Genomic DNA, 144,179 nt, shown 5'->3' with positions numbered 1-144,179 from the left:
TTAGACAGTGTAATTTGGCACGGATCCCGTAGCTCCATTGTTTTCACTGGAACTGTGGTAAGTTACACCAGATGAGGATATTGCTCTAAAAAGATTTTGCTTTAAAACAAACACACAAACAAAACCAGGTTTAGACAAGACTGGGGATTTTAAAGCTGCATTCCTGTCTCCAGAAACTTCCAATGATTTGCAGTAGTCTTTGCTTCACCAAGCCACAAATTTGTAATGCCTTTAATCTTTCCATGTAAGTCAGATCCTCTACTCTCTTAATCGTTTTTGTTGCTCTTCTCTGAATTCTGTCCAATTTACCACACAGTACAGACTACATTACATCTGAAAGGCCGTAAGTATGGTGTACAGAAGCTCATTTTCAAATTCTATGACCTCAATTCTTGGGAGGATTTCAGAGACCAGACACCAGGCTATAAATGAAGAATGTGTGCCCGTATAGCTGGGTAATTTAAATGCATTTTCTGTGAATAAATCTACTCGGTACTTTCTTGATCTGTACAATCTTCTGCCATAGGGGCCTAACATAAAAATACTTCAAAGGCTCTAACAAATTCCCTCAAGATGTGATCTTCAGCATTTCAAAAGCTGAAAGACATAGACAAGGTTTAAAGTGATCATGATATATTTTCAAGGTAACACTCTTCAGCAACTCCTGTTCACCCATTTCTTGAAAGTGAAATTGTATCACCCCTCTCTATATCTATCTTTTTAACTTATTGCCTATCTTATGAGCAATGCGAACATGAAGTGAATTTGACTTTTGGTTAGGGTTTACTATACCTCATTATCTTTAAATGAAGCATAGCAATGCTTCCTTCCTTCAAATACCTACTAGACAGTTCCAAATGGAAATCCTCTGGCCACAGACCCTCACCACTTCCCTTGCCTCTTGCAGCACTAAAAGTTTAGACTTGGATTCAAGTTTCAGCCCCAATCTCTCTCCCCATATTGAGCTGAAACAAGACCCTGCGTAGTAGCACTTTTGTGAAAGATTATTTTTACGTTACACCTCAGTCCCATCTCTGATATTAATTATACAGTTTGAGCTTTAAGCCAAAAGATATTTTGAAACTGGTGCTCTTGGCTGAAACCAAGATTCCTCATGTTCTCCAAATAGTTTCATAACAAACTCTCCTAGACTGCAGCATATTTAATGAGAATGCAGATGATCAATTGCAGCCCGCCTTGCACGGTTAACTCAATCAACAAACTACTAATGACTCCAGCATGTTACAGCTTTTTTGGCTAATGAGAACCGTATTGACCAGATTTTTCCCGTTCTCCCAGGATCAAATGCCAATATGGAATGAGTTCTGGTACAACTGTAACATAAGCCTGCAAGGAAAACACTGACCAGCAATAGCAGGACACAGCCTGAGTGTCATTAGGGAGCAAAAGATCTCCCAGAGTCATGGGCCAGCCTTTCCAAACCCTTCCCTAGTACGTGTCTGTCTGGTGAAACCAAAGCCCAGAGAAAAAGAGAGCTGCAGCACGAGCACAGAGCTTCCACCTTGGTGCACAGCGTTTTGAGACAGAAAATCCCTTTGTTCCCGGCATGCTGGCTGCACGGCCACATGTCCCACCACTCCTCCTCCTCCTCGCTGCGTTCTGCTGCCATTGTGCTGCAGGATAATTTGTAGCAGGTGAGAACTAAATACACTCTGCTTCCTCTTTCTTTCACTTTTACGCTGCCTGTTGCTGCAATTTACCCTCACCTCCATTTCTTCTTCCCTCCTCCTTCACGTAGAAGTCAATTGACCATTTTCTGTATGGAAGTCTAACAGCTGACCATGCTCTAAGTGAAGAGCAGTATTTAGTGCAGAACCTGAGGACTGAGATGGGAAACAGTTCACCGGGTGTTATCTTGCCTGCTACCAACCACTGTTAAATAAAGATTTGCTCCCATGGAAAGCAGTGGAAAGAATTCCAGTGACTTCAGTCATCTTTGGAGTAGGGCTTTCTTTCCTTACAATATAACCTTCAGTTTCCGGTACAGTCTGCTTTCTAAAATGACCAATTTCTAAAATAGACTTTCCATTCTGTACCCTGGAGAAAATGCTGCAGTCTGACTGATTTCTCTCTGTCAAGACAAGACCTTGGTTCCATGTTTGTCTACACTATCGTTTTGCTGGGTGACAAGTCACTTCCTTTCTCCAGTCCTTCACTTCCCTCTATCAAACAGAGATAACACAGAATGCTTTGTCCTCTAGGAAGTAAAACTGCTACAGAAAAAAACAGGTATTATTTTGCTTTTGATCAGCTTCACGGTGCACCACCTGAGAGCCATGCACTCTGCCATCCCTGGCTGCAACCAAACCAAAGCAAAAAGTAAAACCACATTGGGTAAAAAGGGGAGAGAAGGAGTAGTTAGGACTTGTGAATCAACTGGAAAGCGTCAATTCTCCAAAGCTTCTTTTCAGACTAAGCTAATTTGCTAGTATCATTTTGAAGAAAAATCATGGAGAATGCACACAGTTCATCAGTAGGGATTGTGTTCCTTCCTCTTTAAGAGGTGCTCCTACGCAGTTCTCTCTACTTTAAAAGGCTTAAATATTAAATATCATTCAGCCAAGTCATAGTGGGGGTCCATGCTTGACTTCATTCCTCTCTTAACAATGTCCTCGGGCCAGCTGCCAGGAATTCAGACACGTAATAACTTCCCTGGGCTGAGAACTCTTCACCTCGGGCATGTTCTCCTCTTATCTACAGTGGGAAATGTTCCCATTCATTTCATGGTCCGCTCTGACCACAGCACTCCTTGCTTCACTGACTCTCTCCTGCATTATTCTTCAGGTTCAAACTTCCCAGCCTCACCTGCAGGTCCACGCACACCCTTATTCTGGTAGCTTCCTACTCCCCCTTAACTAAGCCTCAGCTTTCACCCTACAACTTCTAAACTCTTTGTCCCCTTCTCCTACCCTGACTTCCATGTCTTCTTCTGCACCACCATCCTCTCCCTTGCAAAGGCTGATCCACAGAGCTCTAGGACTCTATCGTGACCAGTTCTGATAATAGATCTCTTACTCAGCCTTGCATTTTTAATGCTGAATGGCCTTGTTTCAAAGCCGTATTTCTATCAGTATGCCACCCTCTTCTCATATACATTCAGCTTTACAAGAGCAATTCCAGTGACTTGTGAGCAGAAGCTGGAGCTCCACATTTGCAACCAGGTTTCTACTCTTCCCTGCTCTTCCCTTAGAGCATGCTGGGAGGTCCTGCACAAACACTGATCATAGAATCATAAAATCGTTTAGGTTGGAAAAGACCTTTAAGATCTTCCAGTCCAACCATTAACCTAACACTACCAAGTCCACCACTAAACCAATTAAGGGTAGAGCAATAATTTAATGTTGTGTCTCTTCTCCAGACATTTCACAATCCCTTCCACCCTCCTTTTTTTCCAAAGGACACAAGCCAGCTAGCTAGAAATGGCCACCAGAAATGTGCTTTCATTGATCTACTCAGTTTTAACCTCCTTCCTCCCCTTGTCCTGCACAAAATGTTTACAAAGAAAAATTCAGAATTGGGTCCAAAAGTGTGTGATTTAAGCCCATTCTTGTTCACTGCTAGCAGATAGGAACCATTCCCTAGCAGCATGGTTTAAGAAATGACCAAGTCGCTATAGGCTTTATTCGCCTGGGCATCAAGAAGACAGTTCTTGAAATATATGACTGGCAACTCCTGGGAGTGGCTGCAGTCTAAAGTAAATTAAAGTTACAGTAAAAATAACTTTGCCACTGTTCTTGGTTTTCTTTTGTAAATGGAACAGGGCATTAGCACAGCCAGTTTTTGTACTACAGGACTCCTTCCTCAGATTGCTTTTAAGTTCATTAAGTTCCAGCTTCAGGAAGAAAATGGTAGCATTTGATTTATTGGTACAGGGGAAGAAGGATGAAGTAAGCAATAAATCTCGTAAAAGTGGTGTTACTCCAGCTCACTGCAAGCCAGTCCCAAGGAGCAGCCAGATTCCAGTCCAAGATTAGCACATACATCTGAAGTCCAAGCCAAATCCCCTCCTTGCTCTGTGCCTCGGTTTCCCCGCTCAGAATAAGATGATTCTAACTGTGAAGACGAATTCCGTTACATTTGGCAGAGACATAAAAATATAAAGTCATGTACTCACAAGCAAGTCCATGGAGACAGTGTTATCAAGCAACGTACTTCTATATAAAGTATGTCTCTAGGATACATACAAAAGAACCCGCATGAAGGCATTAGGATAGTCCTACAGTCATGACACTGTCTTAGCCCTCGAGGTATTTTGTTCTGTTACCGACTCTGCCACAGACTCCCTGTATGAGCCTGGGCAAATCATCAAATCTTTTCCCATCTGTACCACAGAAAAACAATCCATCCTTCCTCATTTTCTTCTTCCTCTCAGGCCTACTGACATTACAATCTCTTAGGGCCAGAAAGTGACTCCTCCTGGATATGCTGGCAAAACTGACCTGACAGAGCCGCAAATTCAGCTGCTGCGCTACCAATACAAATAATGGGCCACCAACACATGTAATATTGGATAGACCCAGAATTACAGGCAGAAAAGAAGGAAACTGCTTACCAAGAATGGATTATTTGTGACTTCTGAAGCAAATATGAGAAAATTAATGAATTTCCTGCCTGGTTTTTTTATCTTTTTTTTTGTTGTTGTTTGGGGTTTTTGTTGGTTGTTTGGTTTTGGTTTTTTTGCCTTCAAAGAGTGGAGAGGAATAACTAGAAGGTTCTCTGGACAAATCAATGAAACAAACACCCAACAAATGACCTTTCCTCAGTGTCTTATAAGTACCTGTCAACTTCAGGAGTGCCACCACAATTGAATGGAGAGATTTAAAGCCAGACTATTCATTAGAGAGCAAACTATTATTCTAGAGACTTAAATGAATTGGCTAGTGGCCAGCCTTCCTTACAGTTTAGGTACTACTAGTAAAATGGAAAGTGGCTGCTATTTGGTTTGCACAAAAGCACAGAAGAGAAAAAAAATCTCTTAAGAGGAACAAGAACCAGGCTGTTCAACTGACGATGGTCTCACATCCTCACAAGATGGCATGAAGGGTAAGCAGATATACAGCATAATCAGGGAACCACGAAAACAAGCAGAAGTCTGTAAACACCAGAGATAGCCTCTATTTTATGGCATCACTAACAATCAACCAACTAAGAACACCATAATGAATGCATTCATAAAATAAAGAGGCTGGGAGGGTGTCTCAATAACTCCAATTTTCTTTTATACAGTAGATAGTACTGACTTGCCATATGCAGTTTTGAATTAAAAGCCAAATTATTATCTTCTCTGATATAGCTCACATTTTCATTAAATGCTAACATTTCAAAGTAGGAGTTACAAACCTCACCGTTAATCATCTGTTTTGTATCGAGTGATATGTCACCTTTACCTCCCTAGAGCCCTTTTCTCAGGATAGCCTTCTTCTCAAGTTCCCCTTCTAAAACCGTTATTTATGATGACTAGGACAAAAGTAAGGGGACTAACAAGAGCTCTGTTATACAACATCACACGTCTCTGTACGGTACAACCAGGAATAGCAGCTCAGCTAGCAGCAAGCCAGCCTCTGAACAAGAGGAGCACAGCTGTATTGGCTCTTCATCACTCCCAAGTTAAGCAGTGCTGTGAGTATACCCACACCATCTTGAAACACAGCTATTATTATTATATTACTACATAAGAAACCACCTACAGGAGTATCAGAATTAGAAGTCTACTATGCAGAATGGACAGAAAAATTGAGGCAGCAAGAGTAAGTAACCCCACACCACACTTTTTTTCAACTTCCCATCCATGCTTTGCCCCTTCCTCATAGTTAGAGCAGCTAGAAACCCTTGAGATGGCAACACGGAATTTTGCTTACCCTGCTGAGGAACCCTAAGTTAGTTCTGGGTTACTCTACTCTGCAAATACACCAGAATCTTACAAGTTTACTTTCTTTAGTCTCACTGTGAAGGCAGCAATTAAAACTGTGTACAAGTCAGTTTTCTATCAAAAAGTATCGAGCTACTTGGACAGACATATTTTTAGTATGTCTCTTAGTGCTTCTAATGCACAACAGTGGCACATCATTTTCTTTTTCATTAAAGCTGGCTCTAATACTTGCTAACAGCCCTCAGTGAAATATTTTAACAGTTTCCCTAACTTCTGAAAAATAGCTGGTAAAGATTTACCCTGCTACTGCTCAAGATGTAGAAAGACCATCATACTGGGCAAGAAGATGAAAAGTTATCTCACCAAGAGAGCATTTGCACAAGCTAATCTCCCTATTTCACTGGTGTCTGTGATGACGGTCAACTTGATCAGGTCCTGTGGCTCTAATCCAGAGAAACGGCATGCAAAATCCTCAGGCACTCGGATGACTCTGAAGCTCCATGCCTTCCAAAAAGTCTTCTTGGGTGAAATAACCTCCTTGTGCAGATGGCAAGGTTTGAAAGATGAAGGAGATCCCATTACTTCATCACTGTATCTCTCTACAGACCTTACCCAGATCCTCAACACCACCACTACAAAAATCTGCTAAGAAAGGTCCAAGATGTTCTTGCTGCTATGCATACAAGTGGCTCAATTTGCATTAAAGCATAAATACTGAGAGTTGCCTACCTTTCCATACCCCATTTCTTTGCCAGGGACACAAGGCAGCTTGATGTTTCTGCTGCCCTCCTTTCCCCCACACTGCAAGATTTTGCAGATCACTTTCCATGCTCTGTTCCTAATGTCTTTGAGAAGTGTGTGCTTCAAGTCCTGCCCTCCACATTTAAAGTGGCTGGCTTTCCTGCATTTGGGTTGTGTTACCTCAGCATAGGTGTTCTTCAGTTCAGTCAGCTGGGGAATAGGCACTTACTCTAATAAGGTCTCTGACAGATGCCATATTCCCCTTTGTTTTCCAAGAGGTTTCTGCTACATTCCTGCCACTTTTTTATTTACTCATCAGTCCATTTGAAAAGTTACTGTTCTCTGGCACTTTAGCGGAAGCTTGTGGTTACTTGTGGTTTTCAAAAAGGAAGGGTGCATTTCAGACGACACACAGTAGAACAGTCTGACCATGTGTAAAAATAAGATTATACCGCACAGCCATGGTTCCAAGCAGTCCAGCTTTGCCACAGATAATGCAGTCTGAGGAGGCTTAGGATGCAAATTGAGCACTTTTTCTTCCAGAACTACCCAGCTGCTGGAGGTGCAAAAGGCAGAGGTTTAGGATAAGCTTTATGATACAATTTGTTTCCATCAGACTCTGCTTAGGATGATTTAGCTGAGTGGATCCAGAATCTGTTACAGTAAAACAGGTCAAAGTGGATATGGAAGAAGGTATTTCCATTCTTCAAAGGCAGAAAAACAGTTTTTCATCTTTTCTGACTGGATACAGTTAAAGAAGATTACAGCTGGTATGACTGCTTTCGGCAGCCTAGTGTTTGACCTATAATTCTGTAAAAATATAACTAACCCTTCATGTATTGACTGTCAAGAATTGTCCCCCACATGCTTTTTGTTCTTCTCAGTCTAATGTATATGGAAAATTTGATGTATTATAGATCTGCACATGAAGACTCCTTGGCCTATTTCATGATCAGACAGGACAGATTAAACTAAATAGAATATAGCCACAGTTCAAAACTATGTCTGGTCATCTTAACTACCCAAGAGAGTGCACCTTCAAAGCAAACAGGGTAAGGAACAGACAAAAAAGAAAAGATTGCTTCTCTTCCTTGTGTCCAAACAGCTGAGAGAGCAATTCAGCGGCCTGGTTGTCGGAAGATGCCAAACAGCAGCAACTCTGAAGGACTGCAACACACGTTCACCACTTCCAAAAATGAATCCATATTGTAGGAACACAAACGGGGAGGCAGCAAATCAATCTGCTTGATCTGTCCTCCGACAGGAGACAGCACCGCTTCTTGAGCTACCGCAACATGATGCACAGCAGTACCACATTACAGAGCTGGTGCCTTTACACATGGACTTTGAAGCTGAGGGAAACGTTTGTGCAGAAGCCCAGTCTAGTGTGAACATGTTGACAAAGCTCAGAGGAAACAGCTATCCCACACAGAGACTTTTTGCTTCCACTGCAACAGAGAGGGAGGAAAAAAATGCAGACTCTGAAAACTGTTTCCCAATGCTGCTGCTTTGTATAACTGTGGCAGCTTTCAGAGAAGTATCACCGCAAGCACAGAAAGGTAAATTAACCGTCTCATGTCTGTGACAGAAGTGAGAATATGTAAGGTTCAACATTAGCCTGACACATCACACCAGATGCAGCCTGTGCTTTAGGGAGTCCCTGCAGTACAGATTGCTAGGAGCCGGGAGGACACACAAACCCCACTTTTACACAGTCTTTCTAAGCACATGCCACTCACGACCCCCAGTGACAAGGTTCAAGGCAAGGACCTGGCGTGACAACCCTTACTTATTGCTGCCATCACCACTGCAATACAGAGCAGCTGCACATCACATCCTAATGTGCCACAAATACCAAATACAGATAGTGCTACTGAAAGCGAAGGGAAGCTCTCCAAGCATCTGAGCTGCACCAGTCCAGGGAGAGGGAACCCTGCTTTCTCCATCACCAGGGCAAAATCCCCCACTCTCCTCAAAAAGCCTTTGGTCACATGCAGAGCAGCCTCCACTCGGCCAGCTCACCGGAGCTGACGGGAGCTCAAGACCACATGGTAGACAAAGGGATTGCCTTGTCATTTTTGGTGGCTTGCTGTTGATGACAAAGAAGTTGGCATACGATGGAAAAGCAAGGTTAATGCAACTAAGCACAGAATAGGTCCTATGCAACTCCTTTCTTGCCACTTTAAATTTAACTTTCTGTGTTTACTTTTTAATTTAATGTATTCTTTTGATCGCTTTTTCTCTCCTTTCTCTTGTCTCCCTGAGTTTGCTGACACAGTAGAAGCATGACAAGCTCAGACAAGCTAACCTACTTTTTTCTTTTTCTCTTGTACATGTTAACGCTCCCACTCCTCTACCTAGCATATGAAAGCATATCGCAAGTATCATTATAATGATACTTCCAATCCCCCTGTGAAGTAATTCCCCCAACTGACAGGTGAAGAAACTGAGACACCCAGAGCTCTTAAATTACTTGCCCCTCAAGCTTACAGAGGAAGCCAGCGACTTCCAAGTGGAAATGAAACCCAACAGATTTCTGTTTGTCTTGGTCCCAATCTATATACAATGATTATACCTCCACCCATCACCGGTCTGTCAAATACCTCCATTTCTAAATACAGTAGTAATAGCAAAACTTTAGATGTCCATTACAGAGACTTACACATTTCTATCATTTAATTGCAGCCAAGGAACACTCATCACCATGTCCTGTGTGCCTTCAGTCTGTACTGCCGCCTGTTAGCTCCGGTTCAAGGGGTCCAGGCTGCCTCTAAAGCTCAAGGTATGTGTTAAGGGGAAGGGGCTACAGTTTACCTGCTTTCTGTAGCCCAAAGCCTGTATACTGCACGGAACAGAGCTTCTTTACACGTTAAGCCATGCCATGTGCTCCATTTTTTTACTTTTAGCCCGAGCTTCCAAATGCTCTGGACTCGGTTTGCTGTGTGTGCTCACATTTGGGAGCTTCAGCTGGACTTGGGCAAGTTCAAATGCACGCCTAACTGAATTTCATCATAACCACGGATATCGCTCAGCCAAGCTGTTTTTCCTCTATGTATGGAATAATTCAGTGCTAAGCCATGAGCTCAATTTTACAGAGATTAGATTTCCAGTTATGACACTGACTAGAATTCAATATCCATCACTCCCTCCAGGGTACTGAATAATCTTCAGCATTTACAAAACCGAACTTTCAAAAGCAAGTACACCTTTAAAATTAGTCTACAATTACTCGAATTCAAATATTGACACCTTTGGGGTTAATATTCTCAAAGATGTTTTCTGCAAAAAAATCATGCCTTTTTTATTTTATGAAAGCTGAAATTAGTACACTATCCCGGAGCTCAGTCTTAAAGGCAAAAAATCCAAATACTACAAGAAGCAAATGATAAAATCAAAAGCGGACTTTGGACAAAGCATGTAACATTTTTGTGCCAGATGGTCTGTCTACACCAGAGTACTCCAAAAAACTAAACGATATTAATTTTTGAGGTAAGTTAGTTGAGCACCATTTAAATCCCTGTATAGACTTTTTACTTCACAATCAAAGCGGCTTTAATTAAGTTTCACTAAATTTACTTTGGAAGTGAATCAAGTTTGAACAAAAAGAAATCACTTTCACCATGAACAAGAGTGACCACAAAGGGGTTCAGTGCAGTTTAACTAACGCATTTTATGTACGCATCATTAGTTTAATACGAATTAACTTTTGGTTATTCCAGTGTAGACAAGCCCACAGTTCTTTACATCTACACGTGTAATAATACTCCCTTTGTCTTGTCAGTCTGAACAGTGAGCTCTCTGGAGCAATTATACTGAACGTACAAGACATACGACACTTAGGCCAGGATCTCTTGGGATTCAGATGGATACAGCTCCTGCATGTAAGCACTAAGTAGCCTCTTCAGACTACTCTTGTGAGTCGAGTTACTCGCACACATACCTGGATACAACAAATTAAAACCTTAAGCCATCTAGCATCACAAGCAACACATTCTCACATATGCACTACTTACATCCAAAAGTTTCATCCACAGTCTCTCACACCAAAACACGAGGGTGGATCTCTGTGTGTGTATTTCAGTTCTAATGTTTAATTATCTTGAACACAGCGATATCCACACCACTCTAGAAAGAAATCAATTCTCCCTTTGCTCTGAGCTATAAATGCATGTATTCTATAATCAGCCTAGCAGAGCAGACATATGGGATTGTACATCTGGGAAGCATATGAGAGGCCTTCTCACATATAAAATTATTTTGCAAAGCATCTCTCTCAGACCCAGCTTTAGGTATTTTTCCTTCATTTGCACACTGGAAAATTTGAGTGATGTTTTTGGTTTATAAGATATTAAACACTAACCACCCAGTTGCATTACTGGAATGCTTTTCACTCCTAAAATCTCCCACTACACCTTATACATCTTATCTGCAGTATTTCTTTGACATGCTAGTACTCTCTGTTTCTGCCATTAGCCCTGGGACTCATTTCTCCCATCACTGACATGAGGCTGCCTCTGGGGTTAAACTGGGCACACAAATACCTTTCTAGGACAGAGAGTAAAGGATGAAAAATCACAAGACTTCTAGAACAGCAAGCAGACATGAAGCAAACATGAACTGGATTCAGATGTGTTTTCAGTGCTGATGGCTCTGAGGGGTTTCTAAAACCAAAGGAGGAGAATTTCTACTGCAAAGCAGCTCCTCAGGAAGGCACTGCCACCACCAGTGACTCAGAGCAGACAGCAAGCACATTCCTACAGAAAACTCACTGCAGCAAGCAGAACTGCAACACTGCCTGGTGACAGACTCTGAAATTATGGTGGCCCATCACGGGCTCATATTGAACCAAAAAATCTAGTCATCTTTCCCCCTAAGATCTGATTTTCCCTTCCTCACTCCACTGGCAACAAAAGAGTGTGGATCAGGCACCCTGGGCAATTCTTCACCTGCAAACTGGCAATAACAACATTTCACTTTTGCCACCTCCTGACTGCCGTGCCTTCAGGGTCATGGATTCATACTTGGTACATACAGCACTTAACACAAGGAGGCCTTAAACTCATTTGAGGGTATTAGGCATTCTAATTGTTATATTTTTCTTTTCAAATTTCCAAACCTGTCCAGTGGCTGCCATCCTACATGGCAGGGAGAAAACACAAATTAAATGAAAGGCCATAATGATGCTAAGATGAAACTGAGCCTCAGAAGAAGCCAAACTTGTCCACAGCAGAAACCTTCATCCTATCCCACAACACCCTCTGCAGTAAAAACTGAAGACCTCTGCCAAGACATGAGTTTCATGGAGGGACAGGCACACAACAGTAACCAAGCTGCACACATTGATTTATACCTGAAGCACAAAAGCATTTTGATGGGGGCAACACAAGTGTGGAAGAAACACTGAAATCTTGAGGTTTCCCTCCAAGCTGTAAACTACCCAATAGTTTCCCATTTCAATTAAAAATAAAACCCTTGTGGAAAAATTGGGTAAATAACATTTTGGGCAACTCTTCTCCAGTGATTTGCTACAAAAAAACCCCATGAGGTGGGCTCTAGCCAGAGTTAATCTCTGCATCTGCTACTAGTGAGAGACAAATCAGACCCCAAGGCATTGTGCTAAATCACAAGGGTGGCTGCTGCCACGTTTCAGTTAAGTATTTGTATTTCTCCCTCTCTCAGGCTTTCCTTTGAGGGTCAAGAAACCATTTACAGGAGCACAGGGTCTTTTCTGTGCTGGAACTGCCTTTCTTTTCCTCCCTCCCTCTGTTTTAGGAGAGTGGCAATGCCATGAAAAGACCGGATCTTGTTATACTTTATTGCCATTAGGGGCAAAGTAAAAAGAGTGAGACCTATAAACACAAAGATGCCAAGATACAAGGAGACTACATGCTTGAATGCCCAGCCCTGGCTGCTTTGTTCCGTGAGTAATAACCAGTATGTTGGCGGAGGTCATATATATACGTTTGCCACAATGCAGAAAGTGGTGGTGCGAAAAGATACGCTTTATACCAATGGACCATTTCATTTCCTATGGCATAGCATCCCTTTGCCCCTTGCACAAATCATAAATGTCCTTTTTATTCACATTTCTCCTCTGAATTGATACCTCCTGTTCCACTTTTCCTCTCTACTGCAGTAGGTGCTACAGAAATGCTTCTGAGTGATTCACTGCAGAAAATGTTTGGGGGAAGAAAAACAAACATTTATGGCTCTGCGACATGGACCCACTTAGAAACCAACTCACATGGCAAGTAACAAGATTTAACTATAAACTTTGAATTCAGGCCAGACCGGTTGAAGTTTCACTAAATTCAGTTATCCCGGGCTAATTTAGTGCTTTCTGCAGCAGCAGCTCCTAGCAAATCACCTAGAAATCTCATACACTTCAACTCCAGAGCACTCTGCATTCCTCTGAAGCTTGACCTTCCCAGCTGGCCTCACTGCCCTGACCCACAGCAGTAACCCTGGGCCAGGTACTCCTGGGTCAACTGTTCTGAAGCATGAGCCCTAAATTTCCAAGGAAGGCAGTAACTTTGCTTTATGTGAAGCTCATGCTTTGATATAGCTCCTTAAAGCTGCCTCTCTTCTGCTGGAGAACTCAATGAACCCAAACCTGAACACCAAACTTTGGTCTGAATGGCAGAGTCCTCCCAGTCAGGCCAGGAAATCATTTAATATCATCATCATCATCAATTGGAGAGCCAGGGTTCACTACTTTGTGCCTCCAGTTTCAGAGGACTCACTGGCTATTGATCAAAAACCCAAGCAACATGGGAGGATGGTGTCCGTAAAACACCGCACGACCTAGCTGAGTCCTTGCATGCATCCCCAGGACATGGTACCAGTCCAGCAAAGTTTTCCAACAATGCCCTCCCCAACCCCCTGCAGCACACAATGCTCAGCCTTTCTGTGGGGGAACTTGGAAGCAACATGTTTGCCCTAGAGAAATCCTACACTACTGATGAACTGCATGGGGCACGAGGAAAAGACTCCAGCTACACAGGCAGGTCATGAGAGCAAAACCCACTTACTTCAATAGAATAATGAAAGGGGCCAGGTGCTTGAGCTCAGTATTTGTAGAGTTTAAACTTCTGTGCTTACACATCATCTAGGTTTCACATTACTGTCTATAAAAACTGAACAGGAAAGAGTATGCAATACAACGTAAAATAAAGTAAAATAAAATAATAAAATAAAATATCCATCACACCCCCCACCACTATGGTCCAAAGTGAGTTTTCAGCACAAAAACAAAGTCTTTGTCCATCCACATTCCACAACACAAATTTCAATAGATTAAAGCAACAGTGCTCAGATCCAAGACGTTTATAGGCCATCAAGGTGAGACTTTTCATTCAGGCACATAAACTAGGATGTCATTGTAAATGGTTGAGAAGCCTAGCAAAATTTGAATATACATGTCAGTATGTGTGACCAAAGGGATTACCCCAGAATGGCTCACCTGATTAGTTATACAAATGCCTGCCTTTTTCTTTTTTTTTTTTTTTCTTTTAATCCAAGACCATGCACAATGCCAAATGGGAGAATGGAGCAGGGTATGTACTGGAATGTCTGAAGGCTACAGACTTGGGATTTATATTCCATGTTGAATTCATTGTTCTCTCTCCTACCCCTGCTGCCCTCTAAAAAATGCCGCAGCCATGACAGAAATAAATTAGCCTGAGGTACAGGTCACACCTTCAAGGGCAGTAAGCATTCTGGGTAAAATCAATAGAGAAGATGGGAGTCTCTAACAGCTGAAGCAGAAAGAATGACGCATTGATAGCTTTACATATACCCAAACAAAGGCACTTTGGAGAAACCCTAGTCCCTGCTGCCTTGTGAACACAAAGCTCATTTTTTCAACCACCTGAATCCCAACAGCAACACAGAGGCAATTCAGAAAGGCACCCATTTCTTTGGAGAATTTGCATATCGATGCAGAAAATTCTGCTTGTTTGCATCTCTGCCCAGGAAGGAGTTCCAGATGCTGAATTCTGGCCCAGGTTGCAACTCCCACAAATTTCTACAGAGATCAGAATCTGCACTGAACTTCAGCTTAAATTTTGCAGCACTCTCCAGTCTCTCCAGTGGCCGAAACTGATGCCTCAGACAAAAAAAATCCCCTGAACTTCAGTGAACACAGAAATGAGTTCAGGAGGAACCAACAGACACTAATACTATGTGTTGCTTTCATTATTTTCACTTGTGATTTTAAAGCAATGGATAATATATTCAAAATCGCTTACATCCACTGAGAACCTTAAACTCAGGCGTCAGTATTTATGAATCACAGTTTCTCTGAAATGAGGTGATATAAGATTTATAAGGATATGGGATATATGAAGATTCATGCAGAAGTCTAGCGTTCTTTACTAACGCCCCTACAGTGAGTGAGGTATTAACTCTCAGAGTGAGGCACACAACCTGTTCAGACCCTTCATAGGTCCCACGGGGTTCCTACCTGCGTTTTCAGGTTCCTAAAAGCTTTAAAGCCTGATTTAAGCTCCCACAATACTTCTAAAAATAGGACCTAGACTCCTCAGTCCCGCAGGAGTTTTTGAAATTGCCACCCGGGAGGTTTCTCAATAGACAGAGCTAAAAGCTTTTCTCCTCTTCTGTCCCTCCCAGACTTCTCCAGAGACAACTTTGGCCCAAATACAGCAGGATCTAAATCCAAGTGAACCCTGATTTTGTGCAAAGCCAGCAAGAGAATGTCAAATACATAACTTTCCCTTAGCCTCGTTTTTTTGCTTTTTTTAAAACCCACACAACATTAACATGTGTATTGCTCTGATCATTAGACTCACACTTCCACCTATGGTGAATATAGTGCAGTTTTGAACTATATTTGTACTTACATTTGTGGAGTCTGTGAACAATATCGTAAATAGAATTGTTTTCATTTCCACTGCTACCTGTAAAAATAAGTGGAGGAATTCACCATTAATACCAGTGCTGCACTAAAGGATTGTCTTTTGCTTACAGTCACCATCCTATGTTTCAAACACATAGCAATGATGTGGCAATAGCTGCAGCATCTCTCTGCCTTCTAGGAAAAATTACAGTAAAATCAACACCTTGAGGAAAAGTGTTCCTCGGAAATCATCCATGTTTTGCTGCTTCTGCTCTGAAGGCCTTTGCATCTTTGGATGGCTCCTCAAAGCCACCAGTACACAGAGAAGAGATTGCTTCACTTTGGTCAATGGAGAGGAGCAGGCACTACTTAAGCTCTTCAGCAGAGCAGACCCCTGGCTCTTCAGCTGGCTCTGCAGTAATCCTGAGCACTGACGCTGCACGTGTGGCTATGACTGGCTCAGGAACAGACCTCAGTGAGACGTGTCTGAGGAGCCAGGTTGAGCTGTGGTTCCTCCAGAGAGGTGGAGCTGTGAAAACTCCACTGGTGAAAAGGTTAAATGCCTTTTAAAAAAAAAAAAAAAGGCTCATTCTTTGTAGCTACTTTCACACGCTACTCTCAGGGACAGAGAAAGTGGGGAAAGGCCGGCACGTTCAAGATCTTCCCAAGAATGACCAAGATCATCTGCATCAAAACAAACGTTAGAACGGCCTACAGTGACTTGCCCTGCTGTTCCTTGGTTCTTCTCAAGGACAAAAGCACAGGGCGATAACCCACATTACTGCCTGTGATACTCTAAAATACTGCCTGAGGTACCATTATCAGCTTTTGCCCCGCACTTCTATGCTAGACATGAAAAAATACAGTTGCACATTCTGACAGGTAGTGCAAATCTGTGCTTCCTCAAAAGAGATACAATGTCATCTAGCGCAGCTTTCTCTAAAATAAATCATCCCTTATTTGTTTTATATTTCACTGCGCTTAGTGATATGGAAAGTCCTGCCCAGATTTGGAGAACATTCCAATAATCACAAGGGTACACTATCTGAACAGATCACATTTAGCATCTGTAGGTCAAGAATGACCCATTAGAGATACACCCATCTGGGGTCTGTTTGTCTACAGCAGTGCCAGATACCAGCTGGCTTGCTTTTCTGAGTGACTTAGCCAGGGTGTTTCAGACGCATCTTGACATCCTGATACTCAAAATGCTCTGAGCAACCACCTTCTTCAAAAAAGGCCTTAGTAGGATGTCCCTATGTAAGCACTGAAACAAGGAAGCTGCCACAATTAACTGCTCCAGAAACCCAAGACCACTGTGCTTCTGCTCTGCACATCCCGGCACAGGAACAGACTCACAGCAAAGGTAACCTACAGCTCAAGGCGATATGATGTACCCCGTTCTGCACCTCCTGATTTCTCTATTCAAATTTCACCTCTGCCTATTGATTATGACTGGTTTCAGAAGATATGCCTCCATTTCAAAGAGCAAGATCACAGACGGAACTCAGAGAGGAGAGACGCATTCTAAGTTTTTCCCCAAGTTGTTCAAAAATCCAGGATTCAGCACACAAATGAAAGACAGACAGAAAACTATGCTACACACATTTGCAACAGCTTGCTCCACTCTGGAGTTAAATGAAACCATAGAAAGACCTGAGCCTTTCCAAGAACTGTGGAATTCCCCTCCCTTGTTTTAAAAATAAAGAAGGATTTAAATTCAATCAATGAACAGTAGTGTACTTGTCTTGCCTGGGAAGATGAAGGATGAAAATAAAGATGGCAAGAGGCTAAATGGTTTATTGCCCAAAATCTGGCTGGTAGTCATTTAATGGACTTTACTATTATACATCACAGGTAGGGTTGTTAAGATCTGGGGTCCATGGCCTAAGAGGTTTTTTTCCACTTGTAACTTCTGCAAGCCTATAAATTGCAAAATCTCAACACTAGGAGGAAAAATGAAATAATCCAAAAACATTTCCTGTCCCTAATTATATTTTGCACGTGAAGTGGATTCATACAAAGCTACTGGATTTGGATACCTGAAAACGAACAACAGCATGAGGGAGGCCGCGTTGTTTGCCTCTGGATAAGGACAATATTTTGCCTTGCCACTGTCACTAAAAGGATCTAAGCTAAATCTGTGGACCTGAGGTCCAAATGTTAGCGTTCAAAACTCACATCTGGATGTGCAGTTTTGCAGCTTGGGCTTATCACTTCTCTGCAAGTACAAGGCATTTTTCTTCTATAAATATGCAAAGTACCTTACAAAAGACCCTCCGGTCACCCTCCCCATTTCACAGCTGAGGAAATGGAGGTACTGCATGCAAAGAGGGGAGAGACTAGGCGGTGGCCACACCAAGTCTGGGACCATCTGCAGCACAACCCTGACTGCCTCCATAATCCCCTGCAGGTTGCTAAATCAAAGAAGAGGAAAAACGCAAAGAAATTTTCCCAGCCTTCTCTCATCAAAAACTTCCTTGGATCTCAGGGGATAAACGTAAGGAAAGATCAGAGAGCTTCAGCTTTGGTCATTTGCAGATTCCTTCTGCTTGGCCTAGCTGCTCCTTGTCCCTCAATGTGCAACACGGCAGGTAATCCCGGTGGGAATCAGCCAAGAGACCCAGTGTAACCCAGTCAATTCTACTTTTGCTCAACTCTCACCCTTTGCAAAGAAGAGATGCTGAGGTTTTTTTCTGCAGTGTTCAGCTGAGAGTGGTGTGCAGCAGCAGAAGCTATTGTAGTTCGTGAAGATATTATGCACTTCTAACCCTGAAACTAGGAGTATGCATCATGACTAACCTGCTACCCTTTCTTCTTACTGAGATCCTTTGCATAGGAAATCAGCTTCCAGTTTAAAATGAGCAAATAATAAATATATAGCTTTTAAACACCAGGACTTTACATTTGCATGTATAGATATTTCTTCAATTATCTCAAGTTTATAAAATGCATATAATTCAAATATAGAAAGCTGTAGATACTCTTCACACTTACAAAGTGAAATGCTAACTTTTGATAAGCAATAAACCCATTCTGAAGAACAGCGGAGGACAAAATTTAACACCAGAAACTGCCAAATGTTTCTGACCTACTTCAAACAATAATTAACTACAGACAGTTTCTAATTATTTGAGTCCATTTCACTTCTTATTCAGTGGTCATTTTGTTTCTTGACCATTTGGCCTATGTTCAGAAAAATCTCCATTAGGCAGCACAAAGTCTCAGAAATATTTATTCTCCTTCCCCTTTCTAAGGTTGGGAATATTTCAAAAACTCAAGAGATAGGAGTTCTAAATATGTCTTTAAAATCAAAAAGTAGAGAGCACTTAAAAATTTAAAAGCGCAATAGTCTGCGACATTAAAACATGTTACCAAGAAAAATTGCTTTCTCTCAGCCCTCTGCTAACAGTTTTGCAATTCATTTTCCAGAAAGAACTGCACACATATTAAAAGGCAAAACATCTATGCTCAGGCTGGAAATGATCACATGAACAAGCCACAAGATTTGCTTGATAACATACAGAGTTTATTATTCAAGAACGGGTCTCATTTTCAGCTCTAAGGGAGAGGGCGGGGAGAGAAGGGGGAACAGTCTTTTAAAACACACACACTGGAAGCAAAGGATTGCATTTATGGGAACCACTAAAAAGAAGAAAGAAAAGAAAAAGTAAAGAAAACAAACCTCTATGCTACCAGCAACTCAAGTTTTCAAAAACTAAGCTCAGCTCCCACGAATCTTCTCCTAACGTTTTCACTTAAAACAAGTTTACCTTATCAGAGAGGCTAAACAATCAGAAAGCTGCTAAACTTTTCTAGAAGTTCAGCTCTGCTAAAGATGGGAAGGGATACAGGAGAGCAGGAAACAAAAGCATTAGTTAAAAGCCAAAAGCTGCTCGAAAAGTTCCATTTCTCTGCACCCCTCTTACTGACCTAAGAAGTCTTCATCTCACAGGTAGCAAAGTTTGTCTTCCTTCTCCACTGCAAGATTCACACTTGCATGCAGGCACATTGCATCACTGGGAGTGCACTGATCATCAAAAGAATATTGTTTCCAATCTTCGGTGACTAAGGAGGGAGAGAAAAATGCAGTCCAGCCAGGTACTCTTTCTTCGTGAAAAGTAAATCCGGCATTCTGGAATGAGTTCAAACATAGGGCTTGACAGGGAAAGGAGAAAAGCTTTTTCACTGAGCATGCTTAGTCCTGCACTGCCTGCACACTTAATGAACATTACTTCCTTCCCAGTGGTTACTCCTAGTAGAAATCCACACCCCCTACTCTTTCAGAAGTCAGGAATGCAGCTGAAACCAAAGTCCAGAAAACATGCCCGACACCCAGACAAGGCCCCACAGATCAATAAACTCAGGTTGTGACCTGCAGGTCAGTTTGTCAAACAGGACATCAGGGTGAGTTTTTTCTGCACTTGGTATAGTTTGCTTTATGCTTCAGCTAATGCTACTCACTCCCCAGAGAAAATAAAACTGCACTGGCTTTTAAAGAATGATTAAATGCTTCAATAACAGATGGGAATTCTCTTTCGAATCTTGTCTTTCCAAACCTGCTTTAAAGTGAGGAAAGAACGCTGCGTAAAGAAGTTTTTCAGACAAAATTAGGTCATTAGATTCCTGAACAAAAGTTATTTGAATTTGTCATAGGTAAGGAGTATCTGGTGACAATAAAAAAAAAAGGGGGAGGGGGGGGAGCGTCTTTTATTTAGTTAGGGCCTAATCCTGTTCCGTTTGCAATCACATGGAGTTTTGTCATTACCTTCAACGGGAATAGTGCTGGGGTTTTAGATTACAAATGCTTTCAGGCAAGAGCTGCGTCTACTTCAGTGACCTGTACAGGACAGACTGGTTTTGGCACTTCAATTTGCAATTTGCAATATCGCTGTGTCTGAGTGTTCGAACACTGCGCAGCAGAAATCCCCCTCCTCACAAAATTCACAAGAGTCGCTGAAGAAAAGCAATTCTACAAAATTGCATGTGTTATTTTTAAAGCTTTTCATTATATTTCAAGCTTTTCAGTTGCTTTCCGATTTTTCGTTGAGCTTACACTTAGCTCTCACATCTCAGTTCTCCTCCGCAATAGGACTAGAAATTTAGCCTTTTTGTAACGAAGCCTATGCTGGCCCCAACTGCCGTGTCACAGCCTTCGTAAGAACACCAAGTGTCGTAAGAATTACAAGGAAATAACAAAAGCCATAATATTGTCAGAGTAAGGAGCACTAATCAGAATTACAACTGGATGGGCCATTATCACTCTCAGACCTCTAAGATAACGAATATCGCTCTGCATTTTAAAATAGGTTAGAACTCAATCATGACCTCGGTGTCTGAGTAACTCCAGACTTCACAAGGCTGCGGGTCCTGATTTGAACAGGACAGACCATGACAGAGATTAAATCTCTGGATTCCAAATGGCTCAGACGTTTAGAATATACACCCAATTTAGATTGCAGTTTTTAATAGTGCACACTGGGACCGTATTCACATGGATATGTTTCAGAATTACTGTGGGTCCTTTGCTCCTAAGTGCAACAAAGTTGGGGCTTTTTTTATAAATAGTTTAACTGCCCACACATCCCTGCTCTTCCTGGTTTCATTCAAGATCATAAAAGGAAATAGTCCCAAAACTGCTTGACAAAAACAAGCCATGCTGTATTTCCAGTGTACTGAACTTGAAGAGATTTCGGAAATCCCCAAAAGAAAACGTTTCCTGCAGATTTCGAAAAGCAGCCATGTTAGGCTAATTGAACCCCAACACACTAGCCAGAAGACTTTTCCCTTTGATATGTTTCCACTTCACATCCCAAAGCTTTCCTTTGGCCAGGAAAGTCCCTAACAGGGAACCTTCCTAACAGGCAGATAAATTGGAATTTTATCTCTGGACCATCTCTGGACCATCCCTCAGACACTTTTCTTGGCTGTGCCAAGTACTAAATCTATTAGGTGTTCATTGAACCTGAGACATCAAAACCAGGTGGACAGTTCATCTTATTCATGACTAAAAGGAATTATCTTAAAGCTCTGAACTGATGAACCCAAGGCTTAAACACATGTTCACTTAGCAAACAGTTGTGATTTCAGACATCCTTGTCTCCCTCAGTTGTTCATTACCACTCCTGCAGCCCAGCTGGATGAACAGGGCACATGCATGCTTTGACGTGGCATCCAGGACCTTGAATTGCCACCAGAAGTGGGAGCCAAACCAATGGACACAGAACTGAAGCACCTTAGGAGCAAGCATGTGCGCTTCATCGTTGTGGCGCGGCTCTTGAGATGGTAGATTGCTAGAGAGACAGTAACACGTGAACACCACAGCTGTCCACAAAATGAACAAGTGTTTCACTGGCCCTTTACAGGAGAACTGCTGCATGAACTGCTTCAGATCTTCAAGCTGTAACCACGCACTGTCACCACAGACCTCCTCCCCATAATGCTAGTGACAGAGCTACTGAGTACCTCAAGGCTGCTGTATGCTCAGGGTCCATTTTCCTTGCGCGTATCACAGTGCTGAAGCCCTGGATGCTAAAGGCACATTGCAAATACACCGTCTGTGAGTCACAACGGAGGGAGCAGACTGCTGATTCCCTTCATGCCTAATTACCCATAAGCGGTTGGCACGATGATTTATTTAGCACAGCGTTGGCCTAGCTTTCAGACGAGTCCCATGTCCAAATGGAAAACACTCTACCTCCAGTTTTCTTCTGGAAAGGAAAATCATGCAGGGCATTCAAGTCCACAAAACTATTCCCTCCTGTGAATTATTTGAAAACTATATGGACCACTGTATGCCAAAGCTGTAAGACCTGTACCTCAAGACGAGCTCAGCTATATATATTCTGTCCTGACACAGCATTACTGGTTTCTTTGAGGGAAACTGGGATCAGTCCTACCTGTAACTACTCCACTGCCTTTCAGCTGAGACTGCAGGATGACATACCAGGTAACAGTCCAAAGTGCATTTAAGTAGGAATGATGTGCTTAAACACCCTCTAGGCTCTGCAGTTAGGGCCTTTAAAGAGTGAAGAGTTGGGCAGGATTGCAAAGAAGCAGAAAAAGAGAGACATGTCCTATGCCTAGAAGCTATTAGGTGACTCCCAGATGGACTGTCAGCAACAGAGAGAGGAGAACACAGTCTTCTTCAGGCATCCATGAGTCAGGACGAGGACTGGGGAAAGCCTGGATAAGTGAAAAGCCTATAGGGAACGGTATGAGCTTTGGACAGAGAAACTGCTTGGGTTTTGGGATGCTGCCCACATACTCTGTTTAAGCAGTAAGCTGTGCCCTAAGGCGCAGACCTGAAACAGACTTTGGCGTGGCATCAGTCCTTCCCGGGGTGAATGGGAAGAGCCCACCAACGCACATTCACCAAGATCCAATAGGGAACTATTGTTCCTTCTGATGTTCCCACTTTTAATGAGAGCCAAATGGCTGCCCCTCCCAGAGCTAACAACTCCAGCTGGGGCAGCTTTGCTTCTCTTTTCCCCCTAGGATGCATAAAATGCATTTTTGCTCTCCTTCCTGACACCAGAAGAGCCTGGATCGCTTCCCACTGTACTGTGAGAGCTTGAAACTTGGCCATGCTATTTACAGCATCTTCTTTGCCCGGAGGAATTGGAGACGCATCATGATTTTTCCACCATATGCAAGCAGCAGGCACTGCTGCATGTGCCAGCACTACTATATGGTGAGCTCAGCCCTACCTGTCAGTTCTTCCCCGTGGCCACTTGAAGTACTACAGTGAGAGAAGAACAGGATTTCCCAAGGGATGCTGTCTGCTGGCTCTCATCTTCATTGTTCTTGGTGTTCAGATGCATCCATCCTTCAATTCTTAGTGGGAAAGGACAAATTAAAGAAAGACTGTAAAGGGTGGGGCTCCATTTCTGGTCCTCTTAACTGTAATATTAGCTTTATGGCTATAGAGAAGCTTTTCAAAAGGACGTAAGTGACTCAGAAGCCTCAAATCTATTGGTTTTCAGCAGGAGTTGGGCTCCCAGGTTCCTGCTGGAACTGCAGAAAAGCCTGTTCTGCCTGTGAGTGTCTGGAGAAACATCCAGTCCTTTCCGCTCCTCATTTAACAGCCCCGAGAGAGGCTAGGGGCATCCGGGGGTGGTCTGGCTGACGAGGTGTAACTCGGGGGTGACTTCTAGAGCCTGTTCTAGTGGGTTGACCTTGGCCAGCTGCCAGACGCCCACCCAGCTGCTCTCTCACTCCCCCTCCTCAGAGGGACAGGCAGAGAAAATCAGATGAAAAAGTTCATAGGTTCCCAGAGGCTGCAGTCCTTCAGGATAAACCTGCTCCAGCGTGGGCTTCTTATCAGAAGACCCTGCCCTGGCGTGGGACCCTCCCAGCTACGGCCCCGCAGGGCCCAGCTCTGAAGGAGATGCCAGCCAGCACCTGCGAGCATCGAGCTCCACGCCGAGCTCTGCAGAGAAGTGTTCCTCTACAAGGCGGTAAGCCCGAGCCATCTCACCGTGCAACGGCCACGAGGGAAAAGCGGCAAAGGGCAGCAGATCAGCACAGCTCTGTAAACAAAGCAGCCGTGGTTTGGCGTCGAGCATGTATCACATAACGCAGCCACGCTGGAAATCTCCCAGACAGCAAACCACAGAGACCTCCGTTGGCAGAACAAGCAGATGCGAGTTTCCAAAGATGTGTTTTCCCTTTGCTTCCCATTTACTTCAGGGAAGCTTATTCCTACCTTGTGCTGAGAAAAATGTGACCCAGGAGACCTTATTTCTACAGACACCGGGCCGGGAAGTGGGCAGCCCACACAGGTGGAAGAGCTCAGCCTGGGTTTAGATAATGGTGTGTACACAAACGTCCAAGAGAGGTGTGTCCAGGAGATCACATCACCGGACTAGAGGTACCAGATAACGGAGCGAAGGGTGCTGAAGGAGGAAGCTTCAGAGCTGGTACCAGAGGCAAAGCAGTCTGCCTCAAAGGGAGGGTGATACAATACTGCATTTTGGCCCTATCTTTCCACTCAGGGTAGCCACCGTAACGTTTAACATCCATGTTACAGAAGGGATTTTCATGGAGGTACGGTGAAAGCACAAATTGGACAAATTCATTCAAATTTGGACAAAATGCTAACCTGCTTTGGGACTGTTACTGTTGGTAAAGTGTTAGGAAATTAAGACTACGTATCCTGCTAAAGATATACTTTGGTCAAACCCAAGTAGCTGAACTCAGAGGGAAGAAACTGAATGAAACTACGATTGTATACAAAGAGTGACCAAACTGTCTAAATATCTCTTCCAACTTTAGGATCTACTAAAATATAGAATGCATTTATTTTTTGATGAAATACTACATACGAGTAGCTGGCATGTTTTCCAGAACGCAGCAGGTAGTGTAGACAATATTAAAAGTTAAACCACAAGAAAGTTTAATGTTGAAGATGGTGCAAAGTACTTGCTTTGCTAGGACAGGAAGAGAGACCAGTTATGTGAAGCATAGCAATTTCCAAGTCTGTGCTACGAACCCACTGGTCTTCCACACAACTTTGGGCAAGACATTTCACATCTCTGATTAAAAGTAATCAAAAGGAACTGGATGTAATTATTACAAAGATTGCTATGATAAATCTGAGACAGCACTGACAAAAGACTACAAATGATGCTGGAAAGATCCAGCCACAGCCACAAAATTCCAGGGGATTCAAACTCAACTTTACATAAATACGCAAAGCAATTACACATCCGAAAGAAAAATTGGAGCAAAGCAAGCACGCTCTCATACCACTCAGCCATTGCTTTTGAAACTCCAAATGAACTGGCTGCAGGCCTTTTTGCAGCGGAAACAGTTTTCAAGCAAGCGATTGAAGCGAAGGGTGAGGGTAGTGACACCTTCAGAGAATTGCCTCCCAACAGAGCAGAACGCTGCCTGCCAGAGGCGACCCTACCGCACATGCGGCTCAGCCTGCTGCAAAGGGGTGTCCTTCTGCTAAGGTCCAAGTGACCAGCTCTAGTCGCGCTAGCTGATCCAACCTTGGTCAGCAGTCCGTCATCTCGTGTTTCACACAAATTAGGAGCTGTGGTTCACATTCGCTTGCTGACTTTTCTTTTGCATTTCTCAAAAATTTGGACTGTTTGTTTCCTCCTGACCTATAATACTTTTCAATTTCATGAATTACATTAACTGTGTTTTTTCAGAGTCTTATTGTAGGATAATAAACGACAGCAAGCATTTCCTATGACAACCTACGGCTTTCTATTCCAGGCAAAATAAAGTTGATTGAGGGAGGAGAAAAGACAAACTGCAGGAGCAACAGCATTGAGCTCAGGGAATTTAACTCTTCCCCTCTCAGAGGAGAGAGCTGTCTCATGGCTAAATGTTTTGTGTGCATAGGTACGTATGATAAATACTTGTAGAGAAGTTGAAGTGCGATGCTTCTGAAGGAACTGAGCTACATAATTTGTGCTACATCTCTATTCTCAATACAGCTAAACTTCACTAAGATGCGATACTTAGAAAAAAAGAAAAAGAGGAAAAAAAAATCAAGATTTCTTAGTCATTTCTGATATAAGGCAAAAAGGTTTAGAGTTTTGCTTCTCATCAAGTATAACTAAAAGCCATTATATCTTACTGAATAGGTTGGATGTGTTTTTGCCAGCATAAAAGGACTCGCCATCTATCAGTCCCTACAGGATTAATGAGTTTGCTGGTACCTAATCCCAGCAAAGCCATCAGTCTGGTAAAGACGTCTCAGTTGAGCAGAGCATAGTGCAGTGAATATCAGCATCTGAACATAAGGAAGTTAAGAGCAGATAATAACCACCAGGAGTGTTGCAAGGGACAGGTCAAAAGGCAGGACTCTTCAGACATCACAGTGGCATAGGAATGAGACGGGACCCTAAATCTAACCGTAGCTCCTACAAAATGCAGACAAGGTCAGGTGTTTGCTTTTCTGGTCTCCTTGATCATACAACCTTAGCAAAGATGGAAGACTTCTGTGAAAGGTAACTGCTACATTCCTCTGATGGGCTCTCCCAACATAAATTAAACACCCTACTATGTGGCTAGCCAGAATTAGAACCTCAGTCTACCAATTCCCACATGCAAACCTCCAGACTTAGCACTTCGCAGGCGCTTTCCAGGAGCTAGCAGCAAAAGCAAGTTCCATATTTTGTCCATAAACATCTAAGAGAAAAATGACAACTGTCTATATACACAACAGAGCCAAGACATTAAAAAACAAGGTAATAATATCCATCTCCTTAATCATCTCCCTCAGCTAAAATCCAGTACAGTCTGCCTTAAATTTCAACTCCGAGTGCTTTTCACAGGATACGCATCATCCCCATGAAACAAATGGATCCATTTCATTTTTTCCACTTAAAGTCGCTGGTGAGTTCAACTTTGGCACTCCAACAAAAAAAGTCTTCATTGCCAGCATGCACAGTGCTCTGGAATTGGAGCGGGGTGAGAGGAGTGGAAAGTCATTTATAAAGCAAATTTTGCAGCACTGAGAGAATTGCTAAGCTTTACCTCTGGATCTTATATTGCATTTCTTTATGTAACATTGTGTTTAACTCGTAACAGTCTGTGGCAGAGAGGGGGAGAAAGGTGACAGTTTAATTTTCTCACTTCATTTTTGGGATTTATAACAGAACCATATCAATGTTTGATTTTTTGTAAGATTTTGCTGAAGTTTCCACATAGCTAGGATTATAACAGCTTGCCTCTGGGGATATCATTGCTTTGCTAGGGGTTCCCCAGGCACGTTGCAAAGGCATGGAACAATGTGAAAGTCAACAGACTTCCCCCAAGGAGCATCTGTGATTTAGGGGGTCCCTAAGTCTTATCGCTCTAAAGTAGCCACACAGCATCCCCATGAGCAAGGTGGTCCCAGATGGAGTATTTCAAGTGTGACCACCTTGATTTGAGGAACTGTGGTATAATGTAACAGTATTTTATTTGACAAGATTGAGAAAGAGAAAACATGATTCTTTATCATCCCATCTGAAAGAGCTCATGGAAAATGTCATTAAAATGGACACTATGAAAAGTTCAAGTTGGGATATATTGACCCTTTACTATCCAAATTTCCCAAACAGCTTTATCTTGCACCAACTGATTTTTAACTTCCACCTGAAAACATCTGCTGGGTTTTTTTTTTTTCCATCAAACACGCATTCGCATTCCCTCCATTTTCAGGCCACTGCCTGATAGCTGATTTATTCCAAGAACTCTCCTTTCTTCTTAATATCTCCCTGATCCTTTCTTTGGCTGTTGGTCACTTGTCTTAGCTTATCCTGTTTAAGTGGTTTGCAGGGTCAGAGTGTCATGGTATGTTTGTCTTATGTCCCATGAATTTAAAAGTACCCTGTCCTGCAAATGCTGTTGTCTATTTATGTGGCTATCATCACCGCTTTAACCGTGCACTGCACCGCTGCACATACTGCTTTTGCTTTTGATCAGCTCCTTTAGCGATTTAGTAGTTTTTAACGTGTCTGGGCGAATTCACCTATCTCCATATCACCACAGACCTTGAAAGTAACTACCTTGGTAACTGCTAGGCAAGTGAAAGCCTTTCATTTGTTACAGAGGTAAATGCAATAAATACATACACATCCCAGTAAAGCTTTCATGCAAGCAGAATTTTGTCTTGTGTTTACTTGGAAACCACTTTAAAATGTACTTCTGCCATAAATACATAATTGTAAAAAAGTCAGCAGGACTAAAACTCTTGGTATTGAGTGCTACACCTAGTGGTAAGTGTTTGCAGGATTTGTAGCTTTTTTGACATTTAAACAAATAATTACGTAAAAACAACGTTTAGAGAAACAAGTCATAATAGTAGGAGCAGGAGAGGAAAAAACACTCCAGAATGCTTCAGACACTTATGCAGGGGGCCTATTCTTCTATCAGCATGCAAGAAATTTATGCAATTCAATTATAATCATTAATGAAACTTGCCTACGAATATAACCTATACATAAGAAGAAAAAGCCCAGCTACTTAAGATGCAATTTTAACATAACAAAGCAAGAGCAATAGATGGTGCTCTGCTATTGCTGTTCCACGGTACAAGGAGATGCTATAGTATACTTTCCTGTTTACCTGTCTACTGACCCGTCAAAACACTTAAGGTACCTCAGAAGCAGCAACCATGTGCAAGAAAGAACAACTGTACAGAGTACACAGTATTACACACCTCTGGTTTAAAGCAGATTTCTATTATGAACTTCAGCAGAAATTCACAACGGTCAATAAAGAGCGAATGTACATTTCAAATGCAATGCTTTTAAAGATAGATATCTAAAGCATATACGTATTTGAAAACACAGTAGGCTTAATTCAACAATACTTCTTTTACTTCGCATTAAACAGCCAGGGGACAAAAACAAGACAAAGTGCTTGCAATAGGGACTGGCACCTGCATTCCCCCTCACCAGGGGAGTGTCACAGCACTCGGCTCAAGAGTCACATTTCCTCTCGCTGGATTAGTGACCTTTATAAAATCTCTTCTGCAGAGCACAACACCTTCCGCAGGCAGGCAGAGCACCGAGACAACCCAACCCAAAAGCTCTCATTGCAAATAACTTCTAAAAAAGAAAAAGAGTTTCAGGAAAAAAATCTCTGCCTTCCTTATTAGCAGCTTGTTTTCCTTTTGTTTGAAACTTCCAGGGGAAAATAATTGCCTCCTAAAGGAGCCTCCTTCAGTCTGAATGCCCCTGTCTGTCTCACAAGATCAGTGCCCACATATTTAATGCAGCACAGTGTGACGAACACCTCTCAGGTACAACACAAGCTTTGCTCCTAAGCTGAACCTGCAATTTGCAGATCTCAGCCTGCTCCATAAGCCTCACTTAAGAACGTGTTCCCCAAACGCTTGCCATCTCCAGTTGGTTAATTAAAGCGCACACAGACTGAACACTTGGATTCCTGGGGATGCTCGGACTGGCTGCCTGCCCTTCACCTGAGCTGGTGGAGCATCAGGTGTTAAAATGTCACTGCTTGCAGCATGGCCTTTCTAAGTCAACCACCAGCACCTTTCAACATTTTGCTGTTAACTGAAGCGGTTCAGCAGGGAGCTCATGCGTACTGGAGGGCTGGGGTAGAGGAATACATGGACAGCTGGGAGCCTTCAGTCCAAGGCATCCCAAAAGCTTCCACTCCCACTCACAAATGAGAGTTTGCAGTTATGTGCCCAAGGTTATGCATTGAAATTAATGGAGAAGATGAAACCATAAATCAGGAGTCCCAACTTCCAACACCAGCCAGGCCCACAGACTCCACAATGCATCACGTGTGGCAGCACACGCAGTCAAGATAGGACATGCGAGAAGGGAAGAAGCAGAGGGGTCCGAAGCTTCCTCTCTCCTTTCTCTATAGAAAGCAGCGTACTGCTGGAGAACTCGGCAAGACAGACCCAGCACTGTTATATGGTTAGCACTGTTCGCTTGCCAGTTGGAAGGAGACACAAGTTTCAGGGGTCAAAACTCTTAAGTAACGCTCCAGTTTCCAGCTCGTGTCTCCCGAGATGCACAAATACCATCCAACTCACTGTGGACATCATTTCCTTTTTATGTTTCTCTATTTTCAAATTACTAAGTAATACAAATGCTTTTAACAGCCATTTCCACACGCTTGATGTACTCCACAGTTTCTAAAAAGATTTCCTAATACCCCAAGCTTATCTAAATCATTTATTGTTGGTGTGGTTAACATGCAGAAGTTAAGCAATTGATTAAAGAGGAAACAACTATTTGGTGTCCGATATGAAATGAACTTCAAGTCTCAGAGTATCGAGCGAGTTCTTGTCCATATCAGAAGAGAAGTGAGCAGCAGGGTTTTTTGGGTCTCCACAGAGAGGCCATGGTTTGGGTAGACAGGGAGGATCATTTCTGAGTATTGGGCTCTTGTCAGCTTGCTGGGACGCTGTGCTCCTTTCCCTTTACGTTCTACAGCTAGAGAACAGCTCCATTTATAAAGCTCCTTGTATGAAGAATTAATACATGACTGGTACATCATTAAATACATAAGCATTTCTATATTAAGTAGCAAAGAGTTTAGCAGGTCAATTTGTTGCTTATAACCATTTCTGACATTACTATATGCTGCTATTATTCCTATTACATAGCGCCTGTTATCCTGCTGTGAGAGATACTCTGCAAATACAGAATTAAAAACAGATTGGAAGTTTTGGAGCAAAGAATACTAGTCATATTCACGTGGCCTCATATCCACTTTCTGTTTACTGTCACCTCTTGGCTGGCTTCAGGTGTTCAGAGGAACCTGCGCCAATAGAAGACACTAGCCTCAGGGGCTTTGCTGACTAGATGTGGCCTTTAGTCTAACCACAAGAAGAGCAGGGAAGACAAAGATGATGACAACATACTTAACAAAGTGTACCTAGCACAGGGAACAGTCAGTCGAATGCTGCGTCTGAGCCCGGACCGTGTCTCTGTAATGGGCAGTAGTGAAACACAGGCTGTGACCTTTCCAGCGCAGGGCCATTGCCACAGACTGCAAGCACAGGTGTTCTTGTATTGTGGCTCCTTCTCCCACCATTAAAAGCCTTTGAACCTGAAACACTCAGCAGAGGCCGCTGCCACTTGAGTTCCAGGCATAACTCCATGGGCTGCTAACCCATAACATGCCGTTACTCCTTAACCTGACCAGCCATCAAAGGCAAATGCGCTTCACTTTTTCACTGCATCGGTTTTTTTCTTATTGATAAAGAGATTAGAGATTTAACCCGACTTTTTTTCTTAATCTCACATTCACATATATTATGAGAATTAGAGGAAGGTCTACTGCCAATATTATCCCGACAGATCTCAGCCTAACTTCCAGGCATCCTATATATGAAAGAAACCAGAAATCTTTTATGATACCACGACCGAAGACATTTAGACAGCTGACACTTTAACATCCTTAGGAATATACAATCATCATCACTTCAGTCAGTCATGCTTTTCAGGAGATAAACCATGATTTGCCTTGTCCTTCACCTGCAACAGTAATTTAATCCACTTCACTCAATTTAGTGACGGTCCTCTAAAAAGAAGAGCTGGAAACCCAGGTAATTAATTAAGAATAGAGTTTGAGCTTGTACTGGAGAGGGAAGGTAATCCTAACTAATACAATATTATTCAAAATTTAAAGTTTCTAAACTGCATGCACTACAATGCTGGGGGAAAAGCAATCTTGTTACAAAAACGTTCCAGGACAGCAAACATTGTACGTATACACAATACACATACAAATGTGTAACAAGATTATGAGATTAAGCACTCTAGAGTCAAAGACTTCACAAAGAGATGGTTACTCCCACAATATTAATTCAGCCACATTTTTATACCTTTATGTCTGATGTTAACATTGCTGACAAATTAATACACTAAGATTTGTATATCACAAGGCAAAGAAGAATGGGAAGCATTGCACAAATGACACGTGGTTGATATAAAATTGCTAGACCAATGTTAACTTTTGGTGAAGTGCCTGACTCCCTTTTTTTCCTTTGTCAAAAGGTGATACTTCTCTGAAATTTCAGGGGAACTCCAAGAACTTTGTTCAGTTTGTTTCCAGAAGCTGGAAATCACATGAATTCCAGGGCAAGGTGCATGATCACTCCAGATAAATTGTATCAAAGGTGGGACATATGGACAAGTTTCACATGGAGCTTTGAGGCTTGTCCAGTACCAATGGTTAACATCTCACTGCCAACTCACGCTAAGCAAAACAAGCCTTGTAAGCTGAAACAGGAGGAAGCTGCTGAGATGTCATCTTGTGCAGGTCCATCTCTGGTCCCCCATTACACATTCCTACCGCTCTGCCCTCACCTCAAATATTGACAACGCCTGGAGCTGAAGCAAATACTTGGGAGAAAAATCTGAATTGACTTGCAAATGGATCTTTGAAAAGGAAACGCATTATCTCTCAGTTACAGTAGGTGACAAGGTGCCAGTGCTCATGAGTTCTCCAATGCATACTCAAACCAGCTGGGGAAGAGAAAACAGAGTATATTAACCCAAGCAAAGCACTGCCACCCTGCTTACTGGGGCTACAGCTACAAGGACCCTTCAATGGAAGACTACAAATCATTAAATGACTCTGTTTTCTATACGCAGCACAACTGGGAAAGGTTAATGACAAAAGGTGTGGTGATGGTAAGCTCTTCAGAGCAGCAGCCATTTCTAGGTACAGCCGTATGTAACAGAAGAGGGTCTCTTTGCGAGAGAAGCTCCTTCTTGGCCCAAGAGCTTAAATTAATACCTAAATATTTAGGGATACATTTGCATACAGTCACTCCCAGTTTTATACAGCGTGGTCATCCGAGCGTGCCACGGAACAGAGACCCTTGAGCTGGCCCCGTACCAGCACGTCTGGCAGGGTAAAGCCAAACACAGGGCTCAGCAGAGGTACGGGGCCAGCTCCGGTCTGGAGCACATGAACCCCTCTGGAACACAGGGAGCCCAACGCAGGGACACTCGCGCGGCACCACGTTCAGTCCCAGACTGGATCTGGTCAAGGCGGTGGAAAATCTGAACTAATAAGCTCCCCTGCACTTAACTCGCTGCCACATGCAGCCGTTCATGTCTTTCTGCTCGGCATCCTTTAGTAACCCTATTACCCACGTTTTCCCATTGTCTGGAGTTTCAGTCACCCCATTATTTTGGACAATGGAAAACAGACTGCGCTATGGTACCTTTCTTGACATTTTAACACCCACCCCTTTTCCTTTCCCTTGAAAGAAAGGGCAGAACAAAGTTCAAAAAATAAAATTAAATAAAAACCATATCTTGGGTTCTGACCCTGAGCTCTGATCTGCTTGGGCAGTCCGACAGCCCGACTAGCTAAATGATCTGTCAGAGAAAAGAACTAAATACGTGTATATATATTAAGCTTTTATTTAACTGTTAATATTTCTATAAACACATACACCTCTTTTTCCAAAGTTCTGTAAGTCAGCACATTTTTTCACCGCAGACTGTTGTAGCCCCTTTTTTCCCTTCAAACTTTATTATAAAGCCCCAAAAGTTCACATAATGTCTCGCTATTGTTTCTTTAAAGAGGAATTCTCCTCCCCGCCTCCTTCTTTCTCTGTATCTCTGAGGCACCACATGGCACAATAAGAGCCCTTTCATGTTCAAGACTCAGAGTCGTTGCTGTGGTAACTCACCCAGCCTCGCCGAGTATCCAAATAAATAGTTAAAATTAAAAAATAAAATCAGAAACCCAGCGGGTCTGACCGCAATCTTATCTTTACCATGATAGCTTCGAGGGACATTAAGAAGCAAAATAATAACCTTTTGCCCAGATTAGTCACCTAAAAGTGTCGATTATTTAAGACAGAAGGACATTTGTGCTGTTCCAACAAGTATTTGGCTGAAACGGGAGCACAAAGACAGAGAAGACGCAATGCAGAGCACTAGTAGCCAGTGGCATAAAAATTATGGTGCGGAGTTTTTAACCACTTGCAGACAGATTTCTCTTCCCCTCCCTCGCTCGTATAACAGCTTTGGGATAGACACTATAAGGAAAGCTTTTGAAGGATTTTATCTAACGGGCAACGAGCAGCACAAAGTGTCATTAATTGCTACCTTGCAGGAAACGCTGCTACAAAGAGAAACGCATGCTTTCCGTATGAAAAACAAAAAAAAAAGGATTTTTTTCCTCCCCTCCCTCTACGTGCTCAGACAAGCCACCGCTTGAGGCCCCCAAGTATCTGCTATTATCAGTTAAGTCACGTCTAGTGCCAGGCAAAAGGTCATTTCAGGTCATTCCGGAGATGAAAGGAAGGGGTAATGTATGTGAGAATGCCTGAACTGGCAAGCAAAGAGAAAAAAGGGCGAGGGGGTGAGAGAGAAAAAAGGGAGGAAGGAAAAAGGATGCAAGAAGAGGAAGAGAAGGATAGAAAGAGGGAGGGAGAAGATGAGAGGTTGATAGCAGACTAAAAAGGAATGTTCTTATTGCCAGGAAACAAATAAAAGACCAAATCACAGCACCTCTGGTGACACACTCTATGAACTTGATTCCTCATCAAATAAAAAGGCTGCCACATTTTCCAGGGTCATCTTTTTAATTCATTCCTTCAATGAGGTTTTCCTGGTTCTCTCTCCTCCCCGCCCCCCCCCCACCTTTTTTTTTTTAACCTTAACTGCTGAGAAAGGCAAATGCTTAAGGGAGAAAGGACTATCCATTGTCTGGGGTGTCTGCTTCAGCTTGGTTTGTCTGGGAATTATAAGGGAGAGGTAGAGGCTCTTTTTTTTTTTTAATGCATCTTAAAAAAAAATCAATTTTGCATTTAGTGGCGAAAAATAAAATATCGTGATGCTAGAGCAGACGGCCCAGCCTTTCTCCATTTGCCTTTTCTCACTTCTCCCCCTTCCACTTCTTGGCCCCCCTCCATAAGGTAGTAGTCGGATAAAATTTTCAGTCAAGCCCATCAGTCATTCCTGAATCCATTCCAAGGTTCCCCCTCCACCCTGACTCCTTCCACCTCCCCCTGCTCTCAACTCTGGCTATACTTGTCTAACAAATCATTTTTGTAGGACAAGCGACTGGCTCATGCGGAGATTGCACACATAACCCAGGCACTGCCGACAAACTGTCAGGGAGGAAGAGCTTTAGTGGATTTTTTTGTTGTTGTTATTCCTTTATTTGTAAAAACATTCCTGTTCTGGGATGCCCTCCTCCTCTGTGCTCTCCCCCAGCCACTCCAACCTCAAGCTGACCACACTGATTTTGCCTGAAGCGTCAGTGCAGTGCAGACCATGTTGGGAATTACATCACATAAAATTATCCTTTTATCATTGTGTGGCGGCATGGTGGGATCCCTTCAGTGCGCAGCAGCCTCACCCAGCCTCATAAAAACATCTTCCTTTGTGCTTTATGCCTGAGAAGGGGTTTTCTGGCCACGCGTGCAAAAGGTGCTGCTGTTTGCCCCCTCCCCATCCCGCCCTACCCGCGCAGATTTAGTGCTTCCTAAGGCTGGGGAGAAGGGAAAATTACCTGGGGAATGACCACAGTTTTCTTTGTTAGCAGCAGGACGCTCTATTTATTGGCTTGGGGAGGGGAGGACGGTTGTTAAACTACCTGCAGGTTTTGGGGGGGGGGCTGCTGAGAGTCTGGGTGGACCGCAGCCAAATCAGCGGGTGACACAAAGCTCTGCCCGGCCTCACGCTGGAGAAGGCTGCTGCCACCCCACGCTGGCCGTCTCCTCCGCTGCCCGTGCCGGCCAGAGCCCCATGGCAAACCAGCCGCCTGCCTCCCACAAGGAAAAGCGTGGCTATTTTAAACAGCACAAGCTATGTAAAACCGTAGTGCTAAAATAGCTCTGGGCATGGAGAAAAATGCCCAGGTGAAGCCTCTGGAAACTGCTCATAATGGTGACATTGCCACACAAGGTAGGCTCAGAGAGCTTTTCTTGGTTATTGTTCTGGCAGACATTTGAACCGATCAATTAAAATTCATTTTAAGATTTTGTAGTCAGAGTCCAAAGTCCTCTGAGACACGAAGTGACTCTGGCTAGAGCTGTGGAAGACCAAGGTTTAAGTCCCATACCTAATTAATCGGGATGAATTAGGTTCCCTCTCTCCTGCTGATGGTTCTTCATTGACAATAAATTACACTCCGCATTTTTTTCGTTCAGTCATGCTAAGTTTCTAGCAGACACACTATTCTTCCTCATTTGTCACTTTTATTATAGCGCTATCTTAGACGCATAGTTGTAGACAATCAATCCTGCTGAGCTGTTATGTCTCTTTGCAACTTGCTGCAACTCTGAAGGAGATTCCTACATGATTCAGAGTCTTCACTAGACAACCTTGGGAGTCTTGCTTGTCCATGTATTTTCTAATGCTGAAAGTTAAGACATTTCATAGTGCCATTTGCCCCCTAAGAATTGCTCACTGCCAAACAAAAATCACTCCCTACTTCACTTACGTGTCAACTCCCCAAATACAGGGATAAAACAAATTCAAATGACCCTTCTTTACACAAAAGTCACTCCAAATCCAGAGATCCATTTCTCACATATTGTCATTTCTCCAGCTGTGGCCCGCCAAAGGGTTAAAGCAATGGCATATTCGTGGATGAAGACAACGCTGCAGGTGTGAGTGCACTAATTGGGTAACTGAACAATAATGAAAGCAAGAACAGGGTATGGTGGAAAGGGTTTTTTGCAGCAGACTGAACAATCGCAAGTGCAAGATTCTGTGAATGAAGATAAAACCACAGAGAAGTTTGGTGGCTTGACACCGCCCCACACCCAACACATGCAATTCCCACTGAGCTCAAGGAGAGTTACGCCGCCAGCGAGGCCGATTCCATACATCCCTCATTTCTTTGCCACATCTCTCTGGAAGTACACAGTACAAATCTCCAGATCCGTATCAGGTTCTGCTGACCAACATTACTTTGGGCTGTGAGCCCAACCCAAGCCTCCAGCTGAGAAGGGACCTGAATATCAGGGCTGTGATGGAACAGCGCATCTAAAGTTTTCAGCCAAAACCCAGGGGAAAAAAAAAAAATCGTAGTTTGGCTCAGGTTTCAGTGCTAAGGAAACAAAGGTAAATATTATTAATTATTACAAGCAGGTAGGCAAAATTGCCAGCAGCGGAGGATAAAAATAAAAATCCCCAACCACAGTTCAGTCCGAGTTCCTTCCCTGAAGCCTGGCCCTATTAATGCAAGAACCACAACAAGAGCAATGCAATTCAGCACACGCATGATAAGCACCAATGGCCCTCTGAGCTTTCAGCAAGCTATGAAAGAGGCAGGCAAATGAGCTAATGCTACACCAACACCCCAGCTGCCAGTTCTAATGCCCACAACTGGTCACCTCTAGGGCAGAATCCCAGAATCTACTGGAAAGAGTCAATATGAGCATTAAGAGAAGATCTCTTGAAGCTATGACACATGAGAAAAGACTGCATGACTTACTGCTGGATTGAAAGACTGGATGACTTACTGTTTTTAAAAAAGCGGGGCTGGGGGTTAGTGGTGGGACAGGCGGGGACCATGATTACAAATACCTAGAAGGCTAGCACAAAAAGAAAGGAATAATGATCATTTAGAACAAAAGGTTTCTTATTCTCAGTACAAGGCGCACCAAATTTGCTCACTAAGTGATTCAGTAGAGCCTCCAACAAAACCCTAAGTGGGAAAAGATCTGCCAAGGGACAATCTGGGCCTTGTGATCCTGAACTGGAGAGTGGGGATGGACTACAGAGCATCCCCTCTAACCTTACGATTATAAAGCAATTTTTATCTCCTCCGTTCTGCAGAGGTAGCCAACTTAGGCACAGACAGGTGAAATCATGCAAGACACCAAGTCCTGAGAGGGGCTCTCATGAAATTACTGGGTTTTTTCCTCAAATGAGTATTAAATAGAGCGATGCAGACCTCACACAGTATTTGTTTATTATAGCTAACAGGGAATGAATATCAGAGACTTTTAAAGTAGGAATAGATCAGAACTTCCAGTGAAATTAAAAATGTAAATGTATTTCTGATATCGGTTTCAGATTCCCTCCCCCCACCCCACTTCCTGAAAATTAGTGTATAAGCCTCTGCCACCAGATTTCCAAGATAGCTTCCTGTAATACGACTGGAGGCATATGCCATCAGCACCTGAATATTACTTTGTTGTTAGGGACCAGCCATATGTTTCCTATTTAAAAAAATTACTTTATATCACAGGAAGCCACTTTTTCTAGCAACAATAGCGGAGGTTCTTGTAACCGTTTCACCCATAGAGGGAAAAATAATGACTAACCACCAACTATAGCAGCTTTATCAAAGTCACAAGTGTAACCCGTTTTCTAAGTCTTCATATTCAACAAATCTTATGTTCTGATTAATTTATTCAGTGAAATGGTGCTATTGCAACAGCAGCCAGGGGAAATTAAAAGACTTCAGGATATGAACAACATGTTGGAATAGCGTCAGCTTCCTCAGTCACTGTGCCTCCTGCCTCAAACTAAAACTCAGCTTTACATAAGGATAGAAAACTTCAAATCTGACAGAACATTTGGCTCTTTGACAAGAGGACACCTCTCCATCACAAAAACTGAGGCCCAGTCACTTGACACAGAATTTCCAAATCCTATTGAAGATAGTTTCTGATACTACACACAGCAGTAACATGGAGTATCTAGAATGGAAGGCAGATGGGAGTTTGCCAAAAATTGTATTATCTTTTTCATTTGAAAAGGAAACTTTCTTTCAAACAACATTATTTGCAATGACAGTGATTTTCCTCCTGAAAAACACCCTGAGTACATTTCAATTTGATACACCACTGCATCACTCCACGCCTGCAACGGGAGGTGGGGGAGCATCGTGGGAGAGGGAGCAAAGTGTCTCCCATACAAAAAGAGACCAAGAAGCATTGCAATTACAGTTCATAAGACACCATGATGTCTTATTTCTGGAACTTAAATCATTTGGGTTTTCAACTACCAATATTTAGTGTTTGATTTCTAGCAAGAACAAAAAAAAAATGTTCTTCCTCAGTAGCTCTTCTGGAAAAGCTCCACATCCCATTCCTCCTTTGCCAGCTGGCCAAGCATTCAGAAGCATGGCACTAGGCAGCAGTTGCTTGTGGGTATTTATTTCCCTTAGATATTGAGGTAGACATTTGATGCGCCTCTTGACAGAAATTGAAGGTGTAAAAAGTTTTAAGAAAAAAGTGACAACGATAAGGAAAGCTTTCCAAAGATGGAGGGTTCAATATTTCAGTATTTTCAAGGTATTCTGATGGTGGCAGATACATCTTCCATCTACTTTACAAGAAGAAAGGTATCTGAGTCTCAAACCGCTTTGTGAGAAACAACTTTATTTCACTTTTCACTCAATTACAGCTGGGATTTTTCAATCGCCAATGTCAGAAAATTTCCAGTCAGACACAGCAGAGTGCTAAAGCTGGTTCGTGATCGAATTTAGATTGTCACAACATGTATTTGAATTTGAGTTGAAATTCTCGTGATATTTTTGGGAAAATGAAAATATATGACAAACTCTGCCTTGCTCTGAATATAAGCATTTTAGGTTTTATACCCCAATCTAAATCCCCCCCGAGTAGTAAAGTACTGCTCATCATGTAAGACTCTGGCACACATAGTCTCTCCTGGTCTTGCCGCACTGTAATTCATATTGTCCCTCTGAAATTCCCACAAGTTCGGAGTCAGACTCAAGATACCCTTTTTCCCTCAGAGCTTTGGCTGAGCTTCTCTCATGATATTTTGATGTTTCCAGTCCTAGATGAAACCACATGACTCCCAAATATGTAAAAATTAGCAAACAAATACTTAGGGTTAAAAAAAAAATTATTATCCTTCTGCCAAGTCGATATTTTGGACAAAGATTCTGGTCGGCTGCGGGTGTGTGCAAAGTGCTTCAAACTGCCATCTGCATTAGAGACAGTAATGGGATGTGATAGGAGCGCCGGCACAACACGGCGAAGGCAGCTCTCCCTCGCTCACACTATTGTCTTTCAGCCTCTGGGAGCTCTGCCTGCATCTGGCAGAAAAGTTGATCAACTTGGGGTAGCTAATCAGGCTGCTGCAATTTCCGGCCCTTTCTTTCCCAGATTCCTCAGATCAAAGTTCAAGTCCCAGAATTATTATTCCCCGAATGCTTAATGAGCTCCAACTGAGGGACACCAAAGGCAAAGCTAAAACATTGACCGTGCACTTCATTGAGTTTGGCCAATGCGGCTAAAAACAAGAGGGTGGGATCCATAGCATGCAAAATCACAATATACAGATTTGTATTTTAATCCAATTAAGATTCCTATGCACGAGCAGGGACAGCAAAGGGCTTCAGTCGCTTTGTAAAGAGACGTCTGCTTTCCTCATTGCTTTCCCCGTATTAAAATTTTGCAAAGGTGGAATTGGCCTCGTCGTCAATCATTTCTAAAGAACTCTCTTTTGGGAGCATAGCAGAGCCCCACAAGCACAAAAGCTTCCTTGAAGACTAAAGTTCAGGATGTTGAAATGCAAAAGTCAGATTTTGCCAGGAGGCACGATTTCTGAAGCCAGATGATTCCACCTCAGATTAAGTTATTGAACATCTTTGCATGCAGAAACATTTCTTTGTTCTGGCAAACACTCCCCGAGTTTTCTATTCACAAACGTGACCCCTAGGAAAGCCAGCGAAGATTCTTTTGCGTTATCAGGTCAGAATGTTCAGGGCCCAATTATTTTAATAGTTATTAAAAAAAACCCCAACAATGGTTCAGTACAGCAGTGAGAATAGTATTCAGGGACTTAACAAGTCACTCACTCTAACATCTGGCATGTTCTTTCGAGAAGACTAAACACATGGAGAGTCTTGCTGCAAAAGTCAATGGAAAGGAATGATAATTGCTCATTAGAATGCCTCCTCCACAGGTTATTTTTAACTTCCTCTACACTTTCTAATCATGGTGCATGCATCAGATGATACTGAAAAAGGTCAGTGCATAGGTTTCTCCTCTCCAAAAACACACTTATAACAAAGCCTTTTCACAAAGCTGAAGATTCACATGCTACACCGACGGCACCTGCTTTGTTTTTGGACTACAAGCAGGGGCCCAAACAAAACACTCCCGAAGCTCCATGCCTTCGGCCAGCAATGCAGATTGCAAAGGCAAAGACACTGACTATAAAAATCAAGAACTTTATTTTAATCTATGATGATTTTCCCCCTCCCTCAGCTTTAAGAGTGCTGTGCATGGGAAGAATCCGAGATGCCCAAATGCAAAGGCATTAGAAGACATAAGACATGGAGAACAAGGACAGAGTCCTAATATCAGGAGGCCAGTGTCAACAAAGCAGTAAAGCAAAGCCACCAAGTGTCAAACAAGCAAAACAGCTATTCATCTGCTTTTGAAGGAAGAAAAATTCTGGCTGAATTTCCACAGTGTATTTCACCTCATGTTTTCAAAACTGGGGGCTGCAGGTTCTTTGCATTCTTAAAATCAGTGTTACCAGAGCATACCCACAAGTATGCAAAAAACAGACAGCAAACTGGTCAGGTTTGCGCACTGTTCTTGAAAGGATGGACTGTGTTAGCCCAGCTTGGCAGGGACGCCTTTATATCCCTAGCTGTGTCTCCTCTGCCTTTCAGCCAGTGCAATGCAAAGACATCTCAGCTCAGCCCTGTCTAAATGAGTTCAGATCTTTTCGCTGAACCCATCACCATAGCATCTGAGCCTTTGTAAGTGACACAAAAACTATTTGCATGGGTCACCCCACTTCCTCTCAACCTAGTTACATAAAACTTTTTTTTTTTTTTTAATGGGGGTTCAGCAGAGCATTAGGAAAAAGGGGAGATTCTTTGTGGTGTAACATCAAAGACTGCACACAAGGAATCTTGTTCTGAAGCCTCTCACCAGGAAAAGCCAAACGAATGAAAAGCTCACATCAGACAGTTAGAAGACAGCAAAGGCAACGGACCTAGAGGCACAAGGAAAGCTTAAATCCAACAGTTTACGGCCAAGACTCAGGAGGCTGTGTGTTAAGGCTTTTTAAACCAGCAAAAAGCTGTTTGAAGAGGAACTGAAGGACATGCTCATAATGGGCTGTAATTTGTTTGTTTATCTGTCTGTTTTTAATGAAGGAACCACAGAGCCTACTGGAGAATATTTGAGTTTCACTTCTGCCATTCTCTAAAAGCGCTGCGACCACATCAAATAGCTGCCAGAGCTCCCTAGGAATGGGCCTTAAAACATGTTTCAGAGCACTGAGCCCTGAGGGAAGGCAGTGGCTGGACGCTCCTGGAATGCAAATCTTCTTTCAGCAACCAGACGCGACCCTGACAGTAGCCGTGCAAGCATCCCTTGTGCCTCCTGCACCAACCTGCCGCCGGACCACCCTGGAAGGATAAATTGCAGGCAGAGGAATTGAGATCAGGCATAGAGGGCTTTTCAGCCTTGATAACTGGAGCGAAGCTGCCAACAAGCAGGCCACCTGCGCAGCAGCCGCGTACGCTGGGATGTTGGACACCCTCCTCTCCAGCTGGCCCACGTCTGCCAAACCGCTTCACCTCCACCAAACAGCTGTCTGCGGCTGCAAGGAAATACTTGGGCCAAAAACAAGGCAATGATTTGGAGGTGAAAGTCTGCAGCTCCCTGGACCAATTCAGACCTGAGCCATCTAGCGTCCGTTCCCAGCCCCCTGCCTCGGCAAAGGCGTGAAATGCGGACCGCACTCATTTTGCAATTTTCCTTTCACACTTGTGACAAATCCCTCTTCCTTCCAGGAACATACTCCATACTAGCACCGGGGTTTGCTGAACACAGGAGTAAACCAGGGTGGCAAACTACCCGTAAGTGCCCAAGAGGAATGAACCCTCGCTTCTCGGTCAAGTTGTCCTCCAAGGCCATGCTGCCTTTTTGCAGCCACATCCACAGTGCAACACTGACCTCCTGTGGCTGCTGCTCCTCAGACACGACCCAGAGCAGCGAGCTCTTCCCTTCTCACCCGGCCAGCTGGTTATTTAGACTATCTGGGCAAAAGGGGCTGAAAAACTCCCTCTGTGCACTTCCTTCTACTTGTGTTGTCTTTCATGTGTCTATCACCACAGAGAGGATGAAGGAAAGCTTGCCTCAACTCTCAGCACCAGTCCCAGGAGAAAACTTACCTTTAGGAGATAAAACTAGTCCCTGACGGACAGAGACATGTATTTCTACAAAATCAGGCTTGCACTGTTCAGGGCCCTTGTGAAGTCATCTGCAAACAGATGAATTCCACCCATAGTTCAGTGGCAACGTTTAAGCGATTTCTGGTTTTTCTCATGGCTGCCTAAATTGAAACAGAAATGGCATCTTGCCTGTGTCAGAAGGGGGTCTCAAGGAAGCCAGGATGTACAGTCATTCCCATAGATACTGCTCTTCTGAGCAACTGAGTGGGAAGGCAGCTTGTTGAGGTTTTTATGGTTGTCACAGCTACCAGGTGTTGAAACAACTTCCATAGTGTGTTTTTCTCTTCCTGCAAGCTTATGCTCTTTTACCACAGGCAATATGAAAATCCCTTCTGGGAGACAAATGCAGATTGTCCATGAGTTTCCACCTGAGAAATCATGCTGACCTGCCGTAGAGCTCAGAGCTCACAGAAGCAAGGAATCCCACAGCAAATTCAAGAGCTTTTAAAAGGTCACCATGGTAAAGACTTTCAAAATCTAAGTCCTGCTCAAAAAATGTCTGGCCTGCATTCATGGCATTACCTTAGTTTTGCAAGCAAGCTTGTACCTGAAGAGCTCTGTTTTCTGGCTGGCACCACCACAGAGCGTGTTGGGACTGGGGAGAGCCACTCGGCAGCAGACTAGCATCTGCATATGACAGTCCCAAGACACATGCCTCAACTCTCCAAGAGCCCAAGATGAAGAGGGCTCTGGGATCACCCTGCAGGAGGAAGATGACAGCAGATCCCCCAGGGAATTTCTCCGTTCAGAACTGTGGTAAGCCCGGCTGCACAACTGAGCCATGCACAAGCAGGCGATGCTGGCCTCAGCCACGCGCTCGGATACCCTCTGGGATGTTCAGCAGCACCCAGCCCTGTACTGCCTGACTCCCACACTCAGAGGAGCCACACACGTGTTCCCAGGAACATGAGTTTGACTATCCACAGAGCGTACTATCTCCAGATATCACCAGACCCCTTTTGTTGTTGCTATTCCTGCCTTGTTTCAAATATTTTAGGATCCTCTTTAAAACAGCCTGGCATTAGAAGACTTTTATAGTGAACAGCAGCAACACACCACTCAAAGACAAACAGCTGCCTCCTAGATGCAATGGGAAATCAGCAGGGACTACTGTGTCTCACAGAGTGAAATTACAGCTGTGGGTTACTCTGAGTGACCCCAAAAACTGACAAGGTCCTGCAGGTATGGCCTGGAAGCTGTACAGAGGGTACACTCAGCCGACAGCAGTAACTTGCTGTAGTGAAAGGACACTTTCTCTGCCATGCCAGCAGGAAGCAAGAGGGAACCAAGAACTGCTGCCCTTGCCAGAAGCTGTTCATCAGCTGGGTTTTGCCCCTGCGCAGAGCAGGGGCTCCTGCTGAGCTGAGAATTATAAAGCTACATTTTCACTCCCACCTGCCCCCAGCCTGCCCCTCGTTTTGAACATTGGGTTGTAAATGATGCATAACCCTTCTGGGCCTTCTGCCTGGGCACAGAAACTTTCCCGTATCGAGGGAATTAAAAACTAGGTTAAACATACTTGTCACTCCAGTAAGTTCCTTAAAGCAGATGCAAAATACTTCTTTTGGTCACTTCTCATTAGAGTTTTGTGACAAGATTCCCCGCAAAGGCTGGAGGTGTTAGATCACAGCTGAAACACAGCAGAGAGGAGCTTGTGGTGGCCCATCGGGACAGCCACCTCCATGTCTTTAACAGGCTCATTCTCCAACAGCTATCAGCCCTTCCAGAATTTATCAGGGTAAAGCCATAAAAGTCACGTAAGAGATTAAACTGACAGTATACCTGAGTGCACACTTTCATTACCCTGAATGCCTGATCCTTAACTGAGCATATTGTAGCTCTATCACCCCTAAGGAAAGCTGGATGGCAATACTGATATTCAGATATGAAGTATCCCAAAGTACAAAAGATCAGGTTAACACATGGGGCATCTCCTCTGCCAGCTCCACATTATTTAAAGACAAGGTAGAAGCATTCAGAAGATTCTTTTTTAAAGCGCTGTTCTCAACACATGGTATATATGTCATTGATACACAATTAACTGCATGTGTGCAATGACGGAGACATTGGCAGAAGAAATGTACGTCTAAAGGAAAAGAAAAGCAAAGAGACATGCTGTGACATGTTATCATTAGGGAGTCATAATTTCCTTCCTGTAGTCATACAACTGCTGTCACTAACATCTTGAACACAGACCATGTATTAGAATACCATAGCAAATGCCTTTTCAGGCAAAAGAAAGAGAGGGCATGTTAACTGGGTGAATAGCAGGAAGAATATTTTGACAGCTTGAACGCATTAACCTCCCCGTAGAACGCCCACAACCTTTGCTAGAACTTGGCTTGGTAGCTACCTTCCACGTGCCGGGCAAGGAGCGAGGGACCCCAGCAGCTCTGTCGCAGGCATACCCAGAGGCCTCAGCTGTCCACTGGCCCGTTTTGGTAGGCAGGGGAGATGCATTTGCCCATAGTCAGCTCTGGGGTACATTTCTCCATCTCTACCCTCCCCGCTTTGCACTTTTAGCTTGGATTCAGAAGGGCCAAAGTGGATGTCTGAAACAGCATGAGCGTCCTATCTCGTAGACAGAGGGAGCGATAGCACAGGTTGACCGTACACATGAGAATACATCCTCTAGCCTTGTCTTCAGGAGGAGGGAACGCATTTTCTTACCTTCTAGCTACGACTGTTAACCAACATAAGAGGTCCCACCAAAGATACTATTAGTTGCCGTTTCAAAACAGAAGTAATTAAATCTAAGTAACTAGATTTCTCAGGGTTTCTGCCTCAATCTTGTAACTTCTGAGAAAGCTACACATCACCATCTTCACTAGGAATCTGCCTTCTCTTAGCAATAATATGTCAGCCAATGCATTTTAAGAACACGTTTTCCTCACGTGGATGAGGTCCTTAAAGATTACCATGATAGGACCATGTTCAGGCACCTTGAATGTTTGCCATAAGTAGTTTATCTAAGGCAGACTGATTATTAAAGCTTTCCGTGCAGCTTTTCCAGAAGCGGTAGTTCTCATTACAAGGCAGGCTGCAACAACTCATCAGTCTTGGGCAAAAGATAATTAATCAGCACCCAGAGCCATTTTTGCAAATACAAAGCCTGGTTGAAACAACCAAAATAAGAAAGGGAAAAAAAAAAAAACCCAAAACATGACAGAGCTGTTGGCACTTGCCAACTCCTCTTGATTAAACTTATTTTCACCTCCAGGTGCATACACAGGATGAGTTTTGTTAATTAAACCTGCCAGTCAACTCATTATGCATTCAATTAAAAAAGCCTGATGCTGTGATTTTATGCAGCTGGCAGGCTGCACAGTGACAGGCCATGTTGTTATAGTGCATAAGTTCTAATGGGGAAGGGAGAAGAGACGCTCCAAAATATGGCTAAGTGCGATATTTGCTAATTGGACATCCTCTTGGTGCTTTGTCTTTTTTTTTTTGTCTTTTTTTTCCTTTTTTTTTTTAATGCTATAACGGCTGGGGTTGTTTATCAGACATACAGGCTGGCTGTGTAAAAAGAAAGTCAAGGCAGAGAGTGGAAAAGCGTGTTCATCTCATTTGGAAACCCATCCAGATGCTCAGAATATTCATGATAGACTCTGGCAAGGTTAAGAGATGAGGAGAGTGGCACCTAGATGCCATGGTGATGAATGCTATGTGAATAGATTAGACAGAAGCCCTGAAGCTTCTATAAAATTGTGGGGTTTTAATTTAGATGAAAGATAGCCTTTATTCTTAAGGCATCACACTGAGAGTCAGCAGATCTGGATGCAGGCCCTGGCTCTGCTACAAGCTCCTTGCATGACCTTGAATAAATCCCAGAGGACCATGCTTTAAAGGTATCTACGGTTTTATCTTTCACGTGGCAACCCTTAGCCACCTCTGTGTTCCTCATCTATCCACCAGTAACTGAAGGCTATTGCTTCTGCTGTGCCTACCACTCTCTGAGCTATTTATATTCAACTTCCTAAGAACAGACAGTATGTCTTGTTATACTCTGCAAGAAAACCTGTTACAATGGATCTCCAATCTCAGATGACAGACAGAATGAAAACCTCTAACATTTGTGACAAAAGAATTTGTGGTTGCATGCAACAGTTTTACAGTTACCTCACACTGACATTTCTAAGTCTGCTTCACGCTGGCCACAAATATGAGAAATGACCTACAACGGAGGTGACCCATCTGTTGTGCTCTGAGGCAGAGAATTAATTTCCTCTCCACTGTTTCTGTTGTTTTCTTCAAGTTTGCAGGCTTTCAACATAGCTGCTTGTACAGACAAGAGGTATATTATTCCAGTACTATGTTAATGTGTAAATGACATCTCTCCATCTCAGACCATGCTCCAGTTCTTGTGATAATCTAGGAACTTTATTTAATCTAGGAACTTTATTTAATCTACCATCAATGGAAAGTCCTTAGGACACCTGCAATAGCTTTGATTACCTCCTTTTTCTTTTTTTTTTTGTGCAGTGCTTTACAATTGTGACTTTTCACATCTTTACTGTAGCTCTTCAGTTTGTTACTGGATATTTTGAGACTGATGAGGAAGGAACCAGATGTTCTGGGGAGCCCTCTAAACTACAACTCTGTCCTAGAGTTGACTGTAAGTGTGAGGAACTGAACTTTGACCAAGGAGATCCCTTGAGTCTTGTATGTTTTATTAGACCATGAAAAAGAGAGAGTTTTGTTGTTATTTTTGTAACCTTCTTTGCTATCTGGTTTCATGCCCCCTGCAACTGCTGGAAGCAATAGCCCAGAATCACAAGGATGTCTAAGGACAAAAAAGATACACCAAATACTTGGTAAATCCCAACAGATATCTCTACTGACCTGAATCCCATTGTCCACCAACATAAAAGAATTGGGCCAAATCCAGAATGACTCTTCCAGACCCCAGCTAAATGCAAATCAACAGTCAAGCCTCTTTTCCCTTGCTGGATTTTCTTTTTTTCTGTTAGCAGCTGTGTCCCTATCATCAAAACTAGAAAGGCAATTAGTGGTTGGCAGTAGCTATTGCAGCTGGTCTGAATTTTTATTACAACTTTCATTGAGAAATACTAGATTGTCAGAACAAAAAAAGTTGTGAAATATGTTGAGTCGGATATTCTCTGTTGGGACCAAACCACAGGATGGATCATAGTCTCAGGGAGACACTGACCCCCATCCAGCCAAACACCCTTGTGATTGAGTCTGTTGTTTGGAAAATGCCATGTTTAGCTTCAGAACTGCTTTCTGACTCAGACTTGGACTGGAGCCTTCCACATCCCAGGTGAGAACCTGGCCCACTGGGCCAGCAGCTGCTCTGGTCAAGGAGTCTCATTTCCCTCTGAAAGTTTTCTAAAAATCACAGCTTAGTCTCACATCTGGATGGAAGAAAGTGATAAAAACTCAGGCTTTTTTTAAGCAACCTGTCATTCTTGAATTCCAGCCAACCGTAGATGTTTATCACCTTTTCCAATACGATGGTTTGCAATTCCACCCATGTGTGAACAGTTTATTAACACATCCTAACACAGAGAGACCAGCAGCTACTGCTGAACAGTCTTAAAACAGGACAAAATTTTCTGCCCCTCCTCAGACTTCCAGGAAAATAGTTAGGTTTGTGTGAAAGATACCCCACCAAAGAGTTATGGTTGTTTCATCTGAAGGCAGCCCCGATCAGATGCTGCATCTGGTTCTCCCAAGAGACACAGTGCAGGCAGGCATGTGTACTGGTGTGTACATGGAGGGGAGACTATGCACGTAAGACCGATAGCCCATCTAGTCCAAGTATCCCGTATGACCGTGGTACTAGGGAAGAATACAGGAACAGGATATGTACAGAAAGATCCTCCCATGCTCTGTCTCTCCAGCCTTGGACACAGGCACTTTAGGGGTTTTCTCAGACAGATGTTACACCAGCTTAAAACTAAATTTGCCACCTCACAGGAAATTCAAAGTGAATATAAAATAAAAATAACAGACAGTCCAAGAGAAGTTGGAAAGCCTTTTTCCATCCCATCAGTGTAATTGCTGCTGTCCTCTATTCACACTCATTTGCAAGGACAAAATAGAAAATTACTGGTCTACAAGTAATTGCTTTCTTCCCCTGACCTAGAAAATAATAATAGTTTGCATTTCTATAGCTCCTTCCATCCAGAGATCTCAAAGCACTTTGTAATCACTTATCATGATTGCTCTCAGACCCTGCAAGGTAGGTAACCAAAGTACAAAGTACAGTTACTTTGTACATGCCTGGAGATGCACAGGAAACACACAGCACAGTCACAAGTAAGCATATAGGAAATCTGACAGTGTCCCTCTCACCAAGCAATAAACTACATTCCCAGGCAAAAGGAAATGGCCCCATTCGCCTTTACTCCGCTGCTGACTAACAGCCCAATGGGAGGTGTGGGTACCCGCTCCAGGCTGGAGCCGCTCAGCGCATGGTCCAAGCTCCAGCATCCATGAGAACAGTTCTGCAAGGCTGCTCTTCACGTCCTTGTAAAACACAACAGTTCTCTCCGTGCTGCTCATCCCTCTTTCCATGCCGATCTTGCTCTCCACTCTGTGGACTAGAAAGCTGGATGCTATGCAAGTTTTATGTCACTTTTGCAATGAATGGGGACACTCTGACTATATGTTCAGCACGCCTTCACAATAATCAGCCTTTGGGCAACTGAAAATTGAGCACAGGATCTGAAAAGGGAAAGGCAGGACGTGTCCAGGGTCTATGTATAAATTTGTCTCACCCTCTAAAGACCTAACATTGTTATTTCGGTTCCCTATTCCTTTAGGCAACAACTGAAAATACTACCTTTAGCACAGGTCATTGTCAGCAAATTACTGCTTTCTAAAGATGAGGAGGCAGTGACTTAAGCAGCAAGGAAAGATTAACATAACCAGAACAAATTCAGAGTTACTGCACTTTATAATGCTAAGTCCTCATTCCTCTAGCTCTTCCCTACTTGAAACACTTTTATTACCCTTATGGTGTATTGTGTCCAATACTTAACCAGATTAAAAGTATGCCTGAAAGAAGACTATCTGTTTTAGCATATTAGAGTAAATGAAACAATAATTGTTCCCTTACCACTCTGACTTTTTATCCAAGAACTGTAATAATATTTTACATGTGTTAAATTAAGACTCAATCTCTGTAAGATAGGAAATATTCCCACTTGGTGGAGTCAAGAGACAAAGAATCGGCCACTGTATGTAATACTACAGCCTCTATGCGCTCCGCTGGGTCGGAAATATGCCCGATTTGTTACTGAGTCACCAGCAGAGCAGAGAAGCTTTGGAAAGCACACAACTGAACTAGGAGCTTCAGCTCTGTTTTCAGAAGCATCTTGAGACCTTGCAGTTCATGTTACTCTCTAGTGATAGCGGGGTCCTTAACGTGCTTTTGGAAGTGAAGCTGTACTCCTAACCCACAGCCACCACCCTCAACCCTTGCACCACACTGACTGTGTAGTTTCTTCTATCTAAAATCCTCTACCGATGCTCAAGCCAGATGGCCCTTTAGTACAAACTGACCTCTTTGGCCCAGGAGCTAAATGTGTTAACAAAATTTCTTGCAAGAAATATCCTTCTCTACTGAGGTCTGAAAATGATTTCTCCCTCCTGGCAGATGGCAGAGCTGCCATACAATTCACATCTTGGCACAGCTACAGGCTGGCACTGCCAGGGGTTTTCTGGAGCACAGGACCATTATGAGATTCCTAGAGAAGTTTGGAGGGAGTCAGTGATGCGCAGGACGATGGGGAGAAGCCTTCAGGTCTTGGATGTCAGTTCCATAATGGTATTGCAAAATACCAAACGATGTTGAGGTCAGATAGGGTATTTCAGATATTAAGCACACTTACGGCATCCCCAAGAAAGCAAGGTTAATTTTGTGCCAGCATTTTAGTACTTTACCCTGGATCCAAGGGAATTTGCTTAACAATTTAAAAAACTATTTTATTCTTATTTATTCTCATAAATGCCAAGAATAGCCTCATCACACACTGAAGAGTCCCCTTGCACCATTTAAAACTGCAACATGAATAAGCCCTTAGCATTAACTTTTTAAAGGAGGGACCTTCTTCACGTGAGGAATAGCTATTCTGGAAAAGGGATGAGGAAGGGGAAAGAACTCCCTGCCCATCACATGAGGGAGAACAACATGCAGCGCTGATACAAAAACCAGGCTACAAAAGCATCAGCCCAGGAACGGCTACCCCATCCTAGCTGCCTCCGGTAGACGTGACCGACTTGTCCTCTGCCCTTTCTGTCCCTCACTAGGGTCTCCTGGGACTTACTAGCTCCTCCTCGACAGGCCACGTGCTCGCAGTAAGTAAACAGGACAGTCACGTCATGCATGACCCCTACCAAGGCCAAGGGAGCATCAGAGCTCAGCTGCACTTTTGTCACAGTTGGGCAGAGGTCAGTGACACAGAAAGGGGCGCACACACCCTGCTAAGTCACTCTCTTGCCCAAAAAACAGGGGTTCGTGGTCCCAATTCTCCTCTTCCCTGCAAGCAGGAGGGCAGGGAAAGACCCATAATACATTTTCCATGTCTACAGTAAGTCCCTGTTTTCGCCACCTTGGCTTGCCTTTCACTCTGAGGCACAGGAAACCCTTATTTCCTCAAAAGCAGCACACATACAAATGTGGTACGCACCAGAGTGTTGCCACCCTGGCAAGGTTACAGCCAGAGCCACCAAGCATTTGCTATTTGGACATTCTTGATTAAAAAATCCACTCGAAAGAACTCTTCCTCTGAAATGTGTTGGGTTTCAGAGGAACACGTTTTATATTCTCTAAGTGTCCTTTTCTTTTGTTCTTTCCCAGTTCTGAATACCCATCCTTTTAAGCCCATCCCCTCACCTAGATAATCTTGACATTTTCCAAGCTGTTCTTTTTGTAATCTCAATCTGCAAAAAAATGTGCCCCATTCACTCACCACTTCCTTTCAATAACTAATGCTTGAGCTATTTCTCTGTGTGAGAACTCACTCTCTCTGTGTATTTAAGATGTACAAGTATTGCTTAAACAGCCAGAAGGCAAAACTAAAATCGAGGACTGAGAGCTGCATTAGGTAAGCTGAATGCTGGAATTAAAATACTACAACAAACTCCAGGCTCAATACATAGCGTACCCACTAGATGGGGCAAAAAGCTATATTCTGTTTTTAAAAAAAAAAAAAAAAGCAAGCTCTCCAGGTGCTCCTTTCACTAGTTTCACCTGGCCCATAGAGCTAGGGAGAAGGCCAGGGCAGAAAGAGCTCTGGGTGCTAAACTGCTTTTTTTCATGTTTAAAACTGCTCCAGGCTGGAGCAGCCCAGTGCCTTGGCCATGCTCCCGTATTCCCCACATATACACTGACCTGCCAGGCCTGAATTACTACAGCCAGGAAATAAATAACCCAGCCAAACCTGGCTTCCACGTCAAAGCTGCCACTTAGGAAAGGGATTCTCTGATGAGGCTGATATGCAGGGGCTCCTTCGCAGCGCCGTGACGTTGCAGAGGAAGGAAGGACATGATCCTTTGAAGAAGCGTACATCCATGACGCAGAGCTGCCCCAGCTGGCAGCTCAGCCTAGGTGCCATGAACCCCACCAAACCCTCAGCTCCAAAGAAACTGGAAGTAGCTAGAGGAAACGAAAGGTTCTTAACTCTTCCCCCACCAAAAATTTCCCTCCCGCACAAACGTTTTACATAGCTTAATGCGCCAAACCATTTGCTGAGCTTGGACTGCTGCCTTCATTTTAAGCCCTGCTGCTTTGGTCATACGAGAGCCTTTTGTCTAGACAGTGTTGGTGTTAGGAAGTGTTTTTAGGCTGGGCTCTGCACTCAGCTGCACTCTGTATGGAGTAACTCTGTTCACCCCTGTGGAGTTATACCAGCTTCAACTGATGACCCTGGGGGGGATCAGGGCACCTGCTTCATAAGCAATTGCTCTGGAAGCTGCATTTCTCCCCCTTCAGCATCACAACTATGTCCAGTATTTGCCCACACAGGATGAGCATGATATTCTAGTCTGAGCGTTTCAGGTACAGAATAGGAACAAATTACATAAATTCACTAGTAGGCCACTAACAAGCTGCCAAAGCAAGCAACCTCCTCCAGTTTTTATGCTTCTAGGACACAGGAATTTACACACAGCAATGTTAGCAAACGATGCATAGACTTGGTGAGGCCATGAACACAGAGCACGGAATCCTGATCCAAAGCCCATTAGAAATGAGTAAGAATTATGGAGAAGCTTCCACTGATCTCCCATGGGCCATCGAGAAAGAAACTCAAGGCTGCTAACACACTGGGAGGGTCCCTTCCCAAAACCTTCATGGAAAACACTTGGAGGATGAAGTTCAGGTATCAGGTAGGTTTTGCAGGCTGAAATCCCATTACCAATTGTACCGTAATTCTGAACCCCACTGTCCCAGACTAGTAGCTTGTTCAGCACCTAGAAACCAAGGCTTTACAGGCACATCCCGTATCTCTCCTCCTAGCAACTCCTGCAACAACTGGAGTGGGCAATAGACCCCAGTCTGTACATAACAAAATAATGTCAGTATTTGCTACAACCACATACTACAAATGAGCTTTCTAATCACCACAGTCTCCTCTCCAACTGAAAGGCGATCAACCCACACCCAGAATCACCAGCTGATTAATGAAATTTTCCCACCTCAAAAGGCTTCTTTTCTTCTTTATGCTTTAATGACACCAAGTCACAAGAAATGAAATCAAACTTGGCGAAGCTCCACAAACAAAAACAAAACCTCAGTTTGCGTTACTGTGAACTTCCACTCTCTGTAGCCAGGAAGATCTGATTCACCAAAACAGTTGCTGGGTCCCTGCAGGTCTTTTTATAGCACAGCTCTGGTCTCTGCTGGGTGCCTTATTGCCCATTTCTTGTTATACTGAACACCTGTGCAAAACCTGGCACAAAAGTTAACTTTTTGCTTCATTCAGCTTGCTTCGAGCCTTCACCCCCCTCCTGCAGTGACTCATCACTTCCAACAGACTTCTTGAAAATGACCCATTTGCACAGAAAAGCCTGATTCAGCACCCGAAATGGAACGAGTCCACTCACTGTAATCCTGTACGTCTCACTATCGAGATGCAGCTGCTCCCGGTCAGAAGAACACTAACGTTTTAACAGGGGTAAGTTTAAGGCAGGGAATAAGAAATCTTCAGTCCAAACTCAGTGGGACTGACGAACAGGCTGAATGCTAACTCCCAGACTGAATCAGAGCATGTATGAATGAATGAAGCCAGTTAATTTAGTCTGCTTTGCCTGCGGCTCAGCCTGGCTTGGGTTTCTTATTTCCATGCTGAAAGCTCTCATGTACCTCCAAGGATGGCAATTCATCGCTAACAAGCTGCAACCCTTTCTCCACCACTACCAAAGCACCTTGCAGTACTCTGAGAGGCAGCATGTGGCTCGCGATCGCATTCTAGCTAAATATACTAATGCAGTCCCATTAAAGGTCTCACGTCATGTCTGAAAACCTCATCTTCAATCACACGCTTGGCCTGCAGATACTGTACCTCAATTCATTTTTTCCCCTCCTTGTTTTGTAATAAATAATTGCCAGGCTTTCAAGGAGGCGGATAAATGGAAACAAGTCATTTGAGGCCTGCATTAAAATCAAGTGCTCTCATCTCTCTTTACCTGACCTGCTGGAAACTTCCTCTTCGGCCCTGCTCCAAATCAATAGCTGAGAGCAGCACGGTGCACGCTAAATAGCATCAAGCAAACCTACTTTGTATGGGAAGAATAGAAAGAAAGCCCATACTTAAATGCCCTGGGGGAACTTCTGCCAAACAGGTAACTGCATCTCATCACGGAGACCGATAAATTTCAGCAGAGCAACTCCCAGTCTTTTGACATGACTGGAAAATATTTCTATACAATACTCAGTGTTAGAAGTCCCTTTCAGCATAGATAAGTAAGGGAAGCAGATCCCAACTCATATGTCTGCCTGCCTTATGGTGTCAAATCCAGAGCTGAGGGAGTAAGACAGGCATCTGTCTGTATATACCATAAGGATGCCTGATCTTGTGCGCCCCATCTGCTATAAAACTATGTGTTTAGATTTGTTGGGGATTTTTGATTTGCCAAAATAGCATCCAAATATTGTGCAGGATGCAGTGAAACCTTTGAGAAATAAAGCAGAATAAAGCAGAATTTCCATTTCCATGCCACGGTAGCCACCCCCTTTGAAATACCTCTGTGGGAGTACTGGTGGTCTGAGACTTCAACCTCTGGCAAATAGCTTAGGAACAGCAAAACCAGGAAAAAAGCCACTATTAGTCGCACTGTAATTAAGCAGCTCCAACATCCTTATTCATCCTGGTGAGAAATAATTTACTGGAGTCACTGTATTTCTGGGGTTTTCACTATTACATCATTTTTCTTCAAAGGAAAAATTAAAATTAGAAAAATGTGCTGGAACACAGCTGCTGATAGAAAACCTCATCGCTTCATCTCTTGCCTAAAAAAAGTCAGGGTATACAATCATACTTCAGACTTAATAGCTCTGGGACTGATTTTGCCATTGTTTACAGGCTGGTTTAAACTCCATGGACTGGAGTGTGAAAGGAAAGGCAGGACCTCACCCTGTTGGGAGAAATCAGTGTTCCCTTACATGGCCTTTTCTTTCATAAAAAAGTCAAAATGTCACTGAGGTACGAGGTATGCAAGCTGGTCAGAATTATCTCATGCTATATTCAGTGCACAAAAACAGGACTCCTGCCTCAGGAAAAAAAATCAAAAATGGCATGGGTAATTATTCAGTTATTCCAGCAACTCTTAGGAAAGAAGAAAATCAAGGAAGGGTAAGCAAAAGCCGCTCACCATCTAACAGGATTTGGGGGGGACACTCGTGGGGAGCGCAAGGCTCTGCGTGTCTTGCAAGCACACAGCTCTGCAGGCAGAGGGGAACTACAGTATTAGCAGCAAACACAAGAGGGAAGTGCAGCACCAAAATCCAGCCCGTTGCGGGGAAAGAGCCAACAGGCTTCCAGTCTCAGCTTAAAGGTTCACGCACACACACTGGGGCACAATGGTACAAAAAATGGGTCATTTCATGGTAGAGCCTTTTCCCCCGTCCCCACGTACTGATGCCTCCGGGACCCATGAAGAATCTCTTTTCCTTTACATGGCTTCAAGGAGGCCATTTTAGTGAACAACACTGCAAGCTCAGGCTGAGTGCAAGATGCGTTGTAGCCATAGTCTCCAATTACTTAAGCAAATCCTGTCATTTAAGCCCAATGTTAAATTCGACTGGACTGCAAGTTCTGTTGAAGGTACATTTGCAATTATCCATATTTTTGCTTGTCTAAATTCAACTATTTCATCTACTACTCTTTGCCAGAATGCCTCCAAAAAGGCAATATTACTAGACCCTCAAGCAGGAATCTGAATCCAGTCACTTAGGACATTGTCTTCTAGTATTTCAGAGGTTGATATGGGAAATCCTACCAGATTTAATGCAGGGAGGGAGTTTTCAGACTGTACTTTGAACACAGCCACAACAATTCTCCATCTTAATGATGCTACACAATGATTCAAAAACCCTTCGTCCAACAAAACCTTATCATATTTTTGTTGTTGTTATTTCTAAGTTGTAAAAAGAATTAATGCAGGATCCCTTTGCATTTCCAGAAAACCCAAAGGACTGTTCTCTAGGAACTCTAGCAGTTCTCCGAAGACCCCTTCTCAGAGATGAAAGTCCCTTATACTTCATTACCACGTTTTCACTGAAATAGCAGGTCGGTCCAGACAGAGAAACGAAGGGAGAAGAGCTGATGAGCTTGCTGGGGCTGAAAGCTCCGGAGCAGCAGCGTCAGTGGCTCTGGTGCACGTTCCTCAGCAGCCCCTGAGCTCTCCTCTGCCCCAGGCTCCTGATCTGGTCGTCGAGCCCTGCTGCAATCACATCTCCATTTTCTACTCTTTCCCGTTTCTGAGCAGGTCTGTGCTTCACTAGGTGTGCAGTAAGTGTCAGCCCCTGCACCAGGGACTATCTCCTCTACTAAGCAGCGGCCTGGAGCTCGGTTGTAATTACTCCGGGGTTGCTTTTAGCCCAGCGTAACACCAAGGATTCCTGCAGGGCCATGGGCCATTTACAGACATCCGAGTGAAATAGGAACCCAGTTCAGAAGTAGGAAGCTCAAAGTGTTCATCCAGACTTTGTGTTCTTTAAAATGAAATGTATACAGTGTGGAAATGTTCCCTGGAGTCAAACAGAATGAGAAACAGATGGGAAATTATTTGCAAACAGGAACTCTTTTCTTTCCTTGTTTGCTTGCCTTGTTTTGTTTACCCCTCAAAATCCTAACAAGAAACACAAGTAGGATAATAGGACTGCAAGCTACTTCATACTAGCAGAGCTGGATAAACAAAACTACAAAGCACTGACAAAGCAACACATTTATTTTTATGTGATGTGTTGACTAAGGCATCAAGTCTTACCTTGGGCCCCAGTCCAGCAGAGGCTGATGCATGGACTTAATTTCATTGCTGGGAGTACAATGAAGCTACACTGAGCAGTAAAGTTAAACATATGTGTACACTTTTAGGACTGTGGCCTTAACCAGTAAATCATAATTGCTCCTTTTGCAGATTACAAGAGCAAGGTTTATGCTAAGTATTATTAGTAGAGATTAGAGTTTTGACCAAGGGAACAGAGCGTATTTAATTTGCTGCATCGTTCAGTCAGATAAAGACAGTAGCAGCTGAAATCAAAGCACCATGGAAATTTATGCTCTAAGTATGAATGTAACATTTTAGTAAATGATTGCAAAGAAGAGTTACACACGGAGCCACATACGGTGGAATTTAATTTACGGAGAAAGGCCTCTATCTTTTAGCCATTCATATAATGAAGATTTAAATATGAAATAAATTGCAAACACTTGCAGCTGAAGCAGGATGTTGGATGATGTTCATTCATATTGAAATTACATCTTTAAGTTCCTTTCAAGCTACATAAATGTATCTATACCGGACATACACGTACATGTAAAACAATCCTCTTCTGTAATAAAAACGTGTATTATTACAGGGCCATTTTCCACATAAAATTCTTATCATAAACATTAAAAATTGGTTTCTCATGCTCCTAAGCATGTTTGATGACTACATTAGAAACATTTTTTCAAATTTTATCTCTACCATTCCTGCTTTATTGCTGTTTTATTATTGCTATTTCAATGAACTTTGGGAAACTTGTTTAATCATTTTCACTTTTGCTTGTAAGCACTTTCACTCTCTTCTCCATTCAAAGGCTGTTGCCGTATTCAAAGAGAGGAAAGTTAAAAAGATAAAAATAACTAAAGAAAAATGAGAAAAGGAACCAAAGCAATCCTTAGTGTCACTCAGCTGCTTTTCGTTTGTTACTGTCTTTGAGACTAAACCAAATCACCATCTTCATATCTTTTCAAACAATTCTACAAAAGAATTAGGAAGATTTCAAGTGACCATGAACACCCCCTTCCCTTCCTTTTCAATATCAACCAAATGCATTTTTCTTGAAGTAATCTGACAAGGGCCCCATTAACGATACAGGAATGCAGCTAAACAATTCACAACAAAAATAATAATTACAACAAAAGCAAAACTCAAAAAGAAAGGCCTTTGCAGAAATGCTGCAGACTTTGTACAACCTCCTGCAGATCAGCACGGTTTACTGTGTGTGGGAGTTGGGGAAATCCCAGCAGCTTTCTATTGTATCTCGTTATTTCTTGGCCCATTCCCAAGCAAATAAATAATCATCGTAATAAACTCGATTCATACAAGTGTAGCAGAAACAGACATGAAATCCGATAGATAAGATAGCCAATGCTCAAGATGTTCCTTGCACATGGGTAGTAGGGAGCCTATTAATCTTTTGTTTGCTCAACTGTTCTTCCACTAACAGAGACCAGGATTACAGAGAGCAGACCATGCAGGAACTAGCTAACCGTGCTTCTCAAGCTCAGCGTAAGTGGATTTCATACCGATATGCTAATTCACCGGTGGCTTTAGTTCTCTTCAAAAACCCCACCTATACTGCCGAGCAGAGTCTGCAAGCATTTTTCACAGGACGCTGTACGTGCACTTCCCCCCGCAAGGAGAAATTAAAAGGAAGATTTGCTGCAATGCAACTGCTTGCCATATAAACGAAAGAACTAGGTACTGCACAGGTTACCAGAGGGTAAAGTCTGTCTATGCAAAGCCTCAGCTACTCACTGCCCCTACATCCGTGGGTTGTTTGGTTTTTACTGACCCATAAAAGGCCATTCTGTTAAGACAGCCAAATGAAGCTGCCATCCCTCGAGGCAGGCAAATTTTGCTCTCACGTACCCTGGGTACCCTCACTCCATGTGGCCACCGAACCGAGAGAACTGGGCTCCAGAGAAGATTTGGCACAGTAAATCATTTCCTATGCACATCCAGCAAGGAAGCCAGGAGTCCTTCCTCACACAGAATCCCCTGTTGCCTTCTAACCAAAAATAGCTCAAAGCCTTTTAAAAAATACGTATGTTGTTTTATTTTTCTTCTACACTGAGAACTGGGATTGGAAGTTAGGCAAGCTGCACTAGATGTCATCTCCTGCCCCCTACTCTCAAAGTGTCTGAAGGTCACTTTGCCTCTTGGCTCATACCTGATGGTCCTGCTCTACTCCACAGCTCTATCCACAAATGAAGAGACTATGATGAAATCAAAGCGGATTTTGTTTGTAATGAGGAAAATACACTCCAAATTTGAAGGAAATCCAAGCTAGAAAAGCGAATTCTCCTGTGCCTGTGGCCAGTTTGGATCCTCCAGGCCCAAGCCCCAGCTGCTCTCTAATGAAGCCAACCGTGCTGTGACCAGCCCTGGACGCGAATCCACCCCCATACCTCCACGTCTGCAGCTGAGTTTGGAGTTACAGCCTCAAGGCAATAAAAGCTGGAGATGGATAAAAAATCTCTGGTCCGCAGGGAGTGCTCTGCAGCCCTAATGAATCCTCCCAGAGCTCAAATCTCATGGCGGAGGTTTGAGGTGAGGTAGATACGGTGAAGGGTGAGAAAGTCCTTTCACAGCCTTCTGGACAAAGTACAGAATCCCGTTCTCCTATAAACCAGCTGCTCTTTCTATTTTTAAATACCCTGGAGGGACCCAAATATTGCAGTGATGAGAAAAGAGGAGGCTCATGTAAGTACCTAGGCAGATGGATGCTTAGCAAAGGAAGGAAACTATCCCTGTGGGACAGAGCCACGAATAAATGCTCATTCCAGCTCAAGTATCGAAGCCCAAACAGGTAAAATATCTGGACAAAGGTGTTTTAGGCTTTAAGACTAAGCTGCTCTCAGGAATGCTGTTCTTCCACTTCCACCAAGGCTCACCACTTGTTCCGAACGTGCTCCGATGGGTGTTATAACACAAATCCCAAGCAGTCACAAAACACTGCCCACAGAGCAATTACCAGCTACAGAGGAAATGGGCTGAAGTTTGCTGAAGTTTCTTCGGTCTTAGCTTTGTAAAAACTCTAATAATTTTGACTCAATTTTCATGCTGTTTTGAATCAAGTGTGAGGCAGCTGTTTATTTTTCTCAGTGATAAATCACCGTTTCTTGACATTTTGAAACTTGGGAGAGGGAAAGAAGTGCTGAGGGTGGACTCAATTTTATTTTTAATTATTTAGCGCATTCAGATGCTCAACCTCAAAGGCATGTTGACACAGCTTCAACATGCAGGTAAATAATCAAAGGATGGCGTTGCCAAAGCAAGACAAGGGGCAATGGTGTAGCTCTCCTTCCCCACCAGCTGCCAATGGGCCTGAAGTTGCCATGTGGAATATCTGTGTATGTACAATGGCTTAAGCATGCAAACCATTGCAAGATCAGGCTCGAAGTCGAGCAAAACGGCGATCTTGCTGTGTCCGTCATTGTTCAGCTTTTGCTCGATGTTTGCCTTATGGCAGACTTCTTTTCTCTTTCTCTTCTCTGGCAGCGGGAGGGAGAAGGGACAGTCTTTTCCTTGCTGCTCCTACGAAGGAGGCGCTGGCCCAGGAGGAGCTCCACGTCCTGTCCCTGTCCCTGTCCCTGTCCCTGTCCCTCCCTCCCGCCCGGGGCAACGCCACAATTCAATTGGTAATAATTCAAAAACAGAGGCTTGAACGAGGACTCTCAAAAGCATCTGACCCCTTTTTTAAGGGAGGGAAGTTAGGAAGGAGGAAAGCAAAACCCCTGCTCTGTTTCCTGCTGTTGTGCTGTTTATTTCAGAGTATTTCCATTGTTGGAGAGTAAACCCTTTGCATGCGAACGCGAGGAGGTAGCATCAGGCTGGAAAGACGGCTAAATTTGGATCAAATTCCTTTAAATTTGGCTCAAATTCCTTAGCAGCCTGACCTCTTCCTATTCAAGTATATAGCAACACTCCCACTTGCTGTCCAGTGTGGCATTTTTAAACACAATTAATTTGGTGTTGCTTGAAGGAAGTGATATAAATAATCCCCTAAGAATGCATTTTCCTGTAGGTAAAGGGATAATATTTGAGTTTCACTCAGGAAAACAGTAGAAGAGCGCAGAGGACACACACAAGCCTGTTGCTGCAGGAACTCGCACACTTGCCTGGCTTTGTGCACCCAGAAGCTGTTGCACTTAAGTCAGGAAAATGATTAGCAGGAATAAGCACACACATAAATTTCTAGGATCAGGCCAGCAGACAGAAGGCCATATGAAAAAAAAAGAGAAAGGTTTTATGTGAAAACTGACAGCATTTTGAAATAAACTGCATATCACAGGTTTCATACAGGCACAATCCTTTCATATATTTCAATTTTTTCACTAAAACTGTTGTTAATTTGGGGGACTGAAACACAACTTTATGGATGTTCGCTTTTTTAAAAATTTGCTTTCTACTTTTATTTTCTTTCCTTTTCCTATTTGATCACTAAGACAGCTTTTATTTTCAGCTTTCAGTCAAAAAAAAGAAGGTGGGAGGAAGCATTATTTCAAGGCACATACTTAATTGTTGGGAAAAAAAAAAAAGGACTGCTTCCCAATGAAAGGATTTTAGTGTAAAAAAGCACAGCCAGATCAAATGCAGAGGCACTCACTAAAGTTACAAGGACATGAGGCATTTCATTTCTCTTAGCGGGCTTGAAAACTCATTTCAAGCCAGTATGCAGCCAGTTTCACTGGTGGACTACGAATTATACCCTCAGCCAGCCTAGATGTGTAAACATCCTATTTCTGTTCCTTCTTGTTTGTCGTAAAATCTTCAATGCTTGCAGTGGAGTTAGTTGCAGCAATTCATCCAACCAGCAAAACTTCACCATTATAACCTCTATAATGCGGATTTTTTTTTTTTTTAATTGATCATATGAATCTGTCACAGCTAGAGGAAAGAGATTCTCATCCGGGCAAAGTCCCTGGAAGCTACTTCCATAGCAAATTACATTTTTATTGTTACTTCCTGATTGAGTAATACAGCTGGAGCAAAAAAACATGCATGAGTGAAGCATATCGAGTTAAGTCAAAACACAACAATCCTCGCAGATTTCTGTTGACTGCAAATCCCGGTACATCGATCAGATTCTCCCGGGAATTGCCTGCAGTGCTTGTTTGGGAGGTGGGAGGGTGGGGTCAGTGTTAATTTGGGTTTTTCGTCTCCCCCTTTCCCAGGTCCAGAACTAGCTGCATCTTTGCGGTGCTCCTAGCGTGGCTGGCTATGAGTTTGTCGGTGATGGACGCTTCTGGGGCCTCTGGCAATGTATGTTTCAGTGCAAATATTGTTATTAATAATCCTTAACTCTCCTCCTCCGTTAAAATGGAGCAGATTGGGTGCCTGATCCTGATTTCGCGGTTGCAAAACATCTCACACAGCTGAAATCCATGACTAAACGCTTCTTGGTTTCACCCACTGACTTTAATGAAGTTCTTGCCAATTAATAGTGGGGGTAAATGAAAGAATCAGTGGCTCAGCAACATCAAAGGAGTTAAAAGTGACTTCGAGAGATGAACAAGTAGCGCTTTGTGCAATGTCCTTCTGGAGCTTTACTTTCCATGGCACTTGTTAGTTCAGCCAGTGCGAGGATGACTTGCCGGCCTGTTGTCCCTGTGGGAACACAGACGCCAGTGTAGCGCGGGCGCGAGCGCTGACTGCAGCATGCGGCCGTTTCTCATCACGCCTTTGGATAAAGCGGCAGAAAATAAACTGGCACGGGAGAGGAATGAGTGAAGAGTTGGGAGGGGACTTCTTCCCTTCTCTGGCTTCATTGATACAGCAAAATGGACACGGGCTGCTTGTTTTCCCTGATGCTAATAACTGTAGCGATAGATTTGTCATTGCCAATATCGCTCTCCTTCCCCAACATAAACGACTGTACTTTAAAAAAATGCGTCTTGATGGTTTTTATTTGCAGGGTTGTAATTTCAGCTGTTCTCCAGAGCCCTGCGAGCTGGGCCTGCTTTGGGAAGATCAGTAGTGGTATCTGCTCGTCTAAAAGTGAAGGGGAAGGGGTGTGTGGTGTAGGAGGGAAGAAGGGGATGTCAGGAAAAAGACAAAGGGGAAGGAGGATGCCTCTTGCCACGTATAAACCCCCTTGCTTTACACCCCAAAGATACCAAAGTGAAGTCTGAACTGAAATACAACTGGGAAGAAAGCAGCGATATTGGTCCCAGCCAGCCCGTAGGAACACGCAGCTCCTGCGTGGAGGGGAGCAGAGCCGTGTCTCACGGTGTGGAGGGGCACAGAGCCGTGTCTCACGGCGTGGAGGGGCACAGAGCCATGTCTCAGAGCGTGGAGGGGAGCAGAGCCGTGTCTCACGGCGTGGAGGGGAGCAGAGCCGTGTCTCATGGCGTGGAGGGGCACAGAGCCATGTCTCAGAGCGTGGAGGGGGGCAGAGCCGTGTCTCATGGCGTGGAGGGGAGCAGAGCCGTGTCTCACGGTGTGGAGGGGCACAGAGCCGTGTCTCAGAGCGTGGAGGGGAGCAGAGCCGTGTCTCACAGCGTGGAGGGGAGCAGAGCCGTGTCTCATGGCGTGGAGGGGAGCAGAGCCGTGTCTCACGGCGTGGAGGTGGGCAGAGCCGTGTCTCAGAGCGTGGAGGGGAGCAGAGCCGTGTCTCACGGCGTGGAGGGGCGCAGAGCCGTGTCTCACGGCGTGGAGGGGAGCAGAGCCGTGTCTCACGGCGTGGAGGGGGGCAGAGCCGTGTCTCAGAGCGTGGAGGGGAGCAGAGCCGTGTCTCACGGCGTGGAGGGGCGCAGAGCCGTGTCTCACGGCGTGGAGGGGCGCAGAGCCGTGTCTCAGAGCGTGGAGGGGCGCAGAGCCGTGTCTCACGGCGTGGAGGGGAGCAGAGCCGTTTCTCACAGGGTGGAGGGGCACAGAGCCGTGTCTCAGAGCGTGGAGGGGAGCAGAGCCGTGTCTCAGAGCGTGGAGGGGGGCAGAGCCGTGTCTCACGGCGTGGAGGGGAGCAGAGCCGTGTCTCACAGGGTGGAGGGGCGCAGAGCCGTGTCTCAGAGCGTGGAGGGGTGCAGAGCCGTGTCTCACGGCGTGGAGGGGGGCAGAGCCGTGTCTCACGGCGTGGAGGGGAGCAGAGCCGTGTCTCACAGCCGTGTCTCACGGCGTGGAGGGGAGCAGAGCCGTGTCTCACAGCCGTGTCTCACGGCGTGGAGGGGAGCAGAGCCGTGTCTCACAGCCGTGTCTCACGGCGTGGAGGGGAGCAGAGCCGTGTCTCACAGCCGTGTCTCACGGCGTGGAGGGGGGCAGAGCCGTGTCTCACAGCCGTGTCTCACGGCGTGGAGGGGAGCAGAGCCGTGTCTCACAGCCGTGTCTCACGGCGTGGAGGGGGGCAGAGCCGTGTCTCACAGCAGACCGTAGGCTGGGACGCGCAGCCCCCGAACCGAGCCGCTCTGAGGCCGCGTATTCCGAGCGACGGCCTGGAGAGGGCTGAGGAGGATGCAGAAACGCAAGAGCGAGGTGGAAATTCTGGAGCGCGACTCTTTTGCCTCTGACTACAGCGACTGTAACCGCTGGTGCTACCACATCAAAGCCGCGTCGAGCGGCGGACAGAGCCCCTGAAGCGCCGGTGCTGCCGTGCAGAGCGCCCTGCCTCCCCTCCCGCAGCGCGACTAATATTTTTATTTATCAAAAGAAAAAAAAAAGGGGGGGGGAACCCTAAATAACAAATGTTTGCGCGCGTGCTGTGGGCTTTTAAAGCGAGCCCTCGTCCTCCCGCCCGCTCCCGCAGCGGCCCCGCGCCCCCCGGCCCCCTCCCGCCCCCGGCCCCCCGGGACGGCGTGGGGCTGGCTGCCGGCCGGGGCCGCCGCTCCCCGCCGGGGCTGCCCCCGCCCGCCCGGAGGCGGCTTTAAGAGCGGGGGCGGGCTGCGCGGGGCCGCGCCGCGGCCGGCTCCTTCCCGCCGCTCCCTGGCCCGAAGGCGCCGGCGGCGGCGCGGGGCGCGCACGTGTGGCGGCGGCCGGGGCCGCGGGTGGGCGCGCTGAGCGGCGGGGGGCGCCGGGCCGGGCCGGGCCGGGCGCGGAGCAGGGCCCTCGCCCCTTGCCCCTTGCCCCGGCGGCGGGGCGCTGGGCGCTGCGGGTGTGCATGGCCCTGCGCGGGCGGCGATGGCTGCGTGATGGCCCAGCGCGGGCAGCCCGCTCCGCTCGCCATGGCTGCCAAAGAGGAGCTCTACAGCAAAGTCATCCCCCGGCGGAACCGGCAGCACCGCGCCGGGACCATCAAACACGGCTCGTCGCTGGAGATCCTGCTGTCAATGGGCTTCCCCAAAGCCCGGGCGTAAGTCGCCGCACGGCCCCCTCTTCCCCCGCGGCTCCCCCCGCCCGCCCCGTTTCGTTTTACGGCGGCGAGAAGCGACGGGCGCCTTTCTGCTTCGCTGCTCCAGACCGCGACAGCCGGGCGGCGCGGAGCTCCGGCCGCCGGGGGATGCGCTCCGGCAGCGGCCCGGGGATGCCCGGGCAGCGGGGGGATGCGCTCCGGCAGCGGCCTGGGCAGCGGGAGGGATGCGCTCCCGGAGCGGGCCGGCGCGGCCGGGGATGCCGGGCGGGCCGGGGGATGCAGCTCCCGGCCCCGCGGCGTGCAGGAAGGCAGCAGGAGCAGCGCTCCCCGGCCCCGCGGGGTGCGGGCAGGCGGGCGGGGGGATGCAGCTCCCGGCCCCGCGGGGTGCGGGCAGGCGGGCGGGGGGATGCAGCTCCCGGCCCCGCGGGGTGCGGGCAGGCGGGCGGGGGGATGCAGCTCCCGGCCCCGCGGGGTGCGGGCAGGCGGGCGGGGGGATGCAGCTCCCGGCCCCGCGGGGTGCAGGCGGGCGGGCCGGGGGATGCAGCTCCCGGCCCCGCGGCGTGCGGGCAGGCCGGGGGATGCAGCTCCCGGCCCCGCGGGGTGCAGGAAGGCGGGCGGGGGGATGCAGCTCCCGGCCCCGCGGGGTGCAGGCGGGCGGGCAGGTGCCGTCCCGGGGTGCTGAAGGGCCTCGGCGCTGCCCGGAGCACCCGCCGCCTGCAACGCCCGGCAGGCATCGCTGGGAAGTTTGGGATGGGCAGGGAGGCAGCTTTTTGCACCCCCGGTTGAAGTCGCAGCCCGTCGTTGCTATGCTTTGAAAAATAAGGAGTCCTTGGCGCAATTGCTTTGGCTAACTCGGTCGCCCGGGAGATTTTCTTTAAACTGCGTGCAAGTCAACTAAAAAGGAACGGAGCAATAGAAGAAAATCTCTGTAGTCCGAAGTGGTAGGTTTTTCTTGCCCGGTTTAGCAGTGCCCTGGTGTAATGTCCCTGCATGTGCTTATGCTTTAAGTTAATTGGGCAGCAACCTAATGATAACTTAGCAATGACTCTCCCAGTTTTAAACATAGTGACTGCTGAAGTGAGGCTGTGCGCTTTAGGATGCAAATGGAACCAGCGGGAATTTGGACGATTCCTTGATCTGCTTAAGTTCTCCTTTTGTTGTTATACCAGTTAGAACTCGGTGGTTTTGCAGCCTGTCTTTGTGCCCTTTTTTTATAAATATACAGATACACACGTGCGGTTTTAAGGACGTATGTCATCTATGGATTCATGAGATTGCCATGGATCCACTAGCATGTACAGAAAATCTAATGTGTTTTCCATTGTCCTACTTAGGCTCCTTATGTCTGTCAGTGATCTACGGTTATCTATTGAAATCAAAATACAGCATTTATATACAATGCCTGCAAATGGAGATAGTAGGAGACTGGTGACTTCATGCTCTGCTCATCTGGAAAAAACAGATGCGCATCTTTCAGTGTAGCTAGAGAAAAAAGCAGCTTGATACTATGAATGAAACTAGTTATTACCTGTACAACAGTGCCATCAAGGCTGATGGTCAGCCCTGGTCTTACCTAACCGTTAGCTGAGGGACTATGTCTGTGGTTCATATTCTTGCCCAAGAAAACGCCAACATTTGACAAAAACGGACCCAAAGCTTCATCATACAAAATAGGGAAGGTTAAACGCAGAGGGCAAGCGAGAGAAAGGGGTAAAATATCCCCAACTGCAAAGAGCACTTACTGCAAATATCACCAGCTAGACGGGTAAAACTGTCGTGATACTAAATTCAAGATACTGCAATGTAACCCTGTTTGACAACTCAACTCGCTGCTGGGAGGGGGACCACTTTGTCGATCTGAAGTAGCAGTTAGTGCCCTTATTCCAGCCTGCTGGAAATACTAAAAATAATTCATCATTAAAATTCATATAAGAAGCAAAAGGGAAGTAAAACCAAACCACTAAGTCCTGCCACGAAGGGCACACTATGGAACGGCACACAGGTTCAGAAGCGTGAGAGATAGGACGGCATGGCAGAAAGGCATTCCCTAAAGGTCACTGTTTCCCAGAAGCTGCTCTTTAACTCACAGCATATTACTCTGTAAGCGTGAATGAAAGAGATTACCGAGTTGCCAAGGAGGTAAAAACTGCCTGTTTCCCAAAGACGTTATTGAGAAGCAGCCTTAGAGTAAAGCCCTTCTGAGTCTTCTCCTGAAACTCTCCCAGCCCTGTTTTCTACCCCAAAGCCACAGTTACAGCAGGAGACAGAGAATTCAGCGAAACGGGGGATTTCGGATCTGTGCCTGTAGATCCTGCGTACAAACACAAGCCGGGCTGATACGTAAAAGTGGTGACCATCTGTTCGGATGGCTTACGCGAAACAAAGCTCCAAGTTGTCAGATGAGCCTATCGGGCATGTCACAAAATGCCATTGCTGTTGGCATCAGTGGCCTCCCGGCTTCTTGTTAGAGCCAGGGGGATTGAGTGGGGCAGGGGAGAGGGAGGACTGTTGAAGCGGGGTAGGAGACACGGGAGCTACCTGGAGATCACAAGCGTGCTGTTTTCAGATGTGGTATTAAGACAGTACTGCGATCCTGGGGAGTACTCGCATCGCCTAATCTTCAGCTTCTAATTCAGCTCAAGTAATTTCATGCACCTCACACAACAGGTCGGGTTTTGTCTCTCCAGAACAGAAATCCTTAATTACTTGATAATACTTCTCGATGCTTACAGTTTATGACAGCAATAAGAGCTCAGATGGCCAGGATGATTCTGGGCTTGCACTGCTGACAGGAGCTGAGGATTGCTGTGTTCATTTTATTTTCCTGGTTCCACGTTACTTTGGGCAAGCCACTTCCACCCTGTGTATGCTAAAATAATCAAAGGTGAAAGCCTAAATATGGTTTCCAAGTATTACTGGATGGTTGGTATAGGCTAGCTCAGTTAAGGGTAGAAAATTGTATGAGCCAGGCTGAAACCAAGAGTGGATGTCATAGGCATTTACGCTTCAGGTATCAAGTGGAAAACTGCCATGGATCTTTTCTTCAAATCAAGGCGTTATTAAATAAGCCTTTATTTGTTCATCCTGCATGTGGTTTATGGGGGACCCGGGGTCACACAAAAGTCTAACCAGATCCCCAGTGTCTCAAGACCCTAAACACAAGAACAGGCTTCCTCTAGAAAGGGATTTCACACAACTATTATTTCCCAGTTGCCTTGAAATCTTGTACCCTCATCTCATTATGGATCTACTGTCAGTGGTTGCACCCACAGATCTAATCTGACTGCCAGCACCTCTCATTATTGTGTGATAATCCCTAGATAGGTGTTGATAGTCTTCCTGAGAGTAAATAGGAGGAGAAGCACGATGTAGTTTACAGGCCATTGAAACCACAGGGGATCACTTAAAACTATTATGCATGTACAAGCAATTAAAAAAAAAAAAATCTATGTGTACCATGTATCTTTTTAAAATGCTAAACATAGGAAAATTTAGTGAGGGACTGCAGTTTCTTTCAGGATGGAAGAAGGCCTTTGACCAAACTTAAATTATTGGAACTAATACAGGGATAAGTAGTTGAAATCCTCTAGCCTACACGGTGCAGAAATCAGAGTGGCTCCAGAATCTGCGAGTTCAGTGATTCACAGTTTTAAAAGTTTCATGTCAGAATTTGAACTCCTCCAAAACATCCTCAAAACCAGAAAGTTAAAATTCTAGTATGAGAAAAAATTCCTGCTTGCTTTGTTTTAATTCTGGGTGCACATATGTGCATGAATATATAAATATATAAAATTTAAAATGTTACTTGAGTTTCTGCATACAACTCTGAATTCAAGCCACAGCCCTGAGGTACTGTTCCAGAAGAGATCCAGACCTAGAAAAATGAAGATAATTCTCTGGCCTCTGTCATTACTCAAACTGGGTAAATCACTGTCCATAAACAGAACACTTAAATTAGAAGCATCATACTTTTTTGGTTGCCATGCTCTGTGTGATAAGCGTAAGAGACGGGCGCTGTTCTTGACACAGGTGGCAAAGCTTTCCAAAACTAAATTAATGGTCCTTCCCATCATCTCAGCCTGAAGAAGCAGGACCATCTTCTACAGACAGGTCCACAACGTTGGTTCAGTGTGTAATGCTGTGCTCCTGTGAGGATCTGCTGACGCTGACATAATTGCAAACACTCCCCCCTCATAAAAATGGGATAGACAGGAATATTGTACAGTTTACCATGGATCAACTTCACCACTTCCCCTATGCTACACATTTCCTCCTTCCTCCCTCCCAGGAAAGACCACCTGGCTTTAACTCTGTTCCTGGACATGAAGAGGAGTTAATCCACAAAGCTGTACCACATTTCCCCTGGACCTGAATAGAACCAAGCCAGTCTGATTTTGATTTGCTTTCTCAGTAACTATGAGAATTTAGGAGTATTAAGAGTTTCATTATTCTCAAAGAAAAGAAGCTCAGATCCAGTTTACAAACAGTAAAATCTTCTCTTGTGTTTTGAAAATGTTTTCTAGGCTGCTAAAACATGTTTTGCCTAGTAACAGGCTTAGCAACATAGCAGTATTTCAGCACAGAAAGGCTGCAAAGTCTCTCATTCCTCTAGGGTTTGAGCTGGATTTGGGAAAATACTGCATGGAAAAAAAGTGCTGCAGATAATCTTTCAATTTTGAAGTGGTTTCTGTTCCTTCACGGCCTTGCCTTCAGAGTATTAGTTTTCTGCAAATACTCTTGGCTGAAATTCATCCTACTACAAAGGACCAGCCCAAAACGTAGGCATCCCGTAACTCCCACTTAAGCCCAAGCTTTAGAAGGGTTTTCATGATTCACAGTGACTTGTGTTGGTCTGGGGTGTGGAGGGAAACCCCACCACAAGTGAAGAAGTTGATGGATAGAAATGTTTCTAGAAGCAGCAGTTTAGAAGGGTATGTTGAACGTGAATTTCCAAGTTTGTTAACAGTACTGAACAGAAAATCCAGGTGGTGTAGCTGCAAGGGCTTAGGCAAAAGCTTCCCCTGATGCTCTGTCTGTGCCCGTCATTCAAGACAGTGGGCTTGGGGCTTGGATAGAGCCACTGGAGTGTGCAGTAGAGAAACTGTCTAAGCAAAATACTTCCACATCCAGTACTGCATATCAGCCATCGGGCCAATGGACATTTTTAAGTAGGAGCTTGGTGGGGAGTATTTGTGACCTGTTTACACTCTACAAATAGTGAGAGAAGAAGAACTTGCTGGAGGTGCACCCTTTGGCAGATCACTTGGACAAGACCTGCTTCCCCTAGTGTGACCCTCCCTTTCCATGTGCCCATCAAAGCTTTTGTGAGAAGTTGTGGGGCAGGCAGCTGTTTGCCCACGCCAGGGTTTAACGGATGAGATTCTGCATTGTAACTTGAGCAACAGTTTGAGCAATTAACTGGTCTAGTTCATCTATTGCAATTCCTAGGTTCAGCACGGAGGCCTCTGAACAATTTTGTACATCTGTGCTGGAAGGGATCCAACAGGTCTGCACTGCGCAGCGGAACATGGATACTGCAATTGAGTTAGCAGCTGCCAGGAAGGTGCACTGGAGAAAGGCTTGAGCAAACATACATTTGGGACTGAGTCCCATGGCTCCTCTGCATATGGATGTTTTTTCATTGGTTTTATCGCAGATTTCTGCTGGGGGACTGAGAGATGATTACTGCAGTATTCAGACAGTTACGTGCCGGCGGCTCCATTGTGTTTGGCGTAGGGGAGATCTCTATCAGACGGTTCCTTACTTTAAAGATCTAAAGTGATAAAACATAGAGGGCTCTTTATTTCCACTGTATAGGCTGGAAACTGAGGCACAGAGAAGCTTAGATATATACATCAAATCTGTAGTTAGGCTGGCATTTGCACCTAAATGTGTAGAGTTTCAGTCTATTAGCTTAATAACAAGACTTAGATATCTGGTCTAAGTAGAACATCTATTTCCATGACATTGTATAAAATTTTCAAATGGAGAGAGACCTTCTCTTATCAGAGGCTGAAGAAGTCATTCCTGTGATAAGATCACACTCTAAAATGATAATGGCAGCAGTAGCACTCCATATTACCTCAGTGATTCAGGATACTGTATACATAACTGCCATTAATCATATCTGATAGTTGGGAGAAGTGGAACAATCAGACATTCAGGTCTGATATCAACAAAGAAAATGCTTTGGCCACAAACATCGAGAAAATTGTTTAAGGACAGAGCATCCCTATACAAAGATTGCTTGCAGTAGAGCCAAGGTCAGTGAGTCACTGCAATACTTGCTGCCTAAGTCCTAGCTGCCCAGAAAGCAAGTATGCACGCGTTCAGGGGAGAAGAAAACCCACCTTTATAGTGCCTTCACACACAGTGCTTCATTGGGATCTCATATTTAAGTGTCTAAGTAGCATCACCATATGCAGTGAGTTCCTGGTTCAGTGGCAAGTCAGCCAGAAGACAGCAATCCCTGGATTTCTGAGATGTGTTTTTCGGGGCTATCTAACTTTGGCAAACACTTGTAAGTGATGTCAGAAAGTTTCCTGGTCCCTCAGTACTTAGTTCGTTTTGCTATTAAAATGACGTGGTGACAAGAAAACATTTGCTTGTGCTTCTGTCTCTCTGATAATTTTTTTGTCTTGGAGCAAAGGTCCTGAACTTGATCCTACCCTCTACACTAGGAAGGAGAGGAGCTTCAGAAAGTGCAACCTAGACCCCACATGTCACTGACACAGCTGGAAAAATTACTTTGTGCCTTCTGCGTCAAAAACCCAAGCAGTTAATAAGTTGATCCTTAGTATGAAATGCCCTTTCAAGCTACGTATCAGTTTCGAGTGATGCAGATACCAGTGTTATCTTTTCCTTTTCTGTCCCTTTTTCTCTCTCACTTCATAGACATGATACTACTGGCAGGAGCCAGTATAAATTTACTGATGAGATTCTCAAGACAAAGACTCACTAGAGCAACACACGATTCCAGATATCCAGCATGGACCATTTGAATGGAGCCTTGTTTGCATAAAATGCTGATTATTCTTCCTCCTTGGAGGCTTGGTGACAGTGGCAGCACGTTTGCCTGTTCCTGCAGAATTCTGCAGCACTTTGTTATAAAGCCCTGTGGAAGTCTACCCCTAGATTACTGCTGCCACTTTGCTATGCAAGAGCCTATGCTTGAAGGGTGCTGCCAGCCCTTGGGACTTCCTCAATAAATACACTGACAGAAGTCAGGGGGGAATTCCACTCTTTGAAAGATCATGAGCAAAAGTTTAAAAAAAAAAAAAAATTGTTGCTTTTAAATGTCAAGTGCTAACCCTGCTGGCTCCTGATGAGACTCGTGTTTTTGAGTCACCTTTGAAAGTGAATCTCAGACTCCCAAGTCTTGCTCACACTTGAAAACGTCGCCCTAGGTTTTAACTGGCGCTCATAGTGGATTCACAGCATGTGCTCTGCAATTGCAAAAAGAATAGAGACATCCATGTGTGTGTCTGTACTGCACCAGTCTAATTATCCTCAACAAGCAGAGTCATCAAAAGAGCTGTAGTTTAGCAGCTGACAGCATTTTGGATTCCATCACCAAGACTCGCTGCGGGCTTTGTGCGTTACAATGGGGTGCGCCGCGGCGCCTGTGTCTTACTCACCCCTATATAAACAGACCTGAAAAGAATATGCCTTGGCTTTGCTTGGCATTATTCTGTCCCCACCATATCCTATGCTGCCTGGTCGTGCACAAAGACTGAATCTAGAGAGCAGCGTAAAGTAGAGGGGAAAAAAACAACAGCAAGAAATAATAGGATGGGTTGAGGGAATTGCTAAAGTCACCGCAACAAAGCAGTTGACAACCTACATAAACAGTGTTTTAGACATCTTGTACCTCTTGTCTATCTTCATAAGACACAGGTGCTGCCCTTTCAAGTCCACTCTCCCAGTATTTCTCCGCCACTTTGACAAGTCCCAGCAGCAAAAGGAGCTTTTTAAGGTACTTCTGAAATACCCACAACTCTCACTATGCAGCTAAGAGATGTCGATCTCGCACACCTCGGGAGCAGGAGCCATCTCTCCTCCGTTCCCAGGGAAGCCTCAGCCTTCCCTTTTTTTTTTTTTTTTACAAGGATTCCCAAAAGAATAAAGATAGGCACAGAGAGCAGAATTGCACGTGCAGATATGATGATATCCTGACAGGTATTGTCAGGACCTGAGTGGCTTCTGTCACCCACCAAGCAGCAGTGTAAAATTTAAAACAGAAAGCAAGCAATTATAAACTGGCATCTGGAATGAGTGACAGGAGATGTGTTTGGTGTCTTTGCTTTCCCCAGACACCAAATTCAAGTCCTTGAGACTGAAGTCTCCTGTCACTGCCAGCACAAATACCTTGCAGGCCAGTCCCTGTCAGCAGGAGATTAGCATGAAAATGCTAGCGAAAGGTTATGCACGTGGCTGAGCAAACAGCAGCCCTGAGTAAACCCCGGGGTATCTGTTTTCTGTGCTAGAAATGCAGAGGCATACCCAAAGATAGGTAACTGATAAACACCTTGGCCTTTCATAGCCTGACATCAAAAGAGGTTTTAACTGCATTTCACTCACACCCATCACCCCCCTGTTATTATCAAACGCAAGGCAAGTGCCACTTTTTTCCCTTTCATGTAGTATTAGCTAGGCTCTGCAGTTCATGATAGTGTGGAATTAATCATTCGTGGTCGGTGACTGTGAAATAATTGCCAGTGTAGAGGCGGGTGTGTTTCAGCAAGATTTTTCATCTCCTGATTTGTAAAAATGACTATTTTCTTTCTCCTCTACCTAATGAAATATAGCAAGGTCTTACATGACACAATGGCCTGATTCAGCAAAGCCCTTGAGCACGTGCCTCTCTCGAATGCCTGAGATCAAGATGTTCAATACATTTCTACTGAGCGTGAAGGGAGATGCATTAAATGGCATTGGAAATACCTGAAATAGATAAAGCGGTACTGTTTTTCTTCTAAGCTGTTCCTCATTTTATTGAGAGCGATTGAATCGGTTTCATGACGCAAATTTCAAGCCCTGCGTTTGTGCTGACATGAAACACTAGGATTGTTTTTCCCTTGTGTGGCACCAGTGAGTGGAAGCCTGATTTTTATGCACCACAATCCTGTTGTGCTGGGGGCTGTACAAACAGAAAAGGAAAATGTCATCCCTGCTCCAAGAGCCAGCAATCTAAACAGGAGCCAGAAAGAGCAAATGTCTCTAGAGAGGAGGATAGGGAGAGGCCACATGAGGAAGCAGACAGTATCATCTCCTGCTCACAGGCAGTGATCCCAGCATTGCCTCCAAAATCCTGTACTCCCAGTCGTTACCCATAGTTACAGTGAGTTAGACTGATGGGTGAAATTCACAGCTGCATAAGAATGGCACTGTTATGAACAGCTACTTTGAAATAAGTATCATTACCATTTTACAGAAAGAAAAATTTAAAATGAGACAATACATCAAGTCGCTTGATGCCAGAGAGGGCACCTTTAATTAACATTTGCCATTCACTCGAGACAAAGGGCGTGCCAGAATTGCAGGCTGTAAATGGTGTCAATGATGTCCTGCTCCCTTGTTCTACTATTATATTGAATTTATTCTTCACAATCAATATTTCTTTCTGAGAGTAGCTGCCAAGTCCTAGCAAGTGTCAAATCACAATATATTACCCATGGTTAAGTTGCAGTTAGTTCTCCCAGGCACCGTTCAAAGAAATCCCAAATGAAACAAGAATTGGACCCGGTTCATATTCACACTAGTCCATGGGCAACAGAGACAAGCCTTGGAATAAATGTAACTTACAGCTGCACCTTACAAGACACATTTATATTCCCTTTACAGTCTCTTCGACCCCCTCCCATAGCATAGCTGTATCATAAATGCATTCACGTTCTAAAGGGCAAAGCCTCCGGTAGTGTAAATCAGCCCAGCACCATTTACTTTGTTGGAGCAATGCTAATACACACCAGCTGAGGATCTTACCCAGAAATAACCTGACGTCCATTGCTACGAAAGCTTCCTTTAGAGAAATAGGTTTTTTACACCGTTTGGGTAATGCAAAGAGCCTGTGTGTAAATAAGAATCAGTACCAAAGCCTCTGGGAGAAAAATAGAAACCTCGGGTGTTTCTCACCTATTCACAGTGCATTTATATGTTGAGGCCGCAAAGTCTTTTATGAATAGTGACTCCAGCTCTGCGCCGCAGCACAGCTACTCATTGCCCAGCTGCTGTGTGCTCGGGGAGCACCAGAGCCTCACAGTGCTTTCCAGAGCTGGTGCATGTTACATGTTTTCCCGGGCAGCGCGGGTGCAGCTGGCTCCCCAGGTACCCTGATTATTTGAGTCTGAAACACGTCAGCCAAGCGCAGCAGGCTGGGGAGAGGATGAGTCAGGATGAGTCCACAGAGACCCGAATCGTTCACGTTCCCCGTAGCGGGCAGGTAGCTTGTGCTGTGATGGCGCAGGACAGCTGATGCTGTTTCCTTCCAGTATTACAGCGATTACAGGTTCACCGCTCCACGAGCATCCATCCTCTATGCTGTTTAACCCCCTCTCTTCTCAGAGTTAGCCCTGAGGTGTACAAGAGGCCTCCTGTGTGGGGTGAGTTGCACAACTGGGACCTCTTACACCAACGTGAAACCAGCTGTATGGGGGTATTTTAAGCCTCACTTTGCTTTGATAAAAATAGTGCAATTTGAGGGGGGAAAAAATGACCCACTCCCCCGCGGTATTTCCTCTTTTCTCCCTAAGGTAAAATTTTCTACTTGCAAATGGGAAGGTCAGCCTTTGTAAGAATTCTCCATTTCATCATCTAGCTTCCCAAAGCAGCTCATCAGATGCCATCTCTGAGAGAGGAATTAACTCCCTGCGAAGACCCTAACTTTGGGGCTCAATGTAGCTTTCCAACTTCTGCCGGTTCCTGCCCCAAAGCTGCTGATCCTCATCGGGATCAAAGGACTTTAAGCCCTTGGGAATTCTAAGGGAGAGAATGGTGTGTTAAAAGTGTATGGTGTGACTGGGGTTTTGTTTGATTCCCATATGCCTACCAACATTTGACAGCTGTAATTCGCACAACCTTTAACTCCTCTGAAAGTGCAACGCACAGAGAGAAACTTCTGCTAGTGCATCGCCCCTGTGATTTCAGCCTAGGCTGTGTCTGAGTGACTTGACCGCCCAAGAAACGTGTCTCGCCAGGCGTCTCATGTGAGTCAGCCTCACCAAGGGTGCTGGGCAGCCTGGTGCGATCCTTTTCATGTTCTCCTAGGAAACTCCTGTGGCCAGCTGCTGATTTCTTTGCTTGCGCTTGGTGTTTAGATAGGCCCATCTGCTGCAAAGTGAACTTTAAAAGGGTAGAGCCATGGCCACCCAGCTAAAATGTGACAACAGGCAGGAAAAAATGAATAGGTCTTTTAGGATGATGCAGAAACGGGCTGCAAGAGCCTGAGGCCAGATTGGCAGAACTACATTTGGAGGTAGGTACTGGGATCCTTTGGGCTTAGAGATCCCTTACCATGGGAACAGGACTGCCATGTCTTAATGATCTTTCCTCCCTCTATTTGCCCCCCACCTCTGCTCCACCAGTCTGCATGACAAATGGAGATAAAACTCTTCTGTTGTTGTTGCTGCCGCTGCCTCTTTTCATAGGACTAGGAGCTTGCAGAGGTGTCATAGGATTTCCCTGGACAACAGCTTAAGAATTTTACATACTTGCTGTCACTAGCTTGTTCTAGGGGAGAAGGATGGCAGCGACTTCATTTCAGTCCTTCCTGACGGCCAGCGGGGTTATGCAGATATGGGAAGGGATGAGGGCAGTGGATGCCAGAGTGTGCAACCCAAGCCAAGCACCTAAAACCCTCTCTTACTTCTGTGGGAGTGGGGGGCAGTGGAGAGGACGCAGCCACCAGGGTCTGTTTATCATCCTTTCTGACATCTAAAGGTCAGTGCAAAACCTGCTCAGATCTAACAGGAAGCTCAAGTGAGCAATGCAGCGAGAGCCGCCGTGGAGCAGCCCGCCCAGCAGACTGTGCTGGCTTAGGAGAAGAGACATCTGCCTTGGTTCCTTGCACCACAGCCAGCTTCAAGGGCAAGGTGCTTCTTTCTTTTGGCTTCAGGTGCCCATTGGTAGAGGAGTATAGTAACTCCCTGTCTCACAGGTGTTTTGGAGGATAAATACATTAAAGATTTGGAATATAAAGGTGCGAGCTATGATAGTGATGGGGCACAGGGGTTGTATGTGGACCACAAAAAGGGCATGATTCCCCCCCGGAACACCAAAACCCAAAAAAAATTCCAAAAAACATTACTTAGCAGCACACGGGAGAAAGTTGTATTGCTGGGGTTTGGGTTTTTTTTCCTGGCAAATGAGAGCTGATTCACCAAAAGAAACTACGAAACCTGAGTGCTTTGCGGTGTCTGAAACCAAGCCCTTTTCAGAGGTCCAAAATGGATTGCCTAAAGTCAGCAACCACTTTGGAAAATCTTGACTAAATGATGCTGAGTGTCTCTGCAAATTAAATACCTCCCAACAAGCATGAAAGCATTATAAGGTATTTGCCTGAGGACACAAAGAGAGTCTCTTGGCGGTACTGGGTTTAGATCTCGGTAATTTGGATTTGCCATCAGGCCATAAATAACACAAAAATATACTCTTATGTGGCAATTAGATACTGTTCCAGGCACCTAGCTCAACTTTCCACCCACTAAATATTATTTCAATTTTGCTGCAGCATATCCCCAAGTCTTACAAGACCTTTGATGTGACTTTCATTTCAGTAATAGACATGAAATTTTGTGGTTTCATAGGTTGGGTGTAAGTAATGGTAAAGAAGGAATCCTTTTTCCATGCTGCTTTATCTTTCCCTTACTTGCAACACATTACTTTTGAGTGTCAGGAACATGCAGTCAGTTTATTTGTGGAGTATCTTTCTAATCACAAAAGTATTTGAAGCAGTTGAACAATTTAGATGAGATTATGCAAATGGGATTGAATGTTGTGACTAGATAATTGTCCCTTTGCTTCAAGGTGTGCGTCAAAGCAGAGACAAGTTTTCGGTTGGAATGAAAATTCCTGAAAGCTATGGCTTTTTTGTTATTGTTATCAGTGGTCGGTGCAAAAACAACCGGCAAATACTAGCAGCATCCCATCTACACCCTGCAAGGTCTGGGCAGAGTTGTTTCCCCTGCTGAAGAGTAGTTTAAGGTATGCCTAGTATACAAACATCCCCGCGGCTTTTGAAGTTGAAGGCAAAGTCGAGCTTTGCAGCAGCACGCTAGGCAGCGGGAATGTCGTCCTTTGAACAGCGCGCTCTGAGGAACCACGCAGGTTTCCACAAGCTCCCCCGCCAGGCCCCACACTCAGGGAGGAAACCAGGCTGAATTTAGGTGCCAGTCTGGCAAAGGATTCAAACATGTTGCTCAAGTTCAAACACATGAATAGTTCCATTGGTTTCAATTGAGATTACTCAGGCGCGTAAATTGCACGGCTAGCTTGTGGCCTTTGAAACAATTTTGGTTTTAAATACTGTGGCACAGGGTGGAGTTTTGGTGATAGTCCTTTGCTGTTGTTGTTACCATTAGCTAACTGCCATCCCACATTAGAACTGCTCGATTTGGTTATCTGGATTAGCGTCTCTAATTTCATTTCCTCTTGGGTGTTAATCAAGAAGGTTTTTTCTCTTATGTGTATATGTGCATCCTGTTTGTTCTGAAATGTGCAATTCCATTATTTGGCTCTAATTGCTGCTGTACTCGCTGCCCATGCTGTTGCCCATGTCCCTGACCTGCTACTTGTAAAGGAACAGGATTTCGAGTACAGACATTGCCCCATAATAACTGTGAATGTTCTGCCACCCACTGCAGTGTAAGGAAGGCAGAGAAATTTCCGGCAGCCGCCTTTGCCATCAGCAGGGTGGTAAGTGTTATCGCCATCCCCATTTCACAGATGCGGAAACTGCAAGTACAGAAGGATTAAGCTTCTGTTTTCAAAACTGGCTTTCAGTTTTTCAGTTTTAAACATGTAAAAACAGGTATGTGTAAGTGCTCACACATCCAATCCCAGATGCATCATGCTCACCATCTTTGAAAATCCTTGCACAACTGAAACGGAAGCATTCAAAATCAGCACCTGCTTTTGACAAGCTGAGTCTATGTACTTTGTCCAAAGCCAAACTACCAGTCCAATTTGCATATACAACCTGGTATGACATGTCTAACATCATCTACGAATTCAATAGCTATTTTCAAAGGTGATTTGAGGCTAGATTTTCAAAAGTATTTAGGCATCTAGACACACAACTATTCCATCTTGTTTCCAACTATCTTTTTTGAAAGAAACCTCAGGTACGGTCCTGCCCTGGTCCCCATGTGAAATCCAGGACCAACCCAGGACCAGCCCAGGATGGGTTCAACCATCATCTCCTGTTCATTCTCAGCAATGCTCTCGGCACCGTCTTGGTTGCTACCACATACTGTTCTGCACCTTCCTGCCTGCCAGATTTTGCTGTGTGTCTGAAATGGCTCCACTCATACCCGTGGTGTTACATTGCATCAATGCGGCATATAAGTCGGAAGAAGAAGAAGAGGCTTATATTCTACCGTATTCAGGTTAACCTTTCTTTTTCAATACTAGTGCTTAAGATCTTCTAACCACACGGAGGAGGCAAGGGGATCTAACATCTAACAGAAGAGCTTTCTTTAAAGATGTAGATTGCATTATAGGAAATGAGAAGCAATAATCAAAGGAAGTTCTTCATTCTCATTATCAGTTCTCACCGTGTCATTTCTCACAGTAGAGTACTTCTGTATATCCAGCACAGCCCCTCTCAATTCTCTTCATTTGAGACTGGAGCCTGCCTGCCTCTCATCATCGCAACCTCTGCACAGCCACAATCACCTCCCCCAAGCTAGCATGGATTTTGCCTTTACTTTTAAACAACTCATTTTCAAACTGAGCAAAAGACGCAGCTCCTTTCCCTCAAAAATCAATCGCTATCAAAGCCTTCTTTTGTCTACCCTCATTCAGAGCATGCTGACTTGAAGAGGAATCATTCCCTTGGATTCAGCAGCCTTTGAATTGGGTTGTAAGCATTGATTTTCCTCCCTCGTGTGCTAGTGATATCCAAGTCATCTATAAACTAGCTTCAGCCAGGAAATGTGATTAGCCTGGCCAGGGAGATTGGCATGGCTTCAGCTGGTCAGAAGACCAGGCTGAGAAGAGAACGTGTAAATGTTTGCAATAATTGGTGACAATGAATCTTCTATGCTGATGGCTGAATGGGATCTATTAAGACATGCAGAGAAGGACATTTAGGTTCCCATTCAAGAAAGCCGTGAACACATGTTTACATCCCATTGATTTCAGTGAATGGGATGGACTGAGGTAGAGAAATATTTGCTGTCTCCCTCTCTGTGCAAGCTAAGCGCAGCGGGCAGCCTGTCAGAGTAGGAGTCGTTTCCCCACTTTGCATGAGTTCAAAATGGCTGCATACAGCAAATGGCAGCGGGAAACCCAACCCTCCAGGTTTCAGAGCACGGTATGCTTTACCCATTTTCAGAAAGCACTGAACTAACTGGAGGGTTTGACTCCGAGGAGGCTTCTGAGTCACTGTGAACATCCAGCGCTGTGCCATTTAAGCCCCACCGGGCTTTCAGTGCCAGCTGTCATGTTTGCAGAGGTTTGTCTCTGAGAGCAACGTTTGGGGAAACAAGAAGAGCAGATGTGGAGAGGGCCGTGGCCATTATGACCTCCCATCCAGCTGCAGAGCGTATCCCTCACCGCCTTCCCTCCCCACAGAGGTCGTTCAGCATTAGTGTAAACACGTGGCAAACCTTTCCTCCCCGTCATGCTAACGCTTTCCAGGCATGCTGCACCGGCAGCTTTTGCCAGGGCTATTGTGCGTATTTTTTCCCTTCTCAGGGTCTCCACTTTTGCAGAATCTCGTATTCCCATGGTGTGATAGCTCACAGCAAAGCAGCATTGAACACGTCCCAGAAACACAGTCCCTGGCTTCCTTTCCATCCCTTCCCTCTCCCAGGAGCACATCGGACAGAGCACAGCTCGCAACTGTCCTTGCTCTGGGCAGGAAACAAAGGTCAGAAATCTGGAGCTGTAAATCTGCCACCAGTGGCCATTTCTTGTTTTAGCTCTGGTTACAGAAATGTACTCTGGTGAAAGGTGATTTCTCTGGCCCAGCTTAGGTGAAAAGAAATGTTGAAATACAGGATTTTTGTGTCTTCCTCTCCCCTCCTCTTTATGACGCATTCAGAGAAGAGAAACAATAATTCTCCCCCCTGAATTCTGCAAGTTTTAAAACTGCTGTGACTTTTTATAAGTCATATTCTTCTGGTTTCTTGCCAAGGCCAGGGCAGCCGCTGGAGCACTTCTGACTTTTACCCATTTGCATAATCTTTACAAGCATCAACAGAAGCACAGAGTATCTAGAACATACTGGAGGCCCTTTCCTCCACCCAAACACTGGTCCTCAGGTTTGCTCCCAGCTCTGCCTCCCCTGCCATCCTGGGGAACTTGTCATGACACAACACAGGGGCAGTTTGTCTCCTGTGTATTTCTGAATCTGGGAAGGAAAGGAAAGGGCTTCTTCCATCTCTGCAACCCTTCTGCAACTATCTAGCTCACCCAAAACTTCTTAAGGCAATTGCATATCACAGAATCATAGAATCATTTACAACATATCTACAATGCTGAAAATCCCCAAGATTACTTAGGGCTAGTAGCTGTAAAAATAGACAGCAATATACCTACTTACTATATATATATTACAGGCATATGCACACATTTATATATGCAGACACAAGCATATGTTCCTACAGTATATACAATGAAGTATGCAGGGTATGTACAGTTGAAGTTAGACAGCAATTTGTGGCCAATGTGTGGGGTTTCTTTCTTCTTTTTTTTTCCCCCCTCTCTACAATACAAACCAAACCATCAGAATTAGCAGCAGAAGCCAGGAGAGCTTGTTGGTTCGGAAAAGAACCTGGAGACTGACGACAAACACCGCTTACAAAAGCTGAACGACACATCCCAACCAGCCAGTGAACTACTGTGGAGGGTCTGCAGTGTTAATTCAGACCACAAGCAAAGTGTGTGTGAGGGCTGGCACTGGAAACACAAACCTGTCCTACAACATATTTGTTCTGATGAGGTATGCCTTCCTGACCACACTCGTAGGAACTTGATGCCCAATTAATAAAATCTTACGTTTGCACAACATATTACATTACTATTTCACCCATGCTTTGCAAGTTGTGGCCTGGATTAACAGCGGGCTGTTGTCAAACAACATAGAGGACAGGGCTTAAAAAGAACAGGACACTCAGCAAATCACCCTCAGACCCTTATTGAGATGAACAGTGCTTTGGGGAAAGCGGTGTGTATATATTGTCTTGCAAGGCCTCATTTTCTGTGGTTTCATCTAAGAGATGCACACCATTGCATGGTTGAACATATACAGGATGTGAGCCAGTGGTTTCAGGAAATGAATGGGCTTAATTCTGATCACGTTTGCACAGTGATAAATGAGCAATCCAAATCCCCTGCTCCCAGTGGGGCTCGACCATGGTTATCACACTGAACTCGGCGATCAGTCCTGGCCTGCTACGATACGAGAGATGTCAGAAGTCATTCGTCCATGCTAGAAAGAATAACGGCTTGCCTTTCCTTTAATGTGCAGGCATAAAAATATAAGACTTGCACGGCTCCTTAGATGAAAGGTTCATTTAACTTAATACGCCACTAAGCAGTTCTGTTCTTAGTCTGTGCCAATCACCAACTTGCAAATTTCCTGAGCCAAACTTTGCATTTGGCCCAAAAGGCTTGAAAGCCATCACTAAGTAAATCCTAATTTATATTTCCTTTTCTTAATGCATTTATACTTTAATCTCCGCAACACTACGTGCCAGTTATTTCCACCACTCAGTAATGCATTATCTTAAAAGTACTGGAGTTTGCTTATATTTTTAAGCACAAAAGACCTTGACTCTTTTAAGCTCAGATCCTGGGTTGCCTGAATAACCATCTAAATCAACTCCAGAGGGTGCCCAAGGTTCCTAAGCTTTTATTTTAGGTGACTCAGTTAAACACACCTAGTCATGTAAGAAGCATCCAAACCTGAGTTTAGCAAACAAGGTTCAGCAGAGAGCACTGAATTTTACTGGTAAAAAAAGGTAAACATCTGCCTTCCCACTCTCCCCAAAGATACCCAAGACCTTTATTCCTCAGCCACTTGTGTGGGTGCTGCTTGTGGTTTTTTAAAACTTATAGACCTGGGAAAAAGCATGGGCATGGCATGCCCTTAGTTCTTTTAAACGCATTTGACAAAATTTAATTATTAATCTTAGTATCTAAGTTTGGACAGCACAGAAAGTATTAGATCAGATACATTTTAATCCTGGCCTTCAATGGGTATTAACAAATCCATAGTTCATCTGGGCTGGGCATCTGCTTGCTGTAACTCCATCAAGTACTACGCTGAGGCCATGAGCACATTATGGACAGGTTTCAAAGACAATACTGCAAAGCCACATGAAAATCAATGGGAGCACAGTTCTCACTTGTAATCAAATCACAGCAAATGCAGTTTAGAAGTCCAATCTTATTGATTTTTGAAGGAAATGGAGGGAACCTGAGGATGTGAGTTACTGCAAGAGTATAGACAAACAGAGATCGGTGGCTATTATTTGGCTGCATTCACTTTTAATGGGAAGCAAAAAGGCATCGAGTAGAAGTGGGAAACCCCCCTCCTCCCTTTTAGATAAAACAATGAGCTTAAAGTTTCAGCATGAGAATCTTGTCTCCTGCCTGCTGCTTGGGATTTCCCTATTCGCCAGTCTGCAACGAGGGCTGTGTAACACTTCACTATTAAAGTATTCTGAACCCAGCCTAGGTTGAACACCCCAGAAAGTTGTCAGCAAGAACAGGAGTGGGCCATTATCAGGCAAAGCAGTCATGTGTTTCTCCTCTGAGCCAGCTCTGGGATGAACAGAATTATAAATCAGTTTACAGAATCATGCAGAAGTGTGACAGAAGCAAATCTCAGTGCCTAATTCCTGTGATTCTTACCTGAGCTGATTATTGGATGGATGATAAAGGTTAATTGAACATGGGGGGGAAAGATACATGAATAGTTGGAAGCAAAGTCTGCCCCTTTGGTCTGTGCAGTTCATCCAGAAGAAAGTAGCCCCATGTGAGCTTATGTCTGCAGAGCCAAGAAACTGGAAGGACCTCAGAATTTGTCCTGCAGTTAATGTAGTCTACAATCTGAACAAGAGCCAAATTGTGAAATCACTGGGATCCCTGCCATTCGATTTCCTTCGACCTGAATGGAAAGGTCACAGCCTCTACATTTTAAAAGTGACTAAAACTAATAAACAGCTGGGCTATCTTCTGGTAGCAGAAGAAGGTGTCATTGTATCTGCTATGTGGGTGGGAAAATGCCTTACTTGTATTTGGTGTCTCTTTTGTCTACTCATTCGTCCTGGACACTTTCTAGGAGACCTTGCTTTAAAAGCTGTGGCTCGTCCCCTGAGCAGCAGGCAGTGTGCGGACCCTCAGCTGGGTGCACGGGTGAGCGCAGCAAAGGCCATGAAATCATGCTATGACCATCAGTGATTTCATGCTAGCTACATTTTACCCCTCTTTCTTCAGAACAGGTCACTTCAATTGCAAGAGGACTTTCCCTGAGTATAGTTTGCAAGAAAAAGATGATCCTTGGCAAAACAGGAGAGGCCAAAAGGTTGAGGGATGAGGACTCTACCCAGAAGAGTTTGGGTGGAAAAGCACTTTGACAGTGAAGACTGAAATCTGCATGTGTAGTATGAATGAACCTTTATTGTGCAACCAAATGCACACCAGATGCTGGGATTAAAACTGAAACTTTTCCCTACGGTCCTAGGAAGGCAGAATAACATCTGAACATGGGCCACTTCAAAGCTCAGCAGTGTTTGAAAGCTACTTTGCTGTGATCTCTGGTGGTTCTGCTCTTAGCAGGTGCAGCGGCTGTAGTTGACAGGAGATTCAGCAGCTGATGGTACGGAAAAACCTTCACACAAACAGGTCACTTTTCAGTTTTGGAGCGAAGCTGAAAGTCAGGTGAATGACCAAGTATTGGGCTCCCGCCCCACCACAGTCACACATCCTGCACACGTCTTAGACTGGGTGGGGGTTGCCACAGTCTACAGGATTACAATTTGGGGAAGCACTGAAGGGAGAGAATTAGTCCACTGGCTTCTGTTACAGCCTGCAGCTAGGCCTATAGATTACAGCATCACATAGTCCACTTGCGTGGATGTTTGTGCTGAGAGATGATAAATCTCAGTATTTGCCATATAAAGCCCCTCGGCCTATTGTTAAAGAGTGATTCCACTGACACAACAGTCTTTTATGCAAGAGCCTCGAAGCATTTTGCAGTACTGCATGACAGGGGTGTTGGGGGGCCGCCCTTTGCGTGCAGAGTGGGGTGTCCTGTGTGAAAGCTGCTTTTCAGGCACAGGAGTTGCCCCCCCAAGACCCCGGCTGCCGCCTGTCCATAAGAGTGCTGCAAACTCCTTGTTAAAGCTTTGCTTTCAATTCCTTGCAGCAACTTGAGCCATTATGGATTTACCTACTCAGTGGCTTGCTGGGCAGCTGAACACTCCCAGACAGAGCCAAGGGCTGTGCCAGTTTACGTAGAAGGGGAATAATCGAAATGATAGTGCTGCTGCAGAAATTACACTGGTTTGTGAAAGGAAAGCTTAGTAAAACAAGGGCTGAGACCTGTGCAACACATCTGACCCGCTCCCTCTTTGATGCTAGGAGGTCCCAAGGATGATATACTGTTTACTTCATTCTCTGTCTTCTCTAAGCTGTGAGTAGTTCAGGGCAGGGATTGTGTCTTATCCTTTGAACAAACAGCAGCTCTGGGCCTGAAGGAAGTTAAAGCGTCTCTCTCAGCCTGCATATTTTTGCATGCCTGAGGAGCCTGGCTGTGAAAGCTCTGGGGAACGGCACACCGGGTTCAGCTCTTAAACTAACAGAATACATGAGATGGGAGAACGTATAGTAAACAACTCTGGGTTATTACTGTTTATTTGATAGGGTTTTGGGGGATGTAGGTGGTGTGATTTTTTTTTTTCCCCAGTCACGTCATAGTTTCTTGACTATTGGGTTGTGCCATGTTATAGTGAGAATTGATGGTTTGTTCCTGTGGAAATAGATGGAGTATTCGAAGAAACAACACCCTATTAGTTATGAGCAGATTTAACACCCCTGCAAAGCTACCATCTGCCACCAAGAAAGGGAAATTAAAGCAAGATGCCTGAGATTCAGACGGCTGCCAGGGTTTGACTGCCTCCTTGCTTTCTGCTTTTCCTCTAAGCTGTGATTCGTTCTAGGTAAGCATCAGCACAAAAGAAAGGTGAGGTGTAGTTCAAGTGTTGTGCCATTAAAAGAGCATTTCTGTAACTTCTTGAAAATGAGCAACTGTTGGGTTTGTTTGGGGTTTTGTGTTTGTCATTGATAATTGTCAGCCTTGGGGCTATAATTAGCTTTTCTGTACCATGTATTTATACAGGGGAAAACGGTGCTTTAAAGATCATGATTTTCCCTCTGTTAACAAAATGGTTGTACCACATGCTGCTTGCTCTTTGCTGAGTCTTTCAGGGCTGAGATGAATGCAAAGCTAGCAGTACCGTTCATCTCGCCCCATCGATAGCACAGGAAGTGGTTCTCTGAGTATTTCCTAGACAACTACAAGAAGGAAGTACTCACCAAGGCAAGACTCCCCAGTTGTCACTCTCTGGGTCCAGACCAAAAGGCCAGGGGGAATTATATTCATATAGGGACACCCACAATATATCCCAGCCTACAGACAAGGGCAGTGCCTATTCCATAGTGGTCTTAATCTAAGCATGGAGGCAGTAGAAGGGAGCAAGAACCAGGTGCTATTATACGTCAGATGGATTCACTGCTGGCAGAAAGAAGAGATAATTTGGCCTCTGCGAAGTCATGCAAAGGGCCTGGTGTGAGCAGGGGCAGTGTTTGGATAAAGGAGAGAGGAATTTCATAGGACTTGAGGAACTTTGCATGAATTTATAAATAGCTGTGCGTTTAGACTGTGATGCTTTTCAGTATTTCCATAGAGGGTTGCCAAACTCCAGCCGTAGCTGGAGACTGAAGGACACATCTGTGGCACTGCACTGGGACGTTATCTGTGCTTGCGATATCTCTGCGGTGCCTCATTGCGCTGGAATGCAGCATCCTACCATGAGGGCACTGAACTCTTTCAGAGGGGTGGGGCAAATGATACCCGAAGTAAAAGTTTAAAGTCTTCTCCCTTTTCTGGGGATGTACTGTCCCCAGCAAGCTGTAAGCACAGAAATGACCAACCAACCTTGTTGGGCTTTTTGGTTCTTTTTCTCTCTTCCAAATCAGTCAACATGGTGTGGTAAAAAAGCAAGCACGCCAGAACTTGGTTCCGTCAGCTCTCCTGCCCATTTGCAAGGTCAAAATGACTGGGAGCCCATAAAAAATCCCCACATTCAGGATTATTCCTATTCTGATAAAACCCAAATTAATTTCTACAAATGTACTGATATGCTCAACACATGAAAATCAGAATTTCCTGGAAGCAGCTGGCCCAAACCATGACCAGTATCAAGGCACTGGTCTTTCCAGAAAAGGATAGACAATTCCAGCGATGTGAACTATTCACCATTATTAATAACATTCATAACATGACTCAGTCAGATGTTTTCACCTCTAATGAGCTTAGATAATTCCAACATGAAATTTTACTGTATATGCTTCCTTTTTTTCTTCCTTTATAAATGATGTCCCCATTATTCCGACACTAACATTCCTGCTTAACTTTTTGCCCTTAAGTCCCTGAATATATTATTAACTATGAAAACACAATTGTTGAGGCAACAAACAATAGGAGCAGAAGAAAGATGAGAGAGTTTTTTTTCTTCTAATGTTCAGCGAGTGGGACAGGGGAATTAGCTTGTTCTTTGTTCTCTCGCTGAATTACTGTGTTCTAAGTTTAGCTACTAAACCCATTCGTGCCATGGTTTTCTCTCTGTTAATAAAGGTAATGACTACCTGAGACGGGACCGTAGAGTTTAATCCACTGAGCGCTGTAAAGCATTCTGAAATTCTCAGAAAATAGGGTGCAGGAGTAATGCTTACCTTCAAATTATATAAAATTCAAATTTATTCCTAAGTGAAACACTGTCCCTTTAAGTCATTAAATATGTAACTGCAATACAGCCACACTTAAATAAATTATTTAAAGTTATTTCTAGTTGTGTGTGGGAGATGGGTGGGCGATGAAGTTGATAGTTGGTGGTTAGAGCAGCCTTTAGCCTTTACATTTCTCCCCGCTTCTGCGCGAGCTTTTTTTTTGTCTTTTTAACTCCTCTGTCTGATACAGACAATTGAGTTGGCTTTGATCAAACTTTTTAGGGGGTTGTGAGAGTTTATTCTAATTCTGCAGTTTTCTCACGCCTATTCCTGTACCTTGAAAATGTCGGTTAGCAACAATGCAAAAGCAGCTTCGCACTGTCCCATCAGTGACATAAGAGGCCAGGAAGGACTCCTCACACTTCAGAAGGCTTGTCAGACTCTTGGCTTCTGTACTTTTTATTTAAGAATTAAACCATATCATTTCCATGGGATCCTAGTGGCTCTTTTCATGAAACTTCATCTGTCTATAACCAAAACTCAAAAATCATTCCTAAGCCTGAATTACAGCCCTGTGAATGTTCCTTAATGAACTCAAAATTCAATGCCAATTTCTCTCCCCATCTATCACACATCTAATCACTGCGGTACCCAGGTACAAACGTTCCTGCTGCAGGAGACAGCGCAAATTACATAAACCTCAATGCTGACTTCTCCCCCTTGCCACACTTCTTTACCTTCTATTTCCTCTTATAAAAAATGTTGGTTATGAAGAATTCTTAACGGACAATTTGGCCTTTTTCTTTAAAAAAAAATTTACCTCAGCCAATTAATTTTGTATGAACAGGATTTAGTTTCAGAGAGAAGGAGGAAAATAGCAATGCTAGAAGATGAAAAGTGATGATTCTCTGAAAAAAAACTGATCTGAAAGGTTCTTACAGGATTAGAAAATACAGTTGCAGTTGACTTAGATATGGATTGAGAAGGAGCTACAGAGACTCATGCACTGAGGACAGACACATACACTGACACCTTGAAAGCTGAATATATCATTCCTGTAAATGGCTTTTAATGTGTATTTGTTTATGAGTTGCCTCCCTGAAACCTCTATGTGAGCCTAGCATACATTTTCTGTCTTTCTCCACAGCTATAATCTGCTAGTCCCCATACAGCATGACCACAATTAGATTTTGTTTTGACTGGACATAAAAAATGCTCACCATTTTAAAAACAATTTCTCAAGTTAATAAGAAAAATCTACTGAAGTTTTGAAAATGCCAGCGTTTTTAAGGAGCTCTAGCTTAGACACAGCAAATACAAATGAAGCCGCTTGATGTATTCTCACAGACCTTTATATACCATAGTACAAAGGAAGAAAATTCTGGTTCCTCACAACTAGTTGTTATGATATTTGCATTAATAATGCATATGCTGGTAGAACCAAAAAGCCTCCTTCTGACATCAAGGTCACAAGCTAGTAAGCACTGTTCATACATATATTGATGCCCTTTACTGCAAAAAGCTCCACCTAAGTAATGGAGAGGTAACATCTTGTGAATACAGGCAGGGAAAATGCAAGGAAAGATGGGGACTGTAGCACAGAACTGCCTGCTTCATCATCCTGTACAGAGATGGGCTTTGCATGGCAAATGGAAGTGCAGGACTGCAAATTGTCTACCCATAGAGCTTCCCAGAAAGACAGAAACATCAGCCCTTGTAACATACCATGTATGCGTAATACGATTCATTCCCCTCCGCAAGTTACTGACCCCACACTGAGCTACATTTCAGCATGCACAGCATGGACATTATAGATGAGCTCTAACTTCCAAAGCCTTTCAGGGACCGGGTTTTCAGAGGAGGCTAAAGAAGTTAAGCTAGTTAGATCTTTGCAAAACAAGGTGGTTTGGGAAGCTCACACTTCAGCGTGCCAGAAGAAATCCCAGCTCAGGTGCTCCAGAATGCACAGGAAGAAAAAAAATCAAAGACTTTGTTCTGCTGAAGTATCTACAGCAGAGAGCTATTGACAAAGCAAGGAAATTCAGAAAAAAGCTGCAATGAATGAATGGAAGGAATAAAATGTATGTTGGCTGAATGACAGGGATGTGACTCTCATGCCCTTGCTGGAGCATCATGCACTGGCAAAGCAGTTGGTACGCAGGACTAACAGCCCAGCGCTCTTACCAGTTAGTGGACACGTTCCCTTGCTGGGACTGCCCAAGCTCTGTGCTCTGGCTCTGAGGACCCTGGCTTCAAACCCCACTTTCAATCCATGCAAAAAAAGTCCGTCCCTAAGCAGCCAGAAGGGACTGCAATTAAGATTGCCTTGTAAAGTTCATAAAGGCTAATGCATGAAAATGAGCAAAGACAAATTATGGTGGACTATTAGGAAGAACATTTCTAATTGTAAGGTCGGCTGGCCTCATTCCTTGAGCCTCTGACTACTGAGCTGAAGAAAGCAAATGAGATGATACTACCAGGAACAATTCTGCGCTGTCTGGGAGATGGGCAGGATGAGTAATATGGAAACTCCTCTTCTACAATATAATGCACTTTTCAGCCTTTCTCTAGAAATCAAGCCACAGTTTCTGGCACTTATTTATGAACCTGTGTCTTTCAGAAATTAAATTTTTTTTGTTTGTTTTTTTTTTTCCCCAAGCTGTTTTCTCTCTCCTCACTGGCATGTTTCCTTAGCATAGTTTAGGATGTTAGCACGGGCTTTACTGATACAGGCGAAAGGAATATCTCCTATCCTTAAACACTCAGTCACTGCTGGAATTAGTCTCCAACTCATGTTAACACATTTGGCTCTTCTTTTTGGTTTGTTTTCAGAGTTTGGCTGTGACTTGAGCTTGAATTACAAAAATACCACATGCACACACTGGAAAAAAAAAAAAAAACTTGTTCTCAATGTTTCCTGCCATGAAGAGCCAGATACTCTGCCTGTTCTAGCCTCCTTTCCAAGCAGCTCTTGTAGGCTTGTGTGGTTCTGTAGTTTAATTCAAAGAGGAAAGCCTGGGAATCCATCATCTTGAATCTATCTCCAGTCATCTCACTGCTTAGGATCGCCCACTAACTTCTTGGTTTTTCCCCATGCCTGTTTTCCAACTGTAAAATGAGAATATCCTGTTAGTAACCCAGGCACTCTAGCAAAAACCAGCAAGTTTTTTCATGAGAGTATAACTGGGAATTAGCATATTTGTCACAAATGTACCAGTGATTAAAACTGTTTCAGGGTTCATTCATGCCTCACTGGGGAATGTGACGTGAATATGAATATGCATGTACATTTTTATTCTGTATCTCATATCTTCCAAGACAGCTGCGGGGCAGGGGGATGGACAAGTAGTAGCATTATTCTGAAGTATGTGTGAGTATATCTCACACACTCATGTACAGGGAAAAAATTGTAAGATGGTGGTTAAATAAGCCTTTGTGTAATTTTTATCTACGATTTTCCACTATGAGTCACCATAATTTACATGTTATCTAACATTGAGAGTCCCAAGTTTATGTTACTTTCTGTTCTATTCAATGCTCAGTGGGGAAATCGACTTCTTGAGGCATATCCAGCCTGTGTGGAAGAGGTCCTCTCGGACTGAAGGAGTTAATGGTTTGCTAAAATAACTGTCATCAGACAATTGTGTTATAAAGAGCAGCAGTTACCAAAATACATTTTAGCCTGCAGCATGCAAGAACAATACAGCTATTGTACTGTAACCACAGAACTTGGCACACAGATAAGCTTGAAAGGGAATCATGTTTTGTTTATTACGGAAGTGATGGAATCCATTGAAAGGTTATTGTTTGACTCCTTTTGAAGCAAATTCCAGCCCCTTTGTGAAGGGTGTTTGCAATCTTTGGGTCAAAGGCAGAAGGGAGTCTATTCAGTGGTGTTACTTTTCCTCCACCAGAGATAGTCTGGAGGATAACAAAATCAACCTGCCTCCAGGTGACCCTTCACAAACCCCTACCAAACCGTAATTTCTATTACAAAGGCAAGGGAAGGCTGAAATGTTCAGTAAAAGAGTTTATCAGCATTTTCTATTTTCATCAGAGAACCCACTCCCTAAAAATAAATCCACGTTTGAAAGCAGAATATTTTCAGCTCTTCTCAACAATGACGAAAAATGCATGTTTTGTTTGCAAACATGTAGTTCTCAGGAAAAAAGTTGATTTTCAGGCTACATAAAATGCCTAATCCTTATGGAAATGGACAGGGTGTGAGGCTGTCACTTACTTGGCTTTTGCCCAGGATTACGTGTTCTGGTCTTAGTAAAGGTCTTCCATCATTTATCTGTAGCTCCCTAGCGTATTACACCGACGGTCTCAGTTACCATTTTGCACATTGCTTTGGCCACAAGCAACGTAAGAGGCTGCCTGGGTCCTACAGCTGGTGCAGGAGGCAAAAGGCTTAAAACACGTTCAAGGAAGAACCTTTTCACGCACAAATAACTACAGTGTGGAAGTCACAGAGGCAGGGTGTTGTAAAGGGGGAAAGAGAATGTGGGTTCAGAGATCATCTATCACAGTCATTCAGATGCAACTTTTGGCTCAAGAAATACTTAAACTGCCAGTTGCTGAATGCTGGGAAGGTGCAAAGCTATGGGCAGAGGAAGACAACTTCTGTGTGCCTGCTTTTTAGACTGTTTTTAAGGACTCACTGCTGACCGTGGAACAGGAAAAAATAATGGTCTGTATGGGCCGTTTATCCAATCTAATACAACACTTCTCAAACATCACAAAGATCAAGTGTCAAATACTGCAATAAAACCGAAAAATCAACAGTGGGTTAGAATGCTCAGAGATAAGTTTTTTTCAGCAAGTACAGACTTTTTTGCCTTTTCTGTATGAGTAATGTCTGAACTAATTCAAGTCACCTTGATTTGAGAGAAGAGAGGAGGAAAACAACAGGGACTTTAATATAGTGAGAAGATTTTTAAATGGTAGTGGATTGCCCCCAGAAATGCTCTGGCAGGTGTCCCTGCCTATTAATGGGATGGAGGCATACAGAAAATTAACTACATCCTCACCATAAATTGCCATATATCTTGAATTCCTGTGGGGAGCTGCCACAAAGTTTGAGGGATGGAATAATTGGAGTTTCTGACCCTTTTTTCTCTCCATCTTGCAGCTACTCCAGTAGAGGACTGCAAAACTTAGGGCTTCTGACTAAGGACAGAAGCTCATCAGATTGGCTTAAAGACAGTGAGATTTAATAACCAGAACATTAAAACCCCAAATTTTTTTTCGTCATAGTCTCTAAGGTTTTAGGATACACTTAAGTTGTTTTCTTAAGCTTTTCTCCCCAGTCAGGAAGGATATGATTGACTTCGCTTTTTCTAATGAAACTCATTGATTCTGAAATAATCACTTGATATTAGGAGCTGCGCCATTAAAAAAAAAAAGGAAGTAAAATTACAGGATTGAGGAACTGTAATAATACAAATATGAAAGGGCTTTTAAAATTCTTCAAAGGTTATTATGCCCTCAACACTTTGCTGATTTTTTAAAGTGCATAATTTCATTTGAGTCACTTCCCCTATAAATTACATACTTAAAAACCTGCTGATGTTGCCTCCAATACTTAGAAAAACATCCCATTTTAGACTTTTTTTTCATCCCCCACTGTATCTCAATTTTACTTCGATAGATACTTTCAGGCAATTTTTTTTTTTTAACCTCAGGAGCAGCACAGATTAACTCAATTACAGTTAGCTGTCACGTACAATGCAGAGCCATCTTAAATCTTCAGGTCTTCTAGTTGGTTTTCAACAGAAGGTTGATTTTCTGTGATTTTAATTAACTTTGGACTTGGTATTACTAATTTTAAGCCAAGTTCAGTAGGGAGCAGTGGCATTTCATATACTGTAGGATCTTATCCAAGATGCCTACACCTTTAATTAGAAATATTAAAGCCAAAGACATTCAGGCTTGGGTTTGTTAAGTTAAGCAGCAACATCCATATAAAGCAAAACAAAAGCAACCCAGTTTGATAAAAATACCGAGTGCCTGATGATCCTCAGAGCCACAGATTTCAACAACACATCTGAAAATCAAGGCAATTCTGTTTAGGTTCCTGTTGAGATGTCTGACCTCAGTGACTGACATTTTAAATTACTTGCCCAAATAATCAAAATTCACAGTGCCTTGTGCAGCCCACAGCTTATAAAACCCTCCTCCATCTTAGAGATGCTGAAACCAAATGCAGAGAAGGAGAGCCCTCCTTCCGTGTAGCCATGTTGAACTGAGGCACACACATAAAATAATCCTTTTGCCCATCCTGAAAGAGTCAGACCAATTTATATAGATGTCCCAAAGACTTTTGCAAGCCACTGGGATTTTCTTCTGTGGGCTTCAGCAGATTTTGGAAGAAATCTATGGTAACCTAAAGAATAGCAGCAGCAGCCAGAGACCTCGCTACCTCTATTTTGGGCACAGTATGAAATGTGCCCAGCAATAAATAGATTTGTCAACATCAACCAGCAAAACAGAACCAAATCCAGCACTCGATCTAGCTACTCAAGCCCCCTCATGACTTCAATAGTCATGTTTCTGCCTGAGTTTTGCTTGGCCTTCCTTTTCTGCAATGAAGAAGCTCCTCCATTAGAAAAAAAGCTCCTTCTAATTTCTCTTCCACCCACAGTCCGTCCATCCATCAGGGTACCACAAAGAACTGTGATTTCATGACACGGATGATGTGCAGTGGGAATTCATGAGACCTCATCAGTATTGGTGAATTACCAAACAACAGAGGTTCTGTATTCATGTAAACACCCCAGAGACAAAAATAGGGAAAACTCAGAGAAGTATAAATGTGTTTATATCCAGAACAGTCTCCACAAAGAATAGTTTGTACACTTTTATTATTGTTGTTTTTTCCCAGAAGCATCAGCAGTTCCTTAGGCATGTAATTTATAAGAGGTTAAAATCTAAATTATGCATCAAAAAGGGAGAGATGCAACTTCAGGGTAATAATGCATTTCAAAAATAACTTCAAATGCATAGTTCAGAGCAGCAGCCTATAGCTGGAAATGACTGCCCAGTCAGCAAAGGCAGCAGAGGAGGAAAAATGACTCTTCCCTACATAAAAAAAACCTGGTAGAGATCTTTATTTTTAAATCTGGCAGCAGCAGGGCTGTATCCTGGAATCCTGAATCCATTTGAAGGACTTATCTGAGGGGGTGATCCTTGAGAAATACGTGATACAAACTAGACAAGTGAGTCTCGCATGCAGGGCAGACGGGTTTGCAGTACTGAACTCTTCCTTCGTACGTGATTGGATATCCAAAAGGATACTGCAAATCAACAATGCAGGAACTATCTGAAATGATAGTTCAAACAGAAAAGAGTCCCTTCTGTTTGACAGGCACACCACTACGATATAGCCCAGGGCAGACGTTCGTACAAATCTAAGTCCTAAAAGCCGTCACTTTGAAATCTCAGAGAGCTCTGCAAGAGTACGATCCCTTTTAGTCCTCCTTGAGCTGTTGTACACCAGACGACAGCAGGGATATACCTTGCTGCTAAACTTCACTGAAACTTAGAGATGGGTGATCTTTTGGTAATAATTTCTATCAAGCTTCTTACAAGGGGTATTTAGTTGAGGATAAAGAAACTGTGAGTCATACATAAAAGCTGCTTGCCTGGCTTAAGGTAAAAGAACTTCCCCCTCAGCTCTTTTGATAGCATAGAGACCACACTATGAATAGTTTGCCTCTCGCATCTGATTTTTTTTTTCTGTCTGTATGTACTAATTGGAAAGTATTGTACTGTTATTTTTGTGACGGTACTGCTGAAAGATCCCGAGATAGCGTCACGCTGACATCATGCATTACAGGAGTTTACAGTGCCGAGGGGAATTTATGATCTAAATATACAGGAGAAAAGGATAGAGCGCACCAACAAGAAACAGAGAATAGGCACAGAAAAATAAGAGGGCAGGAGTACTTTCACGTAACCTTACATGTCAGTAGGTGATGCCCATGTCTGGACTAGTTGTCTCACTCTTATTCCAGGCAATGGGGAGAAACAGGCTCTCACAGAGCGTGAGTCATCTGACCTATTTGAAATGCCTGCCCTCGCCAAAAGTAAACATGCCCTCCAAGTGCCTCCACGGACTGTAAAGACAAGTCTAGATGCAGGTATGTACAGCATGAATAACTATATTTAAAAGGAAGGATGCCACCGCCACAAGATTCACTCACTGCACTGAAACTACCCAAAGAGTGAGCAATTGGTGCCACCGCTGCTGCTTTAATGGAGCAAATCCCCCTCGACCTTTCCTTGAGGCAAAAGTCCATCCTTACTCTGCTGCCATATCATGAGGCTTTTTAACTGTCCACATTTACTGCCACAAAGGAAGATTCAACCTGAAATTCAACTAGACAAAGGAAAGGTGGAGAAATCTAGGCATAAACTGATGAAGAACTACCAGAATGGGATGATACGGATTCTCCTTCCATGTTGTCTTACTTTTTCCCACTAACAGCTGGCACTCAAAACATAAGCCAGATTCTGCTCCCGGTGACCCAGATGGAGTCACTCCAGATTTGCTGTGAATCCAGCACAGTTTCTGGGGATTCCTGCCAGGATAACTGAGAAGAGCACATCCTCTCCAGCTCCCTTCACACTGCACTGCAAGAGAAAAAGTGTGAAACACTTGTTTGGGAGGTGACAAAGCGCTGTGCTCACAGGTGGCTGGCTGCCTTACAGTCTCTTGGTAGACCAAAAAAAACATTTTTTTGCAGTGGGGAAAGCAATAGCTCTGAGCTAGTACACCTCCCCTTACTCCCCTTCCCACAAAGCTACAGGAGAGATGACTTTGGACGCACAATTTTTCTCTCTCAGGCTTTAGTTTCTTGTCAGGGCTGTGTTGCAAATGAAGGCCTTGACTATCACTGTGAGCAAATTTTTAGCCTTTACTGTTATCAGGGCTCCAGTTAGGTGTCAGGACCAGGGCTGGAGCTGGCAACAGATTTTTCCCTTCCTCTTTTAATAGAGTTTCTCATTTTCCTCTTGCGACCAGGTTTACTGCTCCCAGGGAACGCAGTCACATTGAAATACTACCAGAATATGTGATCGTAATGTAAGGAGATACAACAATAATCGCTGATTAAAAAGGAAGAATGAAAAGAGTAAGAGCTGGTGGCAGGATTGCTAAATGCTGATCAGTGCTGTAAGACAACCTTTGATTTTTTTTAATTAATTATACATTCCCTCATACTTCGTACTGCTGTTGATTTAATTGGACTTCTTATTTTTAGACAACTACAGCAAGAGGAAGATAGGGTACAGCTTTTCAGAAGCTCAGCTCTAGCCTAATTCTGCCTCATTCAATACCACTGGGAGCAAAATTAGGCTAATGCTGAACTCTTCTGAAAACCTCGTGGTCTTGATGCAGTTTAGCACACTGCATGTTTATCTGTCTTGCAGGATGGAGTAATTTCTACACAGTTCAGTCTGTCCACACAGGAAACCATGCAGAACTGGGCTTAGCATCCACAAACATCCCAAAACCTTAACGCAGGAAAGAGTAGGTGTTGAGCAGCAGAAAATGGTACCAAGGTCTGTCTCCTTGGTACCAACAGAATTTGCCATGGTATTCACTTCAGCCTCACTCCATGCAATTTATTTGCACCCGATATAGAAACATGGCTGCCAATGTGCTTTGCGGAGATAAAGCATTAAACGTTAAACTGCAGACGGGGCAAAGGGGAATGCACCGAGAAAGGTCTGTTTTCAGCTGCAGCCTGAAATCATGTATTGCCACAGGTGAACGGGACATGGGGAGAGAGGGAAGACCCCTGCATGCACACAGTAATTCACATGTCAGGGAACCTCCTTATCTGTGCTTCCTAAGCATGTTTTGTGAAATTGTGGAGAGATGTAGGAGCAGCGAGAGTCTAGCAGAAGCAGGTCTGTTCATAGAACAGGGAAGGACTGAGGAAAGGTTACATTATCTGACATGCCCGTACACACATGAAATGGCAGCCGCCAGCACTGGGGGCACAGGAGTCTGCAGATCCGCAGCTGGGAGGCCATTATCCTGCAATATTCCTTGATTTTCTCTAAGCCTCAGCTCCTGTAGTTGTGGGATCCCCCAGACACGTATGTCTTGTTGAAACACACATTCTGCTCTTTCAGCTTTCCTAGGACAGTAATTTCTGCAAAACTTTCCCAATATATCTGCAGCTGCGGCAGTATAAAAGTGCTTGTGTCGGTATAGTTGATGCACTTTCAGATCTCAGCTCTTGTACGGTCCTGATCTTCCTCGGGCTTTCACTGTCTGCACAAAAGCCCTGCCTACTCTGATGAATGTACAGCAGAAAAATGTGTAGAGCATGCCGTAGCTGCCTTTGAACCTTCGCTGTCTTTGAACAACCAGCTCCGGGAATGCCAGAACTCACAAAGCCTCGTTTTGTGCACATGTCTTTCTGATGGTTGATGCTTTTCTTATGACTGCAGCATTTCTTACGGCTTGCTTCTGTGAGGATCCTCTGATGTCTAATAACAAGTAAGATCACCTCACAATCTTTTCCAGCTGGTGCACTCCTAAGGTTACTTATGGCTATCCAAGAACCTATTTTTACAGAAGCTGCAAGACATGAAATATCCTTGATAGCTCTACATCTCTGTCACACTGGGTTTAAATATACTAGTAGGTTCAGAAGTTATTGTGGGAAGTTGGAGCGATTTGCAGACACACACACACACACACACAGACGCAGCACAATCCTGTAAGCCTCAGCTCCTTTGAAAACCAGACTAAAGAAAGGCCTCACTACAGAGAAGAGGTTGAAACATGTTCGCAGGATACCCTCAAATTTTAAAACATAGGAAAAATGCAAGAAGAAATCACAATGTCTTCCTTTTCAATATTTTTGAGAAGTGGGTTTCATTTTTTCAACTCCTGTGACTTAGCATTTTGTATTTTCCCTTGTTGCCTTCATCTGAGGATCTCTAAGCCTGCTGTCTCCTGGCTGGGTGACGGCAAGCCTGCAGCTGACTCGGGCTGCAGACTGTGGGGCAGCGGCTCAGATGGGCAGTGTCGCCCTGAAATGTGTTTGCATTCAGAAGGCAATGCTGGGCAGGGATAAAAGCCGGGCTGCAGCTTTCTATGCCTGTGAAACCCACTGGAATGAGTTTGTCTCTTGGAATAATGGGATTCTGGACTCCAGAAGGGCTCCCCACCTCTTACAGCACACTTACACGCACCATTTACCATACGTATCTGCTATTAGCCTCTGAAATTTACTGCAGAGAATTACTCTGAACTGATGTCTAGTATTCTCCTTTCTTGCCTACTTTTCACAAGGCAGCTCTTAAATATTTACCAAGAAGAAAGCTCATGTCAGTCTAGATCTACCATAATCACAGGAGCCTGCATAACAAAGTACTCTTTAAAAACCAAGAGGACTTTATAACCAATCCTTATCTGCACTAAGCACCTGTCATTCATTTAATTTATAGCGCGCTCTTACTTCATCTCCCAAGAGCCCACTCTGACAGGGCAGAGAGGGGGGGTCTTGCTGTAAGCACAGCTATTATTTTGCAGTACCAATGCTGCAAGGTGCTCTTCCAGGCTACCGCCGCTGACGTGACACACTTGCTAATGCTGCTGTTAGTGACAGCTGTCTGGCTAGCGAAGGCTGAAGTGGATCAGTGACATACAGCACAGGACAGTCTGCCTCATCAGCACGATGGAAAGAAAGGCTGCAAAATTATTGCCATTCCTTCTGCATTTAAGAAAAAAATTGCACGTCTTAGTATGCTTTCAAGATAACAGACACACACGCAAAACAGACAAGATGGAGATCAGTTGTAAAAGATTTGCATCGTGAATAATTTTAGAAATACACCCCCACATCAGCACTTACACTCCAGTGCGGGGGAGAGCTACGCTATGGAAATGAGATGATGCTAGCGTGTATGTGTGTCTGTCTGTCTAACAATACCTGCCTGAAAAGATCAATCTGGATAACAAGGTCTTCAAGGCAAGCATCCAAGACTTGGCCTCCTACACAACCCTGGCAATAGGATGAAGCGTGCCTCCACATGGGAGATGCTTCTGGTAAAGTGCTAAGGCGAGGTGCTAGGTGTCTTTGGTGACTGGCAAAGGAAAAATCATGAGAAAAAACACTTTATACTCAGACAACACAGCTCATCTGAGAATCCTTATGGTCAAAACTCTTAACTAAAGGAAGCCCCAAATCTCCCACCATCTAGATACCCGAGCAATCACAAAACACTAGTCACACTGGCCAAGCATATGGATAGAGGAGGCAGAGGACAGGCCAGGTTGTATCTCTGATCTCATACACATGCACAATGAGCTCTTCTCAGGCAAAAGGAGCGAGGACTATCTCCTTACTTATTCCCAGTCCATTGCTCCCAGTACCTGATTTCTTAGGCATCAGAAATGAAAATGATAATGCTGGGAGGAGGAGGAAGGAAACGTAACTAGGCTGTGGGACCCGCTTCACACTGATTCTTGACGTGCAAAACACAGAATAGGAGTCAAGCACCTTTATGGTCGGCACTGTAGTTTACAGGGTTTCAGCAGTGCTTACCCCCTGGGAACTCCCATCCCTTGCAGTCAGATGAAACTGTGTGCTGAACACTTTTTAAGACCTAGCACTGCTTGCATTTACTCAGATGGCTCAGAAGAGACTGAAATGATTGGGGGAGAGACCTGCTGAGCTGGTGTTTTATGATCTATACTGTGGTTGTGCCCTATCGAGGTCTCTGAGCCCCATTGTGCCAGGCACTGGAAAGTGCTGCAGCTGCAGGGAGCATTTTACGATGTTAAGCAGACATCTTGGAGCACAGAAAGGTGAAGCTATTCCTCCACAAACATGAGAACTGAGTGCTAGAGTACCTGGTGCATCACGATACCCGCTAGATATGCCTTAATTGAAGGCTATGAACTGGGTCAAGGAGAATCCTGTGGTGAGGGGACAGAGCGGGACTGTGCAGGTGATGTGCTGTGCTGAAGGTTGCGACAGACCTTCGGTCAGGTATGCTGCTTTGGGGTTGGTTTTTTTTTCAGGGGGGTGGTGTTAAGTATAGTCCTGCTCCAGCAAACACACATCCGTTTGCTACTTGCTAGCAGCAAATCCCCAGGTTTTCAGTGAACTGGAAAAAGTCACTTTTATCATGGCAAACCCTTGCTTTAAAATCCTTAGAAAATCTGCTGGAAGAAAGAACAGACCCAAAGCCTTGATTTTAAATAACCTTTCAGCACATGCTTTGCAGAAGAGCAGTTGGTGTGTGCATATGCCTTGCTGAAATCTGTAAGGACATGCTTGAAGTTAAATATATGCATAAGCACTCTTTGGTGTAGCGATAATTACTAAATCCAGGTTTCATTAAGGTCTTCCTATTTTCTTTTTTGTAATGCAATTTTTTATTCTGCAAGAATGTGATCAGATACAGGAATAAAGACTGTACAGTTAGAACTGACAGGCCATAAGAAAATCAGAAAAGTATGCAGGGAAATATTCCCAGTCTGTGGTAAAGTTTTCTCATTACATTCTCAGATCCTTCTTTATCTCATTGTTTCTCAGTTTATCACAATTCTTCATTTCCTGTTCCTTTTTAGACTTCAAACATATATATTTTTAATGTGGCTTTTTTTAACCCTTCCATAGTTAGTATTTAAACCTTTCAGAGACTCTTGACTAGACCTCATGTACAAATTCCAGATAACTTAACCAGACACCGCAAGGACATTTTTAATGTATAATCTGGTATTAGAGTTTAAAGTCTAGTCAAGAGTTTATGACTTCTTATTGTTATTAATGTTCTAACAGCAAAATAATTGTACTGTGCATTTTTACAGCTTCTGCCACTTGAGGCTGGTAAAGGACAGATATGAACACGGCAATACTTCATTCTAATTTTGATACCTCACCTTACTTTAGTGTACAGGACTCTCAAAAGTATCCACATTTGCCTAAATTCCCTTCTCTTGCAACAAGAAGTAGAAGAGGCAAGCCAAAGCTGAGCTAACTTAAAAATCTCCACCAAAGTTTTTGTTACACCTTCATTTGACTCGAGTTTTCCTGATGTCCTGGTCTGCAGGATTACTTTATAGAGAGTTCACCACAAGTAGCAAACACTTGTATCAGCTGAGGACTACAGAGGAATCTGAAGGAGACCAAGTACAGCCACCCAAACTGAAATTCAGACCAGAGCTTGCTAACTACCTTTTTTTTTTCCCCTAATGGAAACTTTGACATTAGCTTTAGCTTAATGGTTTAACCACACACTTCAAAATCTCTGAGGCAAGAGGCCGAGACCTCTGTGCGATTTCTCACCCCACGATGGAGCTTCTAGTACCATGGCACTCCCAACCCCAACACTGTTCGGGGGGGTGTTTTAGCCTTGAGTCAGTGGCAAGTGTGCCTCATCATTTGCTGCATTAACCCTCCTTTCCCCCATTTCCTACAGCACTTTGGGGTTCCTGCCCAGGTCTCCCATACAAATATTGACATAACTTGGTCCTGTCTAGATGGCAAGAAACAGTAAGCAAAGAATAATATTTTAAACATTTTGAAATAGTTGTATTATTGAAAACAGCAAGGCTTGAAAAATTTCCTGAACAGAGCTGTCTAGAGCAGGAGGCTATTTTGAGTATCTCTTTTTGCCTTTAACCCAACTATCTCAGCACCCCACCCTTCTTCCTTCCACCTTCCTTAATTTCTTAGACTTCCTTCTTGTTGCTTTTCGTGAGTCTATTTTAGGTGTGAGATAGTGGTTAGCTTCTCACTAGGCATCTACTTCCCATTTTCTGTCTCTGGGGTTTGCCTTTTCAGCAAAGTTGTGAGTCCATTAGTACACAGAACATGTAAGATTCCTCATGATAAACAGACATTGCTCATAAAGAAGAGAAAATACCTACTTGAGAAGAAATTAAGGTGTCAGAATGAACACAGCTAGGCTCTTCCAAATGCAGGAAGTAATGCAAAAACTGACTAGTGCAAAGAATACCAAATTAAGGTTGCTGAGTCCAGCTGTCAGGACCTGGGCATCTTAACTCTTCCATCTCTGGCAGATACTCAGACTAACTACAAAATATCATTGCTTTGATATTAATCATTGCCTTTCCTCTTGGTAGAGTTATTCCATCTCATGCACTGACCGACTTAAATATTAAATTCCATGCGGTTCCACGAAGCCTTACTGTGGAGCCCACAATGTGATTTAGTTGTGATACATTTCCTTCCCGCTACTAGATGGGAAGGGACTGAAACAGTGAATGGATTTGGCTATGCAGGCCCCAATCTGATGCTTCATTGTCTTTGAACAAAACTTCGAAGATGTTTGTTGTTTGCACTTAAGTGGACGGTACAGTCCAAATCTCATTCTGTCAAGTCAGAGCAAGTTCAGACAAAGATTCAAAGTCTCCCTCTGAGGATGTGCATGATACAAAGACCTGGACTCTAACCTAGAAGGAAGTTTGCATCACAAGTTTCATCACAAGATCCAAACCGACTAGCTCAATGCTTTGTTTTCAGTCTTTAACTATACCATGTTGACGTTGGCCTATGTTATCTCTACCCGCTTCCTCTCTGTCAGGCTGGGAAAACTTCCCCTTAGCTCTGGGGTTTACTCTGTCTCTGGAGAACAAGTCAACTATCCACTGGCAGTCAAGAGGAGCTAAAACCACAAGGTTCCTACTAATAGGAGCAGCACATCAAAACCTCCTTGCATCGCACTGAGAATTTGTCCCAGAAAATGAAGGCCTTGGTGGCTTGCAGGCTCAAGTTCCTGGTACAGCCCAGTGTCACCGACTTCACAGAACAGCAGCTTTCTGGCAAATTGTGCAACTGCACCGCCCCCAAACTTCCTGTTTTGAAACCCCAAGAAGCTGGAAAATGTTAACACCGGCACTTTAAAGTGCTAGTTGTGGCTTTTTTTTTCTTCTTCTTCCTAAAGATCTAAATGATACTAAAAAATTCTACATACAAAGGAGTTAAAGTGGGGCTGCCTTAAGGAACTGGGGGCAGAAAAGGAAGCACGTGTCTCTCCAGGGAGCCCTAAGCCAGGCAGAGCACGGCACGTCAGAGCACCCATAGCAAAACCATCCCCTCTTCCATGGCCTGTGTGACACTGGGTAGCTCGCTGTCTCTCCACCTCCCATCTCGCCCTCTCCGAGTTAGGGCGTATGGGGTGTGCTCCATCACTGTAGCTATTGGTAAGTTTTTCCGCAGCAGGTCCTGGTGCTTCCAGCTGGAGCTGTGCTGGGCACTGCAGACACCTGCTGAAATGGCAGTCGCCGAAGGTGAGCTGTGCTACTCGGAGTAAGAGGCGAGGTGACAGATGGAGAGGAAGGTGCTTGTGAAGTGGCAGCGAGACAATTGCGATTCACGTGTCAAGCAGCGCTCACCAGGCACCACGTGCCATGAGCAGCCACCTGGCCCGGCTTCCCGCTCTGGCCAAGGCATGTGGCAGATCCACGCTCTGCCTAAAACCCACCCGTGATGGGAAGAGGAGGCCCCAGCCATAAGAGGACCTTGATACAGAAAACAGAGATACAGCAAATCTCTGTTCCATCCCAGCTCATTTCTGTATAGGAAGAAGAGCAATTAGAAAGAAGAAAGTATCGTGTTTGTCTTGAACACTGCGAGGGAACTTACTTATTTCCAATCAGCATGAAAACTGCTTCCTTTTCTGGCTATCACTGCAACTCCAGATGGTACATTTGAGCATACTTAAACCTCTAACTTGGCTCCTTGCAAAGACATTGTCTTGCTGGTTAGCTAAAAATGTATTAATAGTACTGGGATGAAAGCTCCTGCTCTCCTGCACTGCGCTATTTGAATAATGAAGTTTTGGTCATTTTGCAGCATTCTGGCTGGTATTAAAATTAGGCATTTGAAGGGGATGAGCCTCTGCTGAATGTGCTCCAGTTATAATCACCTTCTATTTTAATTTATTTGTATTATCTATATTTGACTATTTTGCTAATATTCAGAATTCTGCAAAGCCTTTAACAGCAGCAGTTATTACCTGTCTTCCTTAACCCTGTCACCCTTTTCCAGTGATTGCCCTGCATTGAAATTTTGAACCTTTCTGAATCAGACAGCTGAGGTGCTGCCAACTCTTACGGTTTTATTAGGGAATTGTGAGACATGGTTTTCTCAAATCTCCAGCTTCAGGGCTCCTGTTATTTTCAGAGACTGCTGCTCTTTGTTTGAGCAGCAGTACATTTCTAGATTCACACATAGGGAGAAAAGCTTAAGGCAGTGAACTAGGAAGCCAGACCACAAACATAATCCAGACCAAAAACTAAAAAGAAAAACAATATCATGATTGTAAGCAAAACTAATGGCAAGTTTTTGCACCTGAAGCTGAAAGGGAGAATAAAAGGACAGAGGAATGTTGATGGTGTGTGACCAATTCAAATCAGCCAAAATACCTGTGCCTCATTCTTCCTCTGTCACGCGGGGACCTGGTGGAGAGGCTGGCAACTGCAAGCTCAGGACTTTGATATCTAAGCCCATGCCTCATAAAAAGCTGTACTTATTGTCCTAAAGAAAATAATATCCTGTTTCCTTTTTAAACTGTGTATCTGTTTAACAATGTTAAATGGCTGCTACATTCCTGCCTTTATCCCAGACACTTTTTATGAGTCTGTACTTCCCTCTTCTTTTGCTTTAACAAGCCGGCTAAGCAGAGGATTAGGGGAATGACTTAGGGGGGGAAAAATCCGCCTTCAAAATCTTACATAACTTAAAAAAAAAAAAACACATAAAACAGAGACACACGCCCAGGCCCTCACTCTTTGCACTTAAAAATAATCATCATCATCATGTGGCCAGACTGCAGTTTGCCAGCTGGACTGTTCTCTGAAAAAATGAACATTTTAAATTATGGAAACTAGAAATACATAGCAGTGCATTTCCCAAACTTATTTCTGATGGCGTTTCCCATTTCTCTCTCTTTCCTATTACCAGAGCTTGGTATTCAATAGCTGGGAGTAAGCAGCCACCCCTCGGGAAGGAGGAGGAAGAGAACTACCGAGCCCTATCATGCTGTCAGGCACCTTCTATAAATATTTATGTGACCTACAGGATATAGCACAGTTTGAAATCGTGCAGCCTTTGTAGCCACTGTGCAGTCAGGCAGTTCCCCGTACTCCTCTGAAAGTTCCTCTATTTCAGGCAAGACCTGGGTTTTTACATAGCTGTGATCTGCTTATAGCATTCACTGACCTAAATTGGGAGTGCTGTACCGAACGGTGTGTTCCGAAGGGGATCTGGGTGTATAGCAATGAACTCGCGTTTTGTGGAGGATGTGGCTGCAATTAGAGTCACTCAATAAACGTGAGGAGGACTTTATGTCCTCCATCATGTGCAGAAAGCAACAGAAGGATAAGCTAAGGTAATGCTTGAAGGATTGAGCCAAAGCTCAGTGAAGGGAAGAAAAAGTCATTCTCCTGCCATGCACTTATGCTGGAGTCATTCCTGTCTTGCAAAAACACCCACATTTTTTGGGTTTTTTTCTTAACAAACTGCAGAAAAGGAACCTACCCAACCCCCTACCCTAAACAGGAACTTGATCCCTAGTGATACCTTCCTGTCCTGTGCCTATTTATAGAACTAAGGTCACCCAAATAAGAACGGAAACGATATCATATGATTTTTGGTGACCAACTGAACTCTGCGTATTGAGAATTCAGAGGAACACATTTGAATAACCCACACCAAAAACCATTTGGAAAGAACACCTCACTGTGGCCATTTTTGTGTGTAGAACAACTAAGCAGTTCGTGAGACACGCGGTCAGTTATTTGGAATTTGGGTATCTTAACCTACGTGAAATAATCAAGTCATTAGATGGACAGAAATTTTGCTTGCAAAACTGTTCTTCAATGGGCAATTGTTTATTGAAAGCCTAACATAGACGCGTTTCCACTACTGTACTGTTAATGGTATAAACGATTGATGAAAACTGCAAAAAATAAGGAATCTGTAAAGGTCACTTCATGGGCAATTTGTAAACACACACACACAAAAAGCTGGGAATTCTACTCTTTGCAAAGAATTTATAACTGCTTCCCTATACATATTGCTATGTAGCAGGGCTTGAATTCAGGACCATCCGCACCGTGACCGAGTTTGATGTAAGCTAAGGGGGGAGTTAACTATTAAGCTTCTGACCGGTACCTGGACTGACAGGCGTGCTCCAAACAGCAACTGTAGCCACATCTAGAAAAGGCCTATTTTTTGTCATTCCCTGGAGCCAGCCAGCATTTTGCTTTCTATTCTTTTACCATAAACCAACGCAGACTGAAAAAAGTCAAGCTTTAAATAGATACATATACCTATTTGAATATATGTTTAGATAAACACGTATTTTATACACACACGCAAAAGCAAAAATAAAGGCACCTATTTTATAATCCTAACAAAAATATTCTATTTGACAGCATTCTTCTTTCAAACTCATTTGGCATAAATTATGATCCATAATTCCTATCTTACCCTGTCAGGCAGTCCTTCGAACTGGACGTAATGATGAGGAGAGCCAAGTACTTCCACAATGTTTAATGCAGTTTCAAAAAGATCTTTATTTATACAGCTAAATATTTTATGGGCCAAAGATTCAGGGCTACTTGAAATGATGAATTCATCCCTCCGAGGGGTTTTGTTCACGGATAAGAAGTTTGTCTAGGCTTGAGGCACATAATGAAAGGGAAGATTTAGTCATTCCCTTTCTTTTACAGGCTGCCTCCATCCTTCCGTTGCTCATTCACAAATCCCTCAGTGTCTCCGTAGGCAGACAACTCGTAGGTGGATCTGAGGTAGAGGCTGCTGCTAGCATTTTCTACTGCCTCTGAGCAGCAGCACGCAGCGGAGCAAGCTCCCTCTTACAAACAGAGGTCAGCTCTGCCGACGGCAGGGTTTGAATCTCTGCTTATTATAGCAAAGGGAGAGCAAATGGAAATGGGGAAATTCAGTCCTAAGCAGCAGCCAGAGGGGCCAACTTCATATGAATTAGACATCACTTCTGGGGAACAGACAGGCTCTCTGGACCCAAGGGTTCAAACCAGCTGCATGACTCAGCCTTGGTGTATTTGAACGTGCGAGGAGGAGAGGAGGTTGCCAGCACCGCGGGCTTGAGCGTCTCAGCGCCTGCAGCCCAGCCCGGCCGCGATGGAGGCTGCGGACCCCACAGTGCACAAACGCGCTCCTCTCCCCTGCCCCAGCACAGCGCCTTGCACATCAGCTGACCTCTGCTGTGGGCATCAACACCCCAAAGTTTGCATACCTTTTTAGTGATAACATATAATGCAGGTGCAGATAAAGAACTATCTCAAAATAGTTCACCCCCATCCCTCGCTCTTGTGCTGTTTGCTTGCATTAACTGTCCCGCATGGCAGTCACCCCACGCACTATGGCACCACTGGCAGCCGTACACACCCTCCTTTTTTAAACTGGACTGGAATAAGAAAGCTGAGCACTTACAGAGCAAGGATTTCTGTGTGGTGCTTCTGAGACTGACGGTTCTCTTTATGGTTAATGCATCATTCCCCATTACAGTCATTTCCTCTGAAGTAAATGGGATTTTGCCATTATACTTTATGCTTATTGATATATATTTCCCAGCTGAATTGACATTCCCCTGTTGCCTTTTTTTTCCTCTACCCTGAAATTGCAGGAAGCCAAAAATCCTTCAACAGTAATGAGCTAAGGTCTGTAGCATGCAGAGCTGTGTGCTCTCCCATTAAGTGGGCTGGGGTTAAAATGGGCACCATTTACACATTAATATGTATTCCAAGGCAGCAATACTGGTTCCGCTGTAATGTTTCAGGCTAAGGGGTCAGCTGTTTAGCTGGGACGCTTGCTAGTGATATTTTGATACTGTTTAACCAGCGATTGAGTAGAGGAAGACTTTCCTTCTGACTTGACGTTGAAGAGTGTCCCAGGGAGGCCTTTGAGGTTGAAGAATCAAAAAAATCTGATTCTCTGTGGTGGCTAAAATCCTGCAGTGCTTTTGGAAGACACTGCTATTAGGATCTTCTTTCCCCTTCCCTAAATCCTCCATCTCCAGACCTGCAGTTGGACATAGCATCTCCCTTGCCCTCTGTTCAAAATTGCTATTACATGTTGCTGTGCATTGTTAAATGATTTCCCTGTACTTCATCTCAGAGGCAGAAGTTAACAGATGGAGGAATTGGGCAGCTCAAGGGACTACTAATGCTGCACAAGGTTTTTCACCTCCTATCTGAATCCAGCTGCAATGTTTGCATGACCAGAAATGGTTACTGTGCAATGCCGGTTTGGTAGATTCTGAAAAATAAGTTATTTTCTGGCTTTTTTCTGGTGCATCTGCATCACAAAACCACTTCGTACCACTAGCTACAATACTACAGCCAACACTCACTACCCAGCATGAGTAAATCTGAGTACCTAAGCCATAGCTAGTCACCTAATTAAGTGACCTGATTTTCTCAGGAGCAGAATACGTTTTCCAGCTCCCACTGCACTCAGCAGTTGTGAAAATCAGGCCACTTCTGTAAGTGGCCAAACATAGCTGTGACTAGTTCTGAGTACTCAACTTTTACAAAGTTGATCCTGACAGAGCCTGGGAGGTGGAGGACCCAGAGGATGGGTCCTCTCCAGGTTCTGGGTGGTGGCTACAGAGGAGAGGGTATTTGGGAGGGATGCAGTGCATGCCCTGTTTTGTGACTAACCAGAGGCTATCAGTCATCATCACCATTCCTAGTGCTAAATTAAGGGGGGGGGGGGGGGGGAAGAGTCTCTCAGCTTCAGGTCCCGTGATAAAAATATACCTTGGCTTTTGTTTGCTTTATGCGGTATTTCCTCCTTGCACTGAAAATTAAATTGAAAAGGGAGTTTATTGTCCCCATGGAAGAGATAGGCACCTTTTGAAATCGCGCATGAACAAAAGTATGTGGGGCCCAGCCTTGTGTTTTCTAACGCCCTTTGGGGTCCCGGGAGCACAGAGGCAGCCGAGAAGGAGCTGCAGTCAATTCCAGCAGAGCTCTATTGTGCGATTTGTTCCAAGGAAACATCAATTCATTAAGCGAACAAGTCAACAAGGGTGGGTGGCAGTACCGTCTGTCCTGCTAGATTGTGCATGACTCCTTCAGAGATCTGCTCTGGGGTCTGGAGAGAGTAAATAACGAGTGAGAGCCAGCTTGCCTGCCCTCACATTGCAACAGGAGAAACTGCTCATTTCAAAGCCAGAGCTTTGCTGGGAGGGTGTTTTTAATTCGCTGCCTCGGATGCACCACAGACAGACACACTTCAGTGGCAAGATCTATGGTTAGGAGAGTCAAATTTTAGTCGTGTTTTAAAGGGCATAAACAACCTAGGTAAGAGAGGAGGTGAACTGAGTAAAGGCAACGTTAACAGAAATGGGTGATGAAACCAGGGTAGGGAAGATCCACGGCTGGCCAGCTGAGGCAGCTGGAGATTGCTCTGCTCAAGGAGCAGCCTCCCTGAAAGGTTCCCAGCCTGGTGCAAGGGGAGAGCTTTTTGCTTTTTGCTCTTGTCTGAACTACTTTTCCATGCAAAGCAGCGGCTGTTTTGCATAGCACATCTGAGGCAGACTAGGAAAAGGTCAGCAAGATAGAACAGACCAAACTACGATGTTGACCATGCAAGATACGTCCTTCTAGAAGGCAGGTGCTTGGACTAGCACTCTGCTGATCTCAAATGAATGCTGGCAGATAAAGGCAGAAAAATGCTTCAGGAGGAAGTATTTTCATAATCACACATTTGCAACACAGCCCCTTTTTTGCAGCATTATCTTTCTGCCTTCCTCTTACTCTCAAAATGAACAAAAATATGTATATTCAAGGGGTGGGGAAGCCGAGGGCAGAGCTGAAACACAGCTGAGTCAACAACACATGTCTCGAGCTGGTGGGTAACATTGCATATTCCTGCATGGTTATCAGAGTGCTTTCGAAAGCCATCACTGCAAGACAGAAAGGGCGACAGAAGCGCAGTAAACATCCTACACAGCACTATGGGCAGAAACAAAAAATGCTGGATGGTCCCAGCTGCCCTAATCCTAGAGCCACAGGTTGGACCCTGGAGTCATGATCCTTTTCCCTCACTTGGACCCGCTTCCCATAACCAACCAGCAGCATCTTCTCAGAGCAGATAACAGAAGGTGAATAGTACCTTGATCTTGTCCCTTTGGTCAGACATGTTTCCCCCTAGCTTAAAGATGTCAGCAAGTCTTTCGCACGGTTATCAAGCTGTAACATACCATATTTAGTAAGATTGGGTTACGGCTTGAGGCTGGCCGGTGTAAACTAGAAGTTTTCCTGTCCTCAGTCTGTTTTTCTGTCACTAACAGCAGGCAGCTCTGAGACACAGCGTATAACCCACAGAGCAAAAGGGAGGCAGCTGCTTCGGCCAAATTAACAACAGAAGAATACAACTGACTGTCACCTTTATGCTTTACCTTCGGTGGGAGCTGCGCTGGTGCCTGAGTGCATTCCGTGTTGCCTAATGCTGGGGGAGATACCTCTGTCTACCAGTGCAGTGTGCTGGGTTTGTAGGATGTAGATCCTTTTCTGGCACTGCCCATCTGTAGGATCCCTTCCTCTTCCCTGGCTTCAGGGACAGCTGCCTGGAGACCCCACTCTCACCTTCTGTGAAGGCTTCTTGTTCTTCAGACCTTCCTTCACTCACACTGTTTTGCATGAGTGTGTGCTGGTTAATTAGATTAAACCAGCCTCGCGTTCATTTTGGCCTCCTTCCTACCACAGCTGTAGCACTTTGCGAGCAATACTGCCCTTCTTCCCTTAAGTAGGATGCTCTGAAATCACCTATTCATGAGGAATTTGCCTCCTGACATCCAGCTGAGGGCCTGACTTCTGCTATCCTTTTCTGCCTCCTTCCTTCATAATTTTTGCTAAATATTTATGCCATTTGGATTCTGGGTGAATTCCTCATTTTGGCAGTCTGTAGTGTTACAAAGCTGAGCTGATCCACAGCTGCATTTCGATGCTGATGTCGAGCATTTGGAAAACACTATTACATGTCTACCAGCACTGTGCTGGTTTGTTCTGCAACTGGAAAACTTGCTGAACAGCAGACTTGGGTCTTGCTAGCTGGAGTGAAAAGGGATTTATAGGCATCCTGAAGGGAAATAAGCAGAAGAGCACTTTTCAATGTAGCAAAATTTTGGCAGGTTGTTGCAATCTGAAAAATCTCTGGTTTGTGCCCCCTGGTGGCAGTTGAATTTTTCTTGTCCTCAGTGCTATTGCAATGTCTGCACTTTCAGACCTAAACATTTTGATTATTTTCATGCTGAGCAAATGACCAGAAAAGAGGTCATTAAATGCCAATAGCCAGTGCTTCACTATCCAGAAAAACATCAGACCAAACAGGTAAAACCCAGAGGTCCATATCTCATACTTTGAACGGGCTGCGTGACTTTGCCCCTCAAACAGCGTACAGCGATTTGACAAGGGGCATGTCCAAAAGAAAGCGCCAGGGCTGAGGGAATCGGTCTGGAAAGTGTATCCTGCAGGTTTCTAAACACGCTGTTACAGCCTTCCCCAGCAACGTCCCAAGGTTCAAGCAATAGATGTGACTATAGCCATATAATCTAGCATCACTGAAATACTCTCTTTATTTTGTTCTCTCTTCAGACAAAAAGCACTGGCATCAACAGGCGGAAGAAGTGTTCAAGCAGCATGCGACTGGTTGGTATGAAGTAATAAATGTTAAAAAGAGTGAAAGTAATTAGTGAATTTCATGTTTAAGATTTTAGCCATTAGAATGTGGATTGTTTAAACAGGGACTTCATCTAAAAAGCACCAGAAAAATCAGTGAGACATTATTTAAGTGCTGTAAATAAGCAATCCAGAAACAAGCCTTGTCTGAGAGTTTGTGATCTTGAGTAATAGCAAAAAAAGGTGAGAGAAAGGAACCACTACTCTCTCCACCCTAGCATATAAACAGAAAACTGAGAGCTGCCTTTTCAAAGATGTTGAGCCATTTCTAGTGCTCTCCTCCCTGTGTTTTGTACACCGAAAGTCAGAAAGGCAGAAGCAGTGACCCAGGTTAGATCTTCAGAGCCTTAGTCTGAAACTAAAAACCAATTTTCTGTGTTACTTAGTAGTGGTAATGGACTGCAAGTGAGACGATGCACCTCTCTGCCTGACCTGCCAGAGCTGATTTTTTCCATAAAGAGAGAACAAAAGGGAGTGAGAACAGGGGAAGCCAATGTTGCTGAAAAAAAAAAATACATCTTTATGTGTCAATCTAGCATTTCTTTCTCCCCCTCAGGCTGTTCTCCCATGTGGGTGACCCATTCCTCGATGACACCCTGCCTCGGGAGTACGTCCTCTACCTGCGCCCCACCGGTCCCCTGGCTCAGAAGCTGTCTGAGTTCTGGCAGCAGTCAAAGCAGATCTGTGGGAAGAACAAAGCTCACAACATTTTCCCACATATCACCCTTTGCCAATTCTTTATGGTAAACCAGAGCTTCTCTTTCCGTTGCCTTTATGCATGCATTCATGAGCAGCCCTTGCCAGGTCCAGACTGGAGACATTACGCACTTCATTCAGTCGCTGCAGAAGGGTTTGTGCTCAGGAGTTCAGGGGGGTTGTTACCAGAACTGCCTGATGCCTGGGCTTGTTGAGGAGGTAATTGGTTTTTAAGCAGGTTGTTCTCAGGGAAGAGCAGCAGGGGCAGACCAAATTCTCATAATCTCAAGTCATCGTTAACATGAGAATAGACAAGGGGGGGAGGGGGTTAGGAAGGTTACTTGGGGATAGCTGATCCTGCTTTGAGGACAAGGGAGGGGCAGGTGATTTCTAAACATACCTTTTTCTATGACCCTGTGCTTTTTGTCACGGCATAACAGCAAAGGTAGACCATTCATGCCCACCCACCCAAGCCTTTCCTTTCTCTACTGAGTGCGGTAGAGAGCTAAGCACAGGCGTAAGGGAAGATTCTCCACCTGAGAAATGCTTGTCCCGTTTCCTTTGGCAGTGTGAGGACAGCAAGGTCGATGCTCTCACTGAAGCTCTGCAGGCCACTGTGATGCGGTGGAAATGCAAATTCCCTGCCCCTCTGCCTTTGGAGCTCTACACGTCCTCAAACTTCATTGGGCTTTTTGTCAAGGAAGAAAGTGCTGAGGTGCTCAAGAAGTTTGCTGCAGACTTCGCTGCAGAGGCTGCTTCCAAAGCAGGTGAGTGACTATGCTGGCAGCTGCAAAGAGCTCACGGCTTGGTCAAGGCTTAGGCATTTTCAGAAACCAAAGTTTTGATGGTATGAAGAAATGAAGCTCGTGAAGCCAATATCTGATTTTTAAAAGTGGACTGAAGGCTAAGAGCCCAAGAGGAACACCCCACCAGGTGTTTTGGGTTTCAGTGCTTTTTCAGTTGAAAGATTACCTCACACTTAGTCTCAAGTGTTATCTCCTGAAAGGGAAGTTGACATTTGGTGGTTCCTTAACCTTTCAGATAGATGCTCTGTCTGCAAGGCTGAGCATTTCCTGCTCCACTCGCTACCTCAAGCCACTGTCACAAAACTTTCCTCGGCCATGTAAAGGCTGTGTTTGGTTTTTTGCTGCATTTCTGAGATGCAAACAGGGCTCTGTGAGAAGACCTCAAGTACCCTGGCAACCTAGGAAGGAACCTTTTCAAATAGCTCTATCTCAGTACCAACACGGCTGGCTCCATTGCCTGGTCCTCTACTGCTTGCAGAGGGGGGAACCCATCAGGAGCTGGGAGGGGAGACATGACCAGAGCATCCCGTGCTCCGATGGTCTCTACTACTGAATGGGCTCTCCGGGTGTCCTCCGATTACCTCCAAACTTGGAAGTCAGAACAGCATCAGAGTACTGTAATAGCTCCCTGACTAATCCTCCCACCCTCCATCGCTGTGGCACTCAGCCTGGACTAGTCACAACACAACCAGTTTAGTCCTTCATTATCACAGGCTTGTCCTGGAGTTTAAGTGCATCAAGATACAGCAAATTCTGAGTCCCTAGTGTTTCCGTGCTAGACAGGCACCCCATAACACCATGCAGAACAGCTAGAAGTCTCTGCCCCTGGTTCAGAGGAAGAGATACAGATGTGTCATAGGTTCATCACACCTCTGAAATGCATTGCTTTCACCTGACAGTGACCTAGAACTTTTCTTCCCTTTAGAAGAGGGAGGTAATGTCTGTTATCCATACAAATGCACATTTTGAAAGGCAGCAACAAGCACAGAGACATTAGGCGGGTCCAAGGACTGCTGCAGCCACATGAGAACTGTACAAGTGCTCCCCTGCACAGCATAGACGTACCCTCCAAACCAACACTGTCAGAAGGGGCAGTTCTTACCCCAAAAACACTGACCCAGAAGAAGGAAGCATCAATGGCTCCCAGCAAGCTTCTACCCCTGTGACTGCTCCAATTCAGACAAATCGGTCGGTTCTTTCTTAGGGGAAGCCAATTGCTGCATTGCAGTCCACAGCTTGGTCAGGTTATCACATTAAAGTCTCTGGGGCTTTTTCAGAGATCCAGAGCATATTTTTTCTTGCAGATCAAAAAAAAAGATGGATGAGCTTGCAAAGCTACCCCTGGCTGGCACTTGGAGCCAAGTCCCTGAATAGCTGCAATTTTGACTGAATAATCAGTCAAATTTAATTGCAATTTTTGGTTGAATAAGCAAGAATAAATTACAAGCAAACAATGTATCCTATGATTTCCACATCTACTGGAAGAGTCCCAATATTTCACATACTTTCACCTTTCTCCTTCATAGAATCTTTTCCTAATAAAGGTTCTTTTTCTGCAGGATCATTTTGAATCATTATCATATCAACGTCTGTTTCCACAATTTTGAAATACCTCACCCTCAGTGGGCAAACTGGTAGTCCAGCTAATGTCTGGGGAAAAACTTTAATCCACTCACATGAACCTGTAAATTCCATGGATTTGTAATTGATACTGTAGGAGAGAGAACAGAGGAGGGAGAGTAAAAATCATTATTTTTAACTTGCTTATTTTGGGGAGATCTTCATCTAGTAATGAAGGAAAGAACACCCCTTTCCTGGAAAAGTGTCTTTTTTGTCAGAAGACCCAGTGGGTTCAAAATTACAATAATTGTTATCGCACCATCCAGAAACCCGTTGTTTTCTGAATGCAAATGAGTTTCGGCAGTTTGGCAAGGATGCCTTGTCTACCACCCTGGTGTGACTTAGGACTGAAGCAGACCACAAATCTCTAATAATATGATCCAAGGTGCAACATATGTAAGCAACTCACGTTTGACTTCCCCAAAGCCTTCTCAGAAACTGCCCTACAATTTGTTCCACTTGAGCTATCTTTAAAAGTTCGGCTCCCAGCTCCTGTTCAGAGGCAATAGACACTCTTACACCTTCAAAAACCTGCTAATCTCAACAGTCACTTGTTGTTAACTGACATCTTCTCATTGCAGATGTTCACGTGGAGCCCCACAAGAAGCAGCTCCACGTGACGCTGGCCTATCACTTCCAGACCAGCCACCTGCCCACACTGGAGAAGTTAGCGCAGAACATCGATGTCAAGCTGGGCTGCGACTGGGTCGCCGCGATATTCTCCCGAGACATACGCTTTGTCAATCATGAGGTAAATTTTTGGAGCTTGTTTCAGTCCAAAAATTAAAAAAAGAGGACCTAGCAGAGTCGCAGGCTGGTTTAGCTGCATTTGCAGCTCGAAAGTGCTCACAAGCTGCGAGCTGAATGAGGATTCCCATGTCCGCTGCTGAAAGCTGCACAGATACACAGCACAGACTATACAGACATTAAGGAATTGGCCTCAGGTCCCACAAGGACACCCAGAACATAGATCTCCCACATGCCACCAGTCATCTTAACAAACAGACCATCTCGCCTTTTTTTTTGCTTTTTACTCATACTGTCTAGACTTGCTATTTCACCCACCTCATTTCTTGCTTCTTGTGGGAACCGTGTCCTGCTGGATTAATTAATTCTAACAATGACTCTCCTGTTAGCTCAAGATAAGCTGGTCTGATCTCTCAAGAACCAGGCCAGCATCTTAACCTGACCGCTATCCATTTCTTCTGTACAGACTTGACATTATTATTAATCACAACATTTAGTTTCATCATATAAGAAACGTTTACCCTCCTGGCCTATACACTTCAATTACTCATGTGGATTCTATAGCTGCAGTATTTAAGTGTCTTAACATAGTTTTCTTAATAATGTTGTTTTCCAACACAATATACAGAAAAAATATATTATTTCCAATTTGTAGATTGGGATCTTGGGCATAGAGGAGCAACACGTGAGATTCATCTCACCTCCCTGTAAATATCCCCAAGTTAGATCTCTTAAGTCTGAGCCAGTCTGCGGCTCCCTTTGCGCTGAGGCTCAGTGCGGAGAAACAGGCGCCTCCAGAAAGTGAGTCATCTGACCCATCCAAGATGTGTATCTCCAGACGAGATGAATCAACTTCTGGAGGAGGTAACGTCCAGAAGGTGCCTGCTCAGGCTTAGGCAGCTAACTAGACTCCTGAGGTCGGGGTGATCAACCCCACCAAAGTGCATTGTCCAGAATCAAACACACAAAACCTGTGGCGGAGTGGGAAAAAGTTATTTTAGTCCAGCGCACAATACACCACAGAGTAAACAGATGCCAAAGCTTCTGGAGAGCTGAAGTCTCTTGTGCACAGTGCTCTGACCCAGCCCAGGCCATGCTTCCCATGCGTGACAGCCTCCTTTCCTATCCAGAAAGTCATCTTGTCCTCTAGAAGCTGCAAGCAGTCAACATATCACTGACTGCAAAGGGAGCTGCTGATGAAAACCAGCTCACATCTTTGCATATCTAACTTCAGGCAGCCATGTGTGAAAGTTTTGGCCTTGTGGTATCAGGTGACAGTGACTAGTTTCCATCTTTCTTTGAAGATACCACAAATAGTCTAGGAGGATTAGTGAGCAAAGGGGCTGACACCACCAGGAGATCAGAGCTGCTCAGCAGATTATGGCTGTTCTTTGTGTGATGCCATTGCAGAAGTTAGGCTTGCCCAGGGACAATAACATGTTTGTTCTCCTTTTAAATGGGGGACTGCTGTAGCCATTTCTGAGTAAAGTTACTGACAGACATTCGATATGCGTGGATTCCTCATGCTCCGGCGAAGAACAGATTACAGAGTTATACTCACTGATCTTTCCCCCACCTTTTAACTTAATCCTGTTCATGTTAGGAAATACAAAGAAAACAATGTGGCCACATCCCAGTATTTCTCACCACCTGTGTTTTTTCCTGTGCGTTCTCGTGAACAGGTTTGAGAGCAGGGTGTCACAGATTCAAACCTGTTAGCCTCCCAACAGTGTCTCTGCCTTGTCTTCAAAAGCAACAGCAACAAGGAGAACTGCTCTTTCAGGTCAAGCATGAGTAGATAAACCGAAAATGGTCACTGACCACTAGAGCTGTGTAAATTCCAGGTCCCAGTAAGAATTCGGTTCCATTTTTAACAGGGAGCTTAGATTTAAGCACACGGTCATGGTTTTGCTCGCTCTAAAAAATCATCCCCCGCTCCCTTCCCTCCTGGTTATCAAAGACAGGACTGGAATCAAAGAGCAATGAAGGAGTAAATACCAAGAAAACCTTTCCAACAGCAAAGAGTGGGAAGTGGCAGGAATTCCCTGAAGATAAAGCTTTCCTGGATAAGGTTCCCTTCCATTAACAATCCTCTCATTCATTTGTGCTTCTGTTTCTCCCCCAGACTCTGCAAGTGATCTATCCTTACACCCCCCAGAATGATGATGAACTGGAGCTGGTCCCAGGGGATTTTATTTTCATGTCCCCAGTGGAACAAACCAGTACAAGCGAGGGCTGGATTTATGGCATTTCCCTTGCAACTGGCTGTTCTGGGCTACTGCCTGAAAATTACATCACGAAGGCGGATGAATGTGGGACCTGGGTGTTTCATGGGTACGTAAAGCTGCTCAGTCCAGTTTCTGTCACACAAAAAGGGGGCTCAGCAGCTGGGATTTCACCTGGGTAAGTGAAGAGTCTCCCAGGCCTGCTGAGAAGGTCGCTTGGGGGAAATGTACTGGCACACAAAGCCCCATCTCATCAGCAAAGGAAGAGCAGATGCTATCCCTGTGCATGGGACTAGAGGACGATGCGATTTATTTAGGTAAGATGTTGCAGCAACTATTACTCATAGGATTGCTGCTGCTGGTTAATGGAGCTGCAGCAGATGGCCGCTGTAAGCTGCTGCTGTGTAGACACCTCTGTGGTGGGACTAGGATAAGGAAGGTTTAAATTTGAGCATTAATTTGGGAAGCGAGATCTGCTGTGTATAATTCCCTGGGGAAAAGGACTTGGGATCAGCAATGTTTCTTAAGATACTTAGCAAGATTTTCAGAAACGGTTAGTCGCCTGCATGCTGTTGGCTTCAAAGAGAATGCAGACCTTATGTTTTGAATAAGGTTATACCTCATGCCTCTTGATTTTGATGGGAATTGGTAAAACAGCAATAAAACACTAGTGCTTGAGGGGTGGGTCTGGGCACTCCTGCAAGGCTGTCTGCATCTCTAAGCACGCAAACACCACCTTTGACAAATCTGGAGCATAGGGAGCAGTTTGTAAAAGCACAAGAGCACAAGGAGAGGCGTGTTCCTGCCTGCTGCCCCCCTGCTAAGCACCATGCAGGTACAGAAGTTTGATTACAGTCACACCATCAAGCAGGTAGTTACAAAGGGAAGGGATGGAGATAGAGACCAAAACATAGACAGTTCGTATTTCAAATTTCAGTGGGCACACATGACCTGTGGGAAGGGTCTCTGAGCAGAAAGGGGAAGCATTCGGTAACCCTTGTCAGCACAGGACAGCCAGAGGAACTGACCTAACTCGACACTTAGTAGAAACTGATCCAACAACTCCTCAAATAAAGAAAAATGCAGGAAACAAATAGAGCAAAAAGGGCAAGCAGTCTTTTTCTTCGCCTGTGACTTTTCAGGCTTAGCGCATGCAACGTGGTGAATGACAGACGGAGAGCAGCACAGGGCAGTCAGAGCTTGCAGGCTGGCTTCCAGATGTGACTGCCACCAACCACTGCCCTTCTGTAAACCAGCCCTAGGGCCTCCCCAACCCAGAATTCCTTCAAGCAGGGACAAGCATAGCAAAGGAGCACTCATTTACCCCTATTGTCACAACCATCTCTTCTTTTTTTGCCTGCCCTCTGAGAAATGGACACCACTAATAAAGGGCTTTTACCCATATGTTTGCCAAACAGAACAAAACTATCTATACTGAGTCTGTCACCATCAAACTTCAACTCGCCTTTTATTAACAAGGAAAGAAAAGATCTCCAGTAACCAGGGCTTAAAGAAATGAAAATCAAGACACATGGGCAAAGTCAGTCAGAGAGTTTGTAAGAAGATGGGACTTAATCCAGACCCTTCAATCTCCAATCCAGCAAGATCATCCTTTCTTCCCCTAAAATTTGCTAGCCAAAATGGTCTCAGGTCCACATATGCTGCAGCAGCCTGCTCCAGTGGATTCTGCTTTTTTTTCTTACAGTGCCTGGAAGGCTTTTGAGGCCTAGGGACTAGCATGGGAAAGAATTACTATTGCAGCAGCAACTAAAAGGAAAGCCAAATGTTTTGTAACTCCAGCACCTCTGCCTCCAGACAAGCAAAGACAGGAAATGCCCCTTCACTGATTACCACTAAAGACTATAAATCATGAATTGGAGCATGCAATATGGAGCATTTATCAAAAACATTATTACATACCCGGAAACAGTCTCATTTTACACAACAGCTTCCCACAGGGAATATTAGGTTACAGCATGTCATTTGGTCAAAACAATATAGCAAGCTAAGGAGAATCTAAGCCCTCACTGCCACCTAGGCCACAGTATTCATGGTAGGATCCTTGTGGTAAGAGAAGAACGGCGCACAGATACCTTAATTTCATAGACATGAAAGTAAGCGTGGCAGTACTCACCGGGACTCCAGGAGAACTGCCGTGGTGCAGGAGATGGGACCCAGCTCACAGTGTTGGGACCAAGGCTGCTGCTGGCAAGTGATGCTGTGATCCTGGGGGCTGGTTTGCGCTGTCTCTGTGTACACAGCCACGTCCTGTTTCATCCCTGCAGAGGAAGAAAGAAATAACAGCCATGGAGCTTTCCCTCCTAGTCACAAGAGACTGCATTCTTCAAGTGAAAATCATGCATTATTGAGATCATCACAAAAATACAGCTCACTCTGGGCTGCAGCACCCTGGCTATACCACGCAAGAGATATGACAGGCAAAATGCTATTCTGGGATATTTGATCAAATCTTTAATACAGCAAAATTAGATTGCTAGTTCCTGCACATTTCACCTGAAAAAGGTTTCCCTGTTCCACTTCTTAAGTGAGGCAGAAGCTGAACTGTGGCCTTTGCAGGCCATGTTTTTTATTGCTAATATCCAAGCAGTGCCTCAAGAGCTCTGCCTGGCACACAGACCTTCCTGGCTATCACTGTACAAACATAAAACAAAAATATGCCCCTGCCCTATAGTAAAGTCTGTACCTCAGCAGCAGACCAACAGGCTGCCACATTAGACAAGCTTGATGATCTATTTAATAGGGGAGAACAGGCTTTGCCTCAGGGCAGAGTTACTGCCCATGAAACCAGGTTGTGTCCTGAGAGACTCCAGGTCCGAATCCTTTCCCTGTCTACTAAAAATAGGAATGCTATCACTTCTATTCTGCAAACCCGAAGGATCTTCCGTACACCTAAACTACATTTCTTTACTGGCTGTGGCACATCCCTGCACGATTTTTTCTCATGCCAAGGACTGGACCTGCCGGGGACAGCAAAGAGAAACATTCGGTCTCTGGTCAGTGCTATAGATTGGAAAATAATTGAAGACAAATTGCTTCAGCATGCCACACAACGCAACCCAGATCCTAAGTCTGCATAACCCATTCTTGCCATCCCCTTAGTAAGGGTACAGGAGTGAAAGATAACCTTTCTGAAACAAGCAGTGGACTCTCCTTTGGGGAGGAACTGGCTGTGTTTGTATCAGTGTCAGGAGATCTGTTCTGACTGAGCCTAGGAGAGGACCTGGCCATAGTTATGTTAAAAACAAAACGTTTTTTCCCCTGTGTGGCATCAAGGTGGAAATCCTCTCCTGTTAGCAGCAGAAGCTACTGGTGAGCTGAAACTACTTGGAATGAATCCAAATTACAGATCGAGTATTAAAGACATACATATATATCTACCTTAAAAGCTCCCCAGCAAACTGCCTGCGGGGTGTTTTCTAAGTTGCCTGTCGTGCCTGAAAGTGAGTGGGCTACCAAGTCAAAAGAAGAAACTCTCCACCTTCAGCACACAGAGCCCAGAGGAAGTGGGAAGCCCAACGAAGGTACAAGAATTTACTTGCCCCACAGAAGCCACAAAAACCAAGCGTTCAACACCATGGGGCTCTCTGCATATGCATGTAAAGGCATATGGCAGAAGTAAGTGTGCTATCTTTGTATCTGTGGACCCAGCACCACCCAAAAGCTAAAACTTGTGATGCTTCCCTGCACTGCTTTTCCATTACCAGCAAAGCCAGAAATAGTCATCTCCTCTGCCCCAAAATGGATAGAAGCACTGTAGATATTACCCAGCAGTCTATTTCAGCTCCCCGTGAGATGCCAAAGCTATTCCTTGCCCCTTTAATAAGCCTGAGAAATCAGACTTGGCACAAGTAGCGGGGGGAGGAAAAACAGCCCTAATTTTTCAAGCTATATTTGGGCCTCAGTAGGTTTTTTTCCACTTTGTCTTCCTCCCATTCTGCAACAATGGCTGGTGCTTTTTCCCCGGGGATCCCTCTCCTCTAGATAATGATGAGTGATGTGGCAGAGGAGTCTTTTCCTACACAGAGCTGAGGACTAGTGCTGTTGTGCCATGACAGAGACCCTTTCTCCATCCTCTGCTGCAGCATCTCCATTCTTGAAGGGGCCTTTCCTGACAGGGAGGACATTGCCTCCAGGGACACAGCAGTATCACTGATGGAGCAGCGAAGGCAAGGCATCATCCAGAAGACAGTAGATGATGTTGTCTGCCTTCAGTCTCTGTTTGCCAAGCAGAGGAACCACAAGCCTTTGGGAAAAGCTTCCAAACAATGACCTATGCTTAGAAGATGACTAAGCTGAAATAGCTTCAGCGGTTTCTGTTTTCCACCAACATCAAGGAGATACGACTGAAGTCAGGCTGGTGGCTCTCCTCCAGACACAGCAAGATAGTATGCCTTTGCCTCACTATCATTCGCAGCAAATCTTAGCATTTATAAATAGTACGTGGCTTTTTAATAAGGGCTTAGAGAGAAAGAAAGTCTCAGAAATTGTGCAGCAGTTCCTGGGGGTAAAGGGAAGAGGGGTAACCAAACAAATCCTTAGTATTCTCCAGTCCAGCATCCTTAAAAGACCATCACATGGGCAAAGTAGGAAAGGGCTGAGATAGGATGACAGGTTGGAAGCTGCAACACAGAAGTAAAGACAGAGAGCTCAGGATCAAGATCCACTTTGTACAGCAATAGAGATGGGGCCTAGCTAAGAAATTCAGATTCTTCTCATATTGAGCTATTCAAGTTTTCGGGTCAGTGAGGATGTATCTGTGCTAGCTGCACCCACACTCCAAGCTGACCACTTAATACAGTGATAAATGTCTGATCGTGCTCCCTGCTCAGGGCTTAGCCGCCCTGGGCTTGGCACACGCTAATGCACTTGGGCAGCTTTTGGATCAGAGTTGGCCTTATCCTGCCAGCTGGAAGCGTGGTCCGAGTGCGCTTCTGCCTACAATATACCACATGCATATATTCTGAGAAGGAGGGTTAGACATCATTTCTCACCGCAGCACCCGGTAATATTTCCCTCAGTTTATCCACAAAGCTCTCCTGCCTACATTTAACTCCTCTTCAAGATCCACCGCCCCTGTTGCACCTCGTAGTCGTACCATGCTTAACTCAGAGGTATTTGCTGCGCTGACCTCTGATGCTCTACCTGCATTTGGGCGATGAGAGGAACAGTTCCTTGGAGCAAGCCCAGCCCTTGTTGGGAATTCACCATGAATAAAATAAATACAGTTATGAGAATCAGTAATGCTAGAAGGTCAGGTCTGAAAGAGTAAGAGCAGGAGGCTGGAGAGGTTATCTGCTGCCAGAGGGCTGTGCCCACAGTGCCTGCTGCAAGGCTGCTGCTTCACACTGTTGGACGGGGATCAACAGTGCTGTCCCCAGCACGGCGGGTTACCACCTCCTGCTCCCCTTGCCTGCCAGCACTTCTCTGCATGGCATCTGCACCTGACCAAATAAGCCAGTAGCTCGGTCTCACCCTTGCACCCTAATTCCACCAGGTAAGGGACCAACATCAGGACCAAAGGTGTGGTATTTTTTTTCTTCTTTAAACAGGTGCAAATCTTATGATCTCACAGAAGATTAGCTCTTTACAAAAATGCAGATGACCTATTTTTGTTCCATTGGTAGCAGCACTTGGTGTTATTTTAACAGCTATGAAACACCTCTGAGATTTTATCCTAACTAGGTGCTAGTCAGGAAGCAACTTCTGACATACTTAAGGCACTGAAAAGCGCAAGCAAAAGCAACTATTTCTGTCAAAGTAAATGACCATCTGCATTAAGTGGCGATGCGTTTTTTTTATGACTAAGCAAAGGTAACCCATACAATGTAACCAAATCAGCAGAGGGTCACTGCCAGTTTCTGTAATTGCCTGTCAGAGTTGACTCCCGAGGGTCTTGGTCAAAGTCCTTGAACGTCTGGGCACAAGAGCTTTATTCAGAGGCACCATCATTAGATAAGCCCCTTGAGGCAGAATGGGATCTATTATGTCCTTTGGCTACACTTAACAGGAAGCACTGGTGAGAATAAATTCCCACGGTAGATGGGAAATGGAATAGACAGCACTGAAAAATGTAGAAACCACTCAGACTGAGTGTGCCATGCCCCTACCAGGGGATACAAGCTATTTTGTGTGCAGGAACCCTGAAAACTGCCCAGCAGGAAAGGCAGGGCTGTGCTCCAGCTTTCTACTGAAGCAATAGCTGATGCCACAAAGGTGAGTGAAAACTCTCTGTAGCCATTAGTTTCCAAACTTTGGTCCACAAGACCACGGTAAGTGATGTGCAGCTGGTTCCCAGATGATGTTAGTGAGCATCTTGTGGCTGTGAGGAAGGTCTTGGCATTTTCCATGAGAATATTTGAGGGCTGACAGAGCCTTGCAGACCAAAGTTTGGGAACTGCTGTTCTGTGAAACTGTTTCTAAGGAAACAGCCCGTTGAGATGGGATTTGTCTCTTCATGTGTGTTCATCACCTAGCAAGGTGCTCTCTAGGCAGCACTAAAATACAATAATAATGTAATAACATGACAACAGTAATTATCATCAGTTCCTGAAGACTACAGAAGTGTCCTTACTACAGCCTGAGCGCACAAAGTTCAAAGCATTCCCAAAGCCAACATCATTCTATTTTCTGCAGGTCCTACTCAATTCTGAATACTGCATCTTCCCCATCCCTTCAAGCCTTCACTGATGGAGCTCTGGAAAGAAGACAGCAGGAAGACCAAGGACCCGGGGACGCGGGGCCACTCACTATCATCTGCCAGAACGTGCAGGTAGGGACACACGCACACATGTAAATCACACATGGTTTTAGTGGCAAGTTTCCAGCAACTGGGTTTTCCCCGACAACTTATCTTCTGGTCTCCTTTCACTGCCTGCAGCAGAAGTTACAAGTTAAAGTTCTCTACAAGCTTTTGAATGACACAGTTAACCACAGGCACAGAAGACATTGCTGGCCCCAAACTTGCTCTTAGCATGCGGCAGCACGGCCCCATCCTCTGCTCACTTTAGCAGTTTTATACCAGCATAAATTTACCAACTTCAGAAGAGTTTCCTGTACCTGCATTTGCACTGGGGTAAAGCAAGAGGTGCCTGGTCCCGAGTCCTGTTTGTAAATCAGATCTCAGAAAAAACTTTGCACTTTCATGAAGGTCAAACATCCTGTAATTTTTCTTCCAGCCCCTGAGAATAACCAGCCAGCCAGGGCCTCAGAAACGCTGCCTGTTTGTCTGCAGACATGGGGAAAGGATGGATGTCGTTTTTGGGAAGTACTGGTTGTCACAGTGTTTTGATGCCAAAGGTGAGTCAGTTCCCGTGGGTCTCTCGGGCTCTAGGTTTAGATGAAGGAAGGAGAGTGGCAGCTGCCTGAGGCAAAGCTTAGATGGAAGCTGTGGTTTCCTAACACCAAGGATTCCCTTGAGCAGTTACGAGTGGCAGAGCACCTCAGTGCAGAGCTCTGCGATGGTAGGGCTGCAGTCAGAAGCAGAAACACAAGCCAGGCAGTAAACACTACATTTGCTAATACTTGGGAAACTATTGCAGGAAGGATTACATTACAGTAACATCGCCAAAGGGCATTTTAATTTGGAAATTAAGTCATGATGCTAGTAGTCAGTGTCCAGTGCAAACATCTACTACCATCAGGAAAACCTTTTGCACAGCTGGCTCTCAGTCCTAAATGAAAATAGCACCACTACAGGTACAGTTCAGAGTGCCTTTTGGGGCATAAATTGGAGTTTACAACCCAGTAATATGCTTGAGTTTCAGACTATACAGACTATAACTTCAGGCTCTGTTAGCATTAGAGCTATTCAGAAATTTATAAAAATCTTTTTTCTATTCAAAAAAATCCAGTATCTTGTAGTCAAAATCGTTGGGAAAAAGGATGATTTTACAACTACCTTCTGTCTAAATTACGTTTGAAGAGCTCTGACATTTTGGCCTCCTGTAAAAGCGTAACATTTGAGGTTTCACTTGTTGTGGGATGAAAATCACTTTCCTTTGGGGCATTAAATCTGTCCTACAGATAACTTTAAAAACATTAGCAACATTCTCTACTGATTTTGAACTGATACTTAATTTTGTCAGACTCCTGACAGTTTTACACAGGAAAAACTGCTCAACAGCCAGGTCTAGGCAGCACCTGCAAGGTGCGGACACTGTGGTGCAAGCAGATAGAAACAGGCATGATGCTCTCTGCTCTAATCGAGTAATTCCAGCAGCTGCTTCTAACCTTTCTCTCACAGGAAGGTATATGCGTAGTAACCTGAATATGCCTCACAGCTTACCTCAAAGAAGCGGCGGTTTCAGGGATTATGAAAAAGACGCGCCAATCACCGTGCTGGGCTGTACGCAGGCAAGGCTTGTTGGTAAGTTGTCCTCAGCAGACAACACCTTGCCCAGGAAGCTTTGCTATCTTCCTCCCACACACCCAGACAGAGAAAGAGAAAGTGCAAGGCAGAAAATTACAAACCGGGTGCCCTAAACTAATGGGATTTAGATGTTTCAAGAACCTTTGCAAAGTCCCTTCACCTTCCCTGGCAAGCCCCCTCTTTGAAAGAAAACCTCATCTCCTTCAGCTGCTGCAGCTGAAGAAAAGACAAAGCACAAAATCTGGGACATGGTATGAAATCAGAGCCATCAGCAGTGCGGTTGCAGAGCGTTTGCTGCCGCCCTGTGAACTTGCCACACTGGAAGATGCTGTTATTACCAATGTTGGTGAGAAATGCAGCAGTGTGACGGTCACCTCATGCAAAATATGCTTTTTCCTTGACTTTGACAATCTTAAATTTTGACCTGCAGTTTGCTACACCCATATACTTTTACCAGCCTGTCTGCCTTTATGTTTACATGGCAAAAACATAGTCCAAATTATTTCCAGTGTTCTCACCCCGCCCCCCCCCCCCATCCTTGTCCCTGACTTCTGAGTCTGTTGGTTTGTGTAGAGACAGAAAATTATTTGGTAGTCAAAGAGCACATACTGAGCATTGTGATTAGGGGAGCCCAGCCCCTTAAAGACATGAGCTTCAGAGAGCAGTACTTAGCATTTTCTCAAATTCAAATCCTTTGGAGTACTTCATCTTGGTCACATTCAAACTAGGGCAGCTAAAATTATACTTGCTTTTTAAACAAAAATAAATCAGTGTACAACAGCAGGATGCTCAGACTCCCGGCCACATTGCATCAGGGTTCGCAATATGCACATAACAGAAGGCGAATCTGGGAGCAATCACAGCACACTTTGCTGGTATCATTAAATGGGTCCGAGTACACAACTGCATATGTGACCCAGACGCCATCAACCTGCCGGCGCAGCTGCGGCATGCCAGCCATCTGCAGGCAACCGCTCCCCGCTGCAGCGGCACAGACTCGACCTTGACGATTGCCGGAGCCATAATTCCTCTGACGACTAAAGCAAACGAGCAGCTTCCCCGTGACAGAGGGCTGTTAGATGTGCCGCTCCTTCTAAATTACCCCACTTCTCTCAAGAGATTTATAGATCGGTTTGACATGGTTACAGCCATCATTAAACATAAGAAGTCAAGGTTAATAACCCCTTCTTGCTCCCACTTCTTTGTCCTGCCTCTTCAAATATAACAAAAATATAACTCTTTCTTACTACAAGTCTGTGCAGTGCTGAGCAGATTCCTGTTCTCATTTGATTCCCTTAGGCATTGCAAGAATATTAATAACCCTAATAGTGGAGTTGATTCTTATCTCATTTTCAGTGATCTTCCACCTGTGTAATGAAATGGTAATTTATACTAGCGAAGAATCGAGCCAATTGAATTAAGTTGGGTTTCAGTTAAGTTGAATCAGTCTGATTTACGGCTTATAAATGAAATGAAATTAAATTCAAGCTCTCCACAATTTTTCTCAGCACACTGTTTGCTTTTTGGCTAAATCTAAGAGAAGCAGAAACTGAGCAAAAGCTGCTGTTATTTCTTTGCATACTGGTTAAATACCTAGATGCACGTGGAGCAACACTCACAGAAAAAATGTATCCTGGTTCCACAGCTGTGCACATCACAGTGCCCGACACACCGCTGAAATAAAATACGATGGGTACACACATTTCCCAGAACACAAGCGGTGCAGCTGGGAAGCTGCTTTAGCTCCTTGCCGGGTGGCAGATACCCTGCACGCTGCTGTTGCTGTTACAATGCCATTTGTCTGGTTTTATTCACGGGTGTTGAAACTTGATTGCAGGTGAAGCCTTGCTAGAAACGAATACTGTTGTAGACTACATCTACAGCTCCCCATCCCTACGGTGTGTACAGACAGCACACAATATCCTGAAAGGTAAGAACCCAATGAGCAGGAAAAGCTGCATTCTCCTCGCTTTCTGGGAAAAACACTGCCAACCAGATAAAAGGGAGCCTGGCATGGGAGACCCAAGTAAATGGTAATATGGGGTGAGGATTATTTCCGTGGGAGTTTACTTCCCATTAGCGCAATGCTGTCCATAAGGAGCCCTTTTCTAGTTGCATAGTGTGACAAGTGCTTAGGCAAGCGGCGTGCTGGCCCTAACACCAGCTGCCGGTCAGGCTTGGGTTTCTTGCCCCCGCTGCAGAAGCCAGAGGTGCATTTGGGGTGGGTGGACACATCCAGCTCAGCATGCCCTGCACCCTTGCCTGTTCACTCTCCTGCATCTGCTCCTTGCTGTGTGCTCCCACAGCAATTGCTGCCACCAAGAAACTTGCTACCCCAGTAAGAATAATTTACTGCAGAAACTGGGAAGGGAAATAGTGATAGAAGCATGAGATGCCCTGGCATTGAAAACAGTCGAAAAACAGCTTCAAAATACAATCACGCCTAGGTTCAGTATATTGCATGTAGCTGCCAGCCAGAGGTTTACATTCCCTGACATATCATATGCCAAGTACATATATTAAATACTTCATCTTTCATACCTACTATTAATCGACTGACTCCTTAGAGAGAAAAAAAATAATTTACAATCAAACTGAAGTATTAAAGCTGCAAAGTCTTGCTGCCTTCCTCCCCAGCTACCTTCATTGGTATCTAGTCTCCTTTCTCCCTTTTCCAGGTATGCAACAAGAGAACAACCTGAAAATTCGAATAGAGCCAGGCTTGTTTGAATGGACCAAGTGGGTCTCTGGGAACACACTACCTGCCTGGATACCCCCTGTGGATTTAGCTGCAGCTACTCTAAGTGTTGATACAACCTACAGGTAGAAGGGGGGTGAGAGGGTCTGGTATTGCTTTTTGGCTTTGTTTTTGAAGAGTAACACTCTGCTGAGTTTTTAAATTGAAGCAGTGACTGGAAGAGCTGCTGAGGCTCCCAGAATAAACTTAGAGCGGGCTCAAGGCTGCTGTGTTGAACACAACCTGAGAACGGCATATAAAGCACGTTTCCCAGATCACTGGCAAGGTCCAGCTACATTGCTAATCATGGAGGTCATCTTTCCAGCACTCCTTCTGTCCTGGGCATCTTTCAGGTGTGCAGGAAACCCTCAAAGCATTTTTTGTTTGTTGTAACCCTTTTCCTAAAACTTAGGAGTTTGGGCTCAGCTAACAGAACTAGTTTTGTTGACTAAGTTCCCTGACCATCACGTTCATAGACTGAACTGGATCCTGGGCTCATTCACACCTGCCCTTCCACTCCCCAGAGGAAAAAGCTTGTCTGTCTTTCTATTACAATTAATATGTGATGGATCTTAATTGTAAATTTTGCAATTTACAATTGCAAATGGGGAGCATGTTTACATCTGTCAGGAATTCAGGGTCTCCTGTGACATCAAAATTCAGAGGTTTTCTATCAAAGAGCTAAACCCTAAGCATTTATCACTTCTCAGCAATTACATCTGAAATGTTTTTAGTGGAAAAAATTGCAGGTTTCTGACTCAGGTTTTCATGGTATTCAACCCAAAAACAGTTGGTGAAAGCAAACAAAGCGAACGTCTGGTTAAAAAACATTTGAATGGCAAATGGATAAGCACCACTGATCTTTCCTCCCACTTTGCAGAAAAGGGAAGCGCAAAGATAATTCGCTCGGCTTTCAGGGGCCCTGACAGAGCCGCTCCAAAAGCGCAGAGCTGACCTTCACAGAGCTCAGCATTTTTGCCGGCCACCCCTGTGGCTGCACAGATCAGTCCTGGTGCCTGGTTAGGCTCCATATCGCGAATTCATGCCCTTGCTGCCAGCCTCTACTGCTTTCCTTTTATCCAGCCACATGGCCATACCTCTGCGTTCCCAATATCACTGCCAACAAACACCACGGGGCTGCTGGGAGCAACCTGCAGCCTGAGTCTGGAGGGAAACTCAAGACTTTTCTGACTCCCCAGTGAAGCATCACAGCCATAGTGCCATCCAGCCTAACACACAAATGCTTTTTACCGTAAGCTGTAGAGAGAAAGGCTAAATAAAACCCAGCAGAAATAGCCATGTGGCAAAGAATAGACAAGATGATCTGTTCAGGCTTCCTACTCTCAAATTTATGATTCATTTATACAAGCCAGACTCAAAGAGCTCCCACAAAGAAGGAAACTCCAGAAAGGTCACACTGCACCTCACTACTGAAATATCTGTATCACTATGACTTCTTGCAGAGACTAGCCCTTTCTATCTAGTGTGAGCCTAATCACTGTCTGAGCAATCTCAGATAAAAGAAACCATTTATAATACACACATAGTATACATACACAGGAGTTCCACCTACATGGGCTTGGTGACAAATATTTTGTGGATGGGTTTTTGTGGTTTATGGTATCACCAGAAACACTGGTGTTTCCCGGTGTCCCAGTGCACCCATCTGTTCAAGAATCCTCAAGTGGAATAAGCAGCTGAAACATTAAAAAGAAAAACAAGAAAGAAAATGTAAAGAAAAAAAAACCTAATATTTTTCATACTAATTATATTATAAATTACTTGTGTTGCGTCCTTTTGGTCTGCAGCTAAAATTCCAACACTCTGAGGGTATCTAAATAGAAGTCTTTACACTGTATTTATCCCTGAAAGGGTATCACATGGCTAACACTCAGCAGAGCAGCTAGACCACAGGAGAGTCTCTGCTTCAGAAAATACATGTCTTCTGGGAAGACCGTAACGAATATTCTCAGCACAAGAAAAGAGTCTGCTCTTGTGCGGTCAGCTGGTTAGGTGGGGGACTGGGACACAGCCCTCCGGGTCCTCTCTGTCTCCTATCACAAGTGTAATTCCTGTAGATGTATCAGATCACTGGACAGAGAAAAGTTAGGTCTTTTCCTTGCACCACGGCATGAAAATACAGCCTCTTGCTTCCTAGCCCTTGCTTCTCTGTGCACATCAACCTGCTCCAGCTGATACGGTTGGCCAGAGTCCCACCAGGCAATTCACTGAAACACCCTGGCCCAGGAGGAGGCCGGCTAATTCCAGGCATTTCCCAGCAATGCAGCTTTACAGATGGCCAAAGCAGCAGTTTGCCTCTGCCCTTCACCATCAAAGCCTGAGCAGTGAAGAGAGCCAGCATCTGCCTTCTCCACGCTCCATGTTTCTCCCTCTACCTGCCCAGTCTCCTCAGACAAAGATGTTGTCAGCCCACCCTCTAAGCCTGAAACCGTGGTAGCACAGCGCAGACCTCAGTCTGGCAAAGGCGGCTTGGGCGGTGGCTTGTCACACTGCTCTGACCGCACAGCTCCCAGCCAGTCTGTCCACAGGCGGCTGTGTCGACACCGTCCTTGTCCCGCTGTCCCTTCCTCCTCACCCACTTCTGCTGGGTACGGATTTTGTTCTGCTGCCACTCACTAATTTTATGTGAGTGGGTGAGCGCTGAAATCTGCTAATCAAAGGACATGTGCCTAAATAAACGCAAAGTGGCATCGTTATTGCTGCATGCCATTGCAAAAGTAGAATCATAGAATCATAGAATGCTTTGGGTTGGAAGGGCCCTTTAGAGGTCATCTAGCCCAACCCCCCTGCAGCGAGCAGGGACAGCTTTAACCAGACCAGGGTGCTCAGAGCCCCGTCCAACCTGACCTGGGATGTTTCTAGGGATGGGGCCTCCACTACCTCTCTGGGCAACACGTTCCAGTGCTTCACCACCCTCATCGTAAAAAATTTCTTCCTTATATCATCTAAATCTAAATCTACCCTCCTTTAGTTTAAAACCATTATTCCTTGTCCTGTCACAACAGGCCTTGGTAAAAAGACTGTCCTCATCTTTCCTCTAGGCCCCCTTTAAGCACTGGAAGGCCGCAATTTTTTGCAGATGACACCAAATCTGCAATCATTTGCAGATGACACCAAACTTTGCAGATGACACCAAACTGGGTGGGAGTGTCGATCTGCTCGAGAGTAGGATGGCCCTGCAGAGGGACCTGGACAGGCTGGACCGATGGGCCGAGGCCAACTGTATGAGGTTCAACAAGGCCAAGTGTCAGGTCCTGCACTTGGGTCACAACAACCCCATGCAGCGCTACAGGCTTGGGGAAGAGTGGCTGGAAAGCTGCCTGTCGGAAAAGGACCTGGGGGTGTTGGTCAACAGCCGGCTGAACATGAGCCAGCAGTGTGCCCAGGTGGCCAAGAAGGCCAACAGCATCCTGGCTTGTATCGGGAATGGTGTGGCCAGCAGGAGCAGGGAGGTGATCGTTCCCCTGTGTACAGCACTGGTGAGGCTGCACCTGGAATGCTGTGTCCAGTTTTGGGCCCCTCAATACAAGAAGGACATTGAGGTGCTGGAGCGTGTCCAGAGAAGGGCAACAAGGCTGGTGAAGGGTCTGGAGCACAGGGCTGATGGGGAGCAGCTGAGGGAACTGGGATTGTTTAGCCTGGAGAAGAGGAGTTCTGAGTGGAGACCTTATCGCTCTCTACAACTACCTGAAAGGAGGTTGTAGTGAGGTGGGTGTTGGTCTCTTCTCCCATGTAGTTAGCGATAGAACGAGAGGAAATGGGCTTAAGCTGTGCCAGGGGAGGCTTAGGTTGGAAATTAGGAAAAATTTCTTTACGGAAAGAGTGGTCAAGCATTGGACCAGGCTGCCCAGAGAGGTGGTGGAGTCACCATCCCTGGAGGTGTTCAAAAAACGGGTAGATGTGGCACTTCGGGACATGGTTTAGTCTAGTCTACCCTTGATTGGTTTAGTGTGGACTTGGTAGTGTAGGTTAATGGTTGGACTGGATGATCTGAAAGGTCTTTTCCAACCTAAACGATTCTATGATTCTATTCTATAAGGTCTCCTCACAGCCTTCTCTTCTCCAGGCTGAACAATCCTAACTCCCTCAGCCTGGTAGGAGAGGGGCTCCAGCCCTCGGATCATTTTTGTGGCCTCCTCTGGAGCCGCTCCAACAGCTCCATGTCCTTGTGCTGAGGGCTCCAGAGCTGGATGCAGTACTGCAGGTGGGGTCTCACCAGAGCAGAGTGGCAGAATCGCCTCCCTCGACCTGCTGGCCACACTGCTTTTGATGTGGCCCAGGATATGCACAGTAACACAACTATAATCAGCACGTCGTATGCTGCCTCCACTCACCGGTCCACATAAAAGGAAACAGTTATCATTTTTTCCCAGCTAACTGAAATGCAGGAATGGTAAACATCTCAGTCTTACACAAAATGCAGTTCAGGGGATCTGGGGAATTAGAAGAGTTAAAGAAACAAGAGATTTTCAGATGAATCATAACTTGCACTTAAAACTTTATCACTTCTTCCAATTTACTGTACTTGTTTTTTCTGCTCACAGACCTCATATTCCTGTCAGCAAGTTAGTGGTTTCTGAATCTTATGATACATACATAAGTAGAAGCTACCAAGTAACAAAAGAAATCATCAGTGAATGTAAAGGCAAAGGTAAGTGCTACAGAGAGGGTGAAAACCAAGACATGCTCTCTGGGGCGTGAATGACGATATTCCCGACCAGTCTTTCCTTCTTCAAGGAGATGAATCCCCATATCTGAGTGTCTCATCCCCTCTCCCAGAGATATTGGGAACTCCAGGTTCAACTGTATGTGTCAGAACTATCAGTTCAGATACGCTCAGCTTATGAGAAAGTTCCATAAACTTTAGTAGCAGAAGTATTTTAGGGATCCCTACCCAATGCAAGCTATCTGTTTCTCAAGGGAGTAAATAAGCCATTTGCACCTTGCTGTCTGTTACCAGCATCAGATGGGGCATCTTCCATCCCCTGTCTGAGCTACTCTCCTGAAACATATACCCATAAAGACTGTAGAACATTTCTACAAACACAATATTGAAATTAAAAAATCTCTAGCTTCTATTTTTCATTCACAATATAGGAATAGGATTTTTCTAAGTTCTGGTGATTTCACTAATTTCATTTCACTAATCCGTCTCTACATTCTAAACCTTTTATTTTAACAGTTTGCCCACAAACCTCGATAGCATAGTGAGACATTGTTTGTAAAGGATCTTGGAAATAGGAATCTAAAACAATTGCTGTGGAAAACCAGCAACTGAAATTAAAGTGCTTGTTTTAATCAGAATTAATTTGGGGGTAAAAGAAAAGTATTTGCTTCAAGGGAAGCTGAAATCTCACTGGCATTCTTCTTTTCGTCAGAAAGCCATTTTAAAACTAAGCAGCGCTGAGTTAAGCATTACCCTGAAAACTGAGAAATGCTCTAAATATGTTACTAAACCTTGCTTTTTCCCCCCCATATACACAGTTTAATGCATTGTTATATAATAAACTGAACCCATTTTGAACATTTTAAATGGTTAGCTTGATCTTGGGCACCAGTCCCTAAAAGCTGGCTTCATCCCCCTGCTCAGCCTGCATTTCTCACTTTATTTCAGGAAATAACATCCTGATAGTGGCACACGCATCCTCCCTGGAGGCTTGTACCTGCCAGCTCCAAGGGCTCTCGCCGCAGAACTCCAAGGACTTTGTACAGATGGTCCGAAAGGTAATTACCACCAGCGAGGAGTAAAGCTCACTGGCTTTACAAAGAGAAAAGAAATTTGCAATCTGCTTAACCAGGCAGAGGACACTTTGTTCCTCCTGTCTGATCATTCTGCCCGTTACTGAATTTCATCCATTTCAGAAGTCATGAGAGTAACGCAGGTTGGTTTAAGAGGCTTATCTTAATGTGTCACTTCTGTAACAGATATCACAGGATCAGATACCCACCTACAAATGGGCTTGCAGTGACTCTGCTTTATGCTTGTAGATACAGGCACTGTACAGAGACTCCCACAGTGCCCTCCAGTGCTGAAAACACCCTAACCACAGTTAACAGGGCACTTCTGCCCTACGACACTTCTCCTTCTCATTTCACTCTAAAGAGCTTTTAATGATCAGGGAAAAGGCCTGAAAATTGTAATGGGGTCTTCTGCCTTCATTGCTTTACTCCCACCCTGGCTAAGGACATTGTCCACTGCCAACCTTGCAGACGCTCTCTGGGATGTTCATAGCTCACACTTGATCCGAGGACACCTGAGCCAGAGTGGCATCCATATTTCTCCTCCATAACTGCACTGGCCTTCAGGGTTTTGGACCACGTCAGCCAACAGGTCATCTTCAGTTTGAACTGGCCCATATTTAAACTACGTTCCAAGGGTATAATCTGTCTTTCCCAGTGTTTTGCATGTACAATGGTGCACAAAGTCTGGCTGTCACACCTGAGTCCTACAATCATCTTTTGAAAATGGGGGAGAGAGGAAGAGAGAGAAGACAGTGATTTCACTACTTCAGCAGCACAGTAGGACTTCAGCACTTAGGGGAGCTAAGGGCACAGCTCGATCCCTGCTCATTGCCTTTATTTCCTTCTCTCTGCACACAGATTCCATACTTGGGGTTTTGTTCGTGCGAAGAACTGGGAGATACAGGTGTTTGGCAGCTTACGGACCCCCCCATCCTCCCTCTCACACACGGACCAACTGGAGGCTTTAACTGGAGAGAAACCTTACTGCAAGAATAGGCAAAGCTACATGAGCAAGGAAAACCCATGGCCTTTCTAAGCGTTAGAGAATGTCTCTTCTTTCTTGTGTTTATTGACAGTGGAAAAATAGTCATAACATGTTCAGTGGATCACACAAACAGCTGTTCTAGCATATCTCTCACAGCCACAGTCATGCAAAAATTCTCATATACAACTAGGCGAATACAAAAGGGAATGATTTGAAGGAAGAAATATTAAAATACATATTGAAGCTCTTGCACCGTAGGGAGTCTCTGTTTAGTCAGTAGCTCAGGTAGATTTTCCCACCTTGAATGGAGCTCTGATAACACCAGTAACTTTCACTGCCTTCTGCACCACATTAGAAACAACTAGCACTGCATAAAAGTTGAGCATTCAGGATGCTGGGGTTTTTTTTCACTACTATTTTGCAAAGCATTAGCAGGCTTGTTCATGAGCACGTGTTGAGACCCTCCTCACAACCCCCAAATTCTCAGCACCTTCTACAAAGCGTATCCCCACCAGCTGGAAACAGGAGTCCAGTGTTGCCTCTGCAGGCAGCATCAGATTATTCCTCTCCTCTGTTCGAGCACTGTGTTAGGGGTTGTGTTGGGCATACCATGGATGCAAAGATTGATTGACGTTGAATCCGTGTCAGAAGAAAGTTCTGAATTTCACCTCACTTACAGATGAAGTTTGCACATCAAAAGACAGCACCGTTATGAACAAAGACTGGGAGCAGTTTCTTTTAAGTGGAGATGAAATAAGCCTTTTCCAACCAAACCTGAAGGATTTAGAAAGTTGGGAGGGTTTTTTCCCTTATTTAGGTTATTGAAATCCACCCTTGTGCACAGACCCAGCCTAAAGTGGTTGTGTCATTTAAATGCCCTTCAGAAGACCTTGAAAAAAGGGTTTTCCTTTTATACTGAGATTTTGTGCTGGTCATTTACACAGTGGTGGCTTTCTGTCCCTTGCCAGCTTTTCCATCAGCCCTGGTGAGGTTCTGCAGTAAGCAGCTTTCTTCAGGAGGTAATGATGAAATCAAAAAGATGCTGAAATTCAGCCTCCACTGCATGCTTTGCTTCCTTTTCCTTAATTCCTAAGTGCCATCTGTTGTAACGACAAAGCAGAGCTGAAAAAACAGTACACTTGAATTTAGGAGCAACATGCTTTGGCCTATGAAGATGCTATTTATGTGGTGAGGAAAGGGTTATGTTTTGGGGAAAAGGGGAAGAGAAGGGTTTCCATCTGTAGCTAAAATCTTTGAAATCACAAGAAGGATCCTCTTAGTGCAACAGCCTGCAAGATCCCAATACCAGCTGCTTCACAGGAGAATACAAAAGACACCGCAGTGGGTAGTTTAGAGTATAAACTGGCTTCAGAGCAGGTTTCTTTTAGATTAGTATTATCTTAAGTCATCTGCCTTGGGTCAAAAGAGTTCCTGCAGATATTTGTACAGGTCTTACCAGTGTAGGCTCACTTTGAGAAGGTACTTAAAAATGTGCTTAAATGGGATGAAAGAGATTTAGGTATACTCCTTTCCTGGTTTGGGCCATAAGTCTGAGTATTCCCATAAATACTATCAAAGGCAAGTTCAGAAGTACCAGGAAAAGAAATTCTGGCATGCTAGGTACCCCTCTTCTGTCCAGCTTTCCCTCTGCAGAAAGTGTCCTCATTTGAAATGTTTGTATGGCACAGAAGTTTATGCTGGCCAACTTTGACAAAGACTTGTTATTCATAGCAAGATCACAGTGATTTTGTGTTGGTTTATTTTAACCTACCAAGCCTTCAGCAGGACTGGTCTCACCTTCAGTAGGATATGACTGAGCTGCACTTTCAGCAGTCAGAACAAATAAGGAGTGATAAACTGCAATCCCTTCTTCCTAAACGAGGCAAAACACTCGGCAATTGTAATGTAACAAATCTTAAGGGGTTTTAGCTTAGCTTTGTCTCTGGGTTTTGTTGAGCTTGCCAGGGAGAGTACACCAGATTCTGTACAGATTTTGAGTCAGCAGAGAGCTCATCCTGTGCAATATGTACGTTGTCACGATCCATAACGATAGTCCATTATTTATGCATTTATGACTATGTGATACAGAGTAGGCCATTCATAAGTGCATTATTATACCAGGGATGTACACTGAAAAGTCAGGGAGATAACTTATGAGATGACAGAAGAAACTGCTCCTGTGCAGTTATACTGCTGTCACTTTAGTTTTTAACTGTAATTTAAACTATTTTTGGCTGTGTACAGACATTCTGAAGAGCATTTTTGGCTTGTTTTCCTCCATGCTTACTCACCGCAAATTTGCAGAGTTTAAAACTAAATAGATGACAATCGCACCAAAACTAATTTGGTTACTGACGCGTGTGTAATTCTCCAGCCTGCTTTTTGTTTCACGCTATATGGGCCAGCAAGATGTAATTTGAGGCAACAAATATTGCTTATAGAGAACAGTGGAGGCTGCTCAGGTCCTACTGCAGTTAAGCAACATTACAAGGAGTTTATTTAGACAGAAGCATGAAACAGAGGGGGAACAAAACCTGAATGCACAATTTGAATATTGTACTAGCTGATCTTTGCATATAGTAAGTAATATAGAAAAGAGTGTTCTGTTTGAGAAGGTAGATGTTAAAATACACTCTTCTTAAAAAAAAAAAAGTATATTTTTGGATGTTTGGGAAAGTATTTTGACAATTGTAATCTTATCTCAAATTAGATTTTTCAGGTGTCAAGAATCTCAGCAAGAAAAATCTTATTTTCTTCTAGCATTTTGATTTCTTATAGGGGTTTTGTGTTAAGTAGTCTCATGTTGATAAGGCTTATTGGGGGAAAAAAGAAAAAAATATGTTCCTTTTAAATTTTTAATTGAGATGTTAAGAATACAAAACAACTGCTGCTTCACTTTCACTCCATTGCTGCTCATTAATGTGTATTTAACATCACTTCAGTGTTTTGTCCCAGAAGAACATTAGCCTTGATCTGTCTAAAGTGTGTGCAAGTCTTTTCCTTGCCTTCACTGTGAGCTGTGTCAGATCCCAGCAGTTTAATTAGGGTATAGGAGGCAAATATCAGTTCCTAGATTTTTCCCTCTCTTCCCGATTAAGAAATAAAGCTGGAAATCTGCTGAGAATAAGTTGTTTGTCCAGTATTTTCATAAACTGCAACTTAAGGGTTGGGGTAGCAAAACACAAGAATCAAAGTGCAGAATCAAACTCTAGCACAGCAGCAGTTGACGGGATGACACTCAGCACCAGGAGGTCATAACCAGGGTATTTGTAAAAGTTCGGGTTTGATGAAGAGTTTGTCCTTATCACTGAACTTTATTTCTCCCTCTGCTAAAGCGGATGGGAGGGCGCTGCAGCATGCCCCAACCCCAAGGCTTGAGCTCTGCTTGGGGATACCTTCCTAGTTTAATGCAGATGCCAGGTCTAAGGTTTCATGCGTTTCCCTTACATTCAGCACAGTGGCAGCTACAGCCAAATGCTTAAATCCTCTGAGCATGGAGCCAGGTTCTCCGTGAGTGTAAATTGACACTGTAACTCAAATCAATAGAGCTTTGCTTGTTTATGCAAACTAAGGATCCAGGCCGTAACTTCAGAAAATATGTATTTCCCTTTTCGCTCAGTCCGAAGAGTTTCAGAAAGTCAGCTGATGGTAGCAGCCTCCTTTTCTCCTCTGCTGTTAAGCTTCTAGTGTCAACGTTATTATGAAAGTGATAATTTACATCACCAAATAAGTGGTTGTTTACAAGAATTCTGCAGGAATTCTCTTTAGTGAAGGCAACACAAGGGGCAATTCTGCAAAACAAAGAGGGTGGAAGGGATGCTAGAGTGCGTATTTCCCAGCGTTATTATTTTGTATCCACAGCCCCGAGCGCCCAGGTAGCAATATCTCGGGGACATGGGTACTGTCATCTTTGACTGTGCGCTAGCTGCAGCTCTTGCTAGAAGGGTCAGAGGACGGGGAGGGGGCTGCGTACAGCACTGTGACAACCTCAGCCTCTCTACTTAGCTCCTGCGTACTGCACTGGGTGTGAGGAGTTGTAAACTTTTCGCTCTGGATCCCGTGGTTCCTTACAAAGGCCTGATCCAGAGCCCAGGGGAACAAAGAGGAAGATCTCTCATGATTTCCTCAGTCTTGGGATGAACCTGGTCCTACCGCTGGCTGCTCCCCCCACCTACCACTGACTTAATGAGGAATTTGGAGGACTCATACCTGCGTGGGGTTTAAGAAACGCATGCAGAAGTAGGGTGAGATTGAGTGTCTGATTATATTCATGTACATTTCAAAAAGAGGGACGCTAGATAGTTGAGTTAGTCTGTAGTCAACTAACCTCATTTAAACCCAGAGCTGGAAATTAGTTTGCGATGCTTCACAACTTAAAAATGTATTGAAATACCGTATGAAAACTATTGTTTAGAAAGGAAGCCTTAATAGGTTTGGTTTGTGGTTTGGTTTGTTTTTAAAAAAGAGCCTAAGCATAGAGGAAATTATTTGAACTTTAAAAATATATGTGAAATGATGGTGGTCGCAGACATGCTTAAAATGGTAAATGAATAGACAAAAAAAAAAAATTAAGCAGTAAGAGTGATTGGTTGCATACACTCTAAATCGCTACTTACTTCTCACCACTTCCTCAAATACTGGTTCCCTGGGGAATATTCATGAGCCACACATGCTACATAACAGAAAATATACAGCCAGTTCCTTTCTATTACTTCCCATTAAAATGTATTTTTTGAAGTTTCTCTCTGTGGACATCTCTTAAAACTTGATGTTATCAATGGATACTTTTTTTTTTCCCCATTTTAAACCTGTCGTATCATTCTGTTTATTATGTTTTTTAGTGCAAACAGATTGTATTTATTTGAGAAAAATGTTTGCTGTTTAAAAAATAACAATAATTGTATTGCCAAAAATAGCTGTAATTACCTGTGACATCTGTATTTTTTTATTTTGTGGTTGGTTGTTTTTAATCTCTGTTTCAAGTGCTAACAACTGTTGAAACAACCACTGCATTTTAATTTGCTTATGACATTAAATGGATTTCTCGGAAGTCGGACAAAAATGTCTCGTAGATGATTTAATAAAGATGCCACGCACCCGCACCTTACCATTCCTATTTAAATTTTCCTCTCAAGCGTGTTGGACTTTGCCAGAGTGAATGTTCTGACACAGACCTTCAATGAAGTGCCCCTTCAGAGGGAGTCGTGCATTGCTGGGGTGCACCTAAGCAGTATTTTTAGTGGCTCCAGCAAGACACAGGTAGAAAATGCCTGTACTGGGCGTATGCCTAGAGAACAGCTGTATGGGGACCTTGAAACAAAAAGGGAGTCAGGGCTGTTTCTCAGTTTGGGTTGCAATGCTGCCCTTGCCACATCCCATTTCGGGATGCCCACCCGGATGGGGTGTAAGCCTCAGAAGCATCAAGGAGAAAGGGGAATTTGAGCTACATTTTTCTTCCCACCACTGAAGACGAAGTTCATTTATTTGACAGCAGATGGCACAAAACCATCTCAAGTCTGGTTTTCCTTCTACAGCACAGGGACCGAGTTTTCCCTGTGGGTTGGAGGCAGGTGGCTTCAGTGTCTCTACTGCTTGACGGCTTTTTTCCCCAGTTATTTTACTGTTGGGTTTACATGTGTGGAACTGGAAGCACAACTTTTAAACCAGAGCAATGCTTACCTTTACAACACACATCTTCTTTTGTGATCTGGATTTTTTAATCCAGCGGTAGTTTTATCAGCCAGTAAGACTCCTTCCTTTCAAACCAACTGTCTACATTAAACTTTATGGCCTACAGCTCTGTTTTCCAGTAAAACTGATTATATTACAATTAACATAAAAGCCATAGCTTTTATCAATCAAATATACACTAATAGAATGACACACTTCCATGCACCTGAAAGTTTAATGGAAGCAGGTTCCAATAAATTAGAAGTGAAATGCATAATGTATTTATAATTAACCATTTTGTCCAGTTCACTCAAACCCATGTCCTGCAAATGCACACATTTTTAAACCGTATTTCTTATCTTATTAACTCATTTTGACAGTATTAGTCATTTGCACTAAAGGTTGGGCAGTTCCAGAGAAGTGCCAGAAGAGGATCTGCCAAAGCCTTTTTGGAAATCAGCACACGTAGCTACATCGTGAAAAGAGGCTCTGCCTACAACAGGCTTGGATAAATCTTGTGATGTTACTGGACATCACGCACCCAGGAGACACAAAAAGCTTTGCTATGCCCCAGATTGCTCCTGAAATAATCAGACCTGCAAGGGGACACGGGAAACCCAGATTCTGCCACCAGTCCTCTGGGACCTCCTTGATGTAGTCATCCCTCCACCCCATGCTTCGGTGCTCAGTCAACCTTTCACAACCACCTCACCAATACTCTTCATTCCCCGGAGAGCCACAAAC

At 44.3% G+C, this 144,179-nt stretch overlaps 1 protein-coding gene across 1 annotated transcript; it reads left to right on the top strand.

Moving 5' to 3' along the window:
• Positions 1-65,728: 65,728 nt before the first annotated feature.
• Positions 65,729-138,097, top strand: UBASH3B (ubiquitin associated and SH3 domain containing B). Its single transcript, XM_075723228.1, has 14 exons — positions 65,729-65,889; positions 113,714-113,767; positions 114,354-114,540; positions 115,062-115,260; positions 117,501-117,670; positions 119,792-120,000; positions 126,546-126,681; positions 127,088-127,208; positions 128,155-128,277; positions 130,118-130,210; positions 130,959-131,103; positions 135,583-135,689; positions 136,653-136,762; positions 137,639-138,097. Exons 1-14 carry the CDS (start codon positions 65,729-65,731, stop codon positions 137,774-137,776), a joined length of 1,953 nt encoding a protein of 650 aa, XP_075579343.1. The 3' UTR covers positions 137,777-138,097.
• Positions 138,098-144,179: the final 6,082 nt, after the last annotated feature.

Source organism: Pelecanus crispus, chromosome 19 (genome assembly GCF_030463565.1).
Source record: "Pelecanus crispus isolate bPelCri1 chromosome 19, bPelCri1.pri, whole genome shotgun sequence".
NCBI classification, from domain to species: Eukaryota; Metazoa; Chordata; class Aves; order Pelecaniformes; family Pelecanidae; genus Pelecanus; species Pelecanus crispus.
This window is presented reverse-complemented; position numbering and strand designations above follow the sequence as displayed.

What these genes read in the sequence shown, in the direction of transcription:
- UBASH3B (XM_075723228.1), top strand. Translation starts at nt 65,729, where the DNA reads ATGGCCCAGCGCGGGCAGCCCGCTCCGCTCGCCATGGCTGCCAAAGAG. An exon ending in GTTCAAGCAGCATGCGACTG is followed by an intron (nt 113,768 to 114,353) that starts GTTGGTATGAAG and finishes TCTCCCCCTCAG; the next exon opens with GCTGTTCTCCCATGTGGGTG. An exon ending in GGGACCTGGGTGTTTCATGG is followed by an intron (nt 120,001 to 126,545) that starts GTACGTAAAGCT and finishes TATTTTCTGCAG; the next exon opens with GTCCTACTCAATTCTGAATA.